Source organism: Onychostruthus taczanowskii, unplaced genomic scaffold, assembly GCF_017590055.1.
Source record: "Onychostruthus taczanowskii isolate IOZ18803 unplaced genomic scaffold, ASM1759005v1 scaffold60, whole genome shotgun sequence".
NCBI lineage: Eukaryota > Metazoa > Chordata > Aves > Passeriformes > Passeridae > Onychostruthus > Onychostruthus taczanowskii.
The window spans coordinates 3,531,796-3,655,598 of NW_024503680.1; the positions used below are offsets into that span (position 1 = coordinate 3,531,796).

At 45.9% G+C, this 123,803-nt stretch overlaps 1 protein-coding gene across 1 annotated transcript; it reads left to right on the plus strand.

Annotated features, from left to right (window-relative positions):
* Positions 1-54,082: 54,082 nt before the first annotated feature.
* Positions 54,083-120,224, plus strand: TOP1 (DNA topoisomerase I). The gene is made up of 21 exons (XM_041419243.1): positions 54,083-54,304; positions 54,800-54,824; positions 83,564-83,666; positions 93,281-93,407; positions 93,948-94,006; positions 96,736-96,831; positions 99,016-99,091; positions 100,043-100,140; positions 104,471-104,586; positions 107,847-107,968; positions 108,659-108,781; positions 110,198-110,385; positions 111,006-111,150; positions 112,190-112,333; positions 113,355-113,540; positions 115,042-115,110; positions 115,707-115,821; positions 116,521-116,648; positions 117,718-117,812; positions 118,531-118,680; positions 118,820-120,224. Exons 1-21 carry the CDS (start codon positions 54,272-54,274, stop codon positions 118,920-118,922), a joined length of 2,301 nt encoding a protein of 766 aa, XP_041275177.1. The 5' UTR covers positions 54,083-54,271; the 3' UTR covers positions 118,923-120,224.
* Positions 120,225-123,803: the final 3,579 nt, after the last annotated feature.

Genomic DNA, 123,803 nt, shown 5'->3' on the forward strand with positions numbered 1-123,803 from the left:
CCTCCCCACACTGCACTCTGCTGTTTGTCCCACTCCAGCTGCCCCACTCTAGTAGGGAATCTTAAATGGGGTCTGTCGTCTTTCAAACAAAGTTGTATTAGAAACAGTCAATCCTCCAGCCAGTGAATAATGTGCTCTGACTCCATGATTCAGGCGGCTGAACAAATGCTTTATTAAGATATTCTATATTACACTAAGACTATAATAAATTACATACTAAAAAGATACTGCACTAAAGAGATACTAAAGACAGCCGTGACTGTCTGGAGACAGCCAGGACACAGCTTTGACACAACTGGCCAAGGAAACAAAACAACCTTCACCGGTGCCCAGTAATCAAATCACTCTTGGTAAACAATCCCCATTACACATTCCACATGTGCCAAACAACAGGAGCAGTGAATAGAGATAAGAATTGTTTTCTCTTCTGCTCTGAGCTTCTCACTGCCTTCCCCAGGAAAAAGCCTGGGAGAGAGAATTGTGTCTCTCTCTGCTCCAAGAATGTGAATACCACACAAAGTCCCTGTTGCAGTGTTGCAGCTTACCTGGGGACCAGGGCGCAAGGAGCTGAGCAGCAGGTTGGAAGGTGTTTGTGTGAGCAGGAGCCATCTCCATGCTGGCTGTCTCCAGGTGCTGCTGCGTCGAGATGGGGATGGAGGCAGCTGAACACGTGCTGCCTGTCAGCACTCGCTGCTGCTGGCCCAACACAGCTCCTCACAGCCCAAAATGTGTGAAGAAATCCCAGAAATACTCTCCACACTCTGGGACATGGATTTCAGAAGCCTAAGAAAACAAATAGTCACGATATATCTGAAAGTGTGTTTATTTTTTTTCCATATTCTGGGCCCGACTTCACATTGCCAAGGGTTTCCAACCACTATTTCCTTCTCCTACCTTTGGTTTTCCACTCACGTTTCACATGTATTTTCTTTTCTCACTCTGCCATGAGAATTACAATACATAATTTGCTTATCTGGGGGTACAAAAATTGTGTTACTGTACAGACTGGTTTTGCAACACACAATGAGTGTTGCCCGTTAGGGGTGTAAACACAGAGTTAATCCTGCCTTTCATGGCCTGCACTTTCCCTGTACTTGTTTATTCCACATTTTGTGTCTGCCCCAGGATGGATCAAACTGTTTAACCTTTGACAGCAAAGCCAGAAGAATTACTCACTTGGAAGCTAAAATGTAAATAAATATATGCATTGCTAAATAAATCAACGGCTAATACCTTAATGCAAGGCTCATAGATATCCTGATTGAAATCATACTTAAATAAATGGGGGAAATTATCAGACAGGTGGTTTAAAAGTTATAATTTCAGGGCATAACTCAGTACAGCACCAGCCACAATTACCAAATTGTTTTAATCTCTGGTTTTTCTGTGCCATATAGAGTGAAATCTTTTCTTCTACAGCTGTTAAGCTAACCCTGGTATTATCACAAATGTTGCAAAAGGAGACTGAAAATGATAAATGAAAAAATGTCTCCTTGCTCCCATTGACTGAAAAATGCTCCAAAGCTCTTAAACCTTCCACAGCACAGAAAAGTGGGGAACTGCTAGGTGATCTCTGATCTTCCCTTTTACCTGTATTCCTGCCATAACTCTGTGTGCCCACAGAAAAAAGTTCATCTCCCGTACAGGTACCTTCCCCTCAGGCACTAAATTACTGAGCACTACCCCCAGTTACAGTCTCTAAATCCATTAGCAGTTAAGGAAAAATAATCCCTGCAATTTGTGCAGCAGTAAGTGTTCTGTGCGATGGAGGAATTTGCAAAGAGCAGCCGTGGATGTGCCAGAGGACAAGCCTCGGCTCAGGACTGCCACCTCCCTGCTCCTCACGACACAGGGAGCTGCTCCCAGGCAGTCTCTTCATTTTATTTATTTACTTTCCTTTTTCTCCAGTCTTGTCCTTACCGAGCAGCCTCAGCATGGCCAGTCAGTCTCCAATGACTGGCTAAGCACACGCCATGATTTTGGCTTAGGGTTTTGAAAACCACCAAGCCCAGGGCTCCAGGCACACTGCAGCTGCAAAAGGCATCCCAAGGGGAACACAAAACCGCCACAACATGCCTTCCTTCACATCTTTTTCCCTGGAGCCAGCCCTAGCCCTAGGCTGATTTCCTGCCTAGGATTAGGGTCAGGGGTATGCCTAGGGCTAGGGTTAGGGCTAGGGTTAGGCCTAGGCTTAGGGTTTTGAAAACCACAAAGCCCAGGGCTCCAAGCACACTGCAGCTGCAAAGGGCATCCCAATGGGAACACAACACTGCCACAAAATGCTTTCCTTCACAGCATTTTCCCTGGAACCAGCGCTAGCCTTAGGCTGATTTCCTGCCTAGGGCTAGGGTTAGGGTTATGCCTAGGGCTAGGGTTAGGGTTAGGGTTATGCCTAGGCTTAGGGTTTGGAAAACCACCAAGCCCAGGGCTCCAGGCGCACTGCAGCTGCAAAGGGCATCCCAGGGGGAACACAAAACTGCCACAACATGCCTTCCTCCACAGCTTTTTCCCTGGGACCAGCCCTAGCCCTAGGCTCCCTGAAGGAACGAGTAGTGTTTGCCTCCCACGTTGGATCGAGCCCTCTGCACCCGGTGTTTCCACATTCCCGAGTGCCCTGCTGTGTGTGAATTGCATACCAGCTAAGGAGTCCTTTAGATCACCTTCCCAGCTCAATTTCTTCCCCCCTCATGCTGACTGAAAAGCGAATTAAATACTTTTCCTACCACCAATTTCCTCTCTTCATGTACCTGCCTGCACTTATTATTTCTGAATAATCTTATCAAAGGAGCAACAGGTTGCTAAATTGGTGGTTTGTCCCCTAGATGATACAGTGTGCTGATAATTTATTAAGGGTTGTGTGTTAGAGGAAGACTGCTCTGAAGTGCTTTCACCTGAGCACACTGGAGGGGATGGAGCAGAGAGCATCCTCCCCTGCCAGCCCAGCTCCAAACCAGGCATGGCTCAGAGGAGCAGGATCTTCTGGAACCCACCAGCAAGATTTTGGCCTTCTCAGATCAGATATTCAGCTGTCCTGCTTGTCAGCCTGGGGTTCTCCAAAGAGCAGCTGTGGTTAATGTGTTCTCCTGGCAGTGCAGCTTCTGTTTAAAGCACTCCCTACGTTTTAGATATTGTCCTCACTCGTCTGACACTGTTCCTTCAGACTTCCAGAGATGAGGACAGAAACTAATGAACCAGGGTCCTGGAATTCAACCTAGATCCAACATGGAGTCCTGCCAGTGTCCAAAGGCCTGAAGTGAAAAAAGGAGGATCTGTAACACCCTAAAAATTGCAAAAGGAAGGCAAGGTTTCAGGCATATACTTGAATTTTATTGGAATGGTGCAATCCTGGATTGAAATGCATTCTTCAGAGGAGGCTTAAGTAATTTATATTTACAGATAAACCCTTCCCCTCACTGCCCTTGTACATGTAGGACGTGATCAAGGCAGCTTCTAAAATTGCAAAAGGGCTTTTGGGACTAAATCCCAAACCACACCAGTGTTCTTCCCAGTGAGGATGTTGGGGTTTGGCAGAAGAGTTTTACTGGATTTACACAACCTAAATCTTGCCTTTTCAAGCACACTTGAGCTGATACCGGCACCTGATCATATCAAGAGAGAACTTCATTTTGGGGACCTTCTGTTTCACCTGCTGCTACCAACCCATGGAGAGAAGATGATCCCACAGCAAGGCAATTCCACTGGTATAAAAAATGGATTTCTTTTTGTCAGCAATTAGCTAGAAAGGTTTAGATTTCCTATTAAAGTTACCTAAATAGAATAGATTGTGTTGCCTGCACAATGTTATTGCCTCCCATCCAAAGCCAGTCACCCACACCCTCCCTGAAGCTGAAAAAGTTTCCCCACCCTCCTCTCAGCCTCCAAACTTTGATCACAATCCCAACAGATGCAAAATATTTGCAGTAAGAGGTGCCAGGGCCGTCAGCTCGCCACAGTAGCTCCCAGTCAAAATGTTTGCACGCACACTTCAGAGCATCATTTATCTTGAGGGATGTCAGCTCTAAAAATGTTAGCGTGTGTCACTGTCAAAGCAAATGCCAGAAATTAGCTTTCTTTCATCTCAGAGAAGAATAATTAACTTTGCAACTGTTTCCAAAAGTGCTAATTAATGGGTTTCAACAACTTGACTTGTCAGGATACATCTTGATTGGAACAACAGCTTGCTCTTCCCCTTGAGGATTATGGCTCTTCTTTTGGATTCTTTTCCTCATCCACCAGTTTAGTGAGTTGTGGAAAATGGATGTCATTTATAACACAAAAATAAACATGTGAAAAAAGGAAAGCCCTGGGGACTAGTTAACATTTATTAATTATTGGTGTGCTTTATTAGCAATAATGTAAAAACACAACCTCCCACTTAAACTGAATAATCTTTAAACAAGATGGGATTTTGTTTGCTGTTTATGTTTTTGAAAAAACAAGACAAGTCTTCACCTTCATGTCTCTGCATGGTTATGGCTTGGACTGGGCTGAACAGTGCATCTTCCTCTCTTGCCTTGAAAGTTTCCTTCTGCACCCAAGTTCACCACTGCCTGAAGATCCACTCTCTCCACTGCTTTGACTACTTAAGTTCTTCCAGCAGTTTACACATTGTATTTTCTTCTCCCAGCTTCCTCTGAGGCAATAAGTTGCCTGAATCTCAGTACTGAGCTCCTTCTCTGTCACTTCATGTCACTGTTTGGATGCATTCCCTCCTTCCACCAGGGTGAGATCTGCACTTCAGCTGCCCATGTTGACAAGAAAGGTAGAATGCCTGTGTTTGACAATGGGATTCTGCTATCCCCATCCCACAGCAAGGCCACACAGCCAAATTCCCTAAGACCCCTTGAAAACCCAAAAGCTTGGATGCATCTAACAGTTTAAAACACTCTGGCCTGAAGAACCACTGAAGATCATGGTCAGACTTTAAATAAACAGCCTGGTGAAGACTCAGACCCTTATATGTGTTCCTGGAAATATAAAGCAAATCAGGAAATCAAGTGGAAAATCCAGCAGGTTGTTATTAAAAACCCACAGCTCAATTATCGCTACAATAAACCTTACACCAGAGGTCATTTACATTCATGGTAATTAGGGAGGGAGGTTATGCTTTGAGAATAAGGCCAAATCAACAAAAGAAGAGTTTTTGTGCAGGAAACCTGTCCCTAATGCTGCCAGTAAATTGGACATGCCAGGCTGGAATTGTGCTCACCTGGGGTGGGGAGAGCTCCTGCAGACACCCCCACACCCCATAGTGCTGCTCCCAGTGCTCCCAAAATGGCAGAGCTGTCCTGCCCCTTCCAGCTGAGCAGAGCAGAGGGATGATAAAGAAAGGAGTTAATGGAGCAGGAGGAGCTGGTTTGCCTTGGGGAGCAGCTGGAGGAAGGACAGATCTTCAGGAGAAGTAGAGAGTTTGGGGGTGCTGCACTCTGAAGGGTCTGAGGGCTGTGTGTGTCTCCTCTGGCTTCTCTGGCATGAGGTGTCCTCTCTTGTCTGAGAGGAGGAAAAGGGGAGCACACCTGAGCAGAGCTATGGCCGTGCTAGCTGGTTGCTCTCTGAGACTTGTGCCTGGCTTTTGGAGTCAGGGAAGGAATTCTCTGGGCTTGTGTGCCCTGTGAGAGGGCTCGAGCAATGCTCCCTGCCTTGTGTTTGTGCAGGATTTGATGGTGGCAGCTCTTGTAAAGTTTCACTGTGAGAGTTGGGGGGAATGTGACCTGAATTCAGCAAATCATAGTGGGGGCTTGTGGCCTCTCTGGCTTGGTTTTTGCTGAGCTGTGCCTTGTGTTCAGACTCTCCAGTACAGGGTTAATAAATTGCTACCTGTGGTTACAAGCACCATAGGATTTATGGAACAGGTGATTATCTAGGAGTAGGTGAGGTGGCTACAAACCATGTGTTCGTGCTTTAAGCTCCTATAACTGATAGATTGGTAAGTTTTAAGCAACTTCAAACTTTTGAGCTGTTTATAATTTCTCTGTTGTTCTGTCTGTAGCCTGAGCAGAGTTTTGCATGGTCTTCTCATGGCAGTAAACACCAGGAAAATTTTGGCCTGGCATTTTTATTGTAGGGGGCTGGAAAGGGGAGAAGTGAGCTTTGACAGAAGAGGACAAATAGTGTCACCTGCTGGGACTGACACCAGAAGGAAATCCATGGTAATGGTTAAACTAAGTCTTCCCGTCACTGGGCACAGAACAGCCTGTAAGAGTTAAACATGAAGCAACTTCACTTTCAGGGTGCCAACATTATTTGATAGGTAGTTCTACTTAATTTGTTACTATATTTACACTTACAGTAGAGGCTAAAATCCTCTGTTGCTCCATGTTTATGTGAGGTCTATTTTTATCCATGAAGGAAGGGAAGAATGTTGATATTTACTGGAAGGTGTGGGGTCATCATAGCTCTGAAAGAATAAATATTCTGAAAAAATAAATCTCTCATCTACTTATTGTCACTCTTTGAATTTCACCTGTAGAGCCCAGGCAATTCACTAGATTAAATTTAGAGCAAGAAAAAATATGTTTAGGGCATAAATTTCTATTGGTTTTCTATTTCAAATGACCTTTTATTCCAAGCAGTTGATGGGAGCACATTTTGCTGGTTCCCCATTCACCTGGTGCTGAATATGCAAGAATTTCTACAAAAGTTGGCAAAAACACTAGTGGGAAGAATATTTGTGCAATAAAAATGAGGAAGAAAAGGTCCTTTGTAAAGAAGTCAGAACTGTGTTTAGATGCAACCAGGGCAATTCAGGGGTTAGAGTAAGGACTGGAAATGGCACAGAGCTGGTCTTGAGTCTGCAGTGAGGTCAAAGGAGTCCTTGAAGGAAAATCTGTGGTGGTTTTCTACTTATTTGCAAATGTGAGGGGAGTTTTGTCAAGTCCTTTGAGGTCTGATGAGAAGAGTGTCACAGAACATTTCAGACCTGGGTTGTGTTTGGATCTCTTGGTGCTACATTAAAGCTCTGGCTCTGGCAAAGATGCTGCCACGTGCTTTTTGTCTTCAAAAACCTGGGGGAAGGGAGAAACCGCCAAGGTTTAAAAGGAGGAGGGTGGACAGGAAGGGAGTGGCATTGCATCACTGCAGGGTGTGTGTGGCAGGGGAGGTGCTACCTGTGCAGGCACCCTTGGTGTAAGGCAGCAGCTGCTGCTGCAGCATCCTTTGGACAGGGGGTGAGGGACTGGGACAGCAGCTCAAAGCCAGCAGGGAACTGAGTGGAGTGCAGGGCTCCTGTGGGCAGTGTCAGAGGGATCTGAGTGGAGTGCAGGGCTCCTGTGGGCAGTGTCAGAGGGATCTGAGTGGAGTGCAGGGCTCCTGTGGGCAGTGTCAGTCCCACCCAGTGCATGCACATGTTGTTATGACATGAAAAGCCCTCTGCAACAGGTGGGACAGGCTGCAAGTCCTTCAGCTCCTCTTTATTCCATTTTCAGGTCCCCCCACAAGTGCTATGGCACATTTAGGGGAAAATGTATGCTGTCTGCATCTTCTGCCAGCACCAGCTGCTCAGGCTGCCCTGGGCTCTCCTCTGCATGTCCCCAGCCCTGCTGTCCCTGCAGTGTCCTGCCCAGCTCTGGGGCAGGGGACAGCAGCGCTGCTGGGTGCAGAGCAGCTCCTGTGCAGCTGCCAACAGCCAGGGTGGCAGCGTGGGCTGTGCCCAGGGGCTGCTGTGCAGATGATGGCTTTGTCTCTGTTTACTGGAGTGCATCTTGTGCCCAGAGTCCTCCCCAGTGCACATCCCCCTCCCCACTGACAGCCCCTCCGGATCGGGCTCCTTCACTAAAAATTGGTTGGGAATGAAGGAGGGGGGAGAAACTTTATTAGTGTTATACATTATTTTCCTTCTCTGCCTTCTCCCCCCTTCCCTTCCTGCATGATGAATTGCCTGGTACTGAGCTGGTAGCTCCAGCCCAGGCACTTAGCAATCTCCTCCTGGTCCCTTGCACAGACAGATGGGACGGCCCATGTCTTGACCGTGATTGATTAGCTGGAGAAAGCCTGTTGAGTGGAGTTCCATGAAGATTGATGCTTTCTCCTTCTAACAGCATTGCCAAAAAGTTTCTATTACATTTTGATTATGTTTATAGAATCTCACTGGTCTCCAGGAAGATTCAATCTTCTTTTTCCCCCTCTCCCCTCTGTGCAATGTGTGTAACTTCCCTCCTGTGCATATGCTGTTCATCCATCTCTTACCTTTATTCTTTTAGGGGTGCTCCCAGAGGCCTCTCAGGACAGTTCCCTTCCCATGTCCCTCCTGTCCCTCTGCCCAGGTACCTCCTTGCTAGTCAGTGCCCTCTGACTTGTGGAGGCCACAGGCAAAGCAGGAGCTCCCCAGCACAAGCCTCTCAAGGCTGCAGAGCAGGAGGAAGGAAGGAGTGTTATCTGTGAGAGCTTGCTGCAGAACTGAGAAATGAAGAGACCCTGTTGCCCAGCTCAGGAGGCTGTGGCTCCTACCTGCCCACAAATGCCTGCTGTGCTCTTGGTTTCTTGCAGCTGGAAGGCTCTGCTGTCCCAGCTCAGCTCATATCAGCTCAGATGGAAGCCTTTAAAAGCTGTAGGACCCTTTGAACCTGGGATTAGTGTTTTTGGCTATGGAGGGCGTCAGAAAGATGAGCTGTTTCAGCATTGCAAACTGCCCTGTTGCAGCTGGGCGTGGGGAGAGGGCAGAGCACGTGCCAGCACTGGCTGAACTTCAGCATCACTGTAAGAGAATTTTGCTTTACAAGGGAGACTTAAGTCCTGGGTCTGGGGTTGCCCATCTGGGAAGGCTGATATGTATTTTCAGTAGCTCCACAGCGTGTGTGTGTGATTTTAAAGTAATAACTACAGTATAGTGCTGAAAAATGTGCTTGTTGCTGCACAAAAGCAAAGATAACATTGGTCCCTGGCACCAGACAAGTCAACTTTAAAATGCTGGGCTTCTCAAAGTGTTAGCAAGGAACCTTTTTAGTTGGTTCCTACTTGTAGCAAATAATTATATTACCAAATCTTATTAAGGAACTGGCTCTTCTGGTCTGTCCTTCTTATTTAATTAAACATAGAGCTTTTTCTGTGGAACAAGTCACAGGCAGCCACCTTGCCTTCACTCTGGTATCCTCTCTAGGAAGCAGAGATGCTTCTCTTGGGCCACCTCAGCAAATGAGCAGGAGTGGCACGTCCTGAGCACGGGAACAGTCCCCTGAAGCTGCCCCAGGGCTGTGGAGGTTCACCTGCATGGGCTGGGCACACCTGTGGCCGGGAGAAGGAAAACTGCTTGTGGCTGCCTGGCCGTGGGGAGGAGGGTGGGATCTGCTGCCTGCTGCTCTCTCTCCGTCTCCAGGACTGTGAGTCTGTGTCACTACAGGACACGAGACAACACCACGCACACACACTGCTGCTCTCAAGGCAGGAAAAAGGGAAGTTTGTTTTCTGACTCTAACATTTATAGATTTCTAAAGGTGACAGTGGATTGGAGGGTGAAAGTGCCACCTCTCCAGGGACACGGGACAAACCAACAGTCCATCAAGTCTCTCCTCCTCCATAAAAGAATGTAAAACAATAAGTTGTTTACAGAAAGTGTGTGAGAAAGTTTGATACAAGAATGCAAACATCAGAAGGCTTAGAAAATCTTAAAAAATAAGGGTGATGAGTCTGTGTCACAAAACCTGAGATTTATGAGTGAGGCAAACAGGAGCATCTCCCAGAAGGTATTGATGCCTTGTGAAGGCTGCCCTAGAACAGAGACTGGACAGAGCTAAAGAATAAAGTAGGGTTTTATTAAAAGGCCTCAATGGATCCACCTTGGGCAGCACAAGAGCCCAGCCAGGGCTGCACCCAAGATGAACCAAAATGGTCCCAAAATGCACAACTGGGGTCTCTCTCTGCTCCATGTGCAGTTTGCAGTTCATTGTCCAATTCCAGCTGCAGCCCATGCAGTCCCATCCTGCTTGTTTTTCTCTCTTCAGCCCACGGTGTTTGTGCTCTTGGGCCTGAGATTTGGATCACTTGTCCTTGATCCCCAGCTAGAGAAGGAATTGTTTTTTCTCCCTACTCTATGCAGAGAGCTCACCATCCCCTCAAAGCTCAGAATTACACACTAAAGCAGCACAGAATGTGAAAAATATAAAAGCTAAAACCTGAGGCATCAGTATTGGTGTGATGCTGTCACTGTCACCTCACAGGGACCCCTCCCAGCTGGCAGAGCACAGACAGTGTCTGTGCCTGTGCTCAGTGGTAAATACAGACAGGCAGCACCAAGCCAGAGTGTGCAGGCTCAGCCCCAGTGGTTGGGGTAACCTGGGAGAGGAGAGATGCTCTCTAAAGCTCTGGGAGGGAGGGATGCAGGGGATGGGGCTGCCCAAGGCTGTGTGGTGCTGTGATGGCAGGAATCACTAGCACAGGTGTTTATTCATGTCCTGGTGAGCTTCTCAGGGCTGGACAGGACAGGCTGTGACCCAGTTTACACTTGAGAAATTGGGATCAAAAGATTGATAAACAGTGACTGAGGAGGCAGGTGGGAAGGCAAAGCCAGGATCAGTGCTGTCACAGAAGAGCCTTCCTCCTCCCAATGCCTTTCCAGGCCCTCACAAGAGATTTGTCACCTTGGTGGGTCAGCAAGGCACTCTGGAGGTTCTCTCCTCCTCCCAGCACTGCCCCTTTGGCAGGACACTGGTGCAGCATTCCTCTTTTCAGGCATCACCACTTGCTCCCAGTGTTTTAGCTGTGTACTCAGCTTGGTGCCTGGTTAAATGTCACTGTGGTTGTGTCCCCCTGGGTGTGTGGTGAGGTGGCAGCTCTGCTGGGCAGCCTGGTCAAGGCAATGCAGGGAGTTTTGGTCCTTGGTGGGGTCAGCTTGTCCCAGCTGAGCCTCACACCCTTGAAGTGATCCCCTTCCCAGAGGCTGGAGCTTGGCAAAGCTGGCTCAGGTGTTCCCCTGCTACTCAGCAGGATGGACACAGCCTGCATGGGTCCTGCAGAGGGGATGTTGTACCCCCACCATGACAGGGAGGCCACAGGGCATGCAAGATGTCAGCTGGGCTCCCATCCCTGCACCACTGGGGTGTGCAAACAGCCTGGCTGTGCTGGCAGCTGCTGGGGTGCCACTGTTAGTGCAAGCCATGCACAATCCCAGCACTTCTGCTGGAATTTCTAGTGCCCCTTCTCCTTGTGTAAAATCTGCCTGGGCAGGCAGCCCATGCTGTGTGCAGGAGAAGCCTCTGTGTGTGTGTGTGTGTGTGTGTGTGTGTGTGTGTGTGTTTCCCCTCCCTGTGCAGGGGAATGTGGTGCCCTGGGATGCAGCCCCCAAACCCCTGAGGCCTCTCCCCCCCATTAGCTCGCCTGCCTGCCCCTGCCATACCAGGCTATTCTTTAAAATATGGCCCCCATTTTTTATTCCTGCATTTATTACAAATGCAAATTACAGATGAAAGCATCAACTACACAAACCATTACTCAGAGGAGCATCTTTCCAACTGCTGGACTTGGACTGAACAGCTTGTGGTTAATTTGCTATATAATCACTGCCTGCAACAGGAAAGCAAGTGCTTCAACTGTGCTAATATTATGAAAGGGGAAGTTAACCATAGAGATAAATTCTGAGGAGCTGCAGCTGGGATGAAAGAGGGAAATAAATGTAGCTGGAGTCCAGGCTTCAGGCTTGCAAAGTGGCGGCTTGGATATTTAAAGGGATAAAAGATAAGAGTTCAGGTTAAACATGTGGGTTTTTTGAAGCTGCTTTTAGCCTGGATATATTTTCCCAGAGGCAGAGGATCCCTGCAGCTCCCACTGACCTGTGATTGAGCAGTGCCCTGGCCTGGGCACAGGCGTGCCAGTGGAACACAGTGCCTGCACTGCCCCATGGCTGGGAGGCTTCCCAGGGCAGCTGCTGCTGGGAGGGAGGCACTGGGACACAAAGGAGATGAGCACATGGAAATTTAGCTGGCAAAGGTTTTTACTGGGGATGGGGTGGTTCTTCCCCATGGCTCAAGGCTGGTTTTGGCCTCTTGCACAGCAGCCAGGGACACTCTGTGCTGGTAGAGGAGTGTCCCCCCTTTATGGTGCTGTGGAAAGGGGTTAGTGGTATCTCCAGAAACAGCCTGTAGTAGATAGCAGGTCCAAAACAGCCTGTAGCAGATAACAGCTCCACTTCCCCTGGAGAAGGGAGGTTGAACTCACTGCAGCAGAGCCTGCTGAAGAAGCAGTTCTGCCCTAGGACTGAAAGTGTTCTTGTGGCAGAGCTCTGTGCTCTGTGAGTGCCCTGGCTTCACTAGAACTGCCCTATGCACAAGACTGAAATAATACTTAAACTTTCCCAAGTACCTAAACCTCCTCACCCTCTCATTCCCTCTCACTCCAATGTAATTGCAGCACAACACTCATGCTGTTTTGCAAAGTGCTCTAGGGATTAAAAACCGTTCTTGGAGATTATCTCTAGGGACAAATCTGAAGTCTTGTCTAACTCTGTTCTCTGGAGGCTTGGAGAGGCAAGAGTTATAGATTATCAGGGATAGCAGTGGGAGAGTGAATCAGCTTAAGATGGGTGAGCTGGTTCTTATGAAGCAAGAGCTCCAGCAACTCTGCAAATTTACATCCACTGCAGACACCTTTTCTAACTCTGAAATGTTTGATTGCTTTTCACTGTTTCCCAGGTCTGGAAAAAAATCCTGGGGTTGGAGAGAGGGCATGAAGTGTCAGGGGATGATTTGTACCTGAGAGAAGCTGTCTGAGGCCCCTGAGCTGAGGTTACTGCTGGGGAGCTGTATGCTCCCATGGCACAGGGATGCTAGGGGGGTACTCAAGCCCCCATTCAGCTCCACCACTATGAATAAATTTTGCTGGCAGTGCAATACACTTGGCAGTGGCAAGAGCCTGCCCTTGCCAGAAATTTGGCAAAGCAACACCAGTAGAAATTGCCACTTAGCTTCCCTGTGCTGGGAATAGATTTTCCATGAGGCCATGTTCCAAAGGTATGATGCTCAGTGTATGAGGTGTTAGCCCCACAACCTGGAGTTTTGAATGACCATAACAGGGCTTTATTTCTAGAGCTGAGTTTGATTCCTGGACCTTCTTAATCTTAGGGCAGTATCCATTGGTCTTTTATTTTTAAATAGACAGCATTTTATCGAGTCTTGAGAGATGAGCATTTCTCTTAAACTGATGGCTAAAAGTGTTTTCTCAACTCCTGGTTATTTACTGCAGGACTGGGGTGTCACTGTCATATTTTTGGAAAAATTCCTTTGCCAGGATTTTCTCCTGGGAAGGTGAGAAGCCTCAGAGAAAAAGAAAAACAATAATTATTTTATTTGCTTCTCCTGTGTTTTGCTGCTTTAGAATGTGGTTGGCAATTGTTTATCCAACAGGTGGTTTTTTCATTGGTTTCATGTGAATTGTTTTGACTTAATGGCCAATTACAATTAAGCTGTGTCGGGACTCTAGAAGGAGTCACGAGTTTTTCATTAATATCTTTTAGCCTTCTGTCTGTATCCTTTCTGTATTCTTTAGTATAATTTAGTATAGTTTCAGTATAGTATTCTTTAATATAATATAGTACCATAAAATAATAAATTAGCCTTCTGAGGACATGGAGTCAGATTCATCATTCTTTTCTTCATCTGGGAACCCTGCAAAAACAAGACTGGGGTAACTCCCAGCTCCAACAACTGCAGCTCCAGGAGTTAATCATTGAACAGGCAGGATGGAGATGCTCGGGGTGCACATGTAAAGAACAGCAGGGCCAGAGGCCCCGTGTGGGCAGGGCAGTGGAAGGAGGTGCTATTTGGGGAGAGAGGGAAGGGAGAGCACGGCTGTCTGGACAATGCTGGGGCTGTTGCATCAGTGCTGGCCTTGCAGTTTGACTCCCCAGTCAAAACAGATGAGCCATGAAGCTTTGTGCTCAGTCAGGAGGGGATGCTAGTAGGGGATATCACAGCAGGGATCACCAGGGCTCAGTCTAGCAGAGACATTCTGAGATGTGTGTCATGGCACACAGTGTGCAGCAGCCTTACCTGCTTGGGTTAGGTTATGCCAGCTCAGCTTGAAACAGAAAAAATTGCAGGGGGATTCCACTCCTAGGACTGAAGCCCCCCTCCCCCTGAGAGTACTCAATGCAGAGAACAAGGATGGGATGCATTTCTCGAAGGGACACTCCTGGAAGAGCTACAGCTGGAAAAGAGCAGTGGTTGGACCCACCTCCCTCTGATCAGTCCTGTTCCTTTCCCTGGCCACGGCTGGAAAAGCTCCTGTCCTGGTGCTGCTCCCTGTGGGCAGCCCTGTGCAGGGGAGCTGGTGTGCACAGGGTGTGCAGCACTGCTGCTGTGGGGTGTGAGCCTGGCGAGCAGGAGCCAGGAGCCCAAAGTTTGTCCAGGCAGCTCACCCTGAGACTTGACATCCAGAGGACAGGGATGGGGCAGAGATGCTCTGAGGGAGGCACTGCAGGAGCTGCTGGCTGGTGGAGCAGCCACGTGTTGTTCACTTCTGCAAAGGGCTGCCCGAAGCTGCAGCCAAGGAAATTCCCAGTGCAGCTGTCAGCAAACCACGGCTCTGCACAGGCTGATCCCTGAGCGTCCTGCTGCCAGGGGAAGGGAAGGAGCTCCACACAAAGCGAAGCAGCTGAGAGGCTGCTGGCAGTGCCAGAGTCTCCAGAGCTGTTGGTGTGACTTGGGCACCCCAAGGTGGTGTTTGCAGTGCTGAGTTTTGGGGCACAGGTCTCCAAATGGCTTCAGATGCTCCAGGTGACCCTTGCAGTGCCACAGCAGGAGCAGATCTGCCTTCTCCAGCGTGGGAAGAAAATGCAGAGGCACCAGGAACACAGACCTTGATCTTGGAGTGTGAATTAGAAGTGCTTTTCAGCTTAAAGCTGCTTTTCCTTTGGCCCTTGTGGAGCTAAAACTCTTAGGACAGCCAGAAAAAGATTTCAAATACCTCAGAGACTGGAAGAGTCAAGAAGATGTGAAGAGAGGGATCATTTATTTAAAACTAGTCATTTCTGCAGTCCTGAAATGGGCAACTGCACAACCTGGCTGCATTGTATATTACATTTTTGTTGGCTTTCATAAGTATTTGTTTTGCCCTAGCCTTTCAGAGGTACTAATTTGCTTTGTCACCAGGCCCTTTGGTGAAAGCAGCTTGTTACTTTCAGGTAACCTGCCAAAACTGTCTTCCAGGAGGAGAAATGAGTCGTGGTTAGGACATGGGCTCTTCTGTGTGCGCTTGAAGTGCGAGGGTGCTAGCATTAGAAAATTCAACAGTGTTCTAGTGAACAAAAGGGAAAATACAATAAGCCAGTTAATAACCTGTTAATGTTTCAAAAGAGAAGGAAAGGCCATGCTTGACAAGGTTCCTCCATCAGTTTTACACATAAGGTGAATTCACACTCAAACTCCAAAAAAGGGAAGGATTGATCAACGTAAGGGACAATTTCTAAAAGCAATTCGAATTTCCTGGAATTTTTGCATGTAAAAATTGCTTTTACTGGTGTAGACAAAAGGCAGGGGTTGTTCAGACTATGAATTGCTAAAGCAAAAATTGCATCCATAAATTGAGAAGCTGCTTTTGGTGCTTTTGCCCAAAGACTAAATGCTTCAGAGCAAAATCAAAATAAGTGATTTAAAGAATAATCAATAACATTAAAATGAACTGGCAAAGAAAAGACCCTGCATCTATAATGTATTTTCTAGATATTTTTAAATAATACATCACAAGCAAACTCCTGAGTGATGAATTTGGCAGCCATTTGGAAAAGGTGGAAAACCCAGGTGCTATCCAGCCTCTGCTCTCCTCCTGGGAAGGTGAGTCTCCTTCCTCATGGAAAATGGTTGTCAGGTAGACCCTAAAGGTTCTTTGATGCCAAAGGCACATCTTTCAAATGTGCCTGAGCCTTGGGGTCATGCTGGTCTGCAGGAAGACCCTCTAATCAGGCAGACAAGATTCCCTTATCTCATCTTGAAGGGCTCTGCCTCTGGGGTGTTTGGTGCCTCCTCATCAGCCCTGCTCTGGAGGGGCTCAGCTGGATATTGGGGAGCAAACAGCCCTGAGAAATCAAGGGGGGTGGAACAGTGGTCCTGGGCATGGAAGGCTGGCGTGGGGGGCTCAGGGACTGGCCTGTGCTGGAGGAGCAGGAGGGGCGTTTGTGGCTGCAGCACTTTACCTATCAAAGAAATGTCTTTCAACACAAAAATTCAGCAGTGATTCACAATTTTGTACCTTCGTTTAAAAACTAAGGCAATTTTTTCTAGACTAGGGATGTAACCGATCTTTTACCTTTGGTTGGGCTGTTTGTTAAAGGAAGATAAAACACACTGTCCATTGATCTGTCCTCACCCTGAATTGCAGAGTTGGTGAGGAGGGCAGGATTAACTGTTGGAGAGCAGCATTTCCAGTCCCAGCGAGTGGAATGTTTTTTCCAGGCAGCACACTTCTCTTGCAAAGCAATTCCTGTGCTAGACCTGGCAGCTCTGGCACCCTCTTAACCTGCAGTGAGTGAACTGGAGGCTCCAGCCATGTCCCCAGCCCTGCATGTTGGGGGGTGGTGTGTGGGGTGCTGCCTCCCTGCAAGGACCAAGCTGGGCTGGTGGAGCTCAGCCCATCTCTGCCCTGTAACCACCGTGGCCACTCAGGAAGCTTCCAAATGCAATTAGACAAATGCACAGGAGAAACAGCCAGCCATGTCCATTAAACAAAATGATCCTTTCTGGCTCAGGGAGGAGTCCCTGAGCTGCAGAACTGGAGGCTGGAAGGATTGCTAACTTGGTGTTCTATAAGCAACTTGTGCTGCCACAGCTGTGGAAGGAGCACTGGTGAGATGTGATGGGTTTGAATTGCCTTTGTGTCCTTACTTGAAACACTGGTGTTTGCAGTAATCAAAAGTTACAAGGCTGTGTAAATTGTCGTAAAGCAGACTCAAAGACATAGTTCTATCCTGATTTTGAGTGAGCTGCATTAACAGAGTGTAATTTCGGTTTGGTAGATGCTTGTGTGATGCTTGAAATCTGGTTGATAAGTTTGCTGAAACTTAACTGTGAGCACTCTTTACAGTTTAGCCTCCCTTTCCAGCACACCTGGAGAGGAGTCAGCAAAAATAGAGATGCTGGCAGAGGTGGAATCAAAGCCAGGCTGTTTTAAAGGAAAGAAAAATTGCAAATAAGGAGGGGAAGCTACACACCAGCTTCCTTTTCTTTAACAGGACAGCACATGACTCTGTCCTGATGGGCTGTCAGGGTCCAGCCACTGCTGATCTATTGAGAAATTATTGTATCTGCCCTTAAGACCAGACATATTTGAAATAACCACCAAATGATGCATGATAGCATCAGTGTCTTATGTGAATAATGGCTGATCACTATTTCAACCGTTCCTGCCTTGATATGAAATATCCTGGATAGGCAGGCAGCAGGAAAAGCCCAAGACCCATTTCAGTTTTTGCACTTGAGGTCACCTTGGATACCATAGTACCACCATCTTTTTCATGCTTAGAAACTGTGCAGTTATGTCACTGGACCCCTAAATTTTAAGTCTTTAGTTTGCTGTTCATTTTAGCAGATTTTGCCACTTTTTTCAGTTTTCAATTTCAGAAAATTCAGTATAATCTGACTCCGACTGGACTCCACAGGAACAACAAATTCAGGTGATGGGTAAAGTGTGACTCACTTGCTTCACACGTGTTTCTGCAGAAGGACAACATCACCAGAGCTTCATGTAGAACTGTCACTGCAATGCCTAAGGTGCTTTCTGAAGTGGGTTTGTTGGAGCTACTTCTCAAACAAGAGTAAAGGATACACTTCAGCTGGATGTGACCCTTAATAAAATAAAAAGGTGCATTAACAGTCCTGAAGGAGACCATGGGCTCTGTTGGCACTTCCCTCAGGTGCTACATGGGTTCCTCTGAGCAATGCCCTGAATATAGACAGGAAAGATGGGAATAGAGCTTGGTGTAGAGAATGGGGTTGGATCTTCTTCTCCAGGAACACAATCACAGCTGTGGTCTGCAAACCAAAGCACTGCAGGCACTTCTCCTGCATGCACTCTCCTGGCTTGGCTGGTGGCTGCAGAGGGAGCAGAGCTGCCTGGTGAGTGCTTCACTCCGAGCAGGCTCTGTGCCCAGACACCAGCACCAATCTGACAGATCCTGCATGGAGAACAGAGCTGCTCTCTCTCCTCAAAGTACTCATGGAACAGAAGCTGAAGTGCTCCTCAGTGTGGTCACTCCAGCCTGTGCATTGCACAGTCTCATGATTTATTCTGGAGCCCCGGTGTCCAGCTCTGCAATAAATTTGTGGGTAGGGACACAATGGGAACTGCTTGGATTCCACTGGTGTCAGGTCTTATATCACACCAGAACCTCACCTGGCTATAGGAAAGGAATGACAGTTGGTGGCTGTAGGTTCAGGACTTGCTAACAAGACAAGTGCCCTCTCCTGTGCTGCAACCATCCTGAAAACTGCTGCTTATGTGGGCACCTTGGGTTTCTAATATTTCGTAGAGAAACATGGTTAAGTGGTAGCAGCAGCTGCTGAGGGAGCAGATGGTGCCACCTGCATCATCAGATGTTTTATCACATTCTCTGTTTTATCCCACAAAGAGTGACTGGAAAGCAGAGGAGAGCGTGGGAGCTGGTGCAGGTTGTGAAGGTGTGAAGAATCACAGGTAGCTGCACTGCTTCCCTGCCAGGCTGCTGTTTCCCTCAATGCTGGGTTAAGAAATTGCTTGTGCTTATGAGAAGGTGTGTGCCCACCTGTGCTCAAGTCTGCAAGGCTGAATTTGGGAAGCACAAGGCTCTGGAGCAAGCTGGCTATCCCTGCTGCCAGCAGGGATCAGTGAAGTAAAGCTGCAGGCAGGTTTGGATCACGGCACACTGGAGATTCACCTCTGCCACGACCTGCCTGGATACCCCTTCCTAACCAGACCCCAAAGAAGGTTGAGCCCTGTGATTAAATTTGCTAAAAAGTCCAACCTGTGAGCAACACAAGAGCTGGGCCTTGGGTCTGAAGGAGGCAGAGGATTTATTCTCTTGGTATGTGCACTGCACAAACCCAAAGAGCAAACTAGCCCAGCAGAGCAGCTTCTTACATCTTTTCTGTAAAAGACCTGCACCGGAGCCCAGCAGCAGCAGTAGAATAAATACTAAAGTTAGTCAGTAGAATAAATACTAAAGTATAATAACCCCTAACTGATGTACTCAAGGGAGCACAGCCAGGAGTGGGGGGCAGTAGCTTGCAGGGAACACAGGAAGAGGAGTCAATGATGATGATTCATCCAGCAAAAATGACAGGGCAGTAAGTGCAGTAGCAGGGTGGGCTGCTGAAAACAGGCTACCCATGGCCATTTCCTCCCCTCAGCTTTGCTTCAGCTCCTCTTCTTAGTTTTTCTCCTCTTCCCTGGCAGCTCTGCCTGTCCATTTCCCTGTTGTCCCAGCAATCTCTGAGGGGGGATGACATTCAGATGTAAACAGGGCTGGTGCTGTGGCAGACCGGTAGCTACACGACACTTGTTTATGTATCAGTCAGCAAAGCCATTCACCAGCCCGGGTTAATATTTCAACAGGGTGGATGGATGGGTGGGTGAGGAGGCTGGAAGTCATCAAGCCCAGGAGGAAGAGGAACGTGTGTGACTACAAAAGGGGAGGAAGCCCATTGTGTGGGAAACAAGATGGAAGATGCCACCCAACGATGCCGGGTAACTGGTGATTAATTAGAGGCACGCTTTGAATTCTGAGCCTGCTTTGGCATCAACAGCATTTCCGTGTCGTGCAGTGAGGTGTCTTGCTTGGTGGATTCATTGTCTGGGCAGGGAGTGGTTTTCTCCAAAAAGAAACCTTTGGGAATTGAGAGAATACATGCAAATATCAGCTTCCATTTGAGGAAAAAATAATAAGGAAAGGAAAAAACTCAGAAAGCAGAACAAGTTCCTGAATTTCACAGATGAAAAGGAGACAAATAGAAAATAAGCTTGGCTTTGTTTGAGGTATGGAGAAGACTGCTGGTTTTGAATGCTGTAGTAGTTGTGTTGCATTAGTCTGGACTTTCTGAGGCCAGCCCAGCCCCTGGCAGTGTCTGTGAGGTGTGGGTTGTATTCCAGGCATGTCTGCAGGTCTGTGGCTCTGTATTAGTGTTTATAGGAAGTCAATGAGATGGAACTCAATAGAGAAAAGGAAGACTTAGGAGTCACTGGAAGACAAATGTGAAGGGCTGGCACTCAATAACTTTACTGAATCATATTGTTTGTTGCTGTATGTTTCTGGGCAGCAGAAATGCAAGAAAGGAGAGCGGGGCAGTGTGTTTCAATAGGCTGTTCACCTTCCCCTTTGGAGAGAGGTTTATCTCTCCTGATAGAGAGATATCCATCCTATGCTTGATGTGAAGTCAAGCAGCACCATGAATCAGGAGGAAAGTGCTAATGGAGACGAAGACTGGACTGCTGGAGGCAGAGGAGGGAAAATGGGACATTACAAATATGCTCTGTGAGCTGCAAGGGCACAAGTGTCTGTGTGCAGCTCCACTGGGATGCTGGAGCAGAATCTAAAGAGTTAATCCAGCCTGACTCAATTTGCAGCTCTGGTCTAAGGGGAAAAGGTGTTTTTTCTGAATGGGCTGAGCATCCCCATGAGTGTGTCCTTGGCAGGTACAGGCCAGGCAGGCTTGGGCAGATTCTGGAGGGAAGGCACAGTGCAGGCTGAGCTTCCAGCAGAAGCTGTGAAACCTTTCCCACCCCTTCTGTCTTATGAAACAGGTGAAAAGATGGACAAGCCTTTGGTGACAATTGTGGGATACAGTAACTAAAGACTTTGTCACAGCAGCAGTGGATGGGGCCTGTCCAGCTGCAGAGTTGTGAAAAATTCTGATAACTTAATTTTTTTTTAAATAAGGAAGTACTTTTCAAGTGGCTTTAGTTGCCAAAATAAGCTTGAATTTATAAGTGCAAATACAACAAAAGTGCAAAGCAAAAAGCTTAGGGGTGGCTTTCCAGCCTGGGATGGATTCCTGGAAGTGACAGGAGTGCTTCAGCACAGGTACCTTTCTGAATTTTCAGGGAATTTCACTGAAACTTGTCACCAAGTAAATGTACGAAAACATGGAAAATGGCAGTACTAGAAAGCTGCTTTGTTAATTGATAAATACAATTAAGGGTACCACATTAGTATGAATTTATATGGCTAATTAACTGAAGCAACTCATATTAATGCATAGTTTTGTTATAACCCTGGTAGCTCTGCTTCCTGGACAGTGCATTTTTGGATATTAACCCTGTGTGGATTAAGCAAACACTTCTGAACAGCTAAGTACCAAGTCTATTGGCACTGCAAGGCAGGTCAGCAGAGATGATTTGGGGACATTTGGGTGTCACAGCTGTGCAGGCAGGACAAGGTGGCTCCCACCTGAGAATCTGGGCTGTTCCCCTGCTGAGGGGGGTTGGATGCTCTTCTCAGAATCCAGCAGCCTAATCCACAATGATTTTTCCAGAATGATTTTTCCAGGAGGATGTGTGAGTGCTCTGACCTCTTGGAGGTGCTTTGAGTATGGAAGGGCTTGGCAGCTGGCCTGCAAGCAAAGCTGAGTTAGTAGAAGAAATAACAATTGATGATTTTCAAGTATATTTATAGCAAAGAAGAAGACAAAGCCATCAGCACAGAAACAAATTAGAAAAGATATATTAATATTTTTGTAAGCTAAGTTACATGCATAAGTAGATGTGTATATGTGCTTTATTGAATTTCTTTAACTTTTGTTAAAGATTTCTAAATTTCTAATTTCTAAAACTTTTGTTAATTATATTGATGCTAATTGCTTTGCACTAATGAATATAATAAGTTATTGTGATGTAGTTAATGACTTAAGTTCACACTTTGTTAAGAGTATATAAGCTAGAGAACACACAAAATAACAAACATATTTATTCTTAGAGCCTAATCACGTGTGTGTGTGTCACGTCCAACCTAACAGTGACACTTGAGCAGCAAGGGCTGTGTGCTTGGGACAGCCCAGACTGCAGCCTGGCTCCCCCAGCACCTTCCCCTGTGCAGGCTGTGGCAGTGGCACTCTGCCACTGGATTCATAACCAAGCAGACCTGGGCTGTTTCCCTCCTGCCAGAGGAAGCACAAGCTGCATTGCTTCCTCCTGCAGCCTGGCTCTGCCCAGCTCCAGAGCCCCGCTCTGCCCTGCAGGCACCTCTGGGCTTGTAGGCACAAGGGATCAGTCCCTCAGGGAGTGGGTCTTGTATTTGCAGGGTCCCCAGACAAAGGAAGGAAAGATGGATCTGACTCCATGTTCTCAGAAGGCTAATTTATTATTTTATGATATTATATTAAAGAATATTAAACTAAATATACTAAAGAATACAGAAAGGATACAGACAGAAGGCTAAAAAGATACTAATGAAAAACTCGTGACTCTCCAGAGTCTAACACAGCTTGGACCCAACTGGCAAATAAGTCAAAATAATTCACAGCAGAAATCAATGAAACAATCACCTGTTGGATAAACAATCTCCAACCACATTCCAAAGGGGCAAAACACAGGAGAAGCAAATGAGATAATATTGTTTTTCTCTGAGGCTTCTCAGCTTCCCAGGAGAAGAGTCCTGGGCAAGGGGATTTTTCCAGAAAATATGACTGCCACAGTGGGGTTTTGCTGAATGCTGCATTTTATAGAGAGCTGGCCACAGCCATGGTGCAGGTGTGGACATGGTCACCTTCACTGTGATGTGGCTGAAATCCCAGGGCAGGACATTCATCCCATGTCCCCACAGGGGCCGTAGCACCAGCACAAAGCTCCTGCTACAAACCCTAGACTGGCATCCCAATGGCCCAAAGGGACCCTCTCTCTGCACACCCCCACTGATAGGTGCTGATTTGGCACTAATTACAATTTTGCTAATTGCTCCAAGCTCCATTGCCTTGCTGCTTTCCACAGGGAACATTTGGCCACAGCTTTTGCTGAAGTGGGGGGCTCTGCTTGGAGGCTTGATAAAATCTGCAGGGAGACACCTGCCAATCTTCACACACAACATCTTTATTTTAATTTATTGGCAGCATTTAGAGAAATTGGCTTTTATGCAGCATCAGTTGAACTTCATTAAAATAATAAGAGAGCAAAGTTAGTAAAAACAAATCTGGCCAGCTGGCAACCTCAGACTTTTGTCAGGACTGATCTATGCGGGAAGATATAGATTTAGTCCATCTACAGTAATAAAGTCCCATGATCCCATGGTTAAAATGTCTTTTTTCCCTGATAGCTGATGCAATTCATTAATTATATGACATTTCCACAATGATTTCTCCAGAAGACAGCCCTGGATGCCAAGGTCTACATTACATTTTCAATTACAGAGATATCCATATGGTGACTCTGCAGTATGTACAATGCTTAACATGCATCCTAGCCCTGCTGCAGTGCTGGGAGGGCTTGTGATCTGCTGGAAAATCCCTTTTGGGATACGGGGCCCTTGCTGGGTTCCCACACTGATTGTGGAATGGGAGTGGCATTTAGGTGTTCCCCACAGGAAAATTCCTGGAAATTGAAACACAAATCTTTGGTTTAGGCCACCAGATGTTTTTAATAACCCCTTGAGCTGTGAGGATGAGTTTAAACCAGCATTACAGCCCATCACTGGCCTGAAATCCAGCAGTGACACGGGCAAATGTTAGACAAGCCAAAAGGGCTGAGCCCAGGCATGGATTTCCCAGGCAGGCTCTGAGGAGTGGTGAAGGGTCAGAGCCCATCTCCTGCTCCCTGGTGAGATGTGTGTGCTGCCACTGTGGCATCTTCTGCTCCACACAGCAGGATAAGACACCCAAAGGAGGGGCAAAGCTGCAGGGTGAGGTACTGCCATGGGCACACAGGAAGGGGATCCAGGGTTGCATTGGTATTTTTTCATACCAGGGCTGGCCCTGCACACACAGGACCAGCTGGTGCTGTAGAAGCTGCATAAGCAACCCCTAGTTTGAAAGGTACAAGTTGAGATTCAAGTACTACACAGTCTGAGGGAATGGACTGATTTTCTCCAAGGAACAGAACCCTTGGAGAAAACCTCACTCAGTTCTCAGGTGGTTTGCAGAGGTTTGATGTTCAGCCAGCACCAAGCTCCTGCCTGCCCCAAACGTTGTGATAACACAGCTGGGCCCAGAAGGGAAAGCACAGGTTTTCCTTTGACAGCACTGGTGTGTGGACTGTCAAACAGCAGAATTTCAGGTTTATTTTTCCCAGCTCTGGACAGGGGATGTGTCCATGGCTTGTGCTTTGCTTCTCCCTGCTCTAAGGATGCTCCCCACAGCACCAGAGTCAGGAGTCAATGCTGTTTGCACAGTTCACTCTGATTATCTCTGCAGTGCCAGTAACCTCAGAGCAGTAAACCAGTGGCATATATATAGTTGAACAATTATATGTATTGTGACTAAATTTCCCCCAAAGATCTCATTCAGGATGTTAGAGTGAAAGGATCATAAAATGAATTAATAGCTGATTCACTGTATAATTTCCTAGTTCAATATACTTTAGTGTACCAGCTAAATGAGCCATACACAGCATTCAGCTCAGCCAGTTAACAGCTTTATCATTGAGATCTCAGGCTTAGAAATAAAAGCAATTCTTCTGAAGTAATTGCGTCTAATTAAAAGAAACATTTAAAAAGTGTAACCAAAAGGAATTCATTTCAAATGGAAAATTAATGCTGAAAAATAGCCCTGAGCTCTCTTGTCTTTGCTAATAGCTAAGCATTCTCAGAATAATTAAACTGTTTTGAGATGTTGATACCTTTCCCTGCTCAAAATTATAGCCATGGCCTGGCACAGAGTGAACCCTGAGCGTGGCCCTGGCTGGAGATGAGTGTGGGGCTGGGGTGGGCAGGGGAGGAGGATTCCCACCCTGGGGCTGCTTTACCCTGCCATGAAGCAGGGTCCTTGCAGCCTCCTTTGAAAAAGCAGCATTGCCCAGCCAGAGGAGCTGAACTCGGCATGGCTCGGGGCTGGGAGGCTCTGCCAGATGCTGGGACTCCCCATAGAAGCAGAGGAATTAACTGAAAATAGCTGCCTTTAAAAGTGTGTGGATTTTGATAAGGGTCAGGGTGCATTCCCAGGTGAAACCTGCTCTCTGCTTTTCTGTCACTCTTTCTCCGTGAGCAGAAATTGCAGCATTTTAACTGCACCCAGAGAGGTCCCACAGTAAATATCCAGAATTTGTGCTCCTGGCTGGTGTCTGTGCTGTGTCTGTGCCAGCCTGGCTGCTCTTGACACAGATGATCCCAACTCCTGCAGGTTTCTCAGCTGCTTCTTCATCACTTGCTCCTTTCCCTGGGCTTGTTTTGGCAGGGAACATTCCAGAGCTGAGTGTGCAGTGAAACCCCTCCCTTAGGTGCTTCTGCAGCTGCCCCCTCCCATCCCTCCACCCAGGGATTTGTTGGTGTTGGGATAATAAATGTGCCTCCTGTGAAACTCTGAGGATGAGCACAAAACCCCCACTTTGAGCTGGTTTTTAATCCCCTGAGCTGGGCTGGGAGGGCTGCTCTGATCAACAGCAAGCCTGGGTGCACCAGGAGACACAAAGGTGCCTCTTGGGGTGGCAGGGATGTTTGGGGCCTGAAACAGTTGTTATAATTTGCATGGATTGAATGGCCACCAGAAAAAGGGACCTGCTGCAGCAGGTGCTGCCAGAACAACCATCATCCACAGCTGGCAAGAAATTGCCAACATTGCTCTGGGACCCAGAGCACTGGGAAGGGATCTCAAAAGCTGCTGCTGTGGCAGGAAACACAGATTTCCCAGAAGTGCATCTTTTTCTGCAATTTTATTTTTTTTCTTGAGGAGTGAATGTGAAGGCAGGAAAAAGTTTTGAAAATGTCAGTGTTTGGTTTCAGCATCTCTGCTAGTGTTTGACTCTAATATTGAAGCAACTTCTCACTGGGAAGCAAACACTGGCAGAATTGATTCATTTAAAGTGTTAGAAAGGTCAAACCCAAACTCTTCTGACCCCAGTGACTTTTTTTTGCTGGGTAACCAGGACATAAGTGCTTTTGAGACTTCAACTTTGTGCTAGTTGAGGGAGGGAATTTGTTCTCTTAAAATCCTTGTGGGATGGGAATGTAGTTTCTCATGCTGCTGCAAGTGGGAAGCTCAGGGAATCTTTGGGGGCTGTTGCTCATTACAGCCAGTACCTACTGAATTTGCTTTCATTATGTTATTTGGTAACTATGACAGGACCAAGCACTTTCCATCTGAGACTTGTTTAAAATATTCCCAGCAAATTCTGTGAATGTACAATAATGTGGTATGTAAATACACAAGTTATAGCATTGACCCTACAAAACAACCTTTGTCTCTGCTGCCTTGTTTCCCTTTCCACAACACTGTGCTGCTTCATGTGTTTCCTTGATGTTTCTCTTCAAATTGTAGAAAATCGAAGTCTTCTCCCTTTTATTCTGGAGGCAGAGCAGAGGAGTAACATCTGAAGACAGGATTCTGTGACATGTATTGCCACATGCTTTTCTTTTACAAATTATGCTGAGAACATCACAGTTTCTCAGGGAACAGGTAAAACTGGTCCCTGGTCAGTGAAGGCCCTGCCCTGGACCACTTGTTCAAAATTTTGCCTCTACTTCTGGATGATCCAGAACTTTCTTTAATTCCTGAGTGTTTCTAATTGAGCTAACATTATTAGAAGGGTTTAAAAAAAAAAAAAAAAAAAAAAAAAAAAAAAAAAACCCTTTCCCAAATTCCCTTTGCGTTTCAGTAGCTCTTTAATATGCAAGGCAGCAAGAGATGAACTGGGTCTAATTACGAGTCCCTGGAGTAGCCAGTCAGAAAATGAATTGATGCCTTTTTCCTTATGAACAATGCATGTACCACAAATTAGAGGCGCCATCACCAGAGATTTAATTACAAAATATCATTACTTTCACACATCATTTCAGATTTGGCCTGATCAAATCAAAGCTGGGGGAGAGGGAGACAGGGGGAGGCGGGCACAGGGAAAAACTGCACCACTAGCAGGGTCATTCGTTCAGGGGTACTTGAATGCAGGAGGGAATTGGTGTTATTGAAGCTTCCCAAAAGGCAATTCTGCAGAGAAGTGGCAGCCAGGAGGAAATTCATTTCCTTTTCCAAGGAAGGCTTCAGGCAGTTCAGCTGTCCAGGGAAAAATGACAGGAACAGCCAGGGCAGGGTGGGCTTCACTGGGAGGTGCTGCCTGAAGACCACGGGCATGTCCAGCCCCAGGGCAAGTCTGACCCTGCTTGTGGAGAGGGGAATCTTTTGTCAAGTAGTTAAAAATGTGATGAAAACAGCATTTAAACTGCTATCACTTGGCTTTAGCTGGGCTGCCACTGGCAGCAAAAGCTGTGTATGGAAAAATAAGGGATTTAATACCAAAATGTATCTAAGTATACTCCAGGCATATCCAATGTGCATTATCTGATGTCTTTCCTGACAAGCCTCCCCAAAACCAAATGCTGGAACTAGCTGTACAGTCCAAAGTGCATGATGGATTTTGTCAGGGGGAATGGCTGCCAAGGGAGCCCTGGAAACTCATTTGCTGCGGAGTTCAGCCCACAATTGTGGTTTAAAGGTCACAGTGGCTACCAGGAAAAAAAGGGTCTGGTGTGAGCTGGGAGGGGAGTTGGCTGCTTTTGCTTCCCTGCTCTCTATTCTGTCCTGAGGAATACCAGAGTGAGCAGATCACCTGCTTAATTTTAATAAGACAAGTCCATTTATGTGGTTTGGCATCTTTATAGCTTGTGGTGCTTCCTACACAGAGCAATTAAAATGGTCAGGAGTCCCTTTTCTGTGAGTAAATTCAAATCTCCTTCAAGCTGAGCATCCCAAGTAAGAGTCCTCCCTTTTTGGTCCCTGCCCACTGAAAAGGGGTAACACACTTTGCAGCTTGGAGTGCAACTCTTGGGTGCAGGAAGGTCTCTGGGCTCCACGGGCCCACGACAAAATGGAAAATCTGGTGTGTATTCAGAAATTGAGTGGTTCCAGTGCTGTGTACTCACCACTGCAGAAGGGGAAGTGTCAGCAATAACCCAGTGAAATAAAAAGTGATAGGCTGTTAGTGTGTAATGTGTGCCTGAGTGCTGATTGCTGTTAGTGGATCAATGCTGCAGCATCAGAAATCTCTTTCCATCCCAAGGAAGAAGTGAGGCTCTTCCCCACAAGGAGTGACACCTGCCTGGTGCTGATTTAAGGGCTGGCAGCTGAGCAGGGTCACTCGTGCTGAGCTGATGCCATAAAGCCAATCAGCAGCACTTTGGCTGGGGAGAGGAGGGCAGGATGGCTGCTCAGCCCTAGGATGATTTACAGCCCCTGCAGCAGCCCAGGCCACGGGCTGGGATTATTTCCTGGCTGGACACACAAGCCAATCGTTTCAAGAAGGTAAAATGCTCCTCAAAATTTATGAGGAAAATGATGGCTTGTTGAATACATGATGTAGCGAGATGTAGTTTCACATTAACTTAAGAGGCATTTATGGGGCAATATTCATCTTCTCTGTATTATGGCAAGGATAATATGAGAGGATGCTATGTCATGGGGATATGAGACCTGACAGATACGATGTACACAGAGGGGAAACCATGATGAAACAGAAAAAGGCAGGAAGAGCCAGAGCCAGGCTGGATGGGGATAGGGCAGGAAAGGGGTTTTGTGGGAGTGAAAGCTGCCACCCCTCTCCTCCATGTGTGGAAGCTCATTCCCATGGAGCCATGTGGATTCCCACCAGCTGAGGACATGATGGGGTGATTACAGCCCTGAGGATCCACTTGTGACCCAAGGCAAAGCCCTACTCCCCACCAACTCCAGTGTAAGAGCTGCTCAGCTTTGGTTTTTTTCAGTGGACAACTGAAATCCAGGGCATTAACGTGCCTGGTAATTCCAGTGGAACTGTACATGTGGCACCAAGGGGACCACCACGAACGAGCTGTGAATGTATGGCCACATTGCAAAGAGAAAAATTATTGCTTCCAATAATATCCTGCCTATTAGCTGGACTCTGCCGTGCAAGCACATGGGCTATAAAAGGTGGTGTGGTCTTATGGAGGAAGTAGCAGACTCCCTTGGGAGCAGGGCAGAAAGGCACATATTTCACTGTTGGCTAAATATAGCTGGGTCCTCGCAGAGCTCTCTCCAGCTGGCAAAGCACACAGCTCCTGTCTGCTGCACATCTGACTCCTCACAATATGCAGCACAGGCCAAGCTCTCAGCCTGCTCCAAGTAAGCTTCCCTGTTTCAATCTGGCAAAACTGTAGCTGAAAGTAATTTCTAAGCATTTTTTTACCACCTCTGCATTGAGCTGCAGGCAGAATTTTGCACTAGAAACACTGTGACTTGGTAAAGGGCATCAAAACACTTTTAACAGGAGCTGTGGGTTAAAGCATCATCCTTGGTACAAGCCCTGTCCCTGTGGTGTTTGACCCCAGGCACCCAGGGAAGGTCTCTGGGCCACTTTCTGGTTCCCCTTTACTTTGTATGAGCACAGGCTGTAGCAACAGGAGACTCTGGTGTGGCCAAATCCCACAGTAAATGATGCAGGAGAAAGCCCTTTCCTTGGTGCCAGGGATGAAACCACTGCAGGCAGCTCTCAGTAGATAATCCTCCCTGGCTGTTACGTGCAAGAAAAGGGGAAAAATTCTGGGTTTTCCCTTTGGTATATTGAAAAAATATAAATTCTTTCACCAAAAAGAGCTGTGAGCCCAGTCTTAAGAAAATAAAGATTTACTTTTTGAAGCAGTGGCTAATCATCAAGGGACCAAAAAACCTTGTGCAAAGCCAGGGGTTTCACTGCATCTCTGCTTCAGCCCCTTCCTCAGAGAGCTGCAGTGCTTCCCCCCTGTGCCTGACCCATCTGTTCCTTGGGAGGAAGGGAGGTTGCCCCCGATTGCCAGTTTCTCATCTCATTACATAAAGCAGGTGCAAGCTGCTAGATTTTGATTCAGCCTGGGGTGAATACCTGGATGGATGGCAGGACCCAACTTCCTCTGTTACCATCACTTCTCCATGGCCTCTGCCTTTTGAAGTTTTACCCAGCCTTTATCAGTGAGGCTCGTAGCTCTGACAGAGTGATGTTATTAGCAAAAATAAAGCCAGAAGGTTGTGGGGGGGCTGTGTTGGCCTTTTCTTATTTCAGCTGGGGTCAGAGACCAGAAGACCAAGAGCAATGCAGGCTTAGTTAAAGGCTGAAAGGCTTTACAGGAGATGGGCTGTGGCTGGAGGAGATGCCTGGAAAGGTGCCTGGGTGTGGAGGAAAGGTTGCAAAAGCCATGGTGAAGAGGCTGGAGAGCAGGATGATGTATAACACCCATTACATGGGAGAGAAATTAAAAGGATTGATTGATATCAATTATCAGGTGCAATTTGTTGCTGCACAATTGACACGTTAATCACCTCCCTGCTGCATTTCAGCATTGCAAGATTTTTGACCAATTTGAAAGGTTTACAGCAACAATATGATGCTGATTTATCTCTCCTTAATAAAAAAGTGATCAACTGAAACCTGCATCCATCATTCTGTTTATCACTCATGGTGATTTATTAACTAATTATACTTACAGTGGGTCTTTTTCTATAAGTATGGATAACAGAGTGATGCGGTGTCAGTGCAAGTCATAAATAATGCCACAGAACAGTATGTTTAATACCCACTCCTAGGACCAGCCCATAACAAGATGCCTTGATTAAGGTAAGCAGATGGCTTCGTTTGTCAGGAATGGTCCTGAAATTGCACATTGAGGAAACAAGTCCATTTCTCATGTTTTCAGCACTGGACATCACACAAATGTCTCAACCATGTAATCCAGATCAGGAGCAACACTCCCAGACTGGCTGTTTTTCCACAGGCATCCAAACCTCACAGTACCCTGAGACTGAGCAGCAGTGGGGTGTTCAGCATTGAGCCCTGCACAGTAAAAAGCAACTACAAAAACAAGAAGGGGCTCCACTGTGATTTTAAAACTGAGGTGAGGAGCTGAAAAAAATCAGAACTTCTCCAGCCATCGTACAAGGGGAAATTTTTGTTTGTTTTGAACTGACAAGTTATCAGGCCCCTAAATCAGTTTCATCTATCAAAAGTACCTTGCACAACACTTGTAGGTTATGGTAATTGGCTAATCTAGACCCCCAGGATTTCTGCCTTGACAAAGAGATGTGGTCAGTTCCCTTGCCTCTCACAAGAGGACGATGCTGTGACTCTATTAAACAATTACACCCAGTAATTGTGTGATCTCAAGGAGAAAGCAGAGTCTCAAATGACACATCAGACAGCTCGGTGCTGCCTTGCCAGGCTGTGCAGCTGAGGAGATCTGTACAATCCCCTCTCCCTGCAGAGATGCTGGGAAAGTGTCACTGAGGTGATGGCACTGCCAAAGCAGCTCTGCAGTGACTGGACTTGTTTTGTATTTTGGGGTCTTTCCCTGAGAAATCCTCCAGAACCTCCTGGCATTTTCACACTAGCATTAAAGAGCAATGCAAGACACCCCAGGGCTGCTCAGCTTCAATGTCATTTTTCTCTTCCTAAAATCAGCCAGGAAGTACTCTGCAAATGCCAGCCTTAAACTTCCAAGACAACTTTCTGCTAGGAAAGCAACTACAAAAATGCAGAGATTCTCTAAAGCCCCATGACTGGGCCTGATGCTTCCCGTGCTGGATCACAAGAGTGCAGCAGGAATCCTTCTTTTCCCTTTTTTCTCTTGCACACCCTTATTCTCCTGCTGGGTTGCAGGTGCTGGGGCATCAGGTGTGCTCTGGCAGACTGCAGCTCTACTCAGCCTCAATTCAGGCAGAGGCAGTCCCAGCTTTTCCTTCAGTACCTGAGGATGGGGTGAAGTGCCAGTTGCAGCAGGAAGTTTGAGGGTACCAGAGATAAACTGGGCAAAGCCAGGGTAGCTCTGGGTGCAGAGGTGTCCCTCACCCTGTCATTGTGCAGTAAACTCAAATATACTCAATCCAGTTTTCAACCTTCTGAGCTTGGACCAAAACCATCCCCAACTTCTTCACCTTAATGTCTGCCCACAAATGCATTTAGAGTCCATTCTTTCTCATTATCTTTTGCTAAAAATATGATTTATCTTACCAAGAACACAGTTCCATTACCTTAAAGAAGCTTTTTTGATCTTCTTTATTCACCACTGGCCTAAGTCCATAGTGAATATCCTGGGTCTGGACTCCCTTGTCTCTTGGTTTTACATGCCTATAGATCATATGAATTTTATTTTTTTATTGACTGATATCTGTAATTAAGAACCCCATGTAAATGCAGTATGTAAGGGCTATTTTCCCATCATGCTGGTACTTTGCTCCCTGCCCTGTTATTGACTTTGCTGACTTGTCCAGATCACATTGCTTCACCACTCTGAAAATATTAGGTAGAGCACAGACATTCTTTGGGAGAGTATCATATTTTCATTTTGGGCATGGTCAATAAAATCTCAAATTAAACCTCTCTTTTTCCACCCCAATAACATGTCTCTGCTTTTTAACTACAGATTGCACTTCTGGCACAGAGCAGCAGTGCCTGAGCACCATCCTGGAGTACAGGAGGCCAAGCAATCACAGATTGCAGGAGTGGAGAGAATTGAGGGGATGTAGGTGTGATTGGTACATTAATAACAGGATCCATAACCAAGAGGGAACACTCAAATCAGCAGCAAATAATTGTTAAATTATTGTACAATTAATAGCTATTTTAAAGAAAAGCAGGAAAATATGCAAAACAAAACAAAGTTCCCTTTTTGAGAATTCCTTTGCAGGGCTGATGGGCCCAGGCAGGTTTGCAGCTGCAGAGGGACTGCAAAAATCACCCAGCACCTCCTGGGGGAACAACACACGGTGACAGGTCCATAATTTATAGGGGGCAGCCAGTGCTCAATAATTAGGGCATAATTTACACTGGGTGGGTTTGGTGAGGGAGGAGAGAGGCAGTTTTGTTTGTTCTCCTGTTCCTTTCCTAGGTGTCTGTCCCAGAGCTGGAGGGGAGGATGCTCCTGCAGGCAGAGCTGGGTAAATCCCTCCCATCTCTCCAGCAGGGGTGTGAGCTCACCATGACCTTTTGTTGGTTTTTCAGATGGAGAGGTCACATTTTTCTGCTCTGATCCTTGGCACAGCTTTTCCCCTCTTGGTGTTTAATCCCCACCATCCCTCCTACACCAGAGGTCCCAGGCATCCCCACAAGCCTGCACCTCAACTCATGCATGGTAACAGTCTGTCCCAGTGCCTTGAGCACATCTGTGCCCTCTCAGGGCTTGGTACCTCCAACCCATCACCATCCTCAAGGCCTGGAGCAGTGGGAAATGCAATGCAATGCTTGTTCTGCCTTTTGCCCATGGAGCTGCCTTGCAACCAGGCTGCAGGTCATCTGTCCTCATGGCTGCTGCCCTGCCCTGCCCTGCCAGGGCATGCAGGGGTTAGGATGAGCACCTTTGCCTGCTTACAGGTACATCTGGTCCTCAGGGACACTTTCCCTGCCAGGACATGGCTGTTTAGAGCCAAGCTAATCCACTTCCTCTGAGGGACTTGGCTCTGCAGGACTCAAGGGAGATCTCAGGAAGAAAGTCTTAATTAAGTAACACAGCAGAAGCTGAAGAAGTCCTGGGAGTTTTGGGGTAGGTGCCTGCTGGTGTGTGTGAGGAGGGAGATCACCCTCTAGACTTCTCAGTAGATCTTGCTCAAGCTGTCAGTGTGAGGAGTAACAGGAGCTCAGTATATATGCTTAAACTTAAAGCTGAAGTGTGTCTCTAGAACTGATGTGTAACCTAGACTAAGGACCTGCAGATCTACAGTTGAGAGGAAGGGGGATGGCAATCACTTCTTCCTTCCTAAATTAGCCCTGCCCACTAAATCATTAAGGTTGGAAAAGACCTCTAAGGTCATGGAGTTGAAGCATTAGCCCAGCACTGCAAAGCCATGAGTAACCCATGTCCCCACCCTTTTGGAACCACATCCACACCCTTTTGGAACATTGCCGGGGACAGCAATCCCACCCCTTCTCTGGGCACCCTGTTCTGATGTTGACCACCTTTGCAGTGTAGAATTTTTTCCAAATATCCCATGTCATTGATGACAAGGGATAGAAACTTTGCTGCCTGCCCCATCCCGTGGCTGCAGCATCAGCCAGCTGTGCCCTGTGGACAGCAGTGAGGAGGGCAAAGGAGTGGGTACCCCAGCAGTGTGACAGAACAGGTGGGACCCACCCCACCAAAGGCCAAGGATGCTGCTGGGGCAGCCACAAAGGAGTTAAATTTGATTTCCTCATGGGGAAGAGACTTGCAAGGGAAGCAGGTAAAAAATGGCTTGGCTTCATCTTTCTCCCATTTTAGAAAAATTAATTTTTGAGAAACCTCCACAGTTTCACTATTTCTGGTGCTTAAATCAGGCTGCCTGACAGCCTGTCCAGGGCTATTTATGAGTTCCCTTGCCGTAGCCATCTTCAGAGAGTGTGGCTCGATCTGCAGACCACGAGTGCCATCTTCTGGGAGCCTGCAGCCGCATCCCGTTCGCCTGCCCCGCAGCACCCCCGAGCTGTGCCATAAATCTCGATTCCAGAGGAAAAAGTTTCACTAGGCTGAGCCTCACGCTTGGGTTTTCCACCGCTGAGTACCCAAGGCATTGCCAGCTGCAGGGCAGCACGGGGCTCCTCGCTGTCCTGTGGGGAAACTGAGGCACAGACACAGTTGCTGTGAACGAGTTCAGATGCACAGAGGGGTCTGGGATGTTCCATGGTCTCTGACACACACAAGAGACTCAGGATCAGGAGGGGTTGTTGTGCCCCAGGTTTGCTCTCAATTTAGGGCTCTCCTCTAGCATCAAGCAACAAACTGAAACCTCCTGTCTCTTTCCTCTATTAATATTCTGTTAATGAGAGATCATTTTCTTTGTGCACCAGGGTTTAACTCCAGAATTGTGCACTGTAAGATATTCTCAGCATATCCCCTGCACCTAGCCAAATGCCAGTGAAGGGCAGCATTGGAATGAAACTTTTTGCTTAAAATGAAGGAATTGCCTCAGCTGGAGCACAAGGCAGTGAGGCTGCAGAGAGGGGGTGGTCAAAGAACCCCAGGAAAGAAGACAGAGTCCATGATGTGGGGACAGTGCCCCTCTTGCAGAGGTTTACAAAGGTTTTCATTTATTTTTCTGTGAAGTTCACCAGAGCATTTTGCTCAGGTCTGATTTATGGCGGTGGAAGTGACCAGGCACATGAGCCAGCAGTGGTGGTGGCACAGAGGGGGCTGCCAGCCAGGCCCAGAGCAACCATGCCCATGGGAAGCCAAAGAATTGGCCTTTTCAGTGAGTGTGGATCTGTTTGACTCTGTACAGTGATTCCCATGGTTACAGGTGGGGCAAGCACTCCCCTGGTGCCTGGCACTGGTGTGTGGACGTGTAGATGTGTTCAGGATGTCAAAAAACACTGCTGCTGGTTATTGCAGCCCCTGGAGCAGGGCCGTTCAGCCTGCATGGCAGCCTGCAGCCCATACAGCAGCTCTGTGTGTGCAGTCCATCAGCAGTGGAACCTGCAGCAGTGTGGGATGTGCAGCAGTGCCAGATGTGCAGTGTGCTGTGTGCAGTGTATGAGGTTCAGCAGGGTGGGATGAGCAGCAGGGTGGGATGTGCAGTGTGTGATGTTCAGCAGAGTGTGATATTCAGTAGGATGGGATGCTCAGCAGGGTGTGATGTTCAGCAGTGACAGATGTTCAGCAGGATGGCATGTGCAGCAGTGTGGGATGTGCAGTGTGTGATGTTCAGCAGTGACAGATGTTCAGCAGGATGGGATGTGCAGCAGTGTGGGATGTGCAATGTGGGATGTTCAGCAGGGTGAGATGTGCAGCAGTGCCAGATGTGCAGTGTGATGTTCAGCAGTGTGTTATGTTCAGTGTGTGATGTGCAGCATGGTGGGATGTGCAGTGTGTGATGAGCAGCAGTGTGTGATGTTCAGCAGGGTAGAATGTGCAGCACGGTGGCATGTTCAGCAGGGTGGGATGTTCAGCAGGGTGGGATGTTCAGTGTGTGATGTTCAACAGGGTGGGATGTTCAGTGTGTGATGTTCAGCAGGGTGGGATGTGCAGTGTGTGATGTTCAGCAGTGTGGGACGTGCAGTGTGTGATGAGCAGCAGGGTGGGATGTGCAGTGTGTGATGCTCAGCATGGTGGGATGTGCAGTGTGTGATGCTCAGCAGGGTGGGATGAGCAGCACGGTGGGATGTGCAGTGTGTGATGAACAGCGGTGTGTGATGCTCAGCAGGGTGGGATGTTCGGTGTGTGATGTGCAGCATGGGGGGATGTTTAGCAGGGTGGGATGCTCAGCATGGTGGGACGTGCAGTGTGTGATGCTCAGCAGGGCGGGATGAGCAGCACGGTGGGATGTGCAGGGTGTGATGAACAGCGGTGTGTGATGCTTAGCAGGGTGGGATGTTGGGTGTGTGATGTGCACCATGGTGGGATGTTTAGCAGGGTGGGATGCTCAGCATGGTGGGACGTGCAGTGTGTGATGCTCAGCAGGGCGGGATGAGCAGCACGGTGGGATGTGCAGGGTGTGATGAACAGCGGTGTGTGATGCTTAGCAGGGTGGGATGTTGGGTGTGTGATGTGCACCATGGTGGGATGTTTAGCAGGGTGGGATGCTCAGCATGGTGGGACGTGCAGTGTGTGATGAGCAGCAGGGTGGGATGAGCAGCATGGTGGGATGAGCAGTGTGTGATGTTCAGCAGGGTGGGATGTGCAGTGTGGGATGTTCAGCAGGGTGGGATGTGCAGTGTGTGATGCTCAGCAGGGTGGGATGAGCAGCAGTGGGAAGCTCAGCAGGGCGCTGTGTGTAGCACATGCCAGCACAGTCCGTGCCACACGATGGTGCTCGGAGCTCTCGCTCCTGCTTTCCCCGCAAGCCAGCGCTGCCGGGGCTGCTCAGGGACTTCTCCCGTGGCCAGCACACTGAGAGCACAGGTGGAGAGCCCTGGCCGTGGCACGCCTTCCCTCTCGCTCTCAGTCTGGTTCTCCTGTTGCTGGCTTTCAGGGGCCCAGGGAAGGGTGGGACCTGCCGTGTGGAATGCCTGTGGCACGGGAGTGTCCTGGCACGCAGGGCCATGGCCTCTGCTGTACCCCAGCACACCATGACCCCCATCCCGTACATCCCAGCAGGGGATTTTGGACAAACATACACGTAATGATGGGGCCCACGGCACGGGGCTGGGGGGTTTGGTTAATGCTGGAACAGAGCAGGGATGCCTTGAGCAGGGTGATGGCTTTCAAAGCAAAAAGCAAGTGTCAGGTGTTCAGAGCCCCTCCTCTCAGGTTTCAATATCTGATTCATTAAGCTCTGCAAATTTCCTCTTACGTGGAGAAAAATCATTCTTTTTGAAGCTAAATCTCACCCTCTCTTAACACTCAGCACTCAGCTCTTTGCTGGGATGGGGGAAGAAGCATGTGAAAAAATCTTGCTAAATGCGCCTGTGTCGATGCTGACATTGGATTCCAGCACCTGAACTTCAGGGGGGTTTGGAATAAAACTGTGCCATGTCTGCTGGAGAAAAGGGGAAACAGCCCAGCCCAGTCCACTTGTGGCCCAAACCCCAATTTACCAAACACTGTGGGGAAGCTGGCAGTGCCCTCTGTGATACAGTGATTCCAGGGATGTCTGCAAGGGACTTTGGGTAAACTTGGTGAGGTTTTCCTAAGAATAATCACTGCCAATAACACCACAAGCAAAATTTCAGAACAAAGCCTTTTTCTCATGAGTTAGCAGAAGCAATGCTGGATATTGGTGATTTCTGCCTCACTCATAAATTACATTTTAAGACTAGGATTCTGTGTCATCAGAAAAGTTACATTTTATTTTTATATAGCATATTTAGCACACACTTAAGGAGAGTGATGGTGTTGTCAGGGGTATGGGGTGATAGGATATTTTTGCATTTTTTTTTTTAAAGCCCAGAAAGGTTTCAGGCTGGGGAGTTATGGCAGGGTCACCAGCTGGCAGATTTAGGGAGAAGGCAAAGATCAAAGTAGGGGGCACAGTGCACAAAATATGTGGGAAGAGGCTCCCATGGGAAAGCCATGGCAGATCTGGCCCTTGGAGATGTCAGGTCTCACAGACAGGCCCAAAGAGCCCTTGCCATGGTGTCTACACTCTGCTCCCTGCCCAACCCCTCACCCAGCTGTGCTTGAGAGTGCCCCAGAGTTCACTGGGGTACCCATGGCTGTATTATCTCCATGGGATTGTCACGTTGGCACTGGCAGCTTCTGCCTTGATGCAGGATATGTCATTAAATTTGTCACTGTGAATTGCTCAGGTCTGACCTGTCTCATCCAGGAATTTGGTCCATTTCTGTAGTGACTCTCAGGGTCCCTGGGTTGTGTAAGAGCTGCAGATTTTGTAGGTTATGGGGTTCTTCCTAAAACTTTTATCAGTGACAGGGAGCATCCAGCAGAAATTGGGAAGCAATAGGCCAGCTGGTCATGTTTAAAAAAGAGCATCCTCTTCCACTGCAACTCCAGCTGCACATTGCAATCACTGGGAATCTGTGTTAGCATATTCCAAGCCTTCTGGTCCCCAAAGTTTCCAAGGTGACTTGGAAAAGTGAGGAATTCATTGAGTAAAGGTGCCACAGCTATATTTTCCTGTCATTCCTCCCATGTCTTGTCCTTATCAGCTAGAACATGGCCTATCCTAGCCATGAGCAGAGCTGGTCCCTAGTTATCAGCCCCTCAGCAGATGCAGCCATGACTTTTGCATGCTGTTTTCTCCCAAGGCTGGAGTAGCAAGCCCTCCAGCATCATTCCCTTTCACTCCAGAGCCTGCAGGGAAGCAGCAGGGCAGGCAGCAACATCACATGGGGTAAACATGGGCGTGGGTCACCCTGTGACTCCCCTGGGTCACCTCAGGCATCAGACGGGTGTTCCCCCTGCTTTGATCTTTCCCTTCCTTCCAAGAGGCTGAACTCCCTGCTGGGCACTGCTTTCCTCCCCTGGGCTGAAGCAGAGGGTGGCCCTGCTGCAGCTCCAGTCCCTACATCTCCCTTCCCAAAAGAATTTTTGCAAACTGGATGTTCAGAGATGTGGTTTGAACAAACTTTGCCTGCCTGTGCAGCAGGTTCAAGAGCTCTGGAAGAGAAGGAGGATTGGGTCATCTCCATGGGAACATCGTGGGAAGACTGATATGTGCCCCGAGAGGCGGGTGCAGTTATTAGCATGTTCCAGATCCATTCCTGCAGCCTTTTTTTATTTTTTTTCCCTGCTGAAGAGGAAGAGCTGGAGTGTTTTCTAGGAGAAAAGAATGTGAACATCTGAAATAAAAGCACCACTGCAGATCCCAGCCCCTTTTGGCAGCGGGTCTCTGTTGCTTGTCACAGCACAGCTGAGTGTTCCAGCCACACCAAAGCCTGAGGGAGACAAGTAGATTTGCCCAGGAGAGGACAACCCTGCTGGCAGGGTGACAGATGGCACCAGCCATCACCAGCTGGATGCAGAGCACTTGGAGATGGCACTTGGCAAGACCTGGGCAAGGAGGGTGAAGAGAGCAGCAGCTCCTGGTCACAGCCACGGGGTGCAACAGGCTCTTGTCTTCTCACTGCCTCACCAACACAAGTCCTTCACCTTGCAGCATCACCTGAGACAGCGAGATGGACTCCAGCTCAGTTTGCTGAGCTGAGCATAGATCTGAGCACCAAAATATTTCTGGTGTAACCAGGAGGGTCAGAGGAGGCCAGCTCACCTCAGTTTCCTCTCAAAGCCCTGCTCTCCCTGGCCAGCGCTGGGGACTGCCAAGAGCCCTCACACATGCTAACCATTTCCAGGAGTGATGGTGGGCTGAGACAAGCCCTTCAGCCTTGCTGGAGCCAAGAATGAGAGACCAGATGGTGCATGACCTGGTAAAGCCCCCTGTGATCTTCTGTTTGTTATTCTCCTACAAGCACACTGTGCTGGGAAAAAATCCAAGCGTTCGTTTCCAGGACCCAGACTCCTTTCATGTGCAACAACTGCACCTACCCTGGCCACACACATTGCTCACGAGACTCTCTGGCTGCTGAAATGAGGGGTTTGGGTGCAGGGGGTATGGTGAGGTTTCCCAGAAAAAAAAAACAACATGATTTAGCTTCTCATTCAGCTCCTCTGAGGTACAGCTGCAATACAGCTCCTGCGTCTGCAGGGCACCTAAAGAGAGAGTCCCAGCCATGGCAGCCCTCCCATGGGTGTTACTCCAAAATTACTAGCAACAAGAATATCTTTAAAATAAAAGCTTCTGCTCTGGGATATGTAGGAATTAATCACAAATAAATCACAACACTCAGGAGAAACTTTATTGTTGCCAAGCTGATTTTATCAGTTTGCCAAAGTGGACACGAGTGCAGAAGCAGATCTGTAACATGCTCCTCAGGTGAAGAGTGTATGCTTCTCTCCCACCCCATTTAATTTCTGGTTGCCTCCTACTCCAATTAATTTCTGCCTGGCAGTGAAATTTGGATGGCTGGTCTCTGCAGGGCAGGAGATCAGTCCCAGTATCTGTGTGTAAAGCACGGTCAGGACTGGAAAAATCAAGGCAGCATTTGCAGTAACAATAATAGTGAAGTCCCCAGAGTGACATTTCAAATGCAAATGAAAAGAATAAAAATATCAGTTCCTGTTATAACTTTGTTGCTGCTGTAACCAATCCAAATGCAGGCTTGAAGCCATCCCCTGTGCCTGACTGGCAGCAGAGCTGTGACTCTGTTTATTTTCATTCCCCCAACCCAAGTGGACAAGGACTCAGCCAGGAGCTGAGGAACGGGGTGAGGAGCTGGAGATGACCAGAGTCTCGTTGTGGCACTTGCCAGATGTTAATCCCATCTCAGGCATGCAAAGTGCAGGGTGACAGCAGCTCTGTATGGTGTGACTGATAACTAACCCAGCAGCCTGAGAGCTCAGCAGAGCTCTGCAGTGAGCCCCTGAACCCTGGCTGGGCACTGGGGGCTTTGGCTTTCCAGGCTTAATGCACTCCAGCCCTGGGATGGGAAATGCTTTGTGGAGTGGGCCCAGCAAGAAAGATTTCTTGCAGTTTGGATTTGGATGTTCACCTCCAATAACCAATGGCATCCCTTCACTCTTCCTGAATTAACAGACACAGCTCCCTTCCCTTCCCTTCCCTTCCCTTCCCATCCCATCCCATCACAATGCTGAGTGTTTGCTGCTGTGTTTTGTGGCCTTTGCCCAAATGCACATGGATAATACATTTTAACCTGAAATCAGTATCACTCAGTTTTCATTTTTAGTTGGATACTTGGTGCAGTCTGTGTGTGTCCTGGGCAGAGGAGGGGGACTGGGGTGCAGTGGTTTGGGCTTGTGTGAGCCCAGAGCCACAGGGCTGCCTTCATCCTGTGCACAAGGTAACCCCAAACATGCACAGCCCCACACCCTGGTCCTGTGGCAAGTATTCTGGAAATTCAGAAGCACAATATCTAATCCATTTCTGAATTGTAAAAATAAGCCCTTTGACATTGATCACTCAGGATCAGTTTGGCTACCAGTGGGAGAATCTGGCAAGGCTTATGGTCACAGAGGACTTGCAGGTGGTGCTTATTTGGGCCATTCTATCAGTAGCTTTTAAACCAAGACAGATCCTTTTTTTTAGCAAAATATTGTCTGAGAATGAAGCTGATGATTTAAAAAAACAAAGAAGAACAAAAAAAGGATCTGAAACTGCTCGGACTATTTTCAGTTGAAGATGAATGAAACGTAAAAAAAAAATTAAATGGGCTGCAACTTTTGAATTCTAAAAATGACCAGTCTGAAAACATGAAAATCCAAGCAGGTGCTGTCAGCTGCAAGCACTCACAAGGCAGGCTCCTCTGCTGGCAAGTGGTGAAAGATTTCAGCAGGTACACATGGGACAACTCAAACCTGCTCATCTGCAGGGCTCTTTAATTAGCAGGGGAGACCAGAGACAAGTTAATGCTTTGCTTTGCTGTTGCTCCTCATTCCTGGTTCCCAAGGCTGGAGGCTGCTGATGGAGCTGCCAACAGGGCAGATCAGACCTGCAACCCTGCCACAGAAGGGTGCAGCAGAGAGCAGCAGAAAAGGAGTTAATGCATCAAGGCAGATGCAGCTCAGCCTTGTGCCCCCACCCACAGCCCATTCACGAAGTCTTCCAGCCTCTCCCTTGTCCTGGGACTTTTCCTCGCATTTACCTCAGCATGAAGCTGGGAGAAATGATCAGGGTAATTGGGGCAGTGAGGACAGACAGCCTCACCAGTGTAATAAAACCTCAAGATTTCTACTCTCCAGAGCCAGCACCCCCTCCCACAGCCCCCCACCCCAATCCAGGAGAGGAAGCCGAGCACAGTAATTCGGAAACAAATCTGAGCTGCCCGTTTCAAGATGTGGCTCTGAATATTCACTTTCTAGTGTGTAGGGCCACCAAGGGGTATGCATGGGTGGGTGGAGGACAGAGGGCAGGACCTGTGAGTGCACATCACTCATGGCTGAGCCAGCTCGTGGTGCCATCCATGGCAAGAAGGAGCTGCTCCAGCACGGATGGAAGGACAGCACTTATCCCCTAGCAGGGGGAGACAGCCAGGCTCGGGGCCTCCCCTGGGCAGCAGCACTAGGACCCAGCAAAGCCCCTTGCAGCACAAAGCCCATGCTAATCAGAGCCTGGAGGCCCCAAAGGTCATGGAACTGAGGGCTGAGGAGATTTCCAACTCACTGCACTTGTATTTGGGGCATCTCCTGCCTTTGTCAGTGACTGTGACCATCAGCTGCTCCCAGGGCCACGTCCCCAGCCCTGCCTCAGGACAGGGGTGTGATGGGACACAGTCACACTGACACTGGGACGTGAGACAGGAGTAGACTGAACAGAAAGGGCAAAAGCACCTTCTCACCCACAGATGTGGGTTTATGCTCAGGGGCCAGCAGTAATTCTTCTCTGGCTGAAGCAGAAAACCCTTCCCAGAGCCCTTTCCCTCTGTTCCCTTGCTCACAGCAATTTGGGTTGTTCAAGTTCATTATGTTTAAGTTACCTATCAAGCAGTTGCAGTACACGGTCCTAAGCACTGTGACCACGTCTGACTGCCCAGGGGTGCCTGTATGGGCCTGGATGTGCTGACAGCTCTAATGCTCCTGCCCTGGTGACCATACAGATGTCCTCTGTTCCCTTGCTCACAGCAGTGTGGGTTGGTGCTGATGAAGTTCATTATGTTTAAGTTACCTATCAAGCAGTTGCAGTACACGGTCCTAAGCACTGTGACCACGTCTGACTGCCCAGGGGTGCCTGTATGGGCCTGGATGTGCTGACAGCTCTAATGCTCCTGCCCTGGTGACCATACAGATGCACAAACACAGCAATGGGGCTTCCAGAGGCTTTGCTGAAGTTTATTAGTTTTTATAATGGTCATGAAAATAATTGGATTTCAGACACACACCAGCAATTTGGTATGAAGGAGAAAAAAAATGAGGCCAGATGAGGTGTAAATCAGGAGTAACTCCAGGGCTGCTGGAGAGGTGTGAGCAGAGCAGGGTGAGGCAGAGAGGCAGAGCTCAACAGTGATGTGGGGTTTGGGAAGATCCCAGAGTCCATCCTGATGGACTTGGCCCATCTCAGTGAGGAAGGGGATGATGCTGGAATGCCTGGGCCAGGTGCTGCACCCAGCAGCTGTACAGGTGCCAGTGACTCCACTCACACCTTGCAGATGTCACAGCGCTGTGTGTGATGTGGATTAGATCCTTGCAGGCATTATGGGCACTGCTGATGGCCATGGGCACTGGCAGCACTTGCCCCACTATCTGCCCAGCACCCATGAGCTGCTGCCCGGCTCAGGACTGCCACTCTCTGCCAGCTGGGACCCTCTCACCTTGCTCAGCACCCATCCCCATCCTTCCTCAGGGCCAGCAATGCAGATGGTAGCTCCTGTCCTTGACAGTTCTTCCTGCAGGATTTTCCCTCTAAAGCCCTTCAAGGAGATAGCATCACCCTTTCCATTTTGCAGCTGGGGAAACCAAGACCCTGAGGAGCACCCTCAAGCAAACAAGAGCCTGCAATCTCTGGGGCTTGTCCTGTGTGCTGGCATAAGGGGGTTTTCCCAACACCATTCCCTGCTGTGAGCCCTTCCCAGGCCTGCTCTGGGAAGACCAGAGCAGGGGTTGGGATGTGCTGACCCCAGGCTCAGGGGCTGAGCCATGCCATGAGCAGTGCAAGCAGCAGCTGACCTTGAGCTTCTCACCACAAAGCCACCGATCCTCTTCCCCTGGCTCCATCCATGCACACACGCTCTCCATGCCAACTCCATCCCAACAAAGCAGTCCCTGATCCCTGCTCCATCCCAACTCTCCCCTAAGCCCCATCCCAGCCAGGGCTGGATTTATGAATGAGTGCCCTGCTCTGGTGACAGCAGGCCCTGCCAGCCTGGGGTGTCTCACTTCAGGGAGGAGGCACAGCGGAATTTCTGACATCAGGAGCAGCACAGGATGGGGATGGCAGAGCTTTGGTGTGCACAGCCTGCACCCCACAGAGGGCACAGTGCCATGCTCTCCTCCCAGCTCCAACCTGGCCCCATGCCCACATGTTGGGAATTATTTTAGATTACAACTCGTGAGCTGCCTTGTGCCAGGTTGCCAGCTGGCACCACTGCATGGGAAACAGCTCCTGAGTCCCCACGCCCTGGCACAGCAGCACAGGCTGTGTGGGTGCTGCTTCCCTCTGCTACTCTGGGCTGCAAACTCCAGCCATGTGAGGGCTTTCCTGGGAGAGAGGCATCCCCACTGGGACCTCAGGCAAGCAGGCAATTCAAGCAGCTGGCCTGCAGCCCCTGTGCACCACCACGCTCACGCTTTGTGATTTTACCAGCAGCTAACACAACGCAGATGAAGGATGGCTGATTTCAACACGCTCCATGCAAACGAAGACACGGAGCTGGCAAAGCGCTCGGCAGCATCACACGCTCGAGGCACATCGTGTAAACCTGACAGTGACAGCTTGTTCACTTGCCCAACACCTTGTGTGCCCAAGAGCTCTGCCCATAATCCTGGGAAAGCCTTTCCAGCACCTCTCTGAGCCAGGTCAGGGCTCATCAGGATGCTGTCATTCAGACACTGAGCTCTCTTACACCTCAAATATTTTCTACTGATGTTGATGCTCAGCACCCACAGCTTCCCAGGAGCCAGCACTTCACCCTGTGATTCCAGACCACACTGGAAGTGAATGTCATGGTGTCTGGTGTCATGTGTCCCCTTCCCTCTGCATGTCTGGCTTGGGACCCTTCCTGGAGCTCTGTGAACCATAACAAACCTTTCTTGCTGCTTTCAGAATGGCTTTGGCTCAGCGTTGTGCCAGCAGCTGGCCCAGTGTATTTGCATTTATTTCTTCTGCATCTTGATTGTTCTAAGTATGATCATCAAAAAACAGTTCCCAGCACTGCAGGGGCTGTGGTCTTCATGGGCAGAATGAACGGAAATTGCTGCTCTGTGGCATTTCTGTACAGCCCCATCTCCAACACTCTTTCTTCTGCTGCATCTGGAGGGTCTTGGAAAAGGAACAAGGAGCAGTAGCAAACAGAGCTGAGGCCCAGCTTGGAGGCGAGAAAGGAGCTGGTCCCACACGGGTGGGTTCTCACTTGGTGACTGGAAGCAGGCAACAGTTGCATCTCCATCCTCTCCAGAACCTTTCTTCTTCCTCCTATCCCCCCCACAATGTCCCTGCTGGCTGCTCTCCTCGGAGCCACCGAGCCTGGCTGCAGCAGCTGCTATGGGCTCTTGGAGCCTCTCCTGTGTGCCTGGAGGGAAATATGTGCTCCAGTCCACAGCAGCAGGAACTCAGAGAGACCAAGGACTAGACAAAACCACTATTTCTGTCTTCCCACTCCAGCTCCAGGCTCTGAAGTGATACTTTCCCATGGGCTCCTTGTTTCTTTTATTTATTTTTTAAGGCTTCTTCACATCCACGTGGCTGGGCTGTGATACGAGCTATGCTTTGCTTTGCCACCAGGCTGCTTTCCTACAAACACACTGCTTATACCAACCCTACAGAAAGATATTTAAGCCTATATTTCAAACCACATAGAGCTGGATAAACCTCTCCTTATAATTGCATCTGCACACCCTTGCTTTTTTACCTAGAGTTAATACTGACATATCTCCTTGACGAATTCAGAGGCGCACTGCCCTGATAAAAGCCTTAGGAAGTCATCTGCTGTCTGTGTCACAGCCTGCTGCCAGGAGGTCTTGGGGCTGCATGCAAGAAACCCTCAGACACACTAAGAAAAGCTCCCTGTCTTGAGAAGGGCTGATCCTGCTGCCAGCTGCCTGTGTGTGTGCCCAGACCAGCTCTACCCCCTTCTCCTAGCAGACACCAGGAGCTGCTTGCACAGAGCTCCTGTTCTTCTGGGAACAGTAGCAAAAGATAAGCATCCTCATCAGCATTGGACAGAGGCCTTAGATTAGGTCAAATACCATTTTAAATAGCTGGTGATCCACATCTCTGAGCTGTCTCCACAGCATCTGGGCTCTCTAAAGCAGTGATGGTTTTTGCCTGGCTAGCTCTCTCTTATTGACACAAATGTTGAGTCAGACATGGATGGTACAGACCCAGGACTCGATCTGCTGGACAATGCTTTTTCTAGTTATGGTTTGTGTGTTTTGCCTTGCTCCATCCTGCCCAACCCAACAAGGACATGTTGTTGAACAGGGTTTAGAGGTTACCACCGTAAGAAGTTTATCCCACCACCTTGACACAGGGGGTGATTGCAAGTTCCCTCCTCACCACCTACCTGCCCATTTTCTGGCTTCATCCAGAAAAAACATCTGTATTAAAGGAAAAAACATTGTTGTCGTTATTTCATTATTATTATTATTGCTGTTGTTGTTATTGTTGTTATTATTATTAAGCCAGCAGTTTGTTTCTCTGACCCAAAGATGTAATTCACCTGCAGTGTAAGCTTCCCTTAGCATGGAGGAGTGCTCACATAAGGTCTAATCACTGATCTAATTAAACTGATTTGATGCTGTGTTAAATCAGTGCAGCTATACTGAGCAGATCAGGTCTATGTTTCTATTCCACTTCATCTTAATAAATGATAATAAAAAGCACCTCCAAGACATCAGTGTCAAGAATTTAAACAGAAAGTTACATTTATTATTTTAAATCTAGTTTCATTATTTCTAGGCTAGGGATTTTTGAAAGGAGGTATGAAATCCTTGGCCTTGACAATATTCATCTCACATATTATCAAGAGCTCTACAGGACATGGAAATAGTTCTTAATGTTCCAGAAGGGTTTAGAGAGTTTAAAAATCTAAATTCCAATGAAGATAACAACCCTCTTTTAAAAATAAAAAAGGCATGCCAAAAAACTCATTATTTTAAAAATCAGTTTCATCATTATTTTCATTCATTATTTGAGATTGATTATTGTTTCCTTATGAAGTATCTTCATTACTTCCTCCTTGACAAAATTACATTAAAGTAGTTATTTCCACTTGAGGTTTTGGTGGCTTTCCTGATCTAGGGTTCACGCTTTGGCTTTTGTAGCTCTGTTACAATACTAACATTGCAAGTTATTTTAGGAAAGATTTATGATCCAGCAAAAACCATGATAAATGCATTTAAAGCCAGTGATATGGACCTTTTTAAGCAGGGCTATCTATCATACAGATTTGACCATTTGATTTTCAGAGCCAGCAGGATTTTCCTATCCTGCCTGACAGCAGGACAGCCCTAGGCTTAGACACTAACATCCCTCCAAAACCTCTCCAGCCTGTTGTGATGCTGCTTGTGGACATGGCATCCGGCTGTGACATGGAATTCATGGTTAGCACCCAGGGTGCAGGTGCTGCTGGGTGTGCTCTGTGGGGTGAGCCCTGGCAGACCTGCCCTGAATGAACAGCCCTGACATGTTCTGCACCTGCCCCTGCTGATGGTTCACCACATCCTGATATTAATGCAAGGATTTACACCCAGGCTGGACCCAGGCACAGTTTGATGGCCTGGGAAGGGATGCTAAGAGTTAACCCACCTCCAGGGAGAGGAGAGACCTTAACAGACCCCACCTGGAGCTACAGCTGCTCAGTAATGGCAGTATTAATCAGGCTGATTAGCTCAGACCTGAAAATGCCGCCACTACTTTGGGTCACTCTCACCTGATCAGCAGAGCATCCCACACCTGTATTTCTCACCCTGCCACCTCCACTGGCATAGAGGAACCACGAGCTCATCTGCCAGATGAGTTGAAGCACAGAGAGCCCAAAAAGAGGGTAAGCTACAATAGACCTTCCTTAAAGTAGGGGGTCGGCAGCCCCAAAAGCAAGGCTGGTCTCTTATCTCACCTTTACCAAGTGTCAGCTCGCAAAAGACCTTTTGTTCTATTTTCTTTTTGTGCCACGAGGGTACCAGGGTACCCAGAGCTCGGGAAGAGCCGCAGAAGAGAGCTGAGGCCCTCGGGAAGAGCTGCCAGCGCCTTTCTGGCCGTCCAAGGAGTGTGCTGGAAGGGGTGCAGGGTGGGATCCCCCAGACAGCTGGGTGCAGGAGGGACACAGCGCTCCTGGGGCCAGCCCTGCCGTGAGCAAGCAGCGGCCCAGCGAGCACAGACACCGAGAGAAAGCTCTGCCGGAGCAGGAACCCTGCGAGCACAGGGCTCTCCTTCTCACTGGGAGGTGCCCCCAATTGCACGGGGCCACCAAAGCTAATAAAGCCATTAGTGGGGCTACATGTCATCTCCTGACTAAGCCCTGAGCAATTCACACCTCATTCGAGCCTTCAAGTCGGAATGCACCCGCGTTTGGCCGCACTTCTCTCCAGCCTGGACGGCAAGCCAGCTTAAGGTGAGTTTTTTGCCGGGCTCTCTTCCACTGAGTTTTCCAGGCTAGGCTGAGCTTAGGCTGTCTCAGAGCCCTCCAGCTAAAAGCAGATTTTTGGCATGGGACAGGAGGGCGATGGCAACTGGCACGTCACAGGGAAGCTGTGCCAAGAGTCTCTGCTGAATTTTCAGTGCTTGCCACTGATCCGAGCAAAGTCTTTAAAGGCTCCTTTTCTAAAGTGTTCCCGAGTTCAGCAGGGCCAGTCTCTGGGATACGTCTGGACTGGCACTTGGAGTGACGACTATCAGAGCTCCCGTGGATTTTGGATGGGTTTAGGCTGCTTGGATCTCCTGGAGTTGGGCCCAGCATTCTCCACATGGCGCAACTCCAGAAATGGAAACAGTCCAAGTGAGCAGTTTCTTTCCCAAAATGGGGATTCTTCTCTCCTTTGGATGGAAAACAGTAGACACAGGAGAAATATTATCTCATTGTACTGTGAAGGAGAGCCATTTATTAACTGTGGATACCAAATTTAACTCTGGGTATTTTTAATAGCAGTTCTGATGTGAATGCTGGGGAGCTTTTCCTTGCAATGTCAGGAATCTGCATCACAGAATTATGTCATATTGTGAGAAACAGCCACTGAAATCAACTACAGGAGATAAAAGTGAAACCAGCTAGCCTAAATTCATGAGGAATTCATTCCAGGGGCACAGATTATATGAAATGGCTCCTTATCTCAGCTATATTTGCAACATGTGAACGCTCTAAAAGAGCCATCCTATTGCCTCCCACGCCTGCCACGTTATGCAAGGGTGGCTTTTCTCACGTGCTCTGGGGCTCCCAAAGCGCCCACGCTTTGCTGCTGGGAGCCCCGGGGTGGGGTAATCTCCAAATACCGGCCACTGACTGCTCTGCACGGCACAGTGAGGAGGCCAGGCTGAAGAAAGGTGTTGTTTATGGGCATATTGTTTTTTCTCATTGTTTTCTCAAGCAGGAGAGTCACTTTTATCTGCTAGGAGCAGGAAGGCAATGAGGCACAGAGGAATATATGTGCCTGACTGTGTTTGGTGTTACACACTGGCCGTGCAGCAGCCACAAACCATCACGGCAGATGTGTGTGTATGTGCTTGGCAATGTTAGCTGGAAATCCAGGTACGTGCTCCTTGGATTATGATCCGAATGTTCTCCTTTCCATTACACCAGCCTCTCTACCACTGCTGTCTCTTAACCAAGGCAAATGAGGACATAATGAAGTTCAAGTGATATCAGCTATTGTTTTCTAACTGGTAATTTCCCAGGACTTCTGTAAGCTTCTCCCATCCCAGGTGAAACTCAGTAATTAAGACTGACCTTTGAAAGCTCCCACTTACAATCGTATCTGCTGGTTCTGCTTAATCTGCTCCCTTGCCTTACATATAAAACTGTGAATAATTGCTGCAGTCTATTAAAGTGCATTTCTTTCAGAGCACTGAGATCATTTTGTTTCAATGCATCCGACAGTACATAATAAGCATGAGTGTTTTGAGCAGGTCATGCTAATGAAAAATGAGTGGGGAGTCGTGTATCTGACTGTTCCTATTTTGTACCAGTGTCACTTGGCTCTGGAGACAGCAGGTTTAGAGGATGACGCCAGTTGGGAATCCTGCACATCAGGCAGGTCTCTGGCTGTGAAAAAAATGTACAGTAGTGATAGAAATATCCAAACCATAGCTCTTACAAATGAGCTGAGACTAAAAAAATCATGACAGGCTCACAAAAATTAGATTTTTGGGTTTAAATGTGTTTTGTAACTGGTTCTGTTACCTCTTCACAAGCAAAATGCATTTGTTTCATATTCAGATGGAGGGGTTTTGTTGCTTTTTTTCCCCTCCTAAAACATAAATACTAGAAACTGGCTGCTGCCTCTGACAAAAGTAGAGACTTTTACAAAATTGTATAAAGAAAAACTAAACAAAAACTAAACAAGTGAACTTGGATCTGTGGGACTGCTAATAAAATTGAATGAGTTGGCAGTGTTGTGCTCTTCCTTCTCCACTCCAAAATAAACTCTAAGATCTAAACTTTTGAAATTGTAATCAAAAAATACCAAGATATGAGTGTATTTAATTACCACTGATTTTTGCTTTCAAACTTGAAATGCATCATATAATCGAGTTAAATATAAAGAAGAATTAACTGAAGGAACACAATGCAGATGGCTTCACCTGAGGCTAAGGGCAAGGCTTGGAAAGAGGGCTGTGGAGAGTTTAGGGGTTTGGATGTTGAGGTTTCTTGTCTTGTGTTGGTGGTCCGTGCACAAGAGTGGGGACTAAGGCTGGAGCATGGTGTAGGATCCCATCCTGATACAGGACTGCAAAGCTGGCCAGGAAAACAGCACCCACCTCCCTCTCCCAAAATATGCACCCTGAGCACAGCATGAGGTCCCCAGTGCACCAGATAAATCAAATCTCACAATTCACCAGGATCAAGAACTGGAGGCTTTTCTACTGGTTTTGTATCCTGGGTGATTTATGATTTAATTTAAACACATAGTTTCCAGCTGTTTCTTTTTGCAGGCAATCACCTAGGCTACATTAACCCGATGGTGATGTACTGGTCCCAGGGAGCCCTGCAGAGAGACCACAGCACTCCGAGGTGTGAACTTCCCCCATTTATCTTGTTGGGGTGTGCACAGCCTCGCTAGGGAAGCAGGTCCAAGCACATTAACCACTTCACTGCCAGCCTCCACCGTGGAAAGGGATGGTTGGAATCAGAATCTTCCGAGCTGGAAGGGACGCACAAGGATCACTGAGTCCAGCTCCCACATAAGACAACCCCAAGAATCCCCTGTGCTTGAGAGCGTTGTCCAGATGTTTCTCTGACTCTGGCAGGCTTAAGGCCACGACCACTTCACAGTGGTGTGTCCTGTACGAGCCTTCCTCTCCTTTGGCAGAGCCTCCTGTGTCCCAAGGGATGCCAGCGTGGAAGGAGGTGAGGGAGGTTCAGCCTCCTGGACGGTGGTGCTGCTGGTTATGGGTTTAGAGATCAGAAGGTTTTTTATCATGCAGCTTGTTGCACCAGATGGGGCCACACAGGTGTTCCGGTTTAATGTGTTTTGAACAAGCTGTATATTTCTCTGCCTCTTGGGTTCTAACAGCAGAGCAGGGGCTCCCTGCAGGCTCCAGGATAACCCTGTGGAAGACTGGGGACAAAAGGGATCACACGGCATGGCTGGGTTTGGGAGGTGTCTTGGAGAACACCCAGCCCAGCCTCCTGCTAAAGCAGGCTCACCCACAGCAGGTCGCACAGGTTTGTGTCCCGGTGGGTTTCCAATAGCTCCAGAGGAGGAGGCTCCGTGCAGCAGATGGGAAGCGAATCCTGGGAGGCAGCTCCAGCACGGCTGTCTCAGCTGCAGGTTCCCCCGTGGTGGGAGAGGAGTTTGACATTCGAGCACAAGGTTGTGCTCGTCACTAATGGCTCTGGCACTGCTGCCGCGGGAGCGGTCGCTGTCAGGACCTGGGATACCAAACTGGGAAGCTCCCTGTTCCTCCCGAGCTCTCCCACCCGGCTGCCAGCAGGCTCCTGCCGGCAGCACAGCTCTAAAGCTCTCGTGTGCCGGTTTCGGGGGCTCTGCTTTGCAGCCAGACGTGCTTGCAGACGCCTGTGAAGGTGGCAGCTGCTGGAAGGGGCCGTGCTGCCTTCCCCTGCCCGGGGCTGCCTGCAGCGTGCCGGGCATGGTGGCCCGTCCTTTTCTTGTGGCAGGCATAGCCACCCGAACAGGGCTTCTTGTGGAGACAAAGGTGCGAGGTTTAAAGTGAAATTGCTGCTACAAAGAAATTTTAGGGATTTCTAATGTTGGAAGCAGGAGGTGCCAGCCCGCTCCCAGGCTGTCTCAAAAGACAGAGCCCAGCCGCCCTGGATGGCAGCAAGGAGGGGCTCAAACCCAGGGCGAAGCCTGCTTTCACCTCATTCTTGTCAGCCAGGGGCGCACACCTCTTCCCGGCGTCTGAAACAGCCCTTTCATTATGTTTATATTTAAAAATCTAACAGTGACTAAAGCAGTTTGCATAATAAACAGCTCCAGAGCCAGAAATATTTGCCTGCTCTCGGTAAAAAAAGGAAGTCCTCAGATCCTCTTCTGAAGACGGTAAGAAAGTGACAGAGTTTTCCCTTTGCAGGATATAAATATGCAGTGCAAATAGGTGGCTGCTGTCACTGCTTACATTTTGATGTATCTCTTCAGATAGCCTGGCAGCGCCAGGTTATTTTAGTGTCAAATCAAAGCTCTGGTTGTGTAAAGAAGCTGAGGAAAGGTACAGTCTGTGTTGCAGCAGAGGATGGAAGCTCCAAGAAGACTGGAGGCAGTCCTGTGAGACACGTACCAGCCATGCATACTAAACCTGCCATTTAGTACACCGACAAGAAAACCCGTTTATAAGAGCTGCTGCAGAACAGAAATAAATGTCTTCAGGTTTGGGTTGAGGAAGGAGGGGTGTTTTTCTAGGCAGGCACGTGCTTCATTACCACATTACCTAAAAGAAAATACAGCTTCGGCCCCCGTTTACCCTCAATTTCCTTGCAGGAGAAAGAAATTTTAAGAGCCTGCTTATGCCAGAAGAAAAACCTTGCGGGCTGATCCCTTTTTTAATGCTCTTGTGTGCAATGCACCAGTGCTGTCCTTGACTTAAACGAGTCAAGTGAGCCCAAAGCTGCCTGATCTGCATCCCCCCAGCATCTCCCCGTGCTTCCTGCGGCCTCCGCACTCCAGCCTGGTGCGGCGGCGTAGAGCCGGGCAGCGAGGGGTCAGCCACACCGATAACAGACACTGATAACGCGGGGGACAGGTGCGCACCCGCTCGCCTCCCCTCACTAGGAAATGCTCTAATTGCACATGAGCTGGTGCCTGTGGGGGTTCTGGCGCGGCGGATCTTCACGGTAAGCCCCGAGGGCCCCACAGCCCGCGGCGCTCGGGGGCGGCGGGGCCCGGCGGGGTGAGGGGCCGTCGCTGTGGGGTTATCGCGGGGAGCAGCGGAAACGCCTCCCCTCAGAGCAGCCCGCCCGCCATGCGGCCCTGGGGCGGGGCCTGTGGGTAGGGGCGGGGCTTGTATGCAAATACAGACGGCGGGGCGGAGACATGGCGCATGCGCGCTGCGCGCACGGAGCAGCACGGGTTCTTACACAATGCACCGGGCCGGGCAGCAGCGGGGAGGGGGCGGGGCCTCACATGTAAATGAGTGCTGGGTTTTGCCGCGCCATTGGATGAGGGAGAGGAAGGGGTGGGACCGGATATGTAAAGCAGTGAGCCGGCCTAACGCACGGTGGGGGGGCAGCGGGTCGGAGTGGTCACGCCGGCGGGGCGTGGCCCGCATGCAAATCATGCCGGCTCTGGGGGCGTGGCTCGGATGCAAATAGGCGCGCGGCCGCTTCCCGCCCCCTGCCCGGCCGTCCTCGCCCCGCCGCTTTAAAAGGCGCCGCGCCTGCGCAGAGCGCCGAAAGCGGGACTTAGTCTGTTACACAACCGCGCTGCGCTCCCCGCGTCCCGCTGCGCCCGGCGCTCCTCTGCCCGCCGCTCCTCCCGCTCCGCCCGGCCGCCCGCGCCTCCGGCATGAGCGGGGACCAGCTGCACAACGATTCGCAGGTGAGCGCCCCGTGCCCGCCCGCGGGGCGCGCTCCCGGGGGACCCCCGCCGCGGTGCTCGCATCTCCCCGTGCCGGCCCTGGGCTGGCCGCCTCACCACCCCCCGTAACCCCAGCTGGGGGGACCGTGCCCTGCGGCCGCCCCCATAAGTCTGGGCAGGACCCTGTCAGCCCAGCTGTCCCCCCGCGGTGGGATGGGGGGCGGTGGGAGCGGGGACCCGCGTGTGACCCCCGGGCTGGGCGGAGAAGGGGAGGGGGCGGCTGCCGCGCTCCCCGGCTCGCTCCCCTCTGGGGGGCTCGGCGGGGGTCCCCTCATGAGCTGCGCGGGGGCCGGGGGGCGCTTCACCGGCTCCCCCATCACCTTCCGCATCGCGCCGGGCTTTCTCATTTAGTACTTAATTCCCCTAAAAATGAGGGTGAGGGCGGGGGTGGGGGTCCCCCGGAGCGCCGCGGACTCGGGCGTGCTGACGGTGTGTCCCTGTGTGCTCTCCCCGCAGATCGAGGCGGATTTCCGAGCGAACGGTGAGTGCGGCCCCGGCGCGCCCCTCGCACAGACATGGCGTCCCAGAGACTAAGTCCCGGCTCCGCGCTCACCGGCCCCATTGTTCCCATCGAGCTGCCAAAAGCGCCCCTTTCCCGCCGGGATCGGCCCCCCCCGACCCCCGCTGCCCCGAGTGGGGGCACCGCAGGCCCCCGATCCGAGCGCAGCGGATCTGCCGGGGTCTCCTTTGGGCCCCGATTCCTCCCTGGAAAGTCGCCTTGTCGACGGTCGGGACTTAGTCTCTGCGCCATTTTCTTTTTCTCTCTCTCTCTCTGTGGCTTTTCTCTCCTTCTCCTCCTCCCCGAGCTGCCGCCGAGCCGCCTCTGCAGAGGCACCGGGCCGCCATCCCCGGCACCAGCCCCTTGTAACCGAGGGGAAAGCAAAGTTTTTAGCTAAAAAAAAAAAAAAAAAGGGCTTGGGGTTTTTATTTTTTTTTTTTTTTTTTTAATCGCAGGCTCCCTCCCCCCACTGCTCCCCGTCTCTGTTCCTTTGAGGGAATCCCTCCCTTCCCCTAAAATGAAAGGTGATTGCAACATGTTGCTCTTTAAAAGAAGCTGCTGCATCCATTTTAAGATCAGTCTTATTTTCTTCCTGGCTATTTAAATTATGTGACTTTACCTTGTTAGATGGGTTTTTTTAAATTAAAATAAAAACCTACGTTAAAAAACCCAACAGATCATAGTGTAGACAATTCCAGAAAGGTAGACAGCATCACTTTAGGGACTTTGCAAGCTAACTTCATTTTGTTCAGAAACATTTACAGGACTCCTGTAATTTTATATATATGTATATATATATACACGCACTTATGTATAATTTGTTGTACATGTATATATTTATATATGAATATATATGCATATCTGTCTATATGTACATTTATATTCATATATATATATAGACATACATTATTATCTTTTCTAATCAGTCTGACTGATAACTTTTTCTGATAATTTATTAATTTTTATAGGAAGCAAGCTAATTGTGAGCTTGCCTCATTTGATAGGTGTCGAATTGAAGGGCTTAAATAGGGTGAAGGGTATGCAACCAACCTTTGTGTGTGTGTATTACTGTCACTGTTTGGGATGTGTGAGGAGCTCTGAGCTGTCCCTTGACTACTGAGGTGATAGAGGACAAAAAAGGTGGTTGAAAATATCTGCTCGACTTATAGTTACACTAATTTTTAGAATGCTTTTCTGGATGATGTCCACGTGCCTGGTTGCTTTGTAGGCTACTGAGTGTAAATATTTACAGATCTACGCTTGCGAGCACCTTTCGTTCTGTCAGTTCATTGGAATGTGATTGTGTGTGTGCAGCAGGGGCACACAGCATTAAACATGCAGGTTTTGAACTCTTCATTTTCATTCTGAATTTGTAGTGGGGCTCTATGAATAATTTTTATCAGGAAAAAAGGGTGCAGTGGATTTCCTACGAAGTACGGGTGTAAGTCTTGAAGCAATTGAAATATAAGCTTATATGGGAATGCTTGTAGTCTTCTTGTGCTAGAAAACACTTGCTTCATCTAAGGTTCACATTTATTTAGGGAAAAATACTCCCTGGTAAGCTTTAGTTATTTAGCTCTGTTGTACATAGAGGAAGTGATGTATATTTGACCTTTTGACTCCATCTTCCAGTGAACCTTTCAGAGGGATTTTTCTCCTCTATTGTGACCATGTGCTGTTTTATTCTTCTAAGAGCTTTAGTCATACAGCTCTTAAAACTCCTGTGGTTTTTATTTCTACCATGTGTTGAAGGAATTCAATACAGAAATTCAAAGTAAGACACCTTGACAGAAAAACCAAATTCCTGGTAAATCAAGCACACCCAACAAATCCATACCAGCATAGGCATCAGCACCCTTTCCCTCCTACTGTAATTATTTGTGGCAGTCATGTAACATCATTGGCATTGATCAGAGGCCCCTAAACCCCAAAACCCTTTTCAGCACTGAAAGGTACATGTAACCCTGTTAGTCTTGCTAGGGGAATACTGCTGAATAGACACTGGACTCTCTGACCTTGTGACCACCCCTGAGCTCCCTGAAAATCTGTCACCTCTGCTTGCTCTGAGCCTGGTTTCCTCTGCACAGGAGCTCTTTGCTCTGGTGCGTCGGGAATTGTCACGCGCGGATGTGAGAACAGCACTTCTCCTTCAGGCAGAGCACCGAGGCTCTTGCTCTTATTTTCTTGGGTTTTGATCCAATTTAGTGGCAAAGATTAGGAGTGGGTGGTAGGACTCCCAAGTGCCGGGTTTTTTTCCCCCCAGATGTTTAGAATTGGTTTGTACTTCGATTATTGTCAGGCAGCGTTAAACAGTAGAGCCAAACTCTCCTTTTTAGGCCTCCTGTATTTCACATTTGGGGGAAGGGAAGTTTTTTCTGGGGGCTGGTACTGACTCATTCTAAGTGTTGAGTGTAGCAGCAGTAAACATTTTTGTTAATAAAGAATGTTTGGGGTGACTTTTGGCTAGTGTATCAGTAATAGGACAGCTTGAGCACTTTGAAGCTTCCTGTTGTTGTTAATGTTCCTATCTGGGTCAGTGGACACACTAGCTCAGGTTGTAGTCACACAAGTTGTTGCAGCTGCAGTAGGTTGGGTGGATCTGCCCATTGCAGGTCACCACGGTGCAGCCCAGTTGTAGCTGGAGCCTGGCTCTGGTTACACACCCGTTTCATTGATAGCAGGGTAGTGTTGGCTGTGAGAGGGGGTGCCAGCAGTAAATACGTGTTCCTGGCTATTTCTTGTCATTAAATAGCCAGATCACTCTAAGCAAGAGTGTCCTGGGCAAATTCCAACTTGAGTAATTGCATTCCATTTCAATATCCAGGTTCTCCCCCCTTTTTGGCCGTAGTGGGTATTTTTTTCACCTTAGCTGTATTTTTAGTATCCGTACACATTGCAAAGAATTTTCCGTGTTCAGTCCTAGCAGTGCCTGTTTGCAGACCATGCTGAGAGCAGTATTGTGCTGAAACACCCAGCCTTTTCTGCAAGTAACATCCTTTCAGTCTTCAGCATTCAGAAGGGAAATGGAGTCCAAAACTGTTGTTTCCAACTAAAGCTTGGATGCTGAAAATGTCCCCACCTCCACGGATTTGGATTCTATTGAGTTTTGCCTTTAAGAGCTTTGTTACTCAGGTTGGATGTAACAACCTCTTACTACTGAGGGCAATGAGACTAAAAGCAATTTATCTTGACTTTGAGCTCTCCCATTGTGTTTGCAGAGTGCAGTAGATAAAAATTACTTTTGTTTGCAAAATAATCAAATTGCATTCCAAAACTACTAAATTCTACTAACTGCTATTAGTGCCTTGGCTGCTCAGCAGCCTGTGATCAGAACTTGTGTAAAATCCAGAACTGCTCAGTGTGGAGACTGAGGACATCACCCCAAGCAGTGTTTTTTGCTTCCAGTTGATTTGGCCAGTAATGTTAAGATGCAATTTGAGGTCAAGTATCACTGGAGTAACCATTACAGTGCGTTAACAAGAGTCAAGTGTGAATTTGTCCAGCCTCACAGAGGTGGCTTCTGGAATTCAAACATGTTTGAAGGAGGGGCTTGCTTTAACAGTGAGTATTTTTTTGGAGAAAAAAACTGAAGCCCTTACTGCTGCAGCATCTTATCAGGAGCTGGCAGGTTTTTTTTGTTGGCCCAAGCGCTCACGGGGCATCTGTGTATTTATCAGGCTGGCAACATGAAGGAATGAGCAAGAGGGAAATTCAAATTAAATAACAGGAGTGCTCAACCAAATGCCTTACAAGTTAAGGAATTTCAGCACGTTTTGTGTTTTGCATTAAATTCATGTTTCATGTATGACAGAGCTGTGCAATAAGAGGTGTGGGTGATTTAAATGCTAACAAACTGTAGAGCAACACAGCAGAGATCTTTAGGATTTCTCAGTGGTTGTGAAACAGTCTGTTGGAGACCAGATTTGTGCTTCCTTGCTGCTGCCTTTGCTGGCGCCTTCTGGATGGGTGAGAGTTTTTTGAAAGAGAGCAGGGCCACTTCTGGCATAGGGCTGTGTGTACCTTAGCACTGCTGTTAGAGCCACTGTGCTAAACAAACTGCACGGATTTAGGAAGCGTGAAGGCACTGCCTGTGCTCTGTGTGTGTGTGACATGTCAGGGAGAAACTGTCTTTTAAGTTCCCTGGGAACATGTCTCAGGAATGCTTTAAATGTCAAACGTTTGGCAAGGGATCCAAAGTACAAAAGGTAATTAATAGTATTTAGGTGCAGATTGATATCTCTGCTGAAAATTTCCTTTGCCTTTTCTGTGATACATGGAGATGAGAAGCAGGAAGAATGTAGCTTGTTCCTTCCTTGCATGGCTGCCTGCCTTCGCTCCAGACTGCAGTGCTGGTGGTGAGCCTGCATTGTGGGAAGTGCTGCCCACAGCCTCAGAACAATGCTTGGGTAGTTTTAAGTCTGCAACCACTTAGGTTTTTTGTTTGGTTAGTTTTTTTTGTTTTGTTTTGTTATGGGTTTTTTTTGGTTTTTTGTTTTTTTTTTTTTTTAAATTTCAGAAGTATTTTACATAAGACACCAATCTCTGCAAAATTTCTTAATTTTGTTTTTGCATTGATTTTCAGCATGTTCACAGCAATCTCTCTCACGGCTTTTTAGGATATGACAGTGTAGCACTATGGGAATTTTCAGATTGTCTTAGGTGAGAGTACTCTGAAGTAAATTTATCATTCTTGATGCTTCTCAGAAATGTAAATAAACGTATTGTTGGTAAGCTGCATGAGTTGGTTGCATCTATTTTCCCCAGGAGAACCCTCAGAAGGGCTTTGCTAAAGACCTAGAGGTGTGTTGTGTTAATTGTTCTGACACGTTCAGCATTTAGGTTAAAACTTAATGGGTGTCTGGTGGGAGTGGGGAGTTGAGTGTGTTTCTGGGAGCTGCAGCCGGTTTGTGTTTTTGTTAAAACTCAGCAGAATTACTTAAATGTGCTGGAAGATGTGTTTCGGGGGTTAATGGCCCGTGTGTTTCTTCCTCCTGGCAGGTTTTCTTAAGATGTTTCTTCTTTCACTCCAGTGTTAAGCACTCTCTGTTATTAATGTGTTATCGGGGCTTCTTTGTTTGCTTTGTAAGACATGAGAAATTTTGAATCAGGGCACCGGTGTAAAAGTGTGCTTTTTTTACATTGCTTCATGTAAATTAGACACACAGCTCATAAATGTGATCAAGCACAAATCAGATTTAATTTCTTTTACAACTGTGACTTCAGATATTCGTTAGATAGTTCATTGAATTCCAACCTCCTGAGTTGCACTGTCAGCAGAAACTGCAATAATATGTAATTATAGCAAGTACTTAACATCTCATTGACTCAAATTCCTCTGTTAATGATTTCACTGGATTCCTGTTAAAGTAATACCCGCTGAAATAGCACAAGCCACTGCCCTGTTAGAGGGAGGCTCCAGGTCAGTTTCTTCCTGGTGTTGTAAATTTCTGTAGTTCTGCTAAAATCAGTGGAGCACTGACAATGTATCTGCTTTTTTGTTACTGGGCTGCAGGGATGGGCTTTAATGTCACAGTGACTATTTAAGAGAAATACAGTTTAACCTAGGAAATCATTGCAGATTTTTTTTCCTGTGGCTTTTCAAGATGGGACAGTTTCTCTTTCAAGTCCACTTGAGCTGGTTGTGCTGATACAGTTATATCTCATATCCTTGTAGAGCATTTACAAATATTTATTGGCTTATTAAATCTAATTGATTTTGTGGCTTCCAGTTTTATACTGCTCCCCATTTTATAGAAAACCTCACACTCCAAAACATGGGAGCAAAATCTATTTAGTGTTATATGTTCTGCCTCTGCCTGGGTTTTTGAAGGTCTGTGTCTTAGTTTTCCAAATCTGAGAGAGGATAGTCGATGTTGAAATCAGTGTTTATTACCTTGTTGCCCTGGGACTGTCCCTTTTGACAGAGCATATGACACATCTGCCTGTACCTTCTCCCTGCAGGACTCTCTGTTCTGAGCTGTTCAGCACTGTCAGCATTCAAATGTGGATCATCTTTAGATTTCAGAATGGTTCCTCCTGGTCAGGGAATGAGAGAAGGATATGGGATTGCTGTGCTTTCAGCAAAAAGTTTGCTGCTGTTCTGCTCTTCTGAAAAAACCAGTAGAAAAAAAATTTAAAACCCAGTTCATAGCTGCAGTAGGATTACTCCTTTTAAACGTTGTTCCCAGTTACTGTTGTCCTTACCCTGCCAGCAGCTGCCTGCTCCAGCGAGTTCCTCTGTGTGCTCTGGTGGCTTGCACTGTCCTTCACTGGTTGAACACTGGGATTACTACAGCGTGGAGGTGCTGTTCCAGGCAGAGCAGAGAGAGCCTTTTCTGCTGCAGGCTCCTGCTATTTCCTAGCTCAGCTGAACACGTTGTAGTAGTGGTTTCCCGGTGTGTATGAGACTACAGTATTTTTAGCACAGCGTTTGTTCAAAATGTCCTGGCTGACATAAATGCTAAATAGTTCCAGTGGATTTAATGAGGTTTATAGTTGGAAATATTTTTATCTTGAATGCTTGCTTTTTAAACTACTGATCTCAGTCAACTGCTGTAATGTCTTGCGGTGTTACAGCGAGAGTTAGGACTTTGGGAAGGTGATGTGAAAAGAAAGGGTGAAGTTAATTTTGGATTCTTGTGACCTGCATGTATAAGGAGGATTAAAAAATTGGTTTTGGCTTCAGAAATAAGAGCATACCTGCATGTTTTCAAGTGGAAATTTGGTTTCTAAATTTGACTTCTGTAGCTGCTCAGCTGATGAACAAGTGAGAGCTCCAGAGTTGAGAATGAAAGTGGAGAATGTGGAGCAGTAGTCAATCTTCCTGAAATTTGTTCTTTTGTAACATGTACTTAGCATCAGTGATTCTCTGACTTCTTTGAGAAAAAGTTAGGATTTTTTTTTTAATCCCTGTCTGTGTCAGCAGGAGCGATGGCAGGAAATACAGTTTTGTGCCAGTTCTTGCAACAAACAATAATCTGGGAGATCCTCCAACTGATGGAGATCAGACTTGCTTTTGGAGACATGGGAGACCTTGGCAATTAGTTCTCTATTAATACTAATGATAGAGATGGAGCTCTGTAATGAGGGAAGATCAGTAGGAGAAGGACAGCGGTTCAAGTAAGAATTGCCTCACAAATTTTCTAGTGTTGTCGCAGAGTTCTGGTGATGTTTTCCATCATCTCAAGGTCTGTTTCTCTGCTAGAATAAAATACTACTGCTTCACCCTGGGGAAGTTCACCTTGTTTCGTGGCTGTTGTTTGAGTCTGAACAGTTTCCCTCGAAGGTGGTTGCAGCAGTAGTTCAGTTTGGAAGAATGACTTGCACTGACAGCTGCTCTGGGCTTGGGATCTGCCCGTTCCCAACATGAAGGAGTCCCAAGGACGGCAGCAGTGAGCATGCCTTACTCCTGTCTTGGGAGGCTTTGGAGGCAGGGGCTGGAAAATGTCTGAAGTGCTTGTCTTGATGGGATGGGGGCAGTGCAGGCTCACTGGAGCACAGCAGGAAAGTTAGTGTAGGTGCTTGTCACTCAGCCTCGGCAGACAGTGTCTCCTCAAGAAAAACACCCTGCATCTCCACCTGGAGTACTTAAACCCCTTTCTAAGTTTGAAGTTGCTGACTTCTGAAATTGGGATGTTGGCAGGGTAAAGAGGGACAACATCAGACTGCTGGGAAATGGTTTTAATTGGAGGCTCCTGTCAGTCTCAAAGAGACAAAAGTTGCTTCCCACAGAGCTTCCGATCAGTAGAGGTTTTTGGATTCCTTATTGATATTTTTGACGTGAGTGTATTTGTTCATATTCACAAGCTTGCCATATGCTTTGTGCAGTTGTGAGCTGTGTGGGTGTCCCTGTATGTATTTTTATCTTATACCTTCGTCAGAGAAGGAGCTTTTTAGGGAGTGTTAGCAAGACAATGGCTTCCTTTTCTATCAGTGTTGCAGAATGCTGAGCCTCATGGTGCCCACCAAAGGATGGAGATTTTCCTTCATAATTAGCATAGGCATGTTACAGACAGATGGACATTCATGGAATTCAGCTTTGCAGCAGAGTAATTCTGCAGCTGCCTGTATCTTTCCACCACTGGAGAGAGATTGATTTCTGCCTCAGGAAAGCTTGGAGTGTACTTGTAGCTTCACTGAAATATTTTTATCAGTCTATGTAACTCATCTTTGGCCATGTCCATTAAAGTCATGTTCTGTGATGGGGATGGACTTGTATCCTGGTTTTGGGCAGGCTGGAGTTAAGTTTCTTCATAGTAGCTGGTACAGTGCTGTGCTTTTGGATTTAGTATGAGAATAGTGTTGATAGCACACTGATGTTTTAGTTGTTTGGACAACTAGCTAAGTGCCTGCTAGATCTCATCAGCTGCAGTGTACAGCTGACAGTCTCTTTCACACATGCAGCATTCAGCACATAGTGCAGTTTTATTTGGGGGAGAAATACTCTTACATTCTTAATGAAGGCATAGTTCTGGTTCTTCAAGATGTCCATTTTCTTCCATAATGCTATTTTTCAGTGATTTTCTAAAAATAAGACCCTGGTGGCTTTTATTCCTTATTGCTCATTTTGTAATCCCAGTCATTGATTTGCATAGTGTTACTAATTTTTGCAGCAAGCATCAAGGATCTCAGTAGTTGAATATTTTGCTGTGCTTAAGAATAAATGATAAGAAGAAATGAAATATGAGATCTGGTGTTGAACATGCATAAACTGCATACAGCTTTTCTGTCTAAAACCCACTGTTTGGCTGCCCTGAAGTAAGTTTTACCAAATGCTTTGGAATTTCTGAAGTGTTGGGCTCACTCTACTACTCAGTGTATGCAGTAGGAAATCGGAAGTTGTCTTGTTTCCATCCAAATGTCCTGTCAGTTTGGTGCAGCTAGATGTGTGGCAGTGTCTAAAGGGAATAATTTTAAGAATTTTTAAGAACAGTGTTTTTAGACATTGGCTCGAGACATGGCTTCATAGTTAAAAAGTCAAAATATAATTCCAAGGGATGGAGCAATCCCCAAGTGCAGATAGCTTTTTAATTTTTTCCTGGCATTTGTCACATACTCTGCTCTGTTGCCTAACACAGCTTCTGACACACGAGAGCATGAACTTGCAGAGTGTTATCCAGAATGTTTTTTCTTTCATTTGTCACTTCTGTACACATTTTCAATTGAACAACATTGCAGCAGCTTTTCCTGTGCATGTAACATGGAATAGATGACCTGTACTTTAGGGCCAGGGCAATGTACTTTAGTTGAACTTTTTATTGATGGCAATATTTTACTAGTCAAGGCTTATCCTGGTATTTGAACAAGGGCCAGACTTGTCAAAACAGCTGCTCCTCTTCCTCTGAGGTTGCACTTTCTTGTTTTGCAGAGGTGGCTTATAAAGACCTTTTGGGAGAGAAGACACTTCAAGGTTTTTTTCCCCTTTAAACTACAGTGTCTGTTGCAGATATTTCAGTATCTGGAGGTAGAGTTGAGAAACACGGAGATCTTCTAGGTAAAAGGCAGAGATTTCTGGAGTTAGGTTTTCAACACAACTTGTAAGCAGAGTTTTAGGAAGAGAAAAGTACAGATAGTAGCAGGAGACAGACCCCCTGTTACTTACAGTCTCTTTGGAGACCTGATAACCAGGTGGAAGGCTGTCTTCCTTCATCTGCTCTGCAGCAGACGCAAGTGGATGGACTTTGTGCTGTCCTTAGGGAGATTAGTAGCTGATAAGTTAGCAATTCTTATTCCAGCTTCTGGTTTGGTGCAGTGCTGCCTTGCCAGCTGTCAGCTTGTCTGGAGAGCTTGGTGCTCTGCTCAGGACATGAAGGGCGAAGGGTTGAATGTGAAGAGAAACTCTTTTGAAGCTGAAGGCAGGAAGCACCAGGGAGGGACATTTTGTTACTCATGGATGCTGTGTCTGGGTTTAAGGTCATCTGTGCTGTACATTGTTATCTTGTCCTCAGGCCATATTGTTTAAATAGGCAACACAATGGGGAAAGAGGGAGTATTATGCTCTTCTCAGAGCTGGAGAAACCAGAAACATAGTGGAGTGATTTTTTCCAGCACAGAAATAGATGTAAAGCTGTCTGCCTAGGACAGAGATTCAGTTCCATCTTGGACACTTGCTTCTGACTTTTAATTCCTTCTCCAGCTTAAGACTGAGGTGCTTATCAAAGGGCAGCGCATAGGAGAAAAAAAAGGAGCTTCTCGAGTTTTAGCATATTGTTGTATGCAAATCTCAGGAGCTAAGGTGGGCATTTTTTTCTGTGGTGCTATATTATTTTACGAATACTTGTGATACAGTACAAATTAGAAATGTTGTGGAAGGTTTTGCGATTACTGAAATCACTGGATTTGCAATGGGGAGACAGTGTCTTCCTGGTTTGTGTGCAGGGTTCTGGTACCAGCTACGTCAGTCTCTTGCAACACACAGGCCACCTTGCTATGAGTGTCTCCTAATTGGGCCTGGAGCAATAGGAAGAGCAAATTATGTCTTCTCCCAGTTTGTGAATGCTGGTAAGTGTGTGAGTAAGATCAGTTTTTGGAAAGATAAAATAGCTGGGATGGGCAGGTACTGGTTTAAACTTGCCTTAGGAAGGCACCTTACAAGTCAGACGAGCACTTTCCAGTTTAATCCAGCCTTTTGGGAAACGGGAAGCTGGAGCTCTTTGGAGATCCATGTGAAGGGGATGATTCATTGCAACACAAGCAGCGTGTACAAAATGGAGGGATGAAGGAGAGCTAGTGACGTACTCTGAGGTTTGTTCTCTAGAGTTAATGACCACCAGATGGGGAATAAAAGGCAGCCTGCTTTTCTTTTGAGGACCGGCAGTGTCACTGAGGCTGTTAAAATGTGCTGTATCTGTGGTAATGCTGCTTGTGCACAGCAAACCCTTTGATGTGTGGATCAGAGTTAACTTTCCTTGCTGGTGTTTCCCCTCAACACTTGGGTTTTAGCATGGATTTTGGCTGAAGATGAGATTCTTGCAGTGTGATTTACAGAGCACTTCAGGGATACAGAGGAAAAGTCTTTGAGTGCTTTCTGCAGTAGAAAAAGTAAGGTGCAGGTTGTGTTCCTGGGTACAGCGTAAGTGCCCAGACACCCAGGGTCAGTCGGTTCATGTGGACAGAAATGCAGAGCAAGATGAGTGAGATGAACTCATAACAGCAGTGACCTTGATTAACTTCTGCAGTGTTGCCCAATCCCTCTGTAGGTGTCATCTCCATCCATCTTTGCAGTAAGCAAGCACTGGCACAAATCAGAGTCTGAATGTCAGTGCTGTTAACTCTGATGCTCGCAAGTTGTCATCCCAGAAGTGTGTGGGTGTTTGGGTTACTTCGTCTTGCTCCATCAGATGGGACATCTCTCCAGCTGTCCAGGATACCTTTGGACGTGAATGCGGAAAACATTTGCATTTTTCAAGAGCCTTTTACACTTCTGCAATCTCCTATCCTCCTGCCTTCTTCCTACTCCAAAACCTGGAAGACTGTCAGAGGAGCCGTCATCTTGTCTGAGTCATGTTATCATAGCTGTGTATGTCACCTGCACTTCATTAGGGAGCATAAGCAGGCTGTCCTTGAAATACCTGTTTTTATGAGTAGATGGAGTCTTCTAATTTAAAATATGCTGCTCTCTGGATTTTGGTAGCTGTCATAAACAGTGTGTTTTATCATCAAGTGGGCTTATTCAGCATCACCTGTGTCTAAAGGAAGCTGCTTCCTGGGTTTTAGGCTGTTGTAATCATATAGATATAAAAAGTACAGCTTGGCCCTTGATGCTCTGTGCTTGGCAGCTTTATTTGTCAGCATGAGGTCTTGGGAGAGCCCAGTACAGTGTAGTTTTATTTGCCCCAGTCTAATCTTGTCCTGCAGTAGATGGAGGCTGCAGCTGGCAATAAGATGGCTATCCCAGTAATTTAATTCTTAAATTGAATCCTGGGCAAAAGGCAGAAGCGTTTGAACTAGCAAGTGCATCATTTTCTTCTTTCACAAGTGAAGGTGTAAAGCTGTTGTTCTGGAAGCACTGCTTTCAGTCTAATACATTTTCCCCTTCCTTCCTGTCCTGCCCTGTTGTTGTGACTTCTGTCCACTGATGCATAGTCGTCAGTTTATAGTTTTGCTCCACATCACTGTCAAAACATGAGCTTGTCTGTGCACAGCAAAACATGGATTTACATTTGAACCATAGCCTGAGTTAAAATTCTCCTTCCCTGTGTTCATGAGCGGGCCTCTCCTGCAACACTCATCCTGGGCAATATTTGCCTCTTTCAGGAATTGATAGATTTTTCTTCCAAGCTGCCAGTGTTGTCTTTGCACACCAGTTGAATCTGGTCTGCGTGCACTTCAGCAAGCTGGGTACATGGCTGCTGACAGCAGGAACAGCGAGTTCAGCAGGGGCACTGCATCTCCCAGGAGCTAATCTGTGCTTGGGCTGTGCCCACGGCTGCTCAGTGTGCTTGGTGAGAACGTGAAACGATGCTGACACCACGGCCACGTTTCTGAGGGATCAGAGCTTTGCTAAGTCTTTGTGTTCTGAAGTTAGGGTGTATTTTTAAATGGTTTCCTTTGTAGGGAATGAGCTGTGGAGCATTGTTTTATGAAATAAGTCCCCTGTAGCTGTGTTTCACAATAGCATGAAACAGTGTTCAAAACAGATGCGAGCCTCATTTATTAAGAGCAGAATTAGTTTGGTTTTAATTTAAGTTTTTGTGTTTTTTCTTCCTTTTTGTAAATACCCCATCCATTCACCCTAGCACAGGAGCCTCATGGTCAGATTCTAATCCAGAGTAAGAAAACTTGAATTCCAAAGGGAATTTGTTAGTGTTTGATATTTTTTTTTCTAAGATAAGTTTTTATATTGTCTTTCTGTGAGTATTAACATTTTAATTTCAGCAGAGCTCTGGAATTAGTCTTTGGCAATTAGCTCCATAGGTAACCAGAGTCAAACATGGTCTGACTTTAATTGTTTTTCCCCAGTACTAAGAAAAGTATTTAAAATTATTGTAGTACATGGACTACAAACAAGTATAATAGTAAGTATAATAACAAGTTACTTTTATCATAGTAGCTCCAGAGGCCAGACAAGTAGGTTTTTAACTGGTTTTCAGTTCAGGAACGATATAGTGTTCAGAAGGGCTTTCTTCTAAGCATCCATGAAGTGTTTGAAGAATTAATGCAGATTTGTGTCATTTCAACCACAGTCAAACATGGTCTGATTTTGTTTTTCCCCATTACTAAGAAAAGTATTTAAAGTTATTGTAGTACGTGGACTACAAACAAGTATAATAATAAGTATAATAACAAGTTACTTTTATCATAGTAGCTCCAGAGGCCAGACAAGTAAATTTTCAACTGGTTTTCAGTTCAGGAAAGATATAGTGTTCAGAAGGGCTTTCTTTTAAGCATCCATGAAGTGTTTGAAGAATTAATGCAGATTTGTGTCATTTCTAGGTTTGTGACAGGTCTGTTATATCCAATTCTGAAGGTGGTGTCATTTGGTCAGCAAGTGTCAGGGACACTTGTTTGGTTCCTCATCCTGTAAGCTCAGGTTCTTCCTTAAATCTTTCCTGTCTCTTCCCCATCACTGCCAGGTATCTTACGGTGTGTATGTACTACTAGGTGTGTTGTGTTCAGCACTTTGCTAACTACAGGTATGTGATTTCCCAGATCCTGTCATCTCAATGGCTTTAGTTACATTCAGATCAAATTACTGGGAGAGATTGGTACTTCAAAAAGGCACAGACTTAGGTTGTCAGGCATCTTTGTACACCAAGTGTCAGAAGATGTTTCTTCCCTGTAGATCACTGTAGTTTTCCCTTGCACTTAATCCACCCAGAATTACCCTTGTACATCAGATGCGCACGTACTTTGTAAAACACTCTGTTAGGGAACAACTGCTGGGCATGACCTTAACTGTAGACTTTTCATAGTAGCAAAGTTAGATGGGTTTTTTTTGTTTGTTTGTTTGGTTGGTTTGTTTTGTGGGGGGTTTTTTGGGTTTTTTTTGGTTTTTTTTCTTTTTAGCATACCATGCTTGGTATTAGCAAATTACCTCCTTGTTTTACTTGTCCATGCTTATGGCTTTCACGTGCAAAGGAAAATTGCAGTTTCTCTATCAGGGCAGCTGTCTTACTGTGAAGTGCAACAGGATTCCACTACTTGTCACAGTGACTGCAGTGACAGAAAGTGTCTTGGTTTATATTTTGATCTCAAGTAACTCATACTCCAAAGTCTCTTGTTGTGAAAACCAAATGCTGAACTGTTTCTCTGGTCGTAGATCCTTTCTTGAGCAGAGACTACTGCACTGCTTTACCTCGTAGAGGCACAAACGTGTCCTTAGGAAACCAGGTTGAACTTACATTGTATCCAACAAATTTGTGGTGTTTAGTACAACATCAGGAGAAGAAAAGTATTCCTGTTACAAGCTGTTACTCAATTTTCAATTTTATTAAACCCTTTTCTTCAGGAGTATCTTGATCTGTTGGAGCAGCTGCTTAGTTTTGAGAGTGGCCTGTGAAGTTAAGTATCTGATGTTGTTTGCTAATTTTCGGAATAGGTTATTCACAATTATGCTTTCTTCAGGTATTAGGGCTACTTGTCATGCAGCTTTCCCCACTGATGGACCCTGTTTAGTATTACACAGCCCATTAATGAAAGCAGAAGGCTCCAGGCTTTCACTGTTGGAGCCTTTTTACATCTGAGAGGATCAAGTAAAAGGTGATCACAGGTTGCAGTTGTGACCACAGGAAAATGAGCAAATTTTCCCTGGTCTGCTGGAGACTGGAGTACAGGAAATAAAATAATTGCTAGTTCAAAAATAATGTGGTACACTTTAAAACTTGCAGAATAATGTTGCTGAAATGCTTGGAAACTCAAACAGATTAAATGTATTTGGGTATTGCAATTTCAGAGACTGCTGGGGCTGCTGTGCACTCCTGGGTAAAGCTGAACTTGCTCAGAGGAGAGTGAGCCTGGCTCTCTGCTGGATACCTGGATAGTGCTCTCACTCCCATATGTGGTTTTGTGTAGTACAGGCTTGAAATATTTGGGAGATCAGGACAGGAGGGGGTGATGCAGCTGCTGCTCTGGGCTCTTGGTGTAAGAATAAACTGTTAAATCAGCTGGTGTGGCTGCAGCTTCCATGCTGATATTAGTCAGTCATGTAAAATTGATAATAAATTTTAATAGATGTATTGATTTCATTTTGACTCTAGTAAGAATTATCGTAACTTTTAAAAAAATTGTCTCAACATATATAAAACTGGCAGCCAAGAAATTTCAAAATATTTCATAGCATTACAGCTGAATCATTCAGGAATAAATTATGAGGCTGTAAATAGTCTTAGATGTTCATCTTGTTTCCTTTGCCTCTTTCTGCTCTAAAATAATCAAGTGGAAATAAATATTTCCTAATGCATTGGAATACCCCTGAAAATAAGATTTATAACTTGGGTTTCTCACTTTAGGTTATATTAAAGAGAAATAACAAAGCCTTGAATCTTTATGGTCGCTTCTGTAATGCTCATAGTTTTTCAAGCACGTTTCTACCCCTCTCACCAGTCAACATTTTAAAAATATCGGGTTCCATGTTCAAAAAACTGGAAAGTAGAGAATGTGATTATGTTGCAGTAGCTGTAAAACAGAAGCTCTGATATGATGGGAGCCTTTAGCTAAGCACTTGGAGTTTGAAGTGTAGAGATAAATGAACTTTTGATGACACTCTGCACCTGCAGCCTATTTCCTTTGGTTTAAACAGCTCATTTAGTGACTGTGGTAGTGGAGGGCATTTGAAAGCTAAAAAGAAAAAGCTGTTTCCACAACTTGTTATTTCTGCATAGGTAAAGAAAGGACTGCTCTTAAAATTGAGGCACAAGGTAACCAGAATTGATTCAGTTCTGTTTTTGAGGACTATGCTTTCTTTTAGATGGGAAATAAATTACATAAATATTTCCTCTCCTTCATGTCTTATTCAAGGCAGATTCGAGTTTTTCATGGGGTGAAATGTGAAAATATTGGCTCTGTGTTCCATGAAGAGATGCCAGCTATTAGTTTTTAAAAAGAAAAAAGAAAGCAAACCAGCAAACAAAACACACCAAAAAGAAAAAAAAAAAAAAACAAACAAACAAAACCTCACCAAACTGATAATACATTGCATGGAGTTTTTTAATTGAAGAAGCTAGGAGTGTACCATGCATAATATTGTAGCCACAGCCTTTTGTCCTGTGTCAATAGGTTATGCTTTATATTCAGGTATTTGTAGTGGTGTGATGTAACAGTTGTCAACTAGTGAGATTTGGCCTGGATTTAACATAATAAACAGATTACAGCTGCATGAAGAGATTAAAATCAGTGACTTAAAGTAACATTTTGTAAATTGAAGACTTGCAGTGGAATTTAGTGCACCATATCTAGGAGCTACTTATTAAAATATTGCAGTCATAGTCTTACTTTCAAACTACCTTGTCCTACGCTGCTCTAGTGATCCTTCTTTCTGCATCCTCTTTCCCTTCCTTCAGAAGACTCAGGAGTACAGAAGTGCAGAAATCTCAACTGTCATTAAACCTTGTGTTTACTTTCTTGTGTGTTTTAGCTGGAATCAGATTTCTTCTTGTATGCTAATTGTGGTAAAATCCCCTTAAGGCTGGGGAATTGCATTCCCTCCCTTGACTTGAGAATGGGACTTGTGGCAAGGCAGATCCTGATAAAATCCTTCTAGACACTGCTGGAATTGGCCTCTTGTGGGTGAATGATCAATTTACTCACCCACAATGGGGACAGAGGTGAAATCGGGCTGTATCCATCCAGTGCAGCCCTATGCTTTAAAGGAATCACTGTAGATACGAGGAAATAAAAAAGACCCAACCAAAAAAATCCTGTTTGGGATCATTGTGGGAGTTGCTCCTACAGTGAGGAACCAGCTCAAGTGTAATAAAAATAAGTTCTCAGTCTTCTGAAACAAACTCACTCTAAGACTTCGGCCATGCTACTCCATCAGTTCAGCTTAATGGGAATGATATTAAACAAATAGGAGAATAATCTGACTCTGGTATTGCTTGGTAGAGGTGATTTAAAGCTTCTACCAGCCACTTTTTTTTGTCTTGTGCATTCAGTGTACACTCTCAAACTAAGCATTGCAGAGGCTTGTTCCCAAGGGTGCTGCCTCTTTAGTCTTTCCTCCCTACAGCAAGCAGAAGCCCAGCACTGGCCAAAGCCACGCGGAGTTGTTAAGGCATGGTTAATAAAAGGCTTTGAGCAAATGCCATTAGAGCCTCTCCCTGAGGACGCTGAGCGTGTACCACTCCCATGTGTATAAACTGTGTGATCCTGGCTGCTGGCACAGGCTGGCCATCCACTGCTGCAGGAGAGGCAAGTCAATGCAACTGCTTTTTTTTCCCCCCCTGATTTGTTAAATTTTTCCTTGGGGGAGCCCTTGTTCTGGATTAAACCCAGGATAGTCAAACACACCAGCTCTGTCCTTGTGTAGTGTTGGTGTGAACACTGGCTCTGTGTGAGCTGCTCTTGGGGCATCACTCTTGTGCTAAGGAGGTATCAGGAGTGCAGGCAGTCTTTACAGAAAACTCATTTTCCATGAATCCAAGTACAGTAGTGATTTACACAGCCAGCAAGAGAAAATGTTTTTCTAGTTGACATCATTGCAAGGTAATTACTCCTGACAACACAACAGTTTTCTTGTAATCTACTACAGTTTTAAAACTTACAATATCAACCTATTTTTAAAATATGGCTGACGTCTCTATTATCGTCTGTAAGGACTAGGATTTGTCGTTGTTTGCCCCTGTTTTCTCCTGGTTCACCTTGTAAGTTTGCATGCAGTAATCAGCTGTTGGCTCTGCATCACAATTTGTGCTGTTTGCACCTTTCCAGGCTAATGATGGTGTAAAGAGCATTTGGAGGCGGAAAGAGCTTGTGCTGGGGCACTGACTCAGTGTGCGGATGGCGTACAGAACATGAAGTTCTCTTGTCTGCAGTGCGAAGTTGTGACAGATTGCACCAAAGATTCTCTTTGCTCTTGACCCACTCTGTTGAAGTAACTCTCAGAGCTGTTCCTGGGGCAGTTCTTTGCCAAAATTCTCCCAATGGTGATCCAGCTCTCACCCACCTGTGTTTGTGATGAGGTGGCAGCACTGTCACTGCGTGCTGTGCTGGAGTTCTTGTGCTGCAGCTGAGCACTGGCTCAGGTTCTTCCAGCTTGGAAGCAACCAAAGAGCTGAAGTGCCTCTGGTGTGTGCGCACTTGGTGTTTCAGTCCACCTGGCTTGCACATCCCTCCTGAGAAGGGACTGATGAAGAGCAATGTGTTGTCCCCAAAATTCTGCAGCCAAAATGGTTTGCCAAGAGCTCTTAAAGGAAAAGATTCCTGCAAACCAGAAAAATAAGGGTTAATAAAAAAGGGGTTTGCTTTAGATAATGTTGAAGTAAGGGATAGGTTATCTCTGCAGTCCCTGATAGCTCCGAAGTCTAAACAGGGCCGTAAATGTTGGGATTGCCTTGTTTGCTCACCTTCTGCCCTGGCTCTCCAGGGGTGTGTGCCCCTGGTTCTTTCTCCTCAGCCTCTGCTGGGTGACCCTGGCAGTTCTCTTTGTCTGTCTCCTGCACACACATCCCTGGGTGCGGTGGGTACATCCCTCCCTTTGTCTCTTCCCGAGAAAAGATTTTGTGTGACAGCACCGCGTGACAGTTTGTGCGCTAAACTGTGGATCTGTGCTAAAGGTTGGTTTCTTTCTGACTGTGAAAATAGGATTAGTCCCCTTTGCATTATCTATTTGAATGCCCTGAAATTTTACCTTCTTTCATAATTTTAAGCTAGTTTTACACCCCTGGATGCCAGACTGGTTTGTGAGCAGTTGTCCAGGCTTTCCTGGCGAGTCCGTCTGTCCTGCCGTGCCGGTTATGTTAGCTGTGTTTTGCGCAATAGGGAAGAAGCGGGGGAGAACTTGGAAAAGCTTGAGATTAGATGGTGTAGTAAAAGTTTTCAGTATTAGTAGACCTGAAATCCGCAGGGAACCTGCTTTTATAAACTACTTTTCCCCCCTCGTGTCGATTTGTGACAGCTGTTTGTGCTCAGCCACAGTCACTTTATGTACCTGTAAGTCCTTCAGGATTCCAGTCTTGTGTATTTGTGTATTAGCAAATGGGGATGCAGATGGAGCTACAATATGTGTAAGGCTTTTGAAACCTCAGAGGTATCTATGATTAAACTTGTTTCCCCTAGATCTGCTTGTGCTCTTTAGATCCCACACTCTGCCTCATCCCAGCCTCCTGATGTGCAGGAGTGTGGGCTACGGCTGTTAAATTTTGAAGCAGAAGTGTGTCTTAGTTTTGCTTCTTTTTAAAAGATAGATGTGCAGTGCAGAATTTTGTTTATTCGTGTGGTTGTAGACTCATAAACCAGCAGGAAAAAATTGCTGAAACCATTTCTACCCCAGTAAGGGAGGGCAAGGACCTCCAGTTCTGAATGGAGGAGGCAATGGAAAATAAGTACTTCCACTCATAAGAGTGTAGCCTTATAAGAATAAATATCACTAGGGACAAGAATGGGTTTGCTCTTGATTCCTTAGGAGACTGCTCTGGATGTAACTCTCTTCATGCCAGCACAGCAGCATTTTAAGCTGTTCACTGATGCCGGTCATTTCCCTGAAGTTTTAATTTGCTGTTCTGTTTTATTCTGCTTTGTTAGTGGAAACATACTAATGGGTTTCAGTCTCTGAGTCTTATATATACAATTACAGGAGAATGTTTTACATCTTGGGAATCCCTGGAAACACATGTTTCTGTTCGCGTGGAACTTTTTTGGTTTTGAATGCAAATAATGGATTGAAACTTCATTGTTGCCTCTCAGTCGGGAGCCCTTTGGCATGTGTAAGAAGCAGCTATTAATTTAGCCTTTCTGTACTGATCAAACATGTATTTTCATGCTTTATAAGGCTTCCTTGGACTTGTTCTTTGTGTAATGTTGTCTACTGCAATTTTACTTGCAGTGATTTTATGCATTTGTTAGAACAACTAAGATCAGTTGTGGAATGGGCATATGTGAACGTGCCACCTCTTTGGGAAGAGGCCATGTAAAAGGTGCTGACAAGTCATTAAACTTGCTGCTTCTGTCTACACCATTAGTTGTTTTGTTGCAGGATGCCTGTAGTATAGCAGTTTCTTAAGGTCAGCATCCCTCTATGCCACACAGCTATCTCAATCACTTAAGCATTAATTACCCACAGAGCATTAGCTACATCCCCAGCAGGTGAAAAAGTGAGGTGCACAGAAAATAAGCAATTAATCCAGTGTGGCTGAAAAAAACAAACTTGAAGAAGGGCTCAAAACATGTGCACTAAGAGTGTCTGTCCTCTTTCTGAAGAGGCTCTTAAAACCCGTCTTGCTTTGCCTGCCGAGCCTCTGCAGTCTGGGTGAGATTGATGAAATGCCAGCAGTGACATTTGCTTCAGGTTAACTTCATCTCTCAGAGGCTCCAGTCACACAAAGTAGGAGTGATCAGTCAGGTTTTTTTCTGGCATCCTTAACGTCTCCCTGATAAGCTTTCAATGTTTGGGGTATGGACAAGTGTGCACACCAGCTTGCCCTGTCCTGGGGCCACCATGTGCTGTCCCTGTTACCAGTGCTGGCACGTTGTTTTACCTCTCTTCCTTGGATTGAAGTTGTCCTGAGGTTTCAGTGGAGCAAAAGGTGCATTGATCTTGTTTTCCAAACTTTGTGTTTTAAACAAGCTATGTAATATCCTTGCTTACTTACTAAAACTGGAGCTTGGGAGAACTTCTTGGGAGGTTGGTAGAGCTGTTCTAAAGGACTGAGAATGGCTGAACACAGTTCTCTATCCACCTGGCTCTATTCTCCTGTAAAGACTCATCACCAAGTCATTCCATTAGTTTCCTCTTTTCCCTCTATTCAAAAGCAAGGAATAGTGGGCCTTCAAATGACAAGATTAATGAAGAATGCGGTATCTAAGGGGTCTGTCCTGTTCTGAAGCCAAGTTTCCCAGACTGGTCCTTTTAAGGAAAAAGACATAATATCTGTCTGGCCCTGGAGTATCGTTTGCCTCAAGTAACTGCTGAAGTGTGGAGAGGGGTTGTGAGGTCCTTGGTTTTACTCTGTTTCAGTCAAAAGTACTAAGTTTTCAAGCTTTGGCAGAATTGGGTACAATGTGGTGTGGTCAATTGTGGCTCAGCTCAAAACAGGTTTTGTCTCAAATATAGTCTGGGAAATGAATAGACTCAAATCTGTTCAGTTGTGCTATATTCCTTCATTTGAGCCCTTAGAAAAAGGAAGAATGCTCTCTGGTGGAGTTTTAGTAATAAAGTTCCTGCCCTAGAATAGAAAAATGTTGGGTTGTTCTGCCGTAGTTTTTTCTGAGTTTTCACAACTGTTTTTTCTTCTATAAGATGAAAATTGGAAAATGAATGACTGCAGATCTAAAATTCACAGTAAAGAGCTGCATTGTGTATTCCACTTGTGCTTAGTCACAGTTAGTTTAGTTGCTTTGCAGTAAACTATAAAACTCAGATTTGATGTGGTTTATGGAGGGAAACAGTGAAGTGTTGAATTGTCAGCATCCCTCAACTGCTGCAGCTGACCCAGGGAGGCACCTGAAGTGAAATAAGCTCGTGATAGTACAGCAGCTTATTTCATTTAAATTTGATTTCAAGGAGGGTTTTAAGGATTTGTATTTGTTGAGCAATATAGATTGTGGAGGCATCTTTATAAACACTGGTAAAAGGTTTTGTGTCAAGTTGCTTTTGGAATGGATATCTTTGCCATTAAGTATGGCATTATGAAATGAGGAAGCAGAAGCCAGACAGTCTTGCTTCATTATCATTGTAGTTTCTTTCCTTTTTTGACTGAAAACCCAGATCCTACTTCTGCTATTGAATTTCAGGCTTAGGTTATGGGAGACTCAAGTGGTGGTTTCACTGTGTCAGTCACTCTCATTTCAGTATTCCAAATGTTTTGTAGTGAGTTATTGCAGAAATAAACCAGCACAGCAAACAGACCTCCAATACTTTCTCAGGGTAAATGTTTTATGTGGATTCTGCAGTTGTGTAAATAGGGCTGGTAAGTGACATATCCAGTTTCACTTGGGAAGTTTATTTTAGATTATGGTTTTCTACTCCAGTGTATCATCCATAATACCATCATCTCACTGAACAATGCCTTCTGGGTATGGTTTTCGGCTCTTGACACGTATAGCTGTGTAGAAAGGTTTTCTAGTTTCTGTACCTTTCATATGTACACTTTGGTTTTCTTTGTCTGCCTTGCTTTATTGGGAAAGTTGTTGTCTCCCATACCTAGCTGCAGTTCTGTTTTCTGCCCAGGAGCTTCTCTTCTCTCTTTTCTGGGCCACAGCAGTGTCAATCCATTTCAATAAATTCCAGAAGTGCTGTTTAATTGATTACTGGAACACCATGACCATAATGTGACTTCCTCTAACTGGAATACAAATATTTTAGAAAAGTTTAGACCTCTTCCAGATGACTCAGGAGGGATTATTGTACATACATTTTAAATAGTTAAATCAAGACATGTAAAGTCAGATGACTTGTCCAGAGTTAAAACCTGTTCAAGAGTGAGGGTTCCTGTGCCTCAGACCATGCCATGTTTTTTCTGAGCCACACAGGGCCTGCAAATAGGATTTTTTAACTCTGCCACCATGTTTGCTTTCTCAGGCAAGATTTATAAATTGACCAGCACTTCACAGAGTGACCTTTACACGTGGGATTGCATTGCCTGTTTAGGTAATGTACTATAACCCCGTCACTATCTGTGTTAGAATCTTGGATAATGACTGAATGTTACACTCTCTACTGGCTGGTATCTGTGTATTGTAAAAGTTAGTGCAACACTAAACCCTTCTGGTCACATGCCAAGGGCAAAAGTATGTGTTCTTTGCCAGGAACATGAATAATATTTTAGACACCTTGGACTACATTCACACGTTTGAACACTCATAACCCTCCCTGGCATCATTTCATCAACTAAACTGTGGTAATTTAATAGTAGTCTTTATATACAGAATGCAAGAGATTAAAACTTTAAAAGTAATATGATTTGACAAAATAAATGGAAAAAAATCCCTTGAAAGTAAGAAGTCTCTTTCTGATAATCTGCATTTTAGTATGAATACTTAAAAAGAGAGCCTGTGGGGGGAGGGAAAGAAGCTGTAAAATTCATTTAGGCAATAATAAAGAGACTTTAAGCTTTGCTTACTATTGCATCACAACCAGTGAGAAGAATTCAGGCTAACTACTAAAGAGGCTGCTGTGGAGTATGTGGCCTTACATGAAGGTGCTGTTTCTGCTGAGAAGGGACTGACATTTCTCCAGTGACAGGAAGTTTTTGAACTTGACCAGCTTTTGAACCTAATCCAGTGTTAGAGTTACCTCTCTTTCAGCTGCATAATTTAACAGTGGAACTGGAGAAGTCTTTTTTAAGACTCTCTCCTCCTTTCCAGAGAGGCTGAGAAGACCCTGCTGGTTTCACCTGTGCCAATAGCAGAGGGTTTCTTGCTCATGCTTCAAGTTGAGTACAAGAGAGAGCCCTGTTCTCATACACAGCAGTCATCCTGAAAGCCTTGAGAGCTCATTTGCTTCTCCTGTAACACACAGCTAACACTGAGGAATTGGATTTAACTCAGGGCAGAAATTTCAGGCACTCATCTGAAGCAGAAGTGTTACTGGAACAGCAAGAAGTTAAAAATGTTGATAACAAGATGGATTTTTCATGCTGTGTCCTCAGATTTCGGGCACAGATTGCGATTCCAGGAATCCAGACAGCTTAAATCACCATTCTGGACATCAGTGTAGAGAAGTATTGAGATGATGCATAAACTCAAGCATACACAGCATTAGAAGTACTTCTAGCAAGAGGGAAAGAAATTGGGATGTTTCTGGAACCAGAAAGAGAATAAAAAAAGTCCTTGTCTATAGAATCTAGTAAGGCATTTTAAAGAACAAAGAAACCTCTCTGTAAGCAGATTAATGAGCTATTCAAATTGTGCCCACAAAAACTTAAAAGAAGATGAACAGAAAGACAGAAAATATTTATCTGGAAAAGCTACTGTTGACTGGAAATTGAGGTTACCAGGTGTTAATTTGCTGGCTATCTCACTTAATTGGGGAAAAATTAGAAGGAATCAGATTGTGCTCAGACTTCTTTTTCAGTCCTTAAAAAGAAAAAGAAATTCTAGTGCAAAATGATGGAAGAGAAATAAAAGTGGGGGGTGGGAGTGGGACAAAATGGCATCTGTAGCATCCTGTATCATGTGCCAACACTATTATTTTGACAGCTGTACTGATTGGGCATACAAGAGCTTATGCCCTTCTCTGATTTCAATATTTTGTTAGTAAAGTTGCTGTCAAAACTGCAATATTGATGTAAGAAGTAGCCCAACTTCCCTTGATTGTGACATGTATTTTTGGAAGGTGTGCAGAGACAGGTGTTCGCAAGTGTTTTTGTGGCAAATGAATTTGGCTCGTGAATTAAAACATCACAGTCCCACATAATTGTTTTGTCACCAGACTAATTAAGCCAAGGGTTGTGCTCGTTAGGAAAGGGGACCACTCACCTCTGCCATCTGTTGGGACTCTTCCTCTCCAGGTGACAACTGCCTGCTGGAAGAAGCTTTTTTTGCCTTCATCCCTGTTCTTGCCATGCTGCAGCTGGAGATGCCTGACCTTTTACAGCTCTGCTCCTGGATAAAGAGTAAAACTTCCCTGTTCCAGGCAGACACATACACAAGTATTGCAAATAGGGTTATGACTCAGCCTTTCCCCAGGGACTCAGCGCTGGAGCGAAGGCGGAGCAGGGAACAGCACGGAGCCACAGACCAAAAGTGCTTAGAATTTCCCATCCTTAAATCAGCATCCTTGTAATCTAACAGAGTTAAAAGATGAATCAACCCTGTAAAAATGCAGAGCTGCTCGTGATTTGTTGGAGGTACAGGGGAATGGCAGGAATAGTACAGGGACTGCGGTAATCTTTTGGAGACATACCAGGCTCAGCATTAACAGACAGAGATCCAGTGCCAGAGACGTCAAGCTTTCTAGAACAGAAGAGATGCCAAAAGCTCTGTTTGGGTTAGAGGATACTGAAGGGAAAGCCTCAGGGGTAATGGATGCTTGCCCAGTGAGCATAACCCCTGTCCCTGCTGTAACCTTGTGCTGATGAGAGACGCTGCATTTTCAGAAATATTTAAATGTCACATAAGCTTTTGAGGGTTTAAACTTTGCTCACAGTAGATGGTGGATTTTGCTAATGGTCTTGGAGAACGAATAGTATTTATCTCCTTGTTTAGTGTTAGAGGGATCAGACATACTTACTGGAAGACATATAAGGCAGGAAACAAGTCTGAATGTGTGATAATGTCAGAGCTCTTTCCGTAGCTGATGTGAAGCTGGACTTAGTCAACTACTAATCAGCTGCAAGCTGGGAGAGAGTCACTGGAGGCTGGAAGATTCTTCTAGGAATCAATATGCTAAATATATAAAGGAAGATACATTACAGACAGGAACACCTCCCGTTGATTGCCTGTGAACTGATGAGGCTTGGAGTGAGGTGGCCCCGTTCCCAGCTCAGTCATCTGTTGCCTGTGTAGTTCAGTCGGAGGTGATGCTGCCCTGGTTCCCAGCAAGTGGGTACACAAATGGGAGTGAAATGGCTTAAACTTGTTTCATGTCAGCCACCAAATAACCATTGGCATGGACTCATAGATAAAGCCAGTCTGGAACAAAGCATTTTTGTGTAGAATGCCAGAAAAAAAAAAATCTGTGCTTTTTTAATGACCCAGTCTCCTGAACTTCATCCAGCTCCACCCTCAACAACAAGAGAAAGACCAAGAGCTTTAATGCTTTCTGAGGACATACATATGTCAGTTCAAGACAGTTGAATAAACTCTTTTGAAGTCTTCGTTCTTAACCTACCTCATGGCATCAGAAAGCAACACCATGGAGTTTGAATACTAGGCAAATATTCCAGAATAATTTAATCCTTAGGTGATATGCCTGGGAGGTGGACCTCCATGGAAGTACTACATTTAAATTGTTATGTGAGAGACACCAGACAGTTCTGCCTTGACATCTTTTTGCTTTTGGTTTGAGACCATGCACAGGACTCATTGTTCTCCAACCACTGTGGCCTTTGGGCCAGACCAGCTCCATGGAAGACCTTCCTGTTAGCAGTCCTTTGGTAGACAGCAAAGAAAGCTGTCTGGCAACAAATCCTAGCAAGCAGAGCTAGTTTAACTGGTCAAGCTCTTTTTTTCTTTTTTTCTTTTTTTTTTTTCCCCTGCAGCACCAGGTTTTAATTGCCTAAAAATACCAAATCATTGTAAGAAGAGCCAAGGGTTGAAGAAATAGGTAGTCAGTTAAAGCAGTTGTAGGGTATATCCCTGGAACTGGTTTCCAAGAGTAACTATTAATTTCAGCTGTAAAGCACAAGTCAGCTGCAAGGAAATCTGGTGATGAAGGTAAAATGTTCTGTTACCTGCTTTTCTTGGTGACAAGTCATCATGTGGCTGTTAATTCTAAAGAGAATAGCACTGAGCACAGTCACACACATATTCCATTGATTGGTTGATAGGAAAAATTGATTGTGTGTGTGCTATACTGTGACTGTACATAGCTCTGTGTGCAGCATCACGCTGGTTTCTCTCGCAATTTACCTATTCATCAAGTGTAAATAGCTGCTGTTTGCTGCAGCCAGGGCTGTGGGAATCAGTGAGTAAACCCTCTGTGGAATAAACCCCAGGCAGTTTGCAAACAGCCAGAGCTTCCAGCTCCTGGCTGAACTGAAGAATCACAAGTGTGAAACGCATTGCGAAAACATTTTTGCCAGTGAAACGTGTGTTGTCCTGGTGGGAAGAAGGGCTCAGAGAAATTGCTTCTCTGCAGTTCAGAGCGTGTGGGTGTCTGGTCCCCACACAGTTTGCTAGAGATGCCTGCAGACTCTGCCTGCTGCGAAAGAGATTTTGCTCTTTAGGTACTTGAAAACTCTTGGGTGCTTTATGCTGTAACACCAAATGTTTCACAAAACCTGCCACGTGTATATCAAAATATGGAAAACTTAAGCCCTGCAATTTAAACGTGTGCACCAAAGCACTAGGAAACATTGCTGAGTTCAGGGGGATGGAGGAAAGGTGCACAGGGCAAGCTGGAGGCTTGAACGTCAGTATTCCTGTGTTGGTTTGTGTTGACTTTCTGCAGGTGTCTGAAAGCAAACCCTGAAGTTACAGAAAGCAATAGGTTAAAATCCTGTTCTGTGGGTATGTTTCTTCTAAATCCATTTGAATATTTTGAGGTTTTAAGAGCTGGTGTCAGTTAAGGAGAAAAATGAATTTGTGGCGAAAGACTTGGAGTCAGGAGGATGAGGCTTGTTCCTGGCTCTGCAGTGCATTTCCCATGTGACTCTGAAAGTCACAAAATCCTTTTGTTGCAGTTTCCTATTCTTAGTGCAAGGATAGGAGTCTTTTTAGAGGCATGGTAGCATCTTGACAATTAACGAAGCATTAATACCTTACATCCAAGATCTCTGGTGGAAATTCTAGCACTGTTATCTAAAAAACAATTGCCAAAGTCAGCACAGATTTTAGGTTTCTTGAAGAGCCTGGTTAATTTTGATTACTTTGAGTAGCATGTTCAAAACAAAACCTGCGGGGAGTCTTTGGGTACTGCCTATATTCCTCCCATTATACTGATCTTCACTGAAGATGGCCTTTTGAGGTGGTTTTGAGGTGCTAGTTCAGCCTCATCTCCTTTTTAATACACTTGTAAAAAAATGCTTCTAAATCCATTTATTTGCAATTCAACTGTGTTGCTCTTTTTCTCTGCTGAATTAATTTCCTTGGTGCTTTAAAGGACTTCATTGTACAGCGCAGTTGTCACTGAGGATGGGAAGTGTCACTCAGAGTAGAAGCTGATAGCAATAAAATTACTGTGTTCCTGTAGATTCACTTGAGTGCCAACTCCCATTTCTGACCTGTCACATAATTGGGACCCGCCCTGACCTGTGTAGGTGGGTGACCACCAACACAGCTCATTATAGCTGTCAGGTTACATTTTCTTGGTGGGGCTGTTATCGGAGGGAGGTAAATGTGTCCTGCAGTAGAGGAGCAGGAGGAGAGAATTCTTGCTCCTTTTCACCCTTTCTTTTCATTTTCTGCCATTACTCCCCATTTTCCTTGCTTTCTGCCTGTCATGTTATATACTGTTGGGGATAAGAATGAAATGGTTTTAATTCACAGCAGGGAGAAGGGAAGGATGCTTTGTCAAGATTAAAGACTTGTGGAAGTAGAAGTATTAAATTTTGGGATTCAACAGGTCTGACCCCTCAGCTCTGTGCTTTGTTCCTGTATCCTTTCTGTGTATTCAGCATGAATACTTGGAGGTATGGGAAGCCAGGCTGCCCATCTGCCAAATAAGGTTGAACTTGCTGTATCTATAGGTACCTAGTTAATGGAAGGATTGCATTTCTTCAGGGTCTATAAAGCATTTAAAGGTCGTTGAACTGAAGACCATGAAAATGCAGCTGTTGCCAAGATGAATTAACTTGTGCTGCAGGAACAATGAATCCATTTAGGACTTCTGAAACCAAGATTTTTGTTACAAGTTTTGAATACAAAAATATTAGAATGCGGTGGGGAAAAATGCAGAGGTTCACAAGGGAGGTGTGGAGTTTTCTCCCAATTTAATTTCTTTTGTTTTGCCTCTCTGCTTCCAGATTCTCACAAACACAAAGATAAACACAAAGACCGAGAACACCGGCACAAAGAGCACAAGAAGGACAAGGAAAAAGACCGGGAAAAGTCCAAGCACAGTAATAGGTGAGGAAAAAGTGGATGAAGCCTTTGTAGGCTAAAACACCATTGAATGTGCAGTCATACATTAACTACTCTGATAATAAATGAATATGGAATTGCTATATTTGAGTGTGGTTTTATAAGTGTAGGAGCTTTAAGCCTGATTTTTGTCATTGCCTGCATTTCCATGTGGGTGGCTGAAGCTGTGTATCTTGCAAATGTGAGCTGATACTAATGTATAAAAGATTATTGTAGGTTAGAGTTGTTAAAGGTGTAGAACACTGCCTGAGCCTTCCCTTCATGCAGATTGGTGGGTTTTGTTCATAATCTTCTGTGTGTGGTTTCAGTTGGTTGTCAGAAGTGTGGAGTTCTCTTCATGCTGGTGTAGACCCCCACTGCTTTAGCATAGTGAGACCCCCATGTGGCTACTGAGCATTCTCCTAATCAGAAGTGCCTGAAAAGATGGTCCCCCAGAATGACAGTGGTGTCCTTGCCTGCCACCACAGTGGCTAAATATCCCAGCTGTGTGAGCAGCACTGGGAAACTGCTGGGTTAGATGAATCCCAAAGGATTGCGTGCTGTTTTGTCCAATGTGATTTATACAGTACACTGCCACTGGATGGGGAAGGTGTTTGATGCCAGTCACTTGCCAGGTCACCCACACTGATGTGATGGCCTGTAGCTCTTGAGCTGCTGAATTCCTTGGTCCAGTTGCTCCCTGGCCTGGGCTGTGAGCTGCAGGAACCAGGATGTGGAGGTCTGTGTGATGATTTTGTGTGGTGAAGCATGGGACAAATACGTCACAACTAGGATGTTACTCAGGGAAATTTTCCTTGCTGTAAGTCCTGACACACAAGTATCATGGAGCCTAAATTGCCACCAAAACTTGCAAAAACGTGTCCCTGGAGGGAAAGTTTCTGGTGAGACACTTGGTGAATGACAGATAGTGTTTATCCTGTGGGCAAGCAATTGTATTAAATAATTGCTGTGCAACTGTGATAGCACTGTCCAAAAAGGAACAAAAAAGTTTGTATTAACAATGATTTCTATTAAAAAGAAGCACGAAAAGGAGGGAGTCTGTGCAGAGAAGTGGGTTTGTTTTATGGGGCTCACACTTGATTTGAATTTTCTGTGATCTTATGACAAGTTACATGAGCCTACTGTTCCATAATGTGTCTTTGATGGGGAAAAACCCCTAGGCCAAATAACTTGCATTTGCTGGCTCTCACAACAAGGATGAAATTCTTTGGACATGTTCTTTGCCTTTGTTCACGCATCTATATAGCCTTGATTTCTAGTTTTCATTTTCCTGATCATCATGCACCCTGAAACTGACTGCCTCACATGTCCAAATGTTCATTGCTTAGCTTGAAAAACCATTCTCCTAAAATCTTAGCAGAGCACATTCTTTTGTAAGGAGTAATGTAAGCACTGTCTTTAAATTCCCAAATTCATTAATGCTTTGGCTTAATTTGTGTAGGAGTTGGAAATGGTCAGCATGTTTTTAACTGGAAAAACTAATTATGGCTTGTAACTTGTAGCTGACTTTGCAAACAATAAATACCAAAACAGTGGAAAGAAGGTAGAATGGCTGTGATGTTTTGAGGTGTAGCTGAGGAGGTAACATGTAATCAGGCCTTATCTTGAAGTACTTCCTTCCTCCCTACCATGTTGTCTTGAAATCCCTCTGGTACCATGTTTTCTAGGCACTGTGCCTAATGCTCCCAGTTGTTTTCATGTCTCTGTTAAGTGCTTGTGTGTCCTGTGAGCGCAGTATCTGCTGCATCCTGGGGTCCCAAAACAAGGTCCCTGTTTGTGGGTGGCATGACAGAGTGCATGCGTGTGCAGGGATTTGCTTCAAGCATTTTTGGGGAGAGATTACACAATAATGCTTTGCCCCTCAGGTCCCTTCACAAGGGAAGGCTTCACTCAGACTGAGTAAACACTACCTTTCAAAGCTGCCACCTTAAAAATGAAAGTATAGTGCTGAATCCTGAGATTTGGTTTTGGAGGTGGTTCTCTGGGAAGTTAACATACATGGATGTGCCTGTGATCCCGTTGGGATCGCTCCTTTAGGAGCGCTCCAGAATCTTCACTATCCCATTCATGCTCAGTCATGTACAGGGTACCTTGCTGCTTGCTGTGTAAGAACAGCAGACTTGTAACAGAACTTCACAGAAATAATTGAAATTTAAACATTCCTTCCCTAAATGCTTTGATTCAGCTGTCACCCATGCAATTCTGTAAGTGTATGTTGCTGTGAGAATGGGATTTTAGGTGACAGTTGTTTGAAGGAAAAAAAGCCTGCCTGTTTGTACTGAAGTTTCTCCTTTGACAATGAGAAACAAGTGAAAAAGAGCCATGAGTCTAGTAGAAATTAAAGAAAAATTCTCCAGGACACAAGAATGGGGTGGGTGGGTTTCAGTGGTTTTTACCTGTATGAAGAATTTTTAAAGCACATGATAAAAGGCTATAAATTAATCCTTTGGAAAAGTTTATCTTAGATTTATCAAATTGCATGTAAATCTTCACAAAATCCATAATGCATTTCAGAAAAGCTGCTGTGTTACTGCAAAAGCTGTGCTGTATCTTTGGTAGTTCTCAAAAGAGGTTGAATGGTGCTTTAGCAGAAATCGAAGCCATTGTTTTCTGGGAGGCTTGAATTGGTACCTCTGATATTTTATCTGTGGTGTGTGAAGAGCCCCTGATTGCATTCTGAGAATCACAGTGCATACTGGGCACAGTTAAGAGCAGTGTGTGGTTGTGTTTGAAGCAGATCGTTTCTGTGTCTGTAATAGTTTGACAGTTTCATTTCCTGTCCTATACTTAAAAAAGGCTTTTAAAATAAAACCTGCCTCAAGAAGATAGAGCAACTCCAATGCAGGAGAATAAATGTTTCCTGTATCCAGACTTTGAAGGATCTAAACTGCCAAGATAAGTCTCTGAAATACCTAAAATAGAGAATTTTGATTTCATATGACAGAAGTGTGTGGAATGGTATGTAGAACTTCTTAATTTTGGTTCTTGCTTTCCTGCTCTCCCACTCACAAGATGACACTTCTGTGTCTTAACCACTCATTTACAGCTGTAGTAAACTGACAGAGAACATTTGTGTGCCTCAGACCTCCCCATCACCCCTCAAAGAAAGAAAATGCAAAGCCCACTTAAGAACAGTCTGTATCAAGAAGTAAATCCACATCACTATCCAACAAAGTGTGGTTTTTTGCTCATTTTCTCAGGCCCGTACTTCCTGGTCTCCAAACAAAAATCTAATACACATCCATTAAATATAAATGTCAGTGGTTATAAAAATAAAATGAAACAAATCCCATGTGGCAATAGGCTTCTGATCCGTGGGAGTTGAGTGTTTCAGATGAGTAGACCACATAAAATAATGGAATACCGGGTCCTTTGAAGCCAAGCCTTGTTAGAGAGCGGGTTGGAAGTGTTGGCAGTAACAGGTGTGTCTGTGCCAGCTGTCCTGGGCTCTCTGCAGGGAGATGGGCTGCCAGGAGCCCGGGGAGGGCAGGGCTGGCTGTGACGGGATGGCAGCAGAGGCTCTGCAGCGCTGAGCCGTGCTGTCAGCCTGACAAGCACCGGAGCCGCAGGAAGAAAATCTTCTGTCACATTGCATATTTCCTCCATTTACTAAATCTCTTGTGATCACAGCTTGGGATGAACTGAAGCTTGGAACACAGAAGGGATTCGCAGACCTGATCTTCACTGGCATCTTCTAATTTTATGCTTTTGCTAGGAAAAACACAGATTCCGGGCATTTTCTAGCCATGGATGAAGATACATTTCAGTTCCAATTTCTTGCACACCTCCTCTGGTGTATTATGTGATTCTGATCTGCTTTGAATGGTGTGTGTTGGGGGCAGGAGGAAGCAGGGATACCCGATGTAGGGGTAAAGGCAATTTTAAAAAAAGGCTTCACACCTGCTGGGTTTGTTTTTCTACTCCATTTTAGGGCACGGTTCACCTTGAGCAGTTTTCTGATGTGACACTGCCTTCCAGTAGTGAAAATTTTTTGCTTTTTATTTAGTAGTCTACTTAATTCTCACATGTCCATGGAAAGCATGTGCTAAGCATGATCCTCATTTCAATGTGTGAATATTGTTCTCATTCCTAAAATTTTTATCAGCGGTTGATTAGTCCAGCTTTTTATCTTATTCCTCTTGCTGAAGGCTTGATCTGTTATCTGTGAAAAGACTCCTTTCGCCACCGTGAAGAATGGTTTCAGGTTGTTTTATTTCATTGCCAGAAACCCAGCAAAACCTTTGGGGCTCATGTGTTTATTCGCTGTAATTCCATATGATAACCCTCTAACAGCATAATATCCTGCAAGCCAGCTGAAAACCTGTCCTTCCCTGGGGTGCTATTGCTTTGGAAGTGCTCCCTGCACAGGCAGCTCTCCCTTGCTGTGCATTAGCCTGGATGTGATTGCAGGTTTCCATTAATACTGTATTGCGTCAAACGAGACACGGGCTGTGTCACCTGTGCCCTGTCCCCATCGTGGTTTTAGGCTGCACTGAAATCACAACTCCCTGTTATTTTACGCTTCAGTTGTGCTGCAGCAGCTCCCGAGTAGGCACAGCTCCGATGGCAACCGGCGCTGGCACTCGCTAGTAGCAGATTCCCTGTCACGAGCTAATTACAGCAGAGAGAGGAAATAAGAGACACTTTAGATAAAGCATCCTTCCCAGCTTGTGGTTTTGAAGCTGGAATGGAAAGGGCCTGGGAAGGGATTATTAACGTACACAAATGGCACCTGAAGAACGCAGTGTTAAATTACTGCAAAGCTGTTGCAGTTTGAAGGAGGAAGCTGTGATCTGCACATCTGCTGTTCTTTGGAAACACTTTCCACTTGTGACTTTCCCATGTGATCTCAGCCTGAGCAGCTGCTGCCAGGTGCCTGGGCTCCCCTCCTCTCCCTCTCCTCTCTCCTGCAGGCATTCTCATTGGGAAATATATCTGTGCTTACAAGGGAAATGGCTTCTTCTCATGCATTTTCTGCTTCATGTGCTTCAGCCTGAGCTCTCCACAGCCTTTGGCTGTCCTTGTTTACACTAAAACTGTAAATGGAAGACAGTAAGCAACTAGCACAAAGGATGGAGTGCTTCAGGAGATGTGTGTACTCACCTGCCTTTGTCTGAGCTAAGCCAGTAGTATCATGATACACCTGTAGATGATGTAATCCCTTGTTCTGCCTGTGTTAATGCCATCTCCTGCTGCTCTTCGTTACCTTAATAAAACACTAGCACTGCAGGTTTGTCAGCATTAAACACCTTCAAGAGGCATAACTCTTGAGTTCTGTTGCAGTGATGCAACTGCAGTGGTCTGGGTGAGAACGAAGACTTTACTTTGTCAGCAGAGCTGGGTATGAGCAATTGTTATGATCCACTTGTCCTGTTTTCAGGCTAGCTTCCCCTGGAGCTTCCCTCTATCTTATGGGGGGGGGGGGGGGGTGGTTTGCTGTCCTACTTCCATGACTCCAGGCTGGCTTGTTGGCAGAGAGATATGTGCAGGAAAGGTAACAAAGGATTCACAGAGCTCTGAACAATGAATTCAAGATAAAATTAGCAGTGTGCATGTGATCTTGAGACCATTTTCCTTGGTTTCTTTAAAGAAAAGTTATTTTTTTCTTCCAGTTTTGAATTGACCAGGAAGATAGGTTTCTGATCTTTAAATTGTTCCCAGTCCCTCCCAATAATAGCTTTGGGATTGTCTGAAATAGGTTTCTGATAGAAGGCTGAAACTCCATCTTCAGGGTAAGGATGGCATCCTGTTGCCTTCTCTTTTCTTTTGAGATTAGTGTGGTGGTTAAATTGTGTTCCCTGTAGGCTCACATGTGTATCTGAGCCAAGTGAAAGACCAAAGCAGCTCAGCTTGACTGCAGTTAATATGCGAGTAACTTGCTTTGCTTTGCAAGAAAAAAGAAATTCCTCTTCTAAGGATTTTTGCTTGAGGCCTTTGTTATCAGCTCGTTTCCAAGGAAGGTTTTCTGGGAGATGGAGATTTCCATCCCTCCAAGAGAAGAGGGGCACAAGCCTTCCTTGATGCACATGTCAGAAGTTTTCTGCTGAGCTGTTGAAGAGCTGTGGTCCAGTGTCTGGAAGCAGGGCTGGCAAGCAGGCTACTTAGAAATAAGGGAAAGAAATTTATACTCTCTTTTAACATTGGAGTGAAAAGTACACAATATCAGATTTTTATCTAGGGAATTCCTCCCAGTCACCGGGAGAAGCAGCAAGCAGGACCTCAGGGCCAAGCCACCAGTGCTGATCTTTGGAAAATGAAGCTGCAGAGTGAAACTGGAGACAGAGTTTCCTTGGGTTATCTGAGCTGACATTGCTTGGCTGAGAAATTTACTGCTCATTGCAGAGCAAAGGGGAAGGATAGTCTTATGATAAAAAAATTAAATTAAGACCAACAACTAAGACTGAGTCAGGAAGTCAGACTTCTTCATTCTGGCTCTGATGCTGAAAGATCTGAGAAACTGTGCTGAAAAATTGCGATTAAATTGCATGACAGCTTTTCAATGCTGGCCACTTACTGTCTTTCAAGAGGGATGTCATTTGAGCTTCTACTTAAACAAGCCTAAGTTTTTAGAGGTTTTAGCACTTTTTTTTTTTATTCAAGCTGTAGTCTGTAAGCATTCAGCACGCATAAATATTATCTCTGCCTCTCTAGACCAATGGGATTTTGTTTCTGTTTCAATCTTAGCTTTACTGATCTAGTTTGTCATCCATTAGTTTGCTTTTAATCATGCTTTGTTTACATCCCAGGGCTCTTCCAGTCATGTACTGAAAGCTAGTGCTTTTGGCTGGTAGTGTGATTGAGTATGGTGCTTTGGAAAACCAAATTGTTTCTCTTTTTTGGTCTTTTGTGGGTTTTTTTCGCTATTGCAAGCTCCCAAGCAACAGCCACTGCCATGAACTTTACCTCAGTGGACTAAGTCCAGTGGCTGCAGTGTGTGCCATGCTTTAACAATCCAAATTAATGTCTGAGTAAAACGTGCTATTTCAGGTAGGGTTTAAATATCAAAGAACAAGAAAGAGTCAGAAAATAAACACAAGTGGACTTGCAAAGAACAAGATGGGTGTGAGCCTTGTGTGTGTTTATTAGAATTGTAGAATCACAGAATGGTTTGGGCTGAAAGAGACCTTAAGGCTCGTCTCATTCCATGCCCTGCCATGGGCAGGGACACCTTCCACCAGACAAGGTGGTCCAAGCCCTGTCCAATCTGGCCTTGAATACAGGGATGGGGCATCCACAACTTGGATTGATATAGGAAGGTTGAATATTGATTATTGATATTGAATGTTGTTATTATTATGAGTATTGGTTTAAATATATGCAGGTTGAGATACCTCTTAAATTGTCAACCTTAAATCTTTGGCAAATGGGGTCCCTGGCATACAGATACCAGTGCAAAATATCAAGACAGACTTTCCCAACCTTCCTGAGTTTAAAAATTATTAGTAATGTGTGGAGTTTTTGCTTTCAGACAGTCAGTGAATGTGATTGGAGCAAAGGAAAGTTACATAGGTGTCTTGAGCTTGGAATACTGATGAATAAACAGGGTACAGAAGCTGGGATGAGAGATCAGAGCAGGAGCAGCAGGCATGTCGTGGATTTCCAGGATCCAGTGTCAGGATGTTCCGTGTCTGTACTCGCATGGCCTGAGCACACTGTACATAACATGATCTGCTGGGTAAGAATAGTCTGCAGTTGTTGAGTCTGCTCACAGGCAAACATGTGGTGCTGTGTGTCTAACTGCAAGCATTTCTAGAGTGCCTCTTGCCTTTTGATGTTCAGATAGGCCTTCACTGCTTTGTGTGAAGAGGTTGCTAGAGAGTTAAAATGAAACTGGTTTCGCTGGCTGCTGATCTCTTGGTGTCACACAGCATGTGAATGTACTGATTTCCTTCGGAGATGGATTTTCATGCTTTAGCTGCTTGAGCTTGGATGGCTGGTGTGTGTTTATTCAATTTATTCAATGTATATTTATTGGAGTGTTATTATTCAAGCTACTCTGGGCTTGAATTATTTAGACCTTTGGCAGGTTCATATGCATTTGTCCACGCTGGTGTCTGCAGTTGTAAGCTGGGTGTGGGTTGGTGTATTTGTGACTGTGATTGCCTTGCTCCTAATCACACACAGACTGTGGGAACTGGTTAATGTGCTGCTCGCTCTCTGTAGCCATCAACCTTTTTGCAGTCTGTTTCTGTGATAGAAAGAAATCTCAAAGAATCTGTAATTTTTAAAAATCATGCCCTTGCCCAGCATTCCCATTGTTTTTCAGGGCTGTGTTCACCCAGATTGGTTTGAGCTTGCACCTGAGTGTTGAAATAACTGAAATGAGGAAAATGCCTTTTTCTAGTAAAGCTTTGTAGTGCATTTTGTAATACTGAGGAGAAGCACAGTGTGTCCCAGAGAACAGCAGTGATGGGAGTCAAGTGCTGAGAAGGGAGAGTGTGAACAGCCAGCATGAGGAACGCAGCTTGGTTAGTGCCTATCCAAGCTGATTTACACCATGCCTTTGGCTTGATAAAGCCCTGGGTGACCTTAGGGAGTCCACACAACCTTATAAGTGTGTATTGAAGGCCTGTAGAATTGCCAGGCTTGTTGCTTGGCTTCCACACCACTGCTGCTAATCCTTGTGGCCAGTTCTTGATGTTTCTATTCTGAGTCTCCTGAGAGTATTGCTTCACTTTTGGCTTCAAGGTTTGTCATTCCATGAGAAACCTCATTTTCATTTGAAAACAGCCATAGTCTTTCTAGTTGATAAGAAAAACTTGAAAATGTGATACAAATTTATCCTGATGTCTCAGAAATCAGAAGTGGGTAGAAACAGAATAATAAAGGTTGATGTTTTTCTCCTTGTATGCATTTTCTGCTGTATTCTGACTAAAGATTCTAGATACTTAAACTCTCAATACTGCTATTCATAACACCAGAGTAGTTCAGACCAGACTCTCACTTGGAAACACCTTTGTTGGGTTCTTGCCCCACACGATGGGGCTGTTCCAGCAGAGCTGGGCTGGCTGTGGCAGCATCAACAGCTCCAGCTGAGGACTGCAGCATTATTCCTGCCTTTTCTGTTTGACTTTGCATAAACACAAGGACATCACATATCCTGTTTGCTCTGGTTTTCCCATCTGTTTGGGAATAATAGAGATCAGCGCTTTTCTCTTTAAGTTCCAGAGATGAGAGCTGCTACAATGACAAACTGTTGTCTGAGCAAAAGCTGACACGGGCATTGACGGGGCTGGCGGCTCTGTTCCAGTGACCTTTTATGTGGACTAGGAAAAGGAAAAGCAGAGACAGTGGGAATTCATCCTAAAGTGTTGAGCTTTAAGTGTAGCAGCTGTGGATTTCCTCAGCAGTCCAGGCTGATGGGTGTCCTGAAGTGGAGGCTTGGCAACTGGGATTTTTGTGGTATCCCTCCTGTTCTTCTTCCTCCCAAGGAGAACAGGTCATGCCTGACAGGAGACTGTGGTGGATCTTCCTGTTAAGGTGATCCCTTACTTTTTAGGGCTTGTAATCATCAAAACCTGTGACTCTTTACCACTGGAAATTGTATTAGTCAAATCTCCTTGTGTTCTCCTCTGCAAACACACTCTCTTGTCTTGCAGTGAGCACAAAGATTCCTCGGAAAAGAAACACAAAGACAAGGAGAAAACCAAACACAAAGATGGCAGCTCAGAGAAACACAAAGACAAACACAAAGATAAAGACAAGGAGAAGAGAAAGGAAGAGAAGGTGGGTGTCTCCTGTGGGAGAGACAAGAGGATGGTTCTGGCTTATAATACTGAATAGTACAAACTCAGTGGGTTAGATGTAGCTTGTACTTCCGAGTTTTTATCAATTTGGAGAGAATTATCCCAGTGCTAACCCAGACACTTTTTTTGTGGAGTGCTAGGTATGAACTCAAAGGGGCTTTGTCTGCAGGTATGTGAATAGAAACAGTTCCACTGTGAAGTTGTGTCCACTGGCTCCACATTTTCTCCCTTTACATTTCACTTTGTCAAGCTTGGGTTCAGAGACAAGGGAGAAAAATCAGTCATCTCACATTCAGTCCATGCAAGAACAAACTATATACTTAATTCCAATTTGCTGAGGAAATTGGAGGGCCAAAAAAGTACTGAATTGACTAAGACTTGCAGAAAATGTTGGCTCTCTGTCATGTAGGTCACTAAGGACTACAGGGGACAGAGGTAGTCACGGTTCCTTCTGCAAGTTAAATACTCTGTGCTGTATGTTGGAAAATGCTAATCGGCTCCTACTTTTTATGTTTTTCAGATGAAGTCATCTTCTGGTGACATAAAAATAAAGAAGGAAAAGGAAAATGGTTTCTCCAGGTAAGAAATCAGGTCTATGATTTGGAAAAAGCTGCAGTTGGACTTTTCATAGGTGCTCAGTATTTGAATCGTCTCACTTGGTCTTGAGAAAAAATTGGGGCACTCTTAAGCCTTTCAGAAGATATGTTCTTCTCAATTATGAGAATGGGTAGATCTGCTTACCCAGTAACTGGAGATGGGACATGTGGAATACCTGGTATCTGCCTGCACGTGCTGGGTTTGTCTGAGCATTCAGGAGCTGGATTCTGCTGAGGACAGACTTAAGTATGGGAACACTGGTAGCTGCATTTGAAAGAGTCTCTGTTGTACAATTGGAACTTGAACCCTGCAGACAGTGCTGGAGACAGGACCCAGCAAAGCCAGTCCAGATTGCCTCTGTGTGTCTGTCCTGTATTGTGACTGCAGCCTGAAGCCTTTGCAGAGGAGTGACAAGAGTGATGCATAAAATTAGAAATACCTTCAGGAAGTGCATAAATGTCCTACTCTAGTACTAAATTCCTGCTTATTATAGAACCTCCTGGACTTGAGTGTTGTATCCGTGATCTCTAAGTAGTCTTATTAAAAACCTGAAGTGAGCAATTGATAGAAGAGTACTTTACTTAATAGTCAGCCAAGATGTCTTGTGACTTGTTTACAATCCAGCCATTGGTTTTTTTTTAAGGTGTTAAATCCAGGCCACTAACTTAATGAAGGTGTGTGGTATGGTGGATGCATGCATCCATATCTGTTAGTCAAGAACAGTGCTTAGTTCATTAATTCTTTCAGTTTGTGAGCCCACTTAAAATCAAAACAAACAAAATCTTTCCAGTCTCACCACATTCAGTGAATACAGAGAAGTTGGGAGAAGGAGCCTGTCTGGACCATGCCTTTTAGGTATTCTTTGTTTGTTTTGAATGTGCCCTTTTGACATGAGTTCTTCCTTTTATTTCATTACCCCTCTCTTATTTAAAAATGCAGAGGAAGGAGGCAGGCTTGGCGCAGGGCAGAGGCGCCATCTCCAGGCCCTTTGGGGAATACTCTGGAAGTAGAACGCAGTGATATTCAGGTGTTTCGTGGTGGAGCAGACACTTCATAACTCTCTCTAGCCTCTGCTGTTCAGCAGAATGGCATGATGTGCTCATCTCACCAGGGATGTTGGATGCTCTCATGTCAATATAACTGAATCTTCCTTAAGTCCAAGAGTATTTTTTCATGTGTTTGAGAAAAGACTGGGGGAACCATTGCATTTGTGCCTTCTTCAGGGCCAAGTGCTGGCCAAGAGTAAAGTAATTATTTTCTTTTTTTTTTTTCCTGCTGAAATATTTTTTTACGAGTTGTGCAGAGAAAAATGTCCTCACTCAGATGGTTTTGATTTTCTTCCTTAAGACTTGGTATGATGAGCAGCATTACAGTCTTGGAAACAATGCAAGTCAAGGTTCAGCTTGGTCATACAGCTCCTTTCTTTTCACAGACTCACACTTTATTTCTTCCGTTACAAAACCTTGTGCAATTTTCAATGTTAAAATAGTTAAAATTCCTAGTGACTTTACATACTGTAGTACTACATTTCTGCCTGAAAGGGAGAATATATTAAGTGGGACAATTACCTTTTTTTCAATAGATGTTTTGCAACTGTCTCTGTGCTGCAGATTCATGTCTTAGTCAATTCCAGGCGATGCAACAGAAATGGCTTCGTAGAGCAGCTTGTTTGTATCTCCCCTGAGCTGCATCTTCCAGCACTGCAGTGGCTTTATAGCTGTGAAGGAGCAAACTGCTTGTTCTGCTTCATGGACACATTGCCAGCTAACATGAGACTCTCTAATGTTTCCTACTGAGTGTGGTCTGCAAAGCTGAATGCTGCTATTTTAACTCCTACTTCATCTGATTGCAAAATCTGCATCTTGGCTTGGAAACTGAGTCAATTTGATGTAGAAATTGTTGGTGGGACATGAATAAGGAAGCCCAAGATGGCACGAAGTGCTTCAAAATGTAATTTTGGACTCTTTGAGACATCTTTTTCTTTATGATGATCAGTGAAATGCTTCTCTGAAATCTAGAAATAATGAGTTTGTCTAACAGAATAGTGTCTCTTGCACTAATACTGGTTTTTTTCTTACTGCTAATGTCTTGGGACACTATGGCTGAAAACATTGAGCCTAACTTTGTGGTCTGTTGAAAGGGACAGGATTGTTGCTTCCTCCAGTTTGGACAGCGAAAAGAGACTGATCTGTTTAACTTTGCCAAATCTTTGTTTCCTTTTCTGGTTTTCACATGCCTCAATATTTAGTTGGCAAAATGGTTCCAGGGAATAGCTTTCAATTCTTTGTTTAGCTGATAATCTTTTTCTGTCTTAGAAGGCTCAATAAGGATATTGAGTTGAAACTAAATAACATCCTGCATTTGAGTCCACACAGGCATTTCAGTTTTTGAGTATATTTGAAAGTACTGGAAGCTACAGTTGTTTTTACTCAAAACCTCAGAGAAACAAAATGAACTTTGAGCCGTTGAAATTGAACTTGATGTTTCTTGAGAAATGGCAAATGCATAGATATTGAATTACTCTCCTTACACTGTCTGTGGGTATTCAGAAAATGACACATCTCAAGCCTTTGCTGTCTTGTGATGGCAGCACATTCCATGGGAGACGTGCCCATTTTGCAGATGATTATTTCTTAAAACTTAGTTGTTGCTGGTTTCCAAGAAACTTCATCTTTGAAAGTAGAACTGTGTTTCTTTGCTTCTTTTTGTAGTCCACCACGTATTAAAGATGAACCAGATGATGATGGGTTCTATGCATCTCCTAAAGAGGACTCCAAACCCCTGAAGAGACCTCGAGAGGATGATGAGTAAGTAGTGTGGGTGCTGGTGACTTGGATGTTCGCCTTTAGTTTTAAAAGGAGAACATTGAGGGAGCAGGTGGAATTTCAAGTGATCAGCACAGGCTTCTTGAGATGGGTACTGGAGCTCTGAGACCAGACTCCCTATGCTGTTACAAGTTCTGTGAGCAGGGCAGGGATAGTATTTGTGCTGTGCAAGGCAAAATGCCACTACCTGCTTCTGCAGATGGTGCTGTGAAATGTTGCAGAACTAGTAAATAAAAAGGAAAAACCCCAGAAGGCAGGTAAAGACTGATGAGGACTGTAAAACAGAAATGGGAGCACGTGAGGTATTAACGTAGCTAAGTGGCTGCAGTGGTTTCTGTTGGGCAAGGAAATGACTGCACAAGAGGTAGAAAATGCACTGTCAGCCTGTTTGGAGGCAGGGGGAGGTTTGCCTGCACTGCCTGGCGTGGTTTGCCTGGAGTCTCAATGTGTCATAAATTATGCTGAGGGTTGTTGTCTCTAAGAGAAACACCCATGATGTTTTCCTGACAGAGGAACCCACTGAAATACAAGCTCAGTTCCATCTCCTGGGATCTGCCACTGTGCCCATCCAGCTCTTCATGTAGTTTGTCCTTATTAGCAGGCAGGAGTTGAAGGCTTGGAAGGGTTTTGCCATGGTGGCACTCCATCCCTACATGTCTCAGTTTCCAAGAGATATGGGTGGGACATCTTTTCTTTTGTGTAATCACTTGCTGCCTTCTGCTAGGTTTGTATGACTTCCCCTCTCACATCTGCAATGGAAAGATTAGGAATTGGGGTGTTCCTGTACGTTAGGGAGTGTTTGTCTGCATAGAGCTCAAGAATAGTGCCAGTAAGGTTGAGTGCCTATAGATGAGCATCAAGGGGAAGGCTGGTAAGGCAGATAATCCTGCTGGGAGCCTTGTTCCAGACCACCCAACCAGGATGAAGAGGTGGATGAACTGTGCTGTGAGTGGCTGGCTGACGTTTCACCACTGCCAGCCCTTGTTCTTGCGGGAGACTTTAACCTGCTGGATACCTACTGGAAACTCAACACAGCAGAGAGGAGGCAGGATGGGAGGTTCCTGGAGTGTGTGGAAAAGAATTTTCTGTCTCAGCTGGTAAGGACAGCTGTGGCCTTAGAGGGGTGGTACCATGCTGGACCTGCTGTTTATAAACAGAAGGGCAGGTGGGAGATGTGGTGGTTGGAGGCTGTCATGGGCATCAATGATTTGCCCCTTGACTGGGCACTGGTGAGGGGCATTTTAAGTTCTGGGCCCCTCAACTCAGGACGCACTTCGAAGTGTGGGAGGAAGTCCAGAAGAAGGCAGTGGAGCTCAAGAAGGGTCTGGAGCACAAGTCCAATGAGGAGCGGCTGGGGGGAGCTCAGCCTGGAGAAGAGGAAGCTCAGGGGTGACCTTTCCACTCTCCAGAACTCCCTGACAGGAGGTGCAGCCAGGTGGGCATCAGGCTCTGGAACAAGGGACAGGACAATGGGACGTGGTCTTAAGCTGCACCAGGGAAGGTTTAGGTTAGGCATCAGGAGGAATTTCTTCACAGAAGAGGTGTTAGACATTGGAATGGGCTGCCCAGGGAGGTGGTGGAGTCACTGTCCCTGGAGGTGTTTAAGGAAAGAGTGGATGTGGCATTTAATGTCCTGGTCTGGTAGACAAGGTGTTGTTGAGTCATAGGTTGGACTGGATGATCTCAGAGGTCTTTTCCAACCTCACTGGAAATGAGGTTGTGTTTATGTAATTTGCCAGTACTCAATTTTGCTATTGTTTGAACTAGTGGGGGGTGTAAAGAGTGAGTCATATGGGCAAGATCCCAGACTGATGACTGGAAAGAGAGTTGGGATAGAACATGCCAATAAGGTTATACCCATTTATCCCATCCATGGAATCACTGCGTGGCTGCTGATGCTTTTGAATTGATTCTTCATTGAGGAAGATGTTTGTTTCAGCAGTGAAACTTGTGGAGAGGTATTGATAATAACATTTTGTAGGTTTTGTAGGCTGTTGTGCTGGATTGGGATTATTGAGTCTTTTGAAAGAGCAGCGTATATTCTTTAGAAATTAAAAATGCCAGCTATGCTGCAAGCTTGTGCACATAAACTTTGTATGTCTGTGACTTCTCTTTATTTGTACTGGAAAATGGATCAATTTCATCAGCAAGTCTTTTTGTTCTTAGTGCTGACTACAAACCCAAGAAAATCAAAACAGAAGACATCAAGAAAGCAAAGAAAAGGAAACAAGAGGAAGAAGAGGTAATGTGAGACAGACAAGTTTATTTTTATCATAAAGAAGAGCCAGGCTATTTGGTGTGGGATTATGCAGAGCAGAGGGAATCTGATTTTGTCTGGAACAGAGCTCTGTGTCAGATCCCCACTTATGGTGCAGATATTAACTTATCTGAACTGTAATTTATAAAAAGTCAGGGAAACTTTGTTTCCAACCCTTAAAACAATGGGTGGAGAAGATGCCTCCAGGACATGAACTTCCAGGCTGTTCCAGGCAATTCGCAGTCCTTCTGTTAAGGAGCTGGCAGGGGAGCCTTGCTCACAACATGTGGTAATTGCACAGCTGATGTGGCAGGGTTCAGAGGCAGGGGAGATGGAAAATTGATTAGATGCTAGAAGGAAGCTTAAAGCATTTAGATGGAGCCTAGGTGGAAATTTCTTTGGAGAGGGACTTGGAAAATGTTAGCCATAATTTGAGACTGACAAACTACAGACCTAGCAAAGACACGCTTGTGAGACACATGTTGCAGCACCTCTGGGCAATAGGGTTAATTTTTCCCTTCAAAGAAGTGTCTCTACACTAAGCATGCACCAGGATAATCCCAGAAGCCACCTGACTGTGGTGGTTGTGCTCTGCAGCATTCGCCAGACCAGACACACCAGTGCAGACCAGGGAGGAGGTTCTGTAACACAGCAATTCCCTTCCCATGGCCCAGACTTGCCCCTTATCAGGTGATAACTGGCTGTGTGCATTTAGCATGTCCCCAGTGTAAAGTAAAAGAATTTGCCTGAAAACTTGAGTGGGACCATCAGCAGACTTTGACTTAATGGGATGATCTAAGAGCACATTTATGTGGTGAAGCCACAGGAATTCAGCTCTTATATACCCCAAGAGAGAGTCTTTTAGTTTTAACACATCTTTTCAAGGGAGAGGGAAATACAGTAGCTTGTTCTAACAGGGTCTTACTCATTTTGCAGGACAGCAAAGCAAAGAAAGTCAAGAGCAAAGATAAGAAAGTCCCTGAAGCAGACAAAAGAAAGAAGCCGAAAAAAGAAGAGGAGCAAAAATGGAAATGGTAACTATATATAGTCAGTGCTGTAGGCTCCCATCTGCACCTGGACTTGCCTGTACCTCCCATGCTGGCTGAATAAGCACATCTGGCTTTCTCTTCTGTTGATTCATGAGGATTTGTTCTGAATAATTGGCTTACTTTCTGGTAAGCTCTAAATAAATATCCCATTCACTGTGTTCATCCTCTGAAGTAGAAGTGATATCCCTAAAACAGGAAATATGTGTTTTGTGGGGCTGTCTGGGTGGTTGTTTTTTTTTTTTTCCTAGCTGTGTCATGTGGAGGCTGCCTATAATGATCAGATCCCAATATTCTTGTGCCCAGAAGCTGCTCTGTGCTGACACTCTTCAGAGCAGTACAAAAGCTTGTAGGCTTGGGGGTGTCAGCAGGAATATATTAATAGGTGCAGGTGGATTAAGGAATATATTAATGTGTGCAGATATGTTAAGCAGTATTCTAGTAGAATTTATCTGTGTTCCATAGAAGTACAGCATGAGTGGGTGTCAGCTGTGCTTCTCAAAACTGCTCCTGCCTCTGGAACAAAAATGAAACTTGATCAAGAGACCAGTTAGCTCAGCCTGTTTGACAAATGATTTCTGAAAATGAGTTTTAAATGTAAATTTCTTTCTGTCTTGCCCAGGATCCTTAAGTAACATCACCGAAGTTGTACTTTCACCCACTCTTAAGTTTTTTTAGAACCTTTTTTAAATAAGTCTGACCTTTGTGGTTCATTTGGAAGACAGACCTGTGATACATCAGTAGTGCTCTGTGTAGGAAACCTGCTGGATTTTTTTTAAACCCTCTATAGTAATTTAAGCTGTTATTTCTAGATTTGGGGGAGCTACCATTTGTGTGTTTTCAAGTTTTGGCCTTAGTACTTCCCTCATTTTAGTGCATATGTACTTCTTGAAAGCATGTGTGTTTTCTACCCACCTGTAATTTTTATGACCTTTCAGGGATATTTCCTTGATCTTTTCTCAGATCGCTTGGCTGTTTTTAGTAGATCTGTACAGTTGGGGAAAGTCTTTGCCATCTTCTTCTTTTAGATTCAATCTTTTATTCTTTTATTGACATTATTATTATCCTTAAAAAGAAAAAAATCTTTTGTAGTGTTTGTAGTCTTTACATATTTCTCTTTGACTGTCACAACATCCTCAGATCATCAGCACTTGCAAATCTTTTTCATACTTGAATACTCCCTGAGAAACTTGGGTTTCCAGCCTCTCCCCAAAACTTCCCTTTTTCCTGAGCAATTCACTTTTTTCTCAAATCCTTTGACAGCGTATTTTTAATGTGCTGTAACATCACCAAACCACAGGGACATAAAGCAATAGGAAGCTACAGAAGGTCTTTTTAAGCATTAACGATCTGTTGTCTCTTTGGCTTTGTCTCAGCTCCCCTTACTGGTTCTGTCTAACAATATTCTGTTAATCCCAGCTTCCTTCTATTGTGGGCTGTATCCTTGAACAGCAGACCTTTACTGGAAAGCTGTGCTGTTCTCCCTTCACTTACCTGGGCAGCACAGGCCCTGTAGTGGTGTTAAACCCTGCAGTTTGTGCTTACTGCTGAGGAAAAGTGCCTTGGAAAGCATGTTTTGCAGAATTTGGCACAAGTTAGCTGCATCCTGCTGCTGATGTTCCTGCCATCCATCTGCAGCTTTGTATAGCGTGTCTCTGCTGGACAAGGTTTCATCTGCACTTCACTTGTTTCTCTTAAGGGCATTTTGTGTTCCATCTGAGTCAATTTTCTGAGCGTCTGATACCTTTTTTTGGCTGCTTCCTCAAGTGCTTGCTGCCTTGAGCATTTTCATCCTCGCTTGTGTGAATGCTTGATGCAGACATCCCCAAGGCAGTGGCCTCATTCATCACCGTGTGGAGCTCTTGCAGAGGTCATTTTCATGCCCTGGCAGCGTGTGAAGAATGTCATCCAGAAGTGCACCTTAGGAGCACTTCTCCCACCTTATGTTACAGCAAGTTCATTTCCTTGAAATAACATATCCCTGAGGTATGTTCTGTTTTTTTTCCCAAGAATGTTCTCTCTTTTCATTCCACTTGAAAGATCTTCTCCAACTTTTCCTTCCTGAGCCACCCTGGCATATTTAGACAAGGTTGATGTGGGATTTAATTAAGAAGCCTGTATGACTGATGAGTTGTTGCTGGAGTCAGTGAGGCAGCTTTCCTAATAGGCAGCATTCTCCCACAAAATCATGTATACAACGTTGCTTTAGAACCAGAAACTGCCAAGGGCAGTGGTGCTGTAATGCTTTTCCATTTGAAACTAAATGAGGATGAAAAATGAGCTACACTCAGGAGACTCACTTTTATCTTTTGTCTTAATGCTTATGTGTGATGTTTAGGAAGGTGGAGGTGGGATTTGGGATTGTTTGTGGTCTTTTTGGGGCACACTTTCTGATAGTTTTGAGCTTAGAAACTACCCCATGAATCCCATGTTTCCTTGTAGCCTTCCCAGAAGGCACAATGTCCTTCTGCTGTCTGTTTAAACTGCTGCCTTTCTAATACTGCTTTTACATGCATCCTTTGTCAAACAACAGGAAGAGACAGAGGTACTGAATTTCTCACCAAGTAAATATCAGAGGAATAAATTTAAAAAAACAAGAATGACAAACCTGTCCTGAAAAGCAGTAACTACTGTGAATAATGCCCTTATTTCGTTCTTACTGGAATAAAATTGCTCATTGTGAGAGAGAAGAAGCTTATCCTGGCTGAGAGTGGTTTAGATTTATTTTGCTGAAAGGAGACTTCTAGGTGGAAGAACATAGGCCTATGTTTGACAAAATATTTATATTTCTAGCTTCTAATTAATAAAAGAAAAACAAAACAAAACAATCATTAGGAATGTAAATATTTGGACTCTGTGTCAATATTGGTTTCTTATATCAACATGGTTTACTCAAGCCTTCTTTTCAGCCAGGGACTGAAGTCTGACATGCAGTTGTGTACTGATAGCTGGGTTTGGGTGCTTTGCTGTTAAAGCTCTTGCTTCTCATCAGAAGAAGTCAGGTCCAGTGGTGTGGTTGAAGACAGTGTCTTTCAAACTCCACCGGCTGCTGTGTTGCTGATGTTCCTAAACTGTTGATGTATAGACACGAGTGAAGCATTTTGTGTGTCTTCTAGCAGAAACTCTTGTCTCTGTACAGTGTTTATCTTCCATGCTGTGACTTCTGTCTTGGTAGAGATGAAGCAATCAGTCAGTGAATCACAGCTCCTGAGATGCAGGCAGTCCATTCACATCTTTCCTCAGCTGCTGTGGCACCTGAAATGGGAATGCTGCTCCTTAGGGCTGGCACCAGACAGAAGCTTAAACTCCTTTTTTTATTGTCATGGCTGCTCAACAAAGTTGTCTGGGCAATTCAGAGACTGAGTGCTGTGACAGGTTAATGGTCTTCCAGTTGATTGATCACTAAGGTGAAATAGCCCTTCCCAGCAGGGAATCCTGTGCCAGCAGCATGTAGCAGTAATGTCGTGGTAATCATGAAAGGAGCTTGGAGGGAGGAGTGTGGAATCAGTGGCCTGGGCACTGGGAACTGGGGGGAGGATCCTGGCCTGGCAGGACCCTTTTCTCTGCAGACGAATTGCTGACCCTGTTCCCTTGGAATGTGGGATTGGTGGCGCCTGCCTTGCTGTGTTGTGATACCAAATGCATCACTTGCAAAGCATTTTTATAGAGCATTTTTATAGAGCATTACATGCTGAAACATGCAGTTTTCTGGGCTGCTCTGTTTTTCTTCACGTATGCTTTTCTTACCCAGAGAATTGGAATGAATTTAAAATGACAGAGCAGATTTTAGTCTTTCTTGTCCAAGCAGGTTTGTTCTCATTTAGGTCATAAATGAACATCTGTTTCTTTATCTCTGCCCTTAATGGCATATTGTCCACATCTGAAAGCAGCTGCATAATACACCACAATTGTTTGACTTTGCTGAGCAGGCATCCTGGACCTGATGTTAGATCACAGCTGAAACTAATTTGGCATGATCCTAGCTGGTTTACAGGGTCCAAGTCTTATTTTTTTAAGATCTAAGCAATTTCAGCTGTGTGATTTTGTGAAAAGAGGAGCAAATGAGAGGTGAGGAATAGGATGGCATGATATAATCTGCAGCCCAAGGTGTTCTGCTCATGGTTATGACTGTGCTTTTGGAAAAAGAAAAAGAAGAAAAAAAGAAACTAAATGGTGATAGTACATTAAGTATTAGTTGTTGGTCTGTACCTGACAAAGCAGTGATTTCTTGCTGGTTTAGCATACTCTCATACCCACACAGTAATAAAATGAAGATTGAGAGCTTAAAATTGTATTGGTTCATATTTCTCTCTTGAAGGTGGGAAGAAGAGCGCTACCCTGAAGGCATCAAATGGAAGTTCCTAGAGCACAAAGGTCCTGTATTTGCTCCACCATATGAACCTCTGCCTGAAAATGTCAAGTTTTATTATGATGGTGAGTTAATCTGTGTTTCTACTTGTTAGGAAGAGAAATAAGGGTATTGCAGTGTTCTTCTGGGGACTGAAGAGCTGCAGAGGTGGTTGTGTTTTAGTGGTTCACTTAAATCAGCTCCTCAGCAGCAAAGTGAGGTCTGTGGAAGGAAGGGAGTTTGCCTGAGCCTGCTGAATACTGCTCACTGAAGTGACACAGGGATGAACCTGCTCTCATTCCCTCATGGGGGTGAATCTCTCAGGTTCCTTAGCAGAATGAGGGTGTCTGATGCCTCAGAGTAGCAGTGACCAGTGGAGTATGTAATTGTAGCTGCCTCATCACTGGTCACCTTTAGGCTTGCTCTTGTTTTCTTATAACCTCAAGAACTGCAACTTCCATCATCCGTGGTGGAATTCATCATCATTTGATAGCGTGAGCGAAATAAAAGACAATTGAATTTAGGTGCAGATGATTAGGATCTTGTAGGAATGAATGGGATGACCCTGGTCTCAAGGACACAGCCCTCTCATGTAAGTCATGGTCCTATTCCCTGGCCACTGCCTGTGGTAGAACTAATTGGTGTGGGATTCAAGTATCCTGGGCTGCCTGGCTGGTAGAGGCTCATGTGGAAGGGATTATATGATGTGATGCCTGTTGGAGCCTGGACTTGATGACCTGTGTGTTTCCTTTCTGTGATCATGTTAAATGAAGGATCAAATTAACCCAGAATTGAATTAAGTGGGAGGTATTTGAATGGATGAAAATGTAATTTTTGGTGATGGGGACATCTGCACATGGACCTCTTCCAGGAGCAACGTGCTGTTTTCATGTGACATGACACAGTTTTTTTTTTACATGCTGAGGAATAGGTAGCATTACATTTTCAGCAGCAAAGTAATGAAATAAATATGCTGTAGCCTATTAAAGGCCATCTCCAGGCAAGTAGCACAGTGATCAAGGATGTCTGCAGCCTTTTTACTTAGGGTTTGATAAGAACTGATACAAAGTTGGAAATTGTTCTCCTGTACTGAAAAATGTATGATCTCTCCTGTTGTCTAGAGAAGGGGAGGGGAAAGATTGCCCTGTGCTATCCCTTGGTGCAGACAGCAATAAGCTCCTCTTCTATCCAGCCATCTATTTCACAGAGCCTCTGCAGGGATTTCTGCAACCTCTGCCTCTGTCATCGCAGAAATTCATCAATAAGCTCGACAGTCGGGCTGGGCAGGGAGGGGGTCTGGCAAATAAAGACATCCAATAAGTCTTCCTTGAGAAACTAGGCAAAAAATCAGATGTCTGATTTACACAGCAGCTGCTGAGAGCCTCTGTCTGTGCTCACAAGGCATTGTCTCATTTCAAGATTATCCCAGGGTGATTTGTAGAGCCCAGTAATGAGGCTGTGGCTGGCCAGCAGCCGGCTCACACCGGAGGAATCTGTCCCTGGCCTAGGGATTCACTGCCTGCTTTCATCTCACATAAAAACTGCTAGGGCTCTTGGAACTGCCTGCAATACTGACTCGGGGAAGGAGCTTGAAATGCTAAAGCCATCTTTTTTCAGTGCCTGTGGGTTAACCAGTCGCTGCTCGTAGGCCAGAGGTGGCTCCAACTTGCACATTTTTCCGTAGATAGGGCAAGGTAAGAGTGGAGGTGGTGGCAGTTGCAGTCATAGCCATGAGGTTTCTTCTGCTTGTTATGTCCCCTGGTTGCTCTCTGGTTTTCAGTTTTAAATCAGGTAACTAATATTCATGTCTCTGCAGTAAATCCTTTCTTTACCAGCTCTGTCACTAAGAGCCTTTTCAAACCTTTGTGGGAAAAAAAAAAAAAAAAAAAAGGAAATTGTCTCCAATGAAATGTATTCTAAAGTGATTAGATAAAGGTGACTGAGCCTTCAGCTAGCTGGGAAAATATCAGACATTTTAGCCCCATAACATATTACTAACTCCATAGCCTCTGTCAAGCTGAAATTGCAGCCTGGAAAAGCAGTTTCCCTTGCTTTCTCTCCCTTCCCCCATTTCCTGTTATAAGCAAACAAATGCTGTATTTTAGGTTACAGCTTAAAAATTGGCAGAGTTACTGTTGGTTTAATTTAATTGTGGAATATTCTCAGATCATTGGGAGGACGTTTTGCTAAGTCCTGTTTTACAAGGCTTTATAGATCTTAAGGCTTTTTAGCTGACTCTCATGCTTTAATTTTAGAGATGATGCAACTTTTGAAAATATGTAGTAAACCCAAAGCATGGTATTTTTTTTTTCCAAGAGCACAGATTTAACAGTTTCTTGTGTTCACTTGTGTGCAGTAAAATGGTTGTTAAAAATCCCCAGATATTGACAGCCAAGCATTGGAACTTTAAGTATTTCTTGAAACTAAACTAGCTGGAGATGTGAGCTGCATGCAGAATCCTTCAGAGGGATCACTGGCACCCCATGTTTCATCAAGAATGCAATCAGGACCAAAAAATGCTCAATAGGAGTGTTAGGTGTTGAATCCACAGTCTTGATGCAGCAGCAGCCTCTTTCCCTTGTGCTTCAGTCTCCCCTTGCAGCAATTCCACTTTGTGCTGCAGTCATGCAGAGAAGCTGGAATGTGACCCCTCCATTCACTGACAGCTCAGTCTTTCTTAAAAATGACTGCCTTTTGAGCCTGCTTTGGAGATGCAGGAGTGCATTCCCACAGCAGAGGAACAGTTAGCAGAACCCTGACACGTTTCCTTGCAATGAGGGAGAGTTCAATAATTGGAATCTCTTTTCAGCCTATTTGTGGTGTGTCCTGAGGAAGGGCTCTTCCTGCCTACAAGTAGCTAAAGGCTGGAAGGGGTGTTCCAAGGTGGAGTCTGTCTGTGCATTGAACACAAGGAACACAGGGACTGTATTTCCCACACGTCTGAGTGCTGGAATATGAAATTTAATAAAATCCCTGCCTTTTTGACATCAAACAGAAGTGTCTCCCCAGGAGCACGCCCAGCACGGGGGTGGCTCAGCAGAGGGTTTCCTGCAGCAGGCCTTTTCCCCTTCCTGCCCTGCAGCCCAGACCTGCCTCACATCAAATTGCTGTTGCTTTTTTTAATGTTTAGATTCCAGAGGAAATTTTTTTTCAAAATGTTTGTGGTGGAAGTCAAGCAACTGTGCTCCTCTGTTTCCTTTGTCCATTCAAGTTGCTGTATTATGTAACATTTTAAGACAAACTTTTCTGTAGTAAAAATACAATCCTTTAGGGTAGTTACTATGTTCTCTTTATGACTTTGATTCCTGTTTACCATTTTCTTTAAGAAGAAAACCTTTCTTTGCAGGTAAAGTCATGAAGCTGAGTACCAAAGCAGAAGAAGTTGCCACATTCTTTGCAAAAATGCTTGATCATGAGTACACTACAAAGGAGATCTTCAGGAAAAACTTCTTCAAGGACTGGAGAAAAGTATGCACATAGTGACTGTGGACCTGGCCAGTGTCTCCTCAGCACTGGGCAGAGAAAAGGGGCTGCTGTTCCATGCACATGAAAGTTGGCTTGAGGCAACTAAAAGCTGCCTCAGACTGTAGCTGTGAAGTTTCCCCTTTATCCTGTAGTTTCAGCAGGAAGAACCCTACCATAAATGCCTTTCTGAACCAAAAAAGTCAGGTTCCTCTGTTGCAGCACCATGGGGTGTAGCTGACTTGGCCTGTTACATGCCTTGTAAGAGCCAGATTTACTAGAAGGAAACCCCTTCCGAAGAACTAAAACAGAGATGTTCACTTCAGTCATCAGCCATAACAGCAAACCTTTAGATAAGTTTGGTGCAGATTTCCTGGGTATATTTCTGGGTTTTTCTCCCCGTCCCTCAGCAGTCCCAGTCAGGATGTGGGAATTCTTTGGAAAGTGGTGCAGCATTGCCCAGTGCTTGGGGAGATCAGAGCCCTGCAAGGCCAGTGCTCCATAGGATCTGCTGCTTGTCCTTTCCTCTTCGACCTCAGCTGGAGTGAGCCTGTGCAAGAATTTGGGGATTCTGTGGGGGATTGTTGTGAGAACCTGCCTGTTGTTCCTGTTTAGGCTGCCTGGAGTAGGGTAAGCTCTGCTAGGCATGGAACTTTGTGTGTGTGTAAACTTAAAGCACTGCTTTCCTTCTGCAAGGAAATGACCTCTGAAGAGAAGAGCACTATCACCAACCTCAGCAAGTGTGACTTCACCCACATGAGCCAGTATTTCAAAGCTCAGTCGGAAGCTAGGAAACAGATGTCCAAGGAGGAGAAACAGGTACCAGTGGGAATTCTAGGAGGCTTCATGGTTGTAAACATCTTTGTGCAATCATTCCCCTCGCTGTGCATACGTCAGTGTTTTTCACCAGCTTTCAGATTATTGCTTTCATGTGAACTGTGCAGATCAGATAGGGCAGAGCACTGTGTTTACAGCTGAATCTTCATCCTGACTTGAAATGATATTGATAGGGCTGATCCTGCTTAGAGAAAGAAAGTTAAGTAAGTACCTGCTTAAGTAAAGTTAAGTAACTACTTAAGCCAATAAAGAGAATCAGAGGTGCTGCCTCTGGGTTCATTGGTCCCAGGGAAATGAGCAGTGGATACTCAGTTAAGGATGGCATAGATCATGATGGTGGAAAGGATTCAGCAATGCCATTCATGAATAAATTGAGAGAAGAAATCTTAAACATCAAGTAATGCTGGTGTTTTAATTAAAAAGGAACTTTATTATCCAGTAGCATGGCTACATGTCTCATAGGTTAAGAATTAAATTAACTGCAGTGGATGTTGGAAGGTGGAAATTTTCCCCAAGTTCTCAGCTTGATCTTCTGCAATGCTGTAGTAGTTGTCCTTTGAATGAAGGGCCTGGCAGCTTGGAATTACAGCCTTTGGGATTAGAGGGATCCCATCAAAATGGAGAGCCCTTGTCTTCCTGCTGTTTCTGTTTAATAAATGTGGGTGAGCCCTTCAGTTCCTGTCCATGGTGGCTCTTAAAATGGAACATAAGTGGCTTTTTCTGTTTCTTAGCTGGTACAGCAGTGCTGTCTGCGGGTCAGATGTTTTATTTTGAGCTGCAGTGTTTTTATTTTTCCTGCTATATAATTAGAGTTCGGGCACAGAAGTATGCAGTGAAATCTCAGCACATTCTTTCTTAGAAGACTGTGTTCTGCTTGTGAAACCATTTGCTGACACAGGCTTGACATGCAGCAGCCTGGAGACATTCCTTTGCCTGCTTTCTGATGCTGAGTTCAAACACAGCAGTCTTTTATACACAGAATTTTTATACATAAACAACAAGATAGGAAGTCCAGTGGATGTCAAATGCTCAGTATAAAATATAAAGTGGCAGTACTGTGCTGGGGGTACCCTTGAAGCTGAGATACATGGATAGAGATACACCCCTCTGCTGTGGCAAAATTGTAGCTGCCTTCACCAGCACTGATCTGTTTCCCTCAAATACAACTTTTCACAGAGTTTTCACACATTCTTCCCCCTTTTCCAGTTTGTTTGCGCTGTGTGCGTTTTATGAACGCTTTTCTGGCCATCTGATACACTTGCCATGATGGGGATCTGGATTTTGGTTGGGTCTTCAGCATTAGTGTGGCACAAATGTAAACATTTTTCAAGTCTTGGCATATAAATGTGTGTGTGGTGCTGCTTGTGCCATATCATCTTTGCTTTTGGCTTTTCCCAGAAAATCAAAGAGGAGAATGAGCGGCTATTGAAGGAGTATGGTTACTGTGTGATGGACAACCACAAGGAGAGGATTGCCAACTTTAAGATTGAGCCTCCAGGTCTCTTCCGAGGTCGTGGGAACCATCCCAAAATGGGGATGTTGAAGAGACGCATCATGCCCGAAGACATCATCATAAACTGCAGCAAGTGAGCACTGCGTGCTTCACGCCTTGGCTTGGCTTTCTAGAGCTCATTTCTTAAAACCCTGTATAAGTTGATACTCAAACATGTAGAATTAGGGATGCAGCTTATCTTGTTCTCATATGGATGAGAAACTGAGTCATACAAGAAAAGACTGAGCAAGGCAATCATGGGTTTCATGTAGAACTTTTTCAACATATTTTCTTTCTCACGCCTACAGCCTACATCTGCCTAAACTGCCTTTCCTGCTGGTATTTCCAGAAAATAATTTTCTTATACATAAGTTGCCCTACCTTGTCTTCCATGATGTTGAAGGCTAAGGTTTGGTGGGCTTTTCTTCACTCTCTCTAGTCCTTATAAGCGTCCACACTATTACAAACAGAGTTCACAAATCAAAACTGGTCCTAGCAATTGCAGTATAATTCTTCAGCAGGTACATGTTGGTAGCAGCTACATTGTTCATTTTGATTTACTTGGTTTCCTGCTTGTGGAGGTAATGCACTTCTGTTGCCTCACTTCCTTTCCCTGCACTTTCTTTGTGTAATGCTGTTATTACGTTCTCTATTTTGATGCTGGTGGGATTTTCTTTAACTAGCTTTTATCATCTGTTTTCTAATTCTCTCTAGGGATTCCAAAATCCCTGCCCCTCCACCAGGACACAAATGGAAGGAGGTTCGGCATGATAACAAGGTGACCTGGCTGGTGTCATGGACTGAGAACATCCAAGGCTCTATCAAATACATCATGTTGAACCCTAGCTCAAGAATTAAGGTAAAGATCCAGTTAAAAAAGCAAAACCAAAGCAATCTTCTTGGTCATGTTTCTGAGAAGCAAATGTAGTTCATGGTTAAGAGAGAGATAGGAGGAAAAGCTACCTGGCTGTTTCATCCTACAGTGGTTGAAAAAACATAGGGAGGCTTCTGTGCTTCTGTTTCTCCTTGAAAAGAGAGGATAGAGTTACTGCCCAGGAGAGCAGGTGAAATCTGGAAAATGTCTCCTGAAAAGCATTGTGTCATTTCTAGTAGGAATCCTTTAACCTGTGTAAACCTAAAAGGAAGCAATTTATCCAAGAGCCGTCTTGCTCTGGTGGATATTTCATTTGGCCTTAACTTCCCCTGCCTGGTATTGCTGTGAAGTTCTAACCATGGGTTGTTAATTAGTTGTTTGTAAAATTAAAAACCCAGCCAGGCTCCTGGCTGAGAAGGCTGGTAAGAAGCTCATGACTGAAGGAAAACAAACTCCTGCTGTGGGAGCAAATACCCAGTCTGTGGGTATTATGGATCAAGTCCATAAAAGCAAGAATTTAAGCTCCTTTCATGAAGTCTTTTTCTGAGAGATTTTTTTAGTGGATTGGAAACAAGGAGTTTGCCCTACAAATACAGGAGGAAAAATATCTCTATTCTTTGTGAATTCCTGCCCTCTTTTTGCTGTGTCTTGAATATATAATAATGATGATGAACTGTTGATGTTGCTTTTGCCTTTTATGGGTATTTAATTACACAGCTGAAAGAACATAAGTGCCATCTGAATAAAGCAAAGGAAACCATTTGTATTTTGAGAAGCAGGGAAGATGTGTCTTTTGTGTCTCTTTCTAGTTGCTTCCATGGAAGTATTTAATATCATGGAAATCTGAATGACCTGCAGCTGTGTGGCAGCACAGTGTGAAGCTGAGCTGTGCAGCAGCAGCATCTCGGTGCTTTTGTACAGCGAGCCTGTTTGCCACACAGGGGCTTGCAAAGCCTTGAGATGCAGATTGGAGCTAGTCCTCTGCCTGCTCTGTAGTGCTGACTCTGTTCCAACTTCCCTGCAGGGTGAGAAGGACTGGCAGAAGTACGAGACAGCTCGGAGGTTGAAGAAGTGTGTAGATAAAATCCGGAATCAATACCGAGAAGACTGGAAATCCAAAGAGATGAAAGTGCGGCAGAGGGCTGTGGCACTGTACTTCATTGATAAGGTGAGGCTCTTCCTTGGCTCCTCTCGCCTTCCCTGTCCTGCTGGGAATACTTGGGAATGCTGTGTCTGTCTAGAAGGCAGAATTGAGCCCAGTTACTAAGGTATCCTGAGACTTCCTGGTGGGCAGGCTCCTTTTCCTTCCCATTACCTGGAATCCAGAGCAATGAACTATTGTACTAAACACGGCTATTTCAGGCAGCATTGTTTAGTTCAGGCAAAACTCACAGCCTGGGTCCAGAATCACCCAGTTGGATTAGTGGGAAGTTTGTGTGGGCCTTTTGTCTCCAGCTGCTTCAGTTTTCCTGCTGGGAATTTTTGTCACCTCTTCAGTATCAGGTCACAGTTGTGAGGTTTTGTAATTATGCTAATTTTTTCACCACGGCATAAAGAAAAACTGCAGTTGTGTTGATGCATTTAAAGCAACATAAAACCAGTTCCCAGAGAACTGTTTCCTAGTAGCATATGGTGTCTTGACTAAGTAAATTAACAGGTTTTGTTCAAAACGGTTTGATGTAAACCAGGGAACTTTGATGTGAATAGTAGTGGTTTCATATGACCACGGAAGATTTCAAAAGTTAGAAATTGTTTTAGCCAGCACTGTTAAAATATGTGGGTTTTATGCAGTCAAAAGTAGCCTTTAGATAATTTATACAAGCCAATATTTATATAACCTGTATGCTATTTGAAATGTATTTAGTGTGCAGTGAATAGGTAAGATCATAGAAGAGGAACAACTGAACCGTATGAATTGTTTCAAGTAGAGTTCACATGGAAGTCAATTTGATTTTTAAAAACTGCCACACTTTTTGAAATTAATTTCCGTTAGTCAGACCTGTCTCACAGTTTGAGTTACTTAATGAGCAGAAGTTGTTAAAGCATCCTGGCTTAAACTCTTAAAAAAAAAAGAAGATATTCTCCTCTGGACCCTGCTGGTTCTAGGCCAGTATCTGAAGGTTTGCAGCATCTCTTTGTTCTGGGGACAGTTTGAATTCCTTGCCTCTCTTGTCTTGATACAAATGTAGCTTGCCCTGAGAGCTGGTAATGAAAAAGAAGAAGGAGAGACAGCTGACACCGTGGGCTGCTGCTCTCTCAGAGTAGAGCACATCAAGCTGCATCCTGAGCTGGATGGGCAGGAATACGTGGTTGAGTTTGACTTCCTCGGGAAGGACTCCATCCGATACTACAACAAGGTCCCTGTGGAGAAGAGGGTAAGACACCTCCAAAAGCACATACACAGACTGAACAGCACAGAGATGTGGTCAGCACAGTCTGGATGGCATTAACAGGTTGCTTTACCACTGCTCAGATACCGAGCCAGAAAATAAGTCAGTTATTGTGACATCCTTGTGGTGTGACACAGCCCAGCAGATGAGGTGTTCAGACATCTTGCAGCTCTTCCCTGTGGTCTCAGTGTGAAGAGTTGACATACAGAACTGTAACAGCTGTGTTAGACAAGCTTCCTGGGTCTCATTCTCATCATCAGAGTTGGTTTTGTCACCTGTAGATGGTGGAGCTGCAGGCCCGTGTGACAAGTTACATCATAAACACTTGTGAGATGCTGCTGGCACTGGCAGAGCAGCAGGTTGGTTGGGGCTTTGATAACAGACACCTCTGTCACAGTGGTTTGGGTCACGTTGGAGCTGAGCCCTCACAGAGTAGATCTTGATCTTGGCTGCTGCAGAGCCTAGGGAGAAGGTGCCCTGATACCTCTGGCCTATGAACTTGGGTGTCTGCCAGCCAAGACTTCTTATGCCATGTCAGTTCTTTTATTTCTGTCATCCACTGGTTTCAAATCTGCTGTGATTTTGTCCTCATTTCAGAATCTATCTCTATCCAGCAGCGTGAACCTGGAGGGCACTATCCAAAATGTTTTTGTGGGTATAACAGCTTTACATCTGGCCCACAACTCTGTGGTCTGAGTTAGATACCCTGGGTATAATACTGTGGTAATTGTCATGACAGCCAGCAATAAATGTTGGTGCCTTGAGGAGCAAAACAACTGAAAAAAAAGGAAACTACTGCTGCTCTAGAAACTAATGTGTGCTGGAATTCTTGGTTCCCTGTGTAAATAAGAAAACATATTTTTTCTATTTAAATTTATTGGTATCTCTTGGTATTTTTTCAGTTCTTAAAATGGGGAGTTGAGTATTGTGGAACTAGAAATCCTTGTATATTGGGTGTCTGTAGAAAAATGTGTGTTGTTGAGAAGCTGGAGAATTGGAGCACGCAGAGCTGGGATTTGTGGTCTCTGTTATAATCAGAGATGCTTTGATTATTCTCCCTACCCCAGTGGGACATGTTTGGGATGAAATGGTATGAAACAATGCAGCAGGATTTCTTGGAGCTTCAGTCCATGGGAAATGGCTCAGGGGTCTCTTGGGCACAAGTAATAATGGGAGAGTAAGGAAAAGGCAGTAGCTTTGGGGTCTCTTTCTCTGGTGTAGACAGCTACACCAGAGCAGTTAAGTCTCCTGACTGTAGTTTTGATCCAAAGGATGATGAGGGCATCTTGTTGCTGGGGAGGAGCCTCAGCACAAGCATTGCATTGAGAGATGGGTCTTTGCCTGCTGGGAAGTAACATCCAGCATCATCGCCGTTCCCTGAAAGCAGTTTAATGGCTCCCTGGCAGTTCTGTTTTCATACAACTTAGTACTGCTCAGTGCTGTCTGGTCTGTGTGCCTGACATTCCTGGTTTTCTATTCCTTGCAGGTGTTTAAGAATCTTCAGCTGTTCATGGAGAACAAGCAGCCTGAGGATGACCTCTTTGACCGCCTCAATGTAAGCACATAGTTCATGGTGGAGCATCCTGAGCAGGCTTGCTCTGCACCAGGCAGTAACAGCTGCTCTGTTCTAGAAATGGTTTCAGTGGAAATTTTCCTCCAGAGCACCCTGAAGCAGCGAGTCTGTCTCAGTCTAGTGTCTGAATTGTCCACTGTGCCCACAGGTTCCCAAAGTGATGGGCCTTGGTTCTGGTGAGCCTGCCTGGCTCTGACCTGGGGAGGTTTTTTCAGAGTTCAGAGGTGATGAATGTGTGAGGTGACAGACTTTCACATGCCATCCCTGTCTGCACACTCGGCTCTGTGGGAGCACTGTGGTGGTCAAGGCATGTTTATTGTTGCTGGAAACCAAAACCTTCACATCAAAGAAATCCTTTTTGGCCACTCGTGGTACTTGTTACCAATCTAATACTTGTTGGTTCTTTGTTCACTTTTGCTGTGGTTTCAGTGATGCTGTGGCTATTCTGTTGTGGTCAGGTCTGAGTACACAAGGTCTCAGCCATGAGCTGCACGTCTGTGTCAGCCATGGATCCAGGGGTTTCACAAACGCTGTGGTCATTGCTAGTGCTCACTGTCATCTCCTTTCTGCTTCTTTAGACCAGTATCTTAAATAAACACCTTCAAGACCTTATGGAGGGACTGACAGCCAAGGTATTCCGTACTTACAATGCCTCCATCACGCTACAGCAGCAGCTCAAGGAGCTCACGAATCGTAAGTCTTGCCCCTGAAGCTGTGAGGGGAACAGATCTTACCCTGCAATACAGATATGGCTTCCTTGGCTGAGCCACAAGCTGTGTGTCTGTTCACCACTTCCTTGTTACAGTTCTCCCAGTGCAAATGTCAGGCAGCTGAGGTCTGACCAAAAATCTGCTGTCAGACAGTTTTTTAGGGTAGTTGAGCAGCTCAGCACTGGGGCAGAACAGAACTGACTTGTGAGCACACCGGGGTGTGCTTTCCAGGTTATGCTTGTCCTTAACCAAATCTGTTTGCTTTTTGTTAGTTTTGGGGTGCTGTAGATAACAGGCAAGACAGGTGCATGTGTAGCAGCCCCATGTTTCTTGGCTGCTCATGCACAACCCCTGTGAGCAGTGCTGCCTTGCACTGTGCAGCTTTACCAAGTGCCTCATTGGACCCGTGAAGCCCAGCGGTGTCCTGGGCAAGGTGGTCCTGCTGTCCCCTACTGTGGCTGTGCTTCCCCTCTGTTGAGTTGAGGGGGTGTCAGTGCTGATGAGGAGCATCTAGAAGGAGTTAGGGGCTGGGATGGAAGTGGCCAGGCTTGGGACTGTAGTTGGGGTGCAGTGTTAAGACTGAACATAGGAGGGGAAGGTTGGTTCTGCAGTGGCTGTGGGACACTGGCTGTGGCATCACACCCTGGAGAACTCAGATTCACCACTCTCCTGTCCTTCTCAGCGGATGACAACATCCCAGCAAAGATCCTCTCCTACAACCGTGCCAACAGAGCGGTGGCCATTCTGTGTAACCACCAGAGAGCTCCGCCCAAAACCTTTGAGAAGTCCATGATGAACCTGCAGAGCAAGGTACCTCCCTCGGCCCAACTCTGGGGCAGCAGGGCTCCAAGTGCTGCATCTCAGGAGTCAGCATTATTTTCCTTTGGGGTGAAAGCAGGGCCTGCTTTGCCCTGTGAGGAGTTGATGGTGTGCATCAGATATGGGCCTGCTCAGAGATGAGCAGTGAGCTGGAAGGGGCTTCTCTGAGTTGTCTTTTACCTGTAAAGAACAAGACCAGGCCCTTTTTCTGCCCTTCATCCTATAGCTGTGTGTTCTGCTGCCTTTGAAACTTGAGAGCAGCAGTCTCTGGCTCTGACCTATGTCCCCTAAAGAACCTGGAGTGGGCAGCCACCCCTGTTGTGTGAATCCCAGGCCACTGTCAGTGGTACATAGTACATTATGCCCCTCTGACCTCACCTCTTCCTTTGCAGATTGTTTCTGGTGAAGGCCATGAGGTCCAAAGGGGTTAGGTCTGTTCCTGGTCTGGCTTTAGAATAACCTTCACAATAAGGAGTTCTGGTTTGGCACTGCAGTGTCCCCTGCTTCCATAACACCTAACATGGCTGCCTTCACCCTAGATCCTAGAGCTTGGGGATGTTAAGGGGAGTGGTTGAACAGGGGCTGCAAAATGCTGAATCTCCCTGAACCCCAAACTTACTGAAGTAGAACTGCCTGAGGCATTAAGACCTTTCTTTCAGTGTGTAGGATTTGGGGCTGCTTCTGCTGAGGGATCAGGGGTCATCCTTCCATGTAGCCATCAGAGAGCTGGTGGTGGTGGGATGCAGTGAAGGCAGACAAGCTGCCAGAAGGGGTTTGTTGGCCAGACCAAGCCAATTCCTCGCCCTGCATGGAATTGAGAAAGCTCCCAGCATCACCTTGTCTTTGGAAATGAGTGAGGCCCTGTTTTCTGAGGGGAATATCTCACCACACATGGCTGTGCAGTGGCCAGTGGCCTGATTGCTCTGCAGGAGTGGATCTGACTGCTGGTAGATTCTGAACGTGGTCACAAACTGGCTTCCTGGGTCATGCTGCCCAGGGTGACTGACACAGCTGTCAGCAGCTCGTTCTCAGTGCTGCCATCTGGTTTTGCCTCTCCTAGATTGATGCCAAGAAGGAGCAATTAGCTGATGCCAGGAGGGAACTGAAAAGCGCCAAAGCTGATGCCAAGGTCCGGAGGGATGAGAAGTCTAAAAAGTAAGGCTGGTGTAACTGGGCTGAGCAATGCTCCCAGAAGGGGCCCTTCACCTGTATTCCACTTTCCTGGCCTGTGATTTGGGAAGGCTTGCTTTTGCCCTTTTCATTCTGTGCATGAAGAAATGGCCACCTGTGTGCTGGTCTCACCCTGCAGTTCCTGATGTGGTCACTCATGCCCAGCCCTCAAAGCTGAGCCCTGCCAGTGCTCATCCACCCTGCTGCTGCCCAGGACCAATGTGCAGCATTGCTGACTTCCTGGGGAGCCTGGGCTTGCACAATTAATTAATTAATTGCACAGGCACCTCCCTGAGTTCCCTACTCTCTGTTGGAAGCCATGGCACAGACCATGTGCTGGGGCTCTGTGTGGGCTCTGCAGAGCAGCCACGGGGGAGCTGAGTTACAGGAGCTCTGGAAGCAGGATCACAGCATGTCTTGCTGAGGGATAGATGGGCTGGTGTGGGAGTGGATGTAGCATAGAACAGTTCAGGCTGTTGCTTCCAACCCTTTAAAACAAAACTGCTGCTTAAGATTCCTGCTCTGCCTCTTGGAAAATGTCAGTTCTTAATTGCATGTGCTGAGTGTGTTGTTGTCACCATCTGTGCTGACACAGCTGCCCTGTGTGGCTGGTGGCATTGCTTACCTTGAGCAGAGTCCCTCTGGCTTCCCACAGTGCTGGCAGGGCATTAGTAATTCAATGCTTTGTTCTTTGCCACCCCAGGACAGTGGAGAGCAAGAAGAAAGCAGTGCAGAGGATCGAGGAGCAACTGATGAAGCTGGAGGTTCAGGCTACAGACAGGGAGGAGAACAAGCAGATTGCTTTGGGCACCTCCAAACTCAACTATCTGGATCCCAGGATCTCTGTTGCTTGGTAAGCCCCTGCCTGTGGTGTGCTGGAGTGACCCCCCACACACTCCTTCACCTCTGTCCTGTCCCCCCAAATAGCAACAAGGGCAGGGTCTCTGGCCTTCCTTTTATCCCTAACTCTAACAGCATCTCCTCTCCTGCAGGTGTAAGAAGTGGGGAATTCCTATAGAGAAGATTTATAACAAAACCCAACGAGAGAAATTTGCCTGGGCTATCGACATGGCAGAGGAAGACTATGAGTTTTAACCTGTTTTTATTGAGATGAATTTTATGGGAAAAGGGAGTAGCCTGGTTTTTAGGGAGATTGATAAACTGTGAGCCTTACTTGTCCTTGGATGCTGGGGAAGGGGGAGGAAAGGGGCAAGTGAGCATCAGATAAAACAGCCAACATCTTGCAGAAAGCATAACCTGGAAATATCTTAAAGGAGCTGAGCCAGTTGTCCTATGGACAACTTATTTAAAAAATGTTTCAGAGATCCAAATTCTAGCTGTCTGGTTTGTGTGGTTTTTCTCTTGAGGCAGGGCAAGTGGATGGGGGATTTGTCAACCTTCCGCCAGGCAAATTCACCATCACACTGAGAGCGTGGGAATCTTTAGCTACTGTATACAAAATCCAATTATATTGGTGCGTTTTTACAGTTAGGGTTTTGCAATAACTTCTATATTTTAATAGAAAATGGACTCCTTAACCCCTGCCCTTCCCCTCCCCCTCCCGCCCCATTTCAGAATTTAACAAATAAACAAAATTTAAGGAACCCAACGCACCTGTTACAGCTGTCACTATAGTCATGGAAATACCCAAATCTTTTTCAATTTGTCACTCGAAACAGTCGTGGCATTGGAACATGAATTACAAATATCCACCACATTTGTTCAGAGCAAATCATGATGGGAAATCGGCCTCCTGACTTGAGTGTTCCTATTTTAAATGTGAATTTTTATTTCTTTTTAATTATTTTAAAATATTTAAACAGTTTTCTTTCTTTATGATCTTAAAGATCGTGTAGGTTTGGGGAGGGGGTGGGGGGAGGGGGCCGTGTGATGGAAAGATGTGTGTGGAATTTGAGGACAAGTGAAATTGGAAACAAGTGACATTCCCATCACCTTTTGTTCTGAACACGCTCTGTACACTTCCAAGAATTATCTACTTTTTAGGTTTGTCAGACTGTTTTACCTTTCCCCCCCTTTTTTTCTAAGCCCCGCTCCCCTCTTTTACTTGAAAGATTTTATTGTGTAAAAAGAAGTTTCACAGGTCAATAAATTTCGAGGGAAATGAGCATTGGTCCAAAAAGGAAAATAATCAAGATTTTAGGGCTTTTATTTTTTTCTTTTGTAATTGTGTAAAAAAATTTTAAAAATTAAAAAGCAGAATTTTAATGTGAAACCTTTTTTTGCTATAATCATTAGTCTTAGAGGCATTGTTAGCGTAGTGTGTGTGCAAGACCATTTCCTGCAGCCTTTCCTCAACAAGTATCTTCTATTTTTATCATGAATTCCCTTTTAATCAACTGTAGGTTATTTAAAATAAATTCCTACAACTTAACTGAGTGTTGGTGTCTCTGTGTTCTTTCCCCTCTGGCCCTGGATGTGAGTCCCCCGTGGTCGCTGGGCTGGGGGAGATGGTGGGGTGCAATTCCTGTTCCCAGCCCCGGCAGGAATTCCCTGAAGGATGTGCCCATCCCTGCCTTGCTGTGATTGTGCTGCACCCTCTGTGGTGCCCACTGTGCCTTTCCATGCAGGCACAGCTCACAGTTTGCTTTGCCCTGGGAGAAGCCCTGCCCAGGACAGCAGAGAGCAGGAGCAGGGGGATGCAGTGACCCCGGGGCTGCTCGTCCTGGTTTCTCTGCTGCCTTTTCTTCAGCCCCAGCCCTCTGCGCAGAGCAGGACGGAGGGAGAGCAGCTCCTTCCCCTTCATGGCTGGGAAGGGCAGGAGGCTGGGCAAGGACAGGTGATGACGAGGGCAAGGGTGATGATGCCAAAGGTGATGGCCAGGACACAGGTGATGAGGCTGATGGATGCATTCTCCTCCCTGGCATTGGGAGCAGCCCTGGCCTGGTGTCCTTGGTGGGGCAGGCACAGCCCTGGCTCCTCTGCAAGCCCTCCCCATGACCCCAGAGCTGGGGTGGGCTCCCAGACCCCCGAGGGTGGCTGTGGGGTCAGGCTCAGCCAGCTGAGCAGGGAGGCCAGCCCTGAGCAGGGCTTCCTGCTGCTCGCTGCGATCTTCCAGGAGGCACTTTGTTGTGGCTGCTCAGACTTGGAGTTTGGCAGGAGCTGCCGTTTGCTCTCTGGGGCCTTTCCAAGGTGCAGTGGCGAAAATGCCAGCGGAGAGGGAAAGGGGCTCATTGTGCTCCTGGCCTGCCCGTGCCTGAACAATGCAGCCTGTAAAAATATCATTTCTATTTATACAGCCCTCCTTCCCGCCTGCAGACCTGGCCCAATTATCCCGTATCTTACAAATTCCAGTGTCTTGCACCACTGAATAGGGAACTGTGGAATGCAGTGGGAAGGGATGTTCTCCCACGGAGGGGGTTCCCAGGTTGCTGCTGGCAGATCCACCTTGTCCCTGGGCATGGTGGGGTGCTGTGGCCAGGCTGGGAGATCTGTGTCTGCCTGGAAGTGCAAGGCCAGGCTGATGTCCAAGGCTGGAGCAGCTTGTGCCTCTCTGTCAGCAAGGAGAAGGATTTTGGTGCAAAACCCACCCTTGAAAATGCACCCAGCTCCCTCCCAGCACTGGGGAGCACAGGCTTTGTCCTGAACAGGGGGCTGAGAAGGGTTTAATCGGTGATTTTGCCTGTGGCACAGCAGGGTGAGGACCACACGCCCCACGCTTTCCACGGAGAATTCCCAGACCCCACTGATTCACTGTGCAAACAGAGACACGGCCACAAACGTGCCACATCCTGTCTTGCATCCCTCCGCTTGCAGCGCCCGTGCTGCCTGCCCCACTGCCACCACCCCCACAACAGGGCCTGTGTTTGGCAGCCAGGGAAACTGAGGCAGCAGTGACATGACCGGTGGAGTGGGCACAAACGTAGCTTTGAACTGGATCTTGTTGCAGCACAAGCCCGTGGACAGGGCCTGGCGGCCAAGGGGAGGCGCAAAACCCTGCAGGATGCAAAGCCCCATCCCCCTTGAAGTCTTAAGGATTCCAGGGCTGAAAATTGAAACCAGGTGAATTCGGTATTAAAAAAGCGTGTGCTCCCCGCGCAGCACTGGGGTGCGCGGACGGGGAGCCCGGAGCTGCCGTGGGTTTCTCACCAGGTGCTGGCTGTCACCCAGAGGGAACTTAGCAATGGCTGGAAGGGGCAGGGGCTGCGGGGGCAGGCAGCCTGCGGGCACGGCTTTGCCCGGCTCCTCGGAGAGCGTGCGGCACGGGGCCGGCACCGCGCCAGCATCCGCAGCAGCTCCACAGCCCCGGGCGGCTCTGCTTTCCATCCCGGCACGACACTGCGCTGTGTCTGCCGACGGCAGCCCGGGCAGCCCCGCTCCGCCTCCCCCAGGGCCTGCCTTCCACATCCTGCTCCCTGCAGCACCACGGAAGCTCTTCCCCCGCGGTGATTTTCTCCGCTGCTGTTGTCTTTACCCAGCCCCGGCAGCACGGAGCAGGCAGGAATGAATAAATAAACCGGAGAGGGGCAGGAGCATAGCTCCCAGGGACTGCACCACTTTGGCTGAGTATCGGGCACCTCCTCTCAGTGCGTGGTCCCCGGGGCAGGAGAGGGATGCATCCCTTCCCAGACACTGGTCAGAGGGATGCCGGGCTGCAGGGACCCTCGCTCTTGCCTGTGGGGTGGGCTCAGAGTGCTGCGTCCCTGGATTTTGTTCCCCAGGCCTTGAGCACGCCTGGGGCTGTCCTTAAGCAAGAGGTCACCTGGCCACTGGCCTGTTCCTGGTGGGAGGATGCAGCTGCTCCACGAATCCTGCAGGATATGGGGGATGGCATCCCGTGCTTCGGAACTCGGAAGGGGGAGGTGCTGGGGCCACTCCGAGGGGAAAATCCCCCTTTTCCCTGAGGTGTTTGCAAGGGGAGATTGCAGAACCCGCAGGCTTCCACAGCCACATGATGAACACAGTCCAGGGAATTTCTTCAAAAGCAACACAGGAACATAATGGAAGTTTTTGCTGTCCTGAGGGCTGGGGATGATTGTTCACAGCCTGGCTGGTACAGGAGCTGGGATCACCAAATGGGGCTGTCAGGCAGCAGGCACACAAAGGCTGCCAAATTTCCTGTGCTGTCAAATTAAACAGCAGAATTCCTTGGCATGCAGCATCTTAGACACAGAGAGCTAATGCAAGGCTACAAGATGATCAGCCAAACTTAGAAAATAAAAAATGTCCATCGCAAACAGCTCATTGTAAACCACATCCTCCACCTCAGCCACCCCGAGCTCTGAGCTGAGGACGCACCTTGCCGGGTGCTCTCCATCAGCAGGAACAGGCAGTGTTTGGGAACAAGGGAGTTACCTTTTCTGCTTCGATGGCCACACTCCCTTCTCAGGTTTTGCCCTCAAAAACAAGGGTGTGCCCATAATGCTCAGCTATTTTAAGACCACTGGGAGCCGGCTGCTTCCTGCCGGTCCCAAGCGAGGCCATTACACAAGCCGGGAGCCACTTCCCCGGCGGCCACAGCAGCTCACCCCGGAGAGAACGAGGCCCAGAGTGCTGTGCCAGCACCGAGCACAGGCTCCAGTAGCTCTGGCTCAGCTGAGCACATTTCCAGCATCCTTACAGTGCTGTCATAAACTGCTCATTTCTATCAGGGCAGGTTTAGGCTCTCACCTTGCATGTTTGATGCCCAGATGCCAGGTAGGATCCTAAAGGACCTTACAGGGTTCCTACTGTGTGTGCGCACGTGTGTGTGCTGGGGAATGTCCCTGTGGAGCCAGGTGGAGCAGTAGGAGAGAGAGAGCTGCTCACATGTGGGATCCACTCAGGGATGGGCCCCTCACTTAGAAGATGATGCCCCTCCCAGTCCCAGCCGTGAGCTGGGGGCTGAGATAAGGGCTGCTGAGCACAGGCTGCCTTGCCATGGGCCTGTGGACATGTGTGTGTACGTGTGTGTATTCACAGAATCATGAAGTTTGGAAAAAAGAAAAAAAATCATAGGATCATTAAAGTCTGAAAAGT

Excerpts from the sequence above, each read along its gene's own strand:
- TOP1 (XM_041419243.1), top strand. The coding sequence starts at position 54,272 with ATGAGCGGGGACCAGCTGCACAACGATTCGCAG. Across the intron at positions 83,667-93,280 it reads AAGTCCAAGCACAGTAATAG|TGAGCACAAAGATTCCTCGG; the intron begins GTGAGGAAAAAG and ends CTTGTCTTGCAG. Across the intron at positions 117,813-118,530 it reads AGGGATGAGAAGTCTAAAAA|GACAGTGGAGAGCAAGAAGA; the intron begins GTAAGGCTGGTG and ends TTGCCACCCCAG.